The sequence below is a fragment of the Amblyraja radiata genome, chromosome 8 (assembly GCF_010909765.2).
Source record: "Amblyraja radiata isolate CabotCenter1 chromosome 8, sAmbRad1.1.pri, whole genome shotgun sequence".
In the NCBI taxonomy this organism is placed as follows: Eukaryota; Metazoa; Chordata; class Chondrichthyes; order Rajiformes; family Rajidae; genus Amblyraja; species Amblyraja radiata.
Window position 1 is genome coordinate 79,720,813 of NC_045963.1, and position 117,442 is coordinate 79,838,254.

Below are 117,442 nucleotides of genomic sequence, written 5' to 3' on the forward strand. Positions count from 1 at the left end.
ATGAAAATTGCCATAACTGTTTTTAATACTGAAGATATGAAAGTGAATTAGGTGTCAAATTAAACTTCTTATTAAAAACCAAAAATCATTTTTGTCTGCCTTTGATAACGTTTTTGATCACTCAGATTATTGGGAATTATTAGGCGAGATTCAAAATCAGTGAGTATTGAACTTACAACTGGGCTGCTGCTGCTGCTGCTGTTGTTGTTGTTGCTTCTTCTGTTGCCGTGTGCTGTCAGCAACCAACCTAATGCCAAGACCATTGACCGAAGACACACACACAGGGTCAGGCAGCGTGTGTGGAGAGAGGCACTGGCTGATGTTTGGGTTGGTGACGTCACTTCGCTGTGTAGTTGCCACATGTGCGGCATTTTTGGCGGGAGCCCGCGGGGCGGCGGTTGGTCGCGCGCCCGTCACGTGACGCTGGGCGGTTGGCGGCGCGAGGCCACTGGCAGGTGGGGGCGGGGCGGCGCGGTGACGTCGCTCCGTGGGCGGGGCGGGACGGTATCCAGCCGTGACGCAGCGCCGTGGGCTGGGCCGCGCATTGACGAGCTGCGGTGGGCGGGTGGCGCCGTGACGTGAGGCGGTGGCCGGGGCGGGACCCAACTGTGACGCGGCGCACTGGGCGGGGCCGCGCATTGGCGTGCCGCCGTGGGCGGAGGGGCGGTGGCGCTATAACATCTTTGATGTTGACGGGCCGTGGCGTTGCCGTGCCGTGACGTCAGACGTGGGGTGGAAGGTGAGCGCGGCGGGCGGGTGGGCCGGGCCGGGGAAGCTGACGGTCCGTCTCCAACGCGGAAAATGGCAGCTGGGCGGCTGCGATAACGATCCCCAGGTGAGGCCGGGGTGGGCAGTGAGGCGACGGCTGGGAGGGAGGGAGGGAGCGAGTGAGGCCTACCCTACCCTCCCCTGCGGCCCCGACCTCCGGCCCTGACACCGCTGCTGCGGGAGGGCCCAGCTACCGGAGTCCCGGCCCTGACACCTCGCCTACCGGGCCTGGACTCAGCTACTGGAGCCGGCGCGCCGCAGCAGCCGCCCTTCCTGCTTCAGCCCCGAGCCGGTAGTCTGAGCCGGGGGCAGTGGAAGCTGTGGTCGCTGCCCTCACCTTCCCACACCGTTGCCTCGCACCGCACGTCGCCGCTTCTGCTCAGGACACCTGGTTGCAGCCGAGTCTGGTTCATGTAGCATCACCACTCCGTCCGAGGGCTTGTCTATTCGGCTGTACCAAGTTACAGCTGCCGGCCTAAGGTGCCGGTGCCGCCGTCAAACATCAGTGTGAAGAAGGGTCTCGACCCGAAACGTCACCCGTCCCTTCTCTCCGGAGATGCCGCTGAGTTACTCCAGCATTTTTGTGTCTGCCTTTAATATAATCACACGTTCCATTTAACAAGTGGAAAATTACCACCCTATTAAGTTAACAAAGTTCAAGCAACATCATTTCCATAACATTACTCCTGTTTGTAATGAGGGAATAATTTTATGTAATCTTCAAGCTGAGTATTTCAATGTGATGTTGTTTAACGTGGGTTACTTTCAAATCAAATCTGTACTTACAATGACCTACAGGATTTTTGTTCCATCGTTACATCAAAATACATACTTGAGCAGAATATTATACATTTATAAATTGAGCAAAGTTTAATCGAGTGTCTGAGTAGGAAAGGTGTTAACTTCTGCACAATAATGACAGTTCGTTTGGGAACAGTTTCAACTATGATATTAAGGCCACCTTATTTTAAAGATGTGTTTAAAAACTCGGTATGAATCCTTTAATTATTAAAATTTTGAACAAAATTGGTTTACGGCAGGGCAACTAATTGTAAGTTTCTTCTTCAGTTAATTTACTTTGACAACTGACCAGAGAGACAAGGTCAGAAATAAAAGAAGAATGTGGAATAGAAACAATGTTGGCGATCGCTATTGTCTGTGGAAAGAGAAACAGTTTTAAGATGCACAATTGAAGCATTTTATTCTGGAGGTTTCTTTTTCCACAGATGTTGTATTGCTGTCTTTATAGATATAGGATCGGTGGTACTTAATGTCTTTCTAACATAGTTATTTTGTGTAATATCTGACTAATTATGTGATGTGAATGGTATACCTGGTGGGAAAAATCAAGCATTTTTGTTTTTTCGAAGGAAAAGGAAATTTGATATTATTTTACAGATTATTCCAGCCTGCTCCCTACTTATTGTAACTCAAACAATGCAATTTATCACTTAATTATTCCATGCGTTCTTATAATATGCTGTTTTGGTGCAAGCTGTGTAGTCTGAGGGCATCATTTAATACACTGCTTAGGGCTGTGGAGGGCAGTCTTATTTTAGAGAACCCTCAATTTGATTTCAATAAAGGATTTGGTTGTTGTGTAGACCATGGGTGGTTACCACCAGTAAATATTGAAGGTACCTGTGAGTTTAAATGTGTGGGGAGGATACTGTGTAGAAGTGCTGTAGATGGGCTTAATATATATATCCATAACATAAAATGTTTATGAGGAGTCTTGTTGCTGATGCAGAGAAAATTCAATTCACAGATCTTTTACTACTACTGATTTTCTGGTGATGTGTATTAGTCGGACAAATGATTGGAGCAAGTGCTACTTGATGGTAAATTGTGAATTTCCTAGAAACATAGAAAATGGGTGCAGGAGGAGGCCATTTGGCCCTTCGAGCCAGCACCGCCAATCATTGTGATCATGGCTGATCATCTGTAATCAGTAACCCATGCCTGCCTTCTCCCCATGCTCCTTGATTCCGTTGGCCCCAAGAGCTCTATCTAACCCTCTTAAATTCATCCGGTAAATTGGCCTCCACTGCCTTCTGTGGCAGAGAATTCCACAAATTCACAACACTCTGGGTGAAAACGTTTTTTTCTCATCTCAGTTTTAAATGGCCTCCCCTTTATCCTTAGACTGTGGCCCCTGGTTCTGAACTCCCCCAACATTGGGAACATTTTTCCTGCATCTACCTTGTCCAGCCCTTTTATAATTTTATATGTTTCTATAAGATCCCCTCTCATCTTTCTAAATTCCAGTGAATACAAGCCCAGTCTTTCCAATCTTTCCTCATATGACACTCGCGCCATCCTGGCGATTAACTTTGTGAACCTACGCTGCACTGCCTCAATAGCAAGAATGTCCTTCCTCAAATTAGGAGACGAAAACTGCGCACAATACTCCAGATGTGGTCTCACCAGGGCCCTGTACAACTGCAGAAGGACCTCTTTACTGCTATACGCAAATCCTCTTGTTATGAAGGTCTACATACCATTAGGTTTCTTCACTGCCTGCTGTACCTGCATGTTTACTTTCAGTGACTGGTGTACAAGGACACCCAGGTCTCGTTACACTTCCCTTTTCCCTAATCTGCCACCATTCAGATAATAGTCTGCTTCCTTGTTCTTGCTGCCAAAGGGGATAACCTCACATTTATCTGCATTATATTGCATCTGCCATGCATCTGCCCACTCACTCAACCTGTCCAAGTCACCCTGCTACCTCCTTGCATCCTCTTCGCAGTTCACACTGCCACCCATCTTTGTGTCATCTGCAAATCTGTGTTGGGGGAGTCCAGAATCAGGGGCCACAGTTTAAGAAAAAGGGGTAGGCCATTTAGAACGGAGATGCAGAAAAACATTTTCAGCCAGAGAGTTGTGAATCTGTGGAATTCTCTGCCTCAGAAGGCAGTGGAGGCCAATTCTCTGGATGCTTTCAAGAGAGAGTTAGATAGAGCTCACTGAAGATAACGGAGTCAAGGGATATGGGGAGAAGGCAGGAACGGGGTACTGATTGTGGATGATCAGCCATGATCACAGTGAATGGCGGTGGTGGCTCGAAGGGCCGAATAATAATAATAATAATAAATTTTATTTATGGGCGCCTTTCAAGAGTCTCAAGGACACCTTACAAAAATTTAGCAGGTAGAGGAAAAACGTGTAAGGGGAATTAAATAAATAGTAGAGACATGACTAGTACACAAAGTAAAGACAGAATACAATTCAAAACACAATATGAGGCAATTAGTGCACAGATGAAAAGGGAGGGGGACGTGGGGCTAAGGATAGGCAGAGGTGAAGAGATGGGTCTTGAGGCGGGACTGGAAGATGGTGAGGGACACGGAATTGCGGATCAGTTGGGGGAGGGAGTTCCAGAGCCTGGGAGCTGCCCTGGAGAAGGCTCTGTCCCCAAAACTGCGGAGGTTGGGCTTGTGGATGGAGAGGAGACCGGCTGATGTGGATCTGAGGGACCGTGAGGGTTGGTAGGGGGAGAGGAGGTCAGTGAGATATGGGGGGGCCAGATGGTGGAGGGCTTTGTAGGTGAGGACCAGGATTTTGTAGGTGATCCGGTGGGAGATGGGAAGCCAGTGAAGTTGTTTGAGGACTGGAGTGATGTGATGCCAGGGTTTGGTGTGGGTGATGAGTCGGGCGGCTGCATTCTGGACCAGTTGGAGTCGGTTGATGTAGGTGGAGCTGATGCCAAGGAGAAGTGAGTTACAATAGTCCAGTCGGGAGGAGATGAAGGCATGGATGAGTCTTTCAGCAGCGGGAGGTGTGAGAGAGGGTCTGAGTTTGGCGATGTTGCGGAGATGAAAGAAGGAGGTTTTAATGACATGGCGGATGTGAGGCTCAAGGGAGAGGGTGGAATCAAAGATCACGCCAAGGTTGCGGGCCTTGGGAGATGGGGAGAGTGGGGTTATTGATTTTGCTGAGTGTGGCTTTGGAGCCTCTGAGGAGGAATTCTGTCTTATCGCTGTTGAGTTTGAGGAAGTTATGTTGCATCCAGGTTTTTATAGCTGACAAACAGGAGTTGATATGGGAGAGGGGGGGGGGGGGGGTTGTGGGGGGATTTGGTGCCGAGGTAGATCTGGGTGTCATCGGCGTAACAGTGGAAGTCCAGATTGAAGTGGCGGAGTATTTGACCAAGGGGGAGGATGTAGATGATGAAGAGGAGGGGGCCGAGTACGGAGCCTTGGGGAACGCCTTGAGTGACTGTGGCTGTAGCAGAGGTGTGGTTGTGGAGAGAGAAGAAGTGGGATCTGTTGGAAAGGTAGGAACGGAGCCAGCTGAGTGCAGAGCCTTCAATGCCGAGATCTTTGAGTCTGGTGAGCAGGATGTTATGGTTCACTGTATCGAAGGCTGCGCTCAGGTCAAGGAGGATGAGGATGTTGAGGACTTTGAGGTCTGAACCAGTGTCAGCAGAGGTGAGGAGGTCGTTGAGGACTTTGAGGAGAGCAGTTTCTGTGCTATGGAGGGGGCGAAAGCCAGATTGGAGGGGTTCAAGTAGGTTATACGCAAGGAGGTGGGAATGAAGTTGCGACGCAACGATACACTCCAGGGTTTTTGAAAGAAAGGGGAGGTTTGAGATTGGGCGGTAGTTAATGAGAGAGGAGGGATCAAGACCAGGTTTCTTTAAGATTGGTGTGACAGCAGCAGTTTTGAAAGCGGAGGGGACAATTCCTTGGGACAATGAGGAGTTGAAGAGATTAGTGAGGTAGGGGCAGAGAACGGGGAGGCAGGACTTCAGCAGGGTAGTGGGGAGAGGGTCGAGGGAGCAGGTAGTGGGTTTGGAAGAGCTGATGAGTTTGGGGATTTCAATAGGGGTGACCAGGTCAAACTGGGAGAGGAAGCAGTGTGGAGGCGAGGAGTAAGGAGGTCAGTGGAGATGTTGAAAGGAGGGGCCTTGGTAGGTGGTGGAGTAGATGCTGGGGAGTCGGGTACAGGGGATAAAGATTGATAGATGGTGCTGATTTTATCAGCGAAAAATTGGAGGAATGAATTGCAGAGAACCGGAGTAGAGCTAGGAAGAGTGTTTGCTCGAGGCTTGAGGAGGTTGCCCACTGTGGAGAAGAGGGTTCTGTGGTTTAGGCAGGGATCAGTGAATATGGAGGAGAGGTAGGCAGATTTTGCAGCAATGAGGGCATCTTTGTAGTCGGTGAGGTGGAGTTTGTAAACTTCAAGGAGGACTGTGAGAGATGATTTCTTTGTGAGTCGTTCAAGTCGGCGACCAGTCTGTTTCAGTTTACGAAGTGCAGGTGTGTACCAGGGTGAAGATGTGTTGAAAGTTACGGTTCTTGTTTTGAGGGGGGCCATAGTGTTGAGGGAGGTAGACAAGGTGGAGTTGAGATGGTTTGTGAGATCATCAGGTGAGATGGGGGCTGAGTCCAGGGGGAGAGTGGTGGAGAGGAGGTCAGAGAGATGGAGGGGATCAATGGATTTTAGATTACGGAAGGTGATTTCTCGGAGGAAGCGGGGGCGAGGTGTCGGAGAAGGGATGGTGAACCGTATAAGCTTATGATCAGAGAGGGGGAAGAGGCATGGATGGAGGTCGCGTACCGGTTGATTTGTGGAGCAGCCCAGGTCAAGGATGTGACCTTTGTCATGGGTGGGAAAGGTGACGTGCTGAGTGAGAGAGAAGTTGTCAAGTAAAAAGGCGAATTCAGATGCGAGCTTGCAGGTGGGGGAGTCCATGTGAATATTTAAGTCACCAAGTAGCAGCAGACGTGGGGAGAGGGATGAGGCAAGTGTGAGGAGTTCAGTGAAGTCAGATAGCGAATGACCTACTCCTGCACCTATTGTCTATTAAATTTGCTAGTGTTACTTTTAATTCCATCTAAATCAGTAATATATTGTAAATAGTTGCGGTCGCAGTACCGAGCCTTGCGGCACTCCATTCGCCACTACCTGTCATTCTGACAGGGACCCGTTTATTCCAACTCTTTGTTTCCTGTCTGCCAACCAATTCTCTGTCCATGTCAATATCATAGCCCCAATACCACATGCTTAATTTTTCCCACTAATCTCCTCATTTATCATTGGCCACCGTCTTTGATTAATAATTTCTGTTGAAATGAAAATCATGATTTCTGATTGAGGAGTTAATTGGGTTCAAGGCGGTGAAAGGATTCTATTAGAATTGATAGGAGACACAGTTGTTTGCTTGTATTGGAATATTCCAGGTAATAGTTTGAATATATTGAATGTTTCCTTCAATCCTGAAGCAGTGTGAGCACCAGAACTGCACATATTGCAGCTGTGTCTTAGTAAGTTTTACAGAGAGCATTTACAGAAGTTGTGCCCTGCCCTGATATCCCACGTTCAAATCTTGTTCCATCCATCAACCAGGGCAATTACTCTTGAGGCCTATTTGGTTTCGGGCTTCTTTAATTGATATCTTGACATCGGATGGGATGTTATTAAAAGGCCTTTACCAGATTTTCTGGAGCGTTGAATGGAGAAAAGTGGGCAGCATATCCAGGGAAAATATCAAGGGGAATAGCAGGTAGTGGAAGATGTGGAGAAGGAATGACTCAAACAGGAAAATGAGAACAGAAGTTATTACATACCAGATTTCTATGGAAAGTTTTGAGTCCAATTGGGGAACTGAAAATCCCAGTGTTGCCGGATGCTGCAATGCCTCGGGTATTAAAACCTAATTCCAGCAATGTCCAGCCTTCCACTTTAGAGATCTCAGCATCACTGGCAAGGTCAGCCTTTATTACCCATTGCTAGCTCGCCTACTGATGGTGTTGTGATACACTGCAGCCTTTCTGATCTACAGTACAGTGCTTGCTGCTTTTGGGAGAGAGTTCTAATGACAGGAATGGTGCCGAGCGCAGGTTCATGGAGTGCACGAGACCCGTGTTCTGAGAACCCACCGAAACACAGCCTTTTACATCTGATACTGTGTTGAAGAATTAACTGGAATAGTCAGGGAACCCTGGTAAGAGTGATTATAATAAGAGAATGTTATGTAAATACAGAAAGTGACTTAGTTCAGTCGTAAATCTGAATAAAGGAAACAATGATTGGGAAACAATTTAAAAGTTTTGAGAATAATCAAACAATGGATAACCTATAAAGAATTAATTCTGTTTTGAGTAGTATTATGGAGTGGTTACTCAACAGGAGACCCATTGTATCCATGCTGGCTCTCCACCTGAATAACTGGGTAGTTCAATCAACACTGTGTCTCTGCAGCTTACAAATGTTACAAAAAGGTTCACCAGACTGATTCCTGGGATGTCAGGACTTTCATATGAAGAAAGACTGGATAGACTCGGTTTGTACTCGCTAGAATTTAGAAGATTGAGGGGGGATCTTATAGAAACGTACAAAATTCTTAAGGGGTTGGACAGGCTAGATGCAGGAAGATTGTTCCCAATGTTGGGGAAGTCCAGAACAAGGGGGTCACAGTTTAAGGATAAAGGGGAAATCTTTTAGGACCGAGATGAGGAAAACTTTTTTCACACAGAGAGTGGTGAATCTGTGGAATTCTCTCCCGCAGAAGGTAGTTGAGGCCAGTTCATTGGCTATATTTAAGAGGGAGTTAGATGTGGCCCTTGTGGCTAAAGGGATCAGGGGGTATGGAGAGAAGGCAGGTACAGGATACTGAGTTGGATGATCAGCCATGATCATATTGAATGGCGGTGCAGGCTCGAAGGGCACCTATTTTCTATGTTTCTATGTTTCTGCACCATAACTATCCTTTGTGAAGGCCTGAGTGGAACCAGCATCCACCATACTTACTGACGTGCATTCCAGTTTCTTACCGATGATGCATAAAAATATTAATTAGAAACAGGCATTGATCGACCATCGATCACTTGTTTACGCTTGTTCCAGGTTATGCCACTTTCGCATCCACTGTCACACATCAGGGGCAATTTTTCAGAGGCCGACTAACCTACAGACCCACGTGTCTTTTGAATGTGAGGAAACCCGCATGGTCACAGGGAGAATGTGCAAACACCACATAGCCAAATGCAATTTTTATTCTCTTCCTGGTTATTTAATACCAGTGATCCCACCTTGATCTCTCCACCGAAGGGTACAACCTTCCATGATCCCCGTTTTCCAGACTTATCATTTTATACACATTCAAATTCACGCTCATCTTTGAAGTGGATTCTTGTAACTATAGTTCTTCCCAGGAACTATTCTTATCAATCTCTGCTGGGTTGTCTCCATCCTAGCTATAATGTGTCAACCAGACTTGAACGCAACGCTCGCTTTGTGGCCAGGTGTCAGGCAGCATCTGTGGAGAACATGGTTTATAAAGGTTAAGCATAAACTAGCTACTTGCATGCTTTATATTGATAAACAACTGACATTTGTGTGCTTTTTAGCTGCTCTCGTAACCTGCCCTGCCACTTACAATCATATATGCACCTTTGGATTCTCACAGATCTTTGGCTCCTGAACCCCTTTAGAAGAAGAATTTTTATCCTATATTACACCTCATTCTTCCTGACAAATTAATTGCCTTGCATTTCCCTGCATTAAATGTGAGCTGTCATGAAAGGACACAGAATGCTGACTCAGCGGGTCAGGCAGCATCTGTGGAGAACATGGATCGGTGACGTTTCACAAAGTGCTGGAGTAACCCAACGTATCTGAAGATCATGAAGATGGTCAAAGTTCCTGGGATTTCCTCCTGTATTTCCCTCCATTTAAAAAAACATTTGGGCAGGAACATGGATAGGATTAGAGGGATATGGGCCAAACGCGAGCATGTGGGACAAGTGTAAATGGGACGTATTGATTGGTGTGGGTAAGTTGGGCCAAAGGGCCTGTTTCCATACGGTATGCCTCTTCTTCGTCATCTCGTTCTAGTCCCGGTGACTTGTCCGTTTCATGTTCCTTTCATTTTTCTAATAGTTGTGTTCTATTAATTTCTAATCAATGTCTCAACTTTCTCCTTCCACTATTGGGCATATATTCCTGTTTGTGAATCTTAGACCCGAAGAACCCCAACAGATCTCTGTTTATTTTGACATTTAATCTCTTCTTCTGTCTTTTTTTGTCTCTTATTTTAACTTTCACTTTCTGCCTGAATCTGTTGTGATCAGTCAGAAGGGTCACGACCATAAACGTCACCCATTCCTTCTCTCCAGAGATGCTGCCTGTCCCACTGAGTTATTCCAGCTTTTTATGTCTATCTTTGATTTAAACCAGCATCTGTAGTTCCTTCCTGTTGTGATCAGCATGGTTCTTGCTGGTATGTGGGACCTCGCGTGCAGGCAGCCTTTTATGCTTTTTGTTCCTGTGTGCCTTTCATTATCCATAGTGCTTTGGATTTGTTTGATATAAATAAAACTGGAAATTTGTTTTCTGCTGTAAATGTAAATCACGGGCTGTATGTTTAGAAACCTCTACAATGTACACTGACGACACAGACGGATTATGCTGGAATCTGCTGCAATGAACGAGATGCTGGGGGAACTCGGTGGGTCGGGCAGCATGTGGAGGGAAACGGATAGTCAACTCTGTGTTGAGACCCTTCATGTAGACTGAAAGAGTAGATGGGAGATAGCCTTTATACAGGTGTATGGGAAGGGTGTGGCAAGACCTGGTAAGTGATAGGATCCACATGAGGACGGATTGATGGTCCAGTGGAGGTGGGTGGAGAAAAGGGTGGAGATGGCAACAGTGGCTGGGAGATGATGTGGATGCAACAAAGACAGCATCTGTGGAGTGAAATGGGCTGCAGATTATCAAAACATAGGTGCAGGAGGAGGCCCTTTGAGCTAGCACCGCCATTCATTGTGATCATGGCTGATCGTCCCCTATCAATAACCCGTGCCTGCCTTCTCCCCATATCCCTTGACTCCACTAGCCCCAGTGACTTGAATCCATCCAGTGACTTGGCCTCCACTGCCCTCTGGCAGGGAATTCCATAAATTCACAACTCTCTGGGTGAAAACGTTTTTTTCTCACCTCAGTCTTAAATGACCTCCCCTTTATTCTAAGACTGTGGCCCCTGGTTCTGGACTCACCCAACATTGGAAACATTTTTCCTGCATCTAGCTTGTCCAGTCCTTTTATAATTTTATATGTTTCTATAAGATAACCCCCTCTTCCTTCTAAACTCCAGTGAATACAAGCCTAGTCTTTTCAATCTTTCCTCAGTCCCACCATCTCAGGGATCAATCTCGTGAACCTACGCTGCACTGCCTCAATCACAAGGATGTCCTTCTTCTAATTAGGAGACCAAAACTGTACACAAGAAACCTGACAAAAGGTGAAAGGAACCAAACACGTGAGGTAAATGGGCAGATGGGAACAGTGGGGAGGGGGGCGGGGGTGCAGGGGAGAGAGAGTCTCCAGTGGGTGGAGTGTATGGGTGATAGACGGGGAGAAGTTGGGAGAGGAGAAAAAAACTGGGAGATGGGTTGGCTTGGAAAGAAGGGTGTGCGTGAGCGGTCCTGGGTAGATCGGAAGAGGAGAGAAAGGGGGAGCAGATTGCCTAATATTGTCATTCAATGTGTATAGATTGTCAGCATTGGCACAATGGGCTGCATGATCTGGTTCTGTTTACGTTTTACAAAGGAAAATGGGATCACTGGCAAAAGCTTCCCAGTAGGTTTGTGGGATAATCAGGCCTTTCCTTCTAATAGGTGACTTGGAGCCTGGAAGGGGGTTGTATACTTGCATCCTCAACCACATTTAATTGACAAATTGCGAGGAAATGATTCTGTATTTTAAGAAAAGAAATATTAAACTTGTGCTGAGTTTTTTTTATGGAGACATCTAACACCAAAATCAATAATGCACAAGGGAGCCAAAGCAAGACTATGCTGCATGTTACATCAGTAGTTTTTCCATTCCTATTTGCCAGAAACTTGTCGTGGTTTCATTTCTTGACACAGTTGCTCTAATGTCTGAGCTTAGACAATTGTATTGAGTTTGATAACATCCTTGATTTAATTCATCCACTAAGCTTTTTGTGATAATATACATTTCTCAAAGCAGTGTTTTGGTATATGATACAGGTTCTTCATCATAGGTCACAATTCTGTTGAAGTGCTTTTGCAGGGGTCAACAGAACAACTTATTCCAGTATACTATGGTTTAAGAAGGAACTGCAGATGCTGGAAAATCGAAGGTAGACAAAAATGCTGGAGAAACTCAGTGGGTGCAGCAGCATCTATGGAGCGAAGGAAATGGGCAACGTTTCGGGCCCGAAAAGTTGCCTATTTCCTTCGCTCCATAGATGCTGCTGCACCCGCTGTGTTTCTCCAGCATTTTTGTTTACCTTATTCCAATATACATTGAACAATATAAATGCTGCCAGATTGAGTGGTCGAGAGTTTTTAACTGCAACATGCAGTAAAACAAATGTGAAATGAAACTGCAAATGCTTTTGTCCATTGTCTTAGAATCTTAAGCATCGCCATAAAGAAACAATAGTTTAATCTTCTCTCCGTGTTTGTGACTTGGGTTAAGTCAAGGCAAGTGCTTCTCCAGTTACACTTTAAATACGGTGAAAGATTCGACTGCGTCTTTGTGCGCAGCCCATTCCAAAACCCAACTCAATGTCCTAAAATAAATGTAATTCTTTTGTTATCCTACATTTATGTTCCCTATTTATTCTGCCTCGCAAGTATAAATTGGTCCTTGCTGTCTCCCTGTTTTAAGCTTTGTCAAAGTTATATGTTGATTAAATTTGATTACTATTAAAACCTCTTACTTTAGAACTAATGTGCATTGAGCCAGTCTGAGAAGAACGAAGATGCTGCAGAAAGCAAGTACTTAGATACAAAAGATGTTAATTTTTTTTACAATGACGCTTCTTGCATTATGATCCCTTTTTCTGCAGTTTTGTTGTCCCTTCTCTGGTTTCATTGTTCCACCCTTCGTTTGGACTGGTTTCCTCCTGGCTTGGAACACAGTTTCATTTAAGTACTGTATTTCCCGGCAATGAATACGCACGCCACCACCCCCACCGATTGCGCCTGTGCCGAAGGACACCGTGGCTGGCTGGTGGGCGGGCTGGCAGAAGGCGCTAAGGTGGCAGCCGGTTCCGCTGTCTGGTCCCGGCGGCCGCTCGCAGCTACCCGAGCTACTTCCCTCCCTGGACACAATGCAGTGGCTCCGCGCCCGAAGCGCTGCGGCAGCTGTGGTGAGTGAGTGGGTTGCTGGCATGAACCCCGACCCTCTCCTTCTCAACTCTCCTGCCCTCCCCGCGACTTTACCGCTGGCGGCCCAGTCAAGTTTACTACTTTGTGCAGCCTAGGTCGTGCTGACCCGTGCTAGACTTCCCACACGCTGTGGAAAGGAATTCCCCCTCCCCCCCCCAAAGGTATTCCCCCCCCCCCCCCCCCCCCCAGCAGCACTGTCCTTTTGCAGCCACTTCACACAGTTCCAAGGTCGAAGGCGTGGCAGGTTCAGCGTAATCAGCATAACAATTATACAATTTTCGTACAGCTTCAGTTTTAACATTTTATAAACTGATAAATGAATTGGGGGGGGAAAAAGTAAAAAGGAGAGAATGAAGAGAAAGAAGAAAGATACAAAAAAGAGAAGAAAAACCCCGTGAACTGACAAAAAAGTGAGAGAGAAAAATGGAGATATGTCCCACTATCCTTCCCTACCCAAGCATCGGTTTTAAATGTGTGTTCAACCATTCTGTTGAAGAAATTCAATGAAAGGAGACCATATTTTGGAAAATTGGTCTGATTTATTGGACAAAACCAGCCTTATTTTTTCTAAATGTAGTGTCTCGGTCATTTCTGTGATCTACATCTTCACTATGGGGGCTGTTATCTTTTTCCAGAATTTAAGTATGAGTTTTTTTTCGCATTTATTAAACCATAGTCAAGGAAACGTCTTTGGAATGTCATTAACTTGGAGCAGCCCTCTGACATTCCTAATATTAGTTTTGAGTCTGACTCCAATTGAATTTTGAGTGTTTTAGAAATGGTATTGAATATTCCCATCTAGAAATTTTGTGTTTTTATACAGGATACAAAAGAATGGGTTAGGGTAGCTTCTTGGAGGTGACATTTATCACAGAGAGGGGAGACAGTTGGGGAAATCTTATTCAATTTGGTTTTTGAGTAGTATAACCTATGCAATATTTTGAATTGTATCAGGCAATGCCTGACATTTAAAGAACAGTAATGTATGTATAGTAGGCTTTCCTCCCATATATCTTTTGAAATAGGTAAACCCAACTCGTCCTCCCATGCTCACCTATAAATCTCAGAAGGTGGGGTATCAGTATTTAAGAAAGGGTTATAAATGTATGATATCAACTTACTTGTATCGGCATGTCTATTCAAACAATCGTCTAATATATCTGGACCCATAGAAGGACAATCTTGTGTATATGTTTTCACATAATCTTGGATTTGAAGGTATCTAAAATAAATGTTTGCGTTCAAGTGATATTTCTCCTGTAGTTCTTGAAAAGAAAAAAGAGTCTCCTTATAGAGGCCTCTCACAGTATTAATTCCCATTGAACAAACACCATATCTAAAGTAGACGGTTTAAACGAGGGATTGTTTGCAATAGGAAGCAGGAGAGACAAGTTTCTCAATTTAAGGCTGAATTTCAACTGTTTCCAGATACGTATGGTACTATGTATTATCGGATTTTGCTCATACGTTAACATTCAAATGTATTGGAGATAGGAGGATCGAGCCTATATTAAAAGGCAAACAATCTTCCCTCTCCTTTTTTAACCAGTTTACATGTTGACATGTATCGTCCAACCAGAAGATTATATTTTTAATGTTGGTTGCCCAGTAGTAAAAAAGTGTCTTAGGAAGAGGTAATCCTCCATTTTCTTTGGGTTTGCACAAATGTCTTTTGTGTATTCTATGAGTTTTGTAGTCCCAAATAAAATTATTGACAGTAGAATTAATTTTTCTACTGGCAGTATTTTATTACAGTAAAATTGTGTCTTTATTGAACAATAAGATTGTTATCTATCCAAATGGCAAGAAAATATGGAAATATCTTAGAAGTAGTGGATGAGCTTGAGGCTGAGTTGGAGATTGGTAGATATGACATTGTGGCGATTACAGAGACGTGGCTGCAGGAGGATCGGGACTGGGAACTGAATATTCAGGGTTATACATTCCATAGAAAGGACAGGCAGATGGGCAGAGGAGGTGGGGTAGCTCTGTTGGCGAGGGATGAAATTCAGTTCCTTGCGAGGGGTGACATAGGGACTGACGATGCAGCGGGACAGGCAATATCTCTGGAGGGAAGGAATGGGTGACGTTTCGGGGCGAGACCCTTCTTCACACTAAAATTGACGGGAAAGGGAAACGAGAGATATAGACGATGATGTCTGAAGAAGGGTCTCGACCCGAAATGTTACCCATTCCTTTTCTCCAGAGATGCTTCCTCACCCGCTGAGTTACTCCAGCCTTTTGTGTCTACCTTTGATTTAAACCAGCATCTGCAGTTCTTTCTTACATATGATGATGTTGAGAGATGTATAGAACAATGAATGAAAGATATGCAAAAAAGTAATGATAATTGAATTGAATTGAATCCTTTATTTGTCATTCAGACCTTTCGGTCTGAACGAAATGTCATTGCCTGCAGCCATACATTTAATAATAAACAACACACAATAAACACAAATTAACATCCACCACAGTGAGTTCACCAAGCACCTCCTCACTGTGATGGAGGCAAAAGCCTTTGGGCTGCTGTCTCTTCCCTCCTCTTCTCCCTCTGCGCTGAGGCGATACCCCACCGGCCGATGGTGAGTCAGTTCCGCGGTTCAAGCTCCGCGGCCCGGGGGTGGTCGAAGCTGCCGCCCTCCAGTCCAGCGGACGCAGCTGTTGCCACGGGAGCTCCGGAAAACAGGCACCAATCTGTGACTCGCGAGCTCCCGGCGATGTCGTCCACTGGCCCCCGGCCGAGCCCCGGATTCAGGCCGCCGCCAGAACGCTGCCTCAGATACCGGTGCACCGTCTCCGCCCTCACGGGAGCGTCTCAGCCCCGCACCGGGCCGCCCACACGGGAGCGCCTTCCAGCCGGGAGCCGGGCCGTGTCTCAGGAGTGTCTCAGCCCCACGCCGTCCGCCCTCACCGGAGTGCCGAGTCGTGCCGCTGCCCGAACGCCGCCGCAGCTCGAAGTTGGTAAGTCCTCCGGAGCCTCGAGGTCGGTCGTAGGTTGGAGGCCGCCAGCTCCGCCGTTAGGCCTCAGCTCAGACGGGGGAAGAGAAGGGGGATACGACAAGAAAGTCGCATTCCCCCGAAGGGAGAGACAGAAAGCCCTGTTTCAGCCCCCCCCCCCCCACACATAACACAACCTAATAACCAAAAGTTTAACTGAACAAAACAAAAAACCCCAAAAAAAACAACACAAAATAGTAAAAACAAACAGACTGCAGGCGAGCCGCAGCCGTTTCACAGCGCCGCCACTTCCGGAATAAAGGAAATGGGCCATTTTGAGCGGTTTGGCATTGTCAGAGTGAGTCTAAATGTACATTGGAGGAGCAGCACCTTGTATTCCATGTGGGCAGCTTACAGCCCAGTGGTATGAGTATTGAGATATTCATATTGAGTAACTATATACAGTTCAGTCTGAAGAAGGGTCTCGACCCGAAACGTCACCCATTCCTTCTCTCCAGAGATGCTGTCTGTCCCGCTGAGTTACTCCAGCTTTTTGTGTTTATCTTCGGTTTAAACCAGCATCTGCAGTTCCTTCCTACGCATTCTCTTTCTACAGATGTGCCTGAGTGAGCGTTTCCATCATTCTCATTTTATAAAGTAGTGTAGGTGTAATTTAACATGCTCCATGATAAATATTTTTACATCTTGACCAATGTTGTTCTATCTACGATATTTTAATTACTGCTAGTTGAATAGAAAAAAGTGGATTCTTAAGTTTTAATGCACTAAATGCTTAATGTTTCATGAAATTAATTTTGAGGCTTTGCAGTTTTGTTGAACCTTCTCTTCGGTCTTGCTAATGGATATCTTCCTGCAACCAAGGGTCGATATGTTGTTAACCTCTGATTGTATTTCAGAATCATTTGTTAGAATTTTGTTCAAATAATTAAAAACTATAGATGAGCTGATTGTCATAAACACAAGGAACAAAGGATTTCATTGCACCCTGATGAACGTGACAATCAAACAGTTTCTAATCTGTAACGTTTTTATTCTATTAGCGGATAATCTCTGTTGGAAGTGACTGACCTTGCAGAATGGTTCTGGTGAATGCTGCTACCTGTATCTGTTGTAACTCCTTGTGCAGCAAGATGGATCAGTGTTGGGCTTCACCCATAAGATAATGTTTGTTTCAACAAGGTTCTTCATCTAAACATCTTGGTTTGAAACAGCAACTACAAATCAATGAAGCTGCCATTTAGAACGGAGACGAGGAAACGCATGTTCTCACAGAGAGTGGTGAGTCTGTGGAATTCTCTGCCTCAGAGGGCAGTGGAGGCAGGTTCTCTGGATGCTTTCAAGAGAGAACTAGATAGGGCTCTTAAAGATAGCGGAGTCAAGGGATATGGGGAGAAGGCAGGAACGGGGTACTGATTGGGGATGATCAGCCATGATCACATTGAATGGGGGTGCTGGCTCAAAGGGCCGAATGGCCTACTCCTGCACCTATTGTCTATTGAATTAAATCTATGATTTTAATTTGCCTCATTGGTCTAGTGGGCTGAGTCTTCCAGATTTCTACATTTATAAGAAGAATTTGGTCATAATGACTTTCAATTTAATTTGATTAATTTTGCTGTTAACATACTGTGCGTTGTAAAGCGGCCTTTTCACGGGGCGACTTAACGCAAGAGTTAACCAGAGTTTAACATCGTGGGAACCTCGTGCGATAACAGTACGGCATTCGTGGACCACCGTAGCGCTAACGGCAGGTAATCGTGTATCTTGGTCACTCGGGAGAAAATTCAAGAAAGTTTGAATTTCTCCAAGAGTGACTTGGACACTTGTGGTTGAGCATTGCAACATTATATGAACGTAGTGGCCAGTGTGATATCCGTAATAACTCTTGCGGGTACCGTGGGAACTCCTGCGAACGGTGAACCCGGAAGCTGGACAGAGGGGACAGAAGGTGAGTAAAAATTGTCTTCTGTGGGATTGAATTTAAAAAATAAATAAAAATAAAGGTTTGCATCCGCATATGGACATCAACTTATTCATGAGTTATGTTAATGAGATTCAAGAAAATAACTATAATCTTTAAAAGGGACTTTAAAAGGGACTTTACTGAAAGGTTACGCATTTTTATGGTCCGTGAGAAATTTTTCACATGTACTCCTTTGAGAGATACAGCTCGGAGTCCTCGCCGACTAGCGATCGATGCCTTTCCGAAGCAGGGTCCGGAACGCTACCAATCAATGTTCTCCAGAGACCCGTGTAAGGAGTGAACTGCACATGCTGGTTTAAACCGAAGACAGACACAAAACGCTGGAGTAACTCAGCGAGTCAAGCAGCATCTCTGGAGAAAAATAGCTGATGTTTCGGGACGAGACACATCTTCAGACTAAATTCCGATTAGGATGTCTGAAGAAGGGTTCCGATTCGAATCGCCACCTATTCTTTTTCTCCAGAGATATCGAGACCCTTCTGATATGCTGCCTGTGGTCGATAAATGCATAACCTTTCAGTAAAGTCCCTTTTAAAGTCCCTTTTAAAGATTATAGTCGAGGGAGAGGAGGGGGAGACAGATGGGGGTGTCTTCATTTACTGGCGGCGGGTGTCTGTCACTGAAACAGGCAGGTGAGATTTCACATCCACCTTGTGTGTGCCTCTCTCTCTCTCTCTCCCTCCCTCTTACACAGGCTGAGAGACTCTGCCTCTGTGAGTGTACGTCTCTTTCTCCCCCTCTCCCACACGCAGTAAGACCGAGGTACTGTGCTCAGTCCATCTGTGTCTCCCACATACACAGTAAAACATGTCTCCAAATGAGCCAATTCAACCAAGGGAGGATATTTATAGTGTGTGAAAAAAAAAGTTACATCATTTGTGTCACGTGTAGTTCACGATGTTCATTCAAGATTTAACGCGAAAGCTCGGGAGACGGACAAGTCACTCGCACAAATAACAGAAATGCCGAGTACCGTGGGAACTCTTTATCTACCCCCCGTTATATCGTGCGAGACTCGTGCTGGACCACGACCACTTCACTCTGGTGACATCTTGCGTCAACTCGCCCCGTGAAAAAGCTCCATAAGTGTTCAAAATATTACTAGAAATGAACGACTCAAAACGCAGGCCTTGGCCCATGCCTATATCCTTTCACTCCTTGTAACATGTAAGTGTGCTCCTACAGCAACATGGATGGCGCCTCTTCATAAGGATTTTTAAAATTATCAACGACTATAAGGGTTGAAAATAGTCACTTTTATAATGGTTATGGATGTTAAATGCAAGTTGAAAATGACTTAGAAGATAGACACAAAAAGCTGGTGTAACTCAGTGGGTCAGGCAGCATCCCCAGAGAATGTTTCGGGTCGAGACCCCTGAAATGACTTCATTCCTTCTCGCCTAATGAGGGATATTTATTACATGCAATTGAAGTTCTTCATCACAGTGTGCTCACAAAGTTTGTTGTTGATCTGATTAGCAATGATTATTGGCAAATGTTACCAGCAATGTGAATTTCTGAGTTCTGGGGTTGCTGAGTTAATCTGTATTCTTCTCTCTAGGTTTAACAAGCTAGGAGGAAAAGCCATGGAACCGGATGTTATTAGAATGTATTCTTCTTCACCGCCACCATTAGATGATGGGACTGAGTTTGATGAAGATGAGTTTGGTGAATTTGGTGGCTTCTCGGGAGTTGGTACATCCACCCTTGGGTATAATGACTTTGATTTGGAAGACCCACATGAAAACTTCATGTCCCAGAACCATTTTGTGCCTGGCAACGAGTACTCCAGTGATGCACATGTGTTTGCTGACTTTCATTCAGCTGGTGCCTGTGAGGGCAGAGACATTCACTCAGACTTCTCAAAGCCTATGCCAAATGACATGGCTATAATTGCTGATAAAGATGCAACCCAGTCCAAATCAAAGAATGTTTTTGAATGTACAACAACAGAATCCGTAAAACAAACGGCAGTAACTGCGCAGCCTGCCATTTTGGCCAAGAATGTCCCTGCAGTAAGTTTAAAACCAGAAGAGCAGGAAGAGTGTTACAATGGTGGCAAGACCACCCCAGAAGTTCTCACTAATGGGTACTCGACAATGGACTCTGAGCATTCACAGGGAATAGAAAATATGGTTGCCGCAAATGACCAAAAGGCTATAAATGTTAACATATCTGAGCTCTCTTCCGACATGAAACCTGGTCGAGTTGAAGACTTTACTGCATTTTCTAACTTTGAAATGTCTGCTACTTTAACAGAAGAAAAAAACGATAGGTCTTTATCAAGCATAGGAACAGTACCACTGACAGTGGAGCATAGTTCTGGCGATGAGTCAACTTTAGGGAATCTGCCAACAGTTGAGGCCAGTTTGGACCTTGCTGTAAGTCATGATGAACCTAAAGTTGTGGAAGAACAAATTGAAGGTGCATTTGCTCCACCGAAGTGTAAAAATGAGAACGGTGCAAATGAAGGAGATCGCACCCAGTGCCTCCCCTCTGAACATAGTACTACAGACAATATAGACATTTCTAATGGCATTCAGAGCTCCTCGGAGTCAATGGAAGACTTTGAAAGCAGAGATCAAAATACTCGGCAGGCAACTTGTGAATCTTTGGGCACAGGAAAAGAAACCACTACCACGGTGCAATCAGAAGCTTCTCCTGTAGCACAGAAAACACACCAGCCAGATTTGGAAACATGTAACCTTGATGAAGAAACGCTTGAAGTAGTTACACACAGTATTGCATGTAATGAGTTAGTGGTTGGACAAGACAACGTAGTCATTGAAGAGCTTCCGGCAGCTGAAACAGAAAGGACAAAGGAAAATGAGCCTGGTGATTTTAGAATTTCTAGAAGCGGTTCAGTGGATGGTGATGTTTCTGTGTTTAGGTCAGTGAATACTGATGCACAAGCTGGAGACTCTGACAGCAGGAGTGGTTCAAATTCGCCAACTGAAGAATTTGCCACGTTTCAGGAAGATGATTTTGGTGACTTTGGTACCACAAGCAATGACAGCGGGTCAACGTTTGCTAATTTACCACAAGATCCTACAGAAAAGAAAGCGCTGTCTGCAGCTGACGTAGGATTAGATGAACACGGAGCCGCTGCGGCCACATTTACAAATGACGACGGTTTTGGTGAATTTGGGTCCACTCAAGCTGAAAATGTTTCTGAATTTACGGGTTTCCATCACGACGAAGACTTTTCAGGCGGTGGCCAGGCTGAGTGGAATGCCTTTGGGGAGTCAGCGCCTGAAAGTACGTCATGGGCAGCCTTTGGAGAAGAGCAGTCTTCTGAATGTAAAGAGGAAATGAGTGAATGCAGCAGGACTGAACCTGCCCTAAGTAACAACTCGGGCACAGTGGACCCTGCCTCCTTTCAGTCTATTGATGAAATGGCGAGAATGAAGAGTACAACTCCATGTGATGTAACCTTGACACAAGTAAGTGTTGCTCACATTATATATTGTTGCATTAGATGCAAATTAATCTGCCCTCTTGTTTCAAAAGCTACAAGCAATGACCCGTAGAAATATTGGGATACAAGATGCCGCAGAAGCTGGAATCGTGAGCAAAAACACAAGGTGCTGGAGGAACTCAGCGCTCAGGCAGCACCTGGGTAGGCAATGGATGGATGGCGGGTCAGAAGAAGGGTCCCAATCTGAAACGTCATATGTTCGTTCTCTCCACAGATGCTGCTTGGCCTGCTGAGTTCTAGCATAGCTTGGTGTTTGTCTCACCATAACAATATTAACATCTTAATTATTTTTCATCTTCTCTTTTACTATTGAATATGAGTGGGGGTAAGTAAGCAACCTGCCCCAAAGATTCAAAGTTTTGTTTTATAACTGACTTGATGCTTATGTTTGGTGAACAAAAATGCTGGAGAAACTCAGTAGGTGAGGCAGCATCTGTGGAGCGAAGGAAATAGCTCGGTTCGCAATAACCAACCTGATCTCCCGATGGCTCAGCACTTCAACTCCCCCTCCCATTCCGAATCCGACCTTTCTGTCCTGGGCCGCCTCCATGGCCAGAGTGAGGCCCACCGTAAATTGGAGGAGCAGCACCTCGTATTTTGCTTGGGCAGTTTACACCCCAGCGGTATGAACATTGACTTCTCCAATTTCAGGTAGTCCCTGCTTTCTCGTCCTCTTCCCAGCTCTCCCTCAGCCCACTGTCTCCGCCTCTTACTTACTTTCTTCCTTCCCCCCCCCACCACCCTCACATCAGTCTGAAGAAGGATCTCGACCCGAAACGTCGCCTATTTCCTTCGCTCCATAGATGCTGCCTCGCCCGCTGAGTTTCTCCAGCATTTTTCTGTACCTTCGATTTTCCAGCATCTGCAGTTCCTTCTTAAACATGATGCTTGTGTTTGATAATGGATAGTCTTAGCTTGAAATGTGATCTTCCATTCGTTTTGGCTAGAGTCTTATTGGAAAGTGTTAGGCTTCTATTTGATGGTTGTGGTTTAAGCAATCATTATCTGGGAATCGTGAATACAAAGCTGTTTTTGAGTGGAGTCCTGTTGTGGCGCATCAGTATGTTAAAATCTGTAAATTAAATTGTGAAACTTCTGTATTTTAAGCTGCAAACAGCCAATATGATTCCTGTTTTGAACGTTTTCTGTTTTGTTGTGAATAAATTGTCATTTAAGTAAATGGGAATCTCTAGTTTTCCGTCATGGTAATTTGGTAATTTTTGACCTTACCGTGGGATTTTGAACATTACAAATGTCGCAAATAGCCACATAAAGTCGAAACTTGGTTATTGGCCAGGTATATTTTGAAAACATTTCTGTACACTCCTTGAGAATAGAGATTGATTGCCTCGTGAGATTGCTGCCTGACCCACTGATTTTCTCCAGCAACCACCATCTGCCACTGACCCTCAGTCTCGAGTCAGTGAGCCCTTAGACTCGAGTCAGTGAGCATAGGTGACAAATGATCCTCCATAATAGTTCTCCGTGTGTGTGTTTTTGTGTGTGTGTTCAGATGCTTTCTCAGCCCCTTGCTTTGCTCACTATACACTCACAACCGTGTGAGCAAATTCTGCTCCAACTCCACTTCCACGTTTGCAGATGTCACTGGCAACAATAACAAGGCGGAATATGGGAAGGAGATAGGATGCTTAGTAACGTGGGGGTGTGAAAGACATCGACCTCTCCTCCATATCAGCAAGGTTAAGGAGCTGCTCATTGATGTGGAACTTGATGCTCTCCAACATCTCCACTTCAGCACCATTGATGCTGTTTGGGCGAGTTAGCCATCTCCATTCCTAAAGTCCATACAAGAGTGGGGATGTCATGTTACAATGGGACAAAATGTTAGTAAGATAACACTTGGAGAGTTGTGTGCAGTTCTGGTTGACAGGCAATCAGGAAATATGTTGTTAAGCAAGTAAAGATTCATAAGGAGTTTAAGAAGGAACTGCTGGAAAATCGAAGGTAGACAAAAATGCTGGAGAAACTCAGCGGGTGCAGCAGCATCTATGGAGCGAGGGAAATAGGCAACGTTTCGTCCCAAAACGTTGCCTATTTCCCTCGCTCCATAGATGCTGCTGCACCCGCTGAGTTTCTCCAGCATATTTGTCTACCCAAGATTCATAAGGATGTCACTGGAACTGGAGGACTTGAACCTGAGTGAAAAGGAGAAACTATATGCTACGGCTTTTTCCTTAGAGTGTTGGAGACTGAGAGTTGACCTTAAGGGGGTGTGTAAAATCATGAGGGGCGTGGATAAAGTTAATTTACCCAGGGAGGAGGGTGAGAGGCGAATGCTGTAAAGGTGATTGGAGGGATAACTTTGAAACGGGTTTATAGGTATGTGGTGTGGACTACAGAGGAAGCGGTCGACATAGGTACAGTTTGAACATCACAGCACAGAAACAGAGCCCTCGGCCCACCATGTCCATGTGGAATTAAACAAGTCCGTTCTGCCTGCACACATCCCTCCATTCATATGCTTATCTAAAAGCCTCTTATATCACTATTGCATCATCTTCCACCACACTTGGCACCTGCCACTGTGGAATAAAGAAAAAAAAACTTGCCATACACATCTCCTTTAAACTTTGCCCCTCTCACCTTAAAGCTATGCCCTCTCGTATTTTACATTTTCACACGGGGGGGGGGGGGGGGGGGTGGGGGGTGGGAGAGAAGGTTCTGACTGTCTACCCTATCTGTGCTAAATGACAGAGCTCAAAACTTGTGGTTGGATGAAAAATCTCTTTCCAGTTAATTTGCATAGTTTGCTAGTTTAGTATTTTCTCCCTGCTGGTTTGCTTGGGGTAATTAGCTATTTTAAAGGATCCACTGCTTTTTCTGCACCCATGGAGCTATTGTTTTTTTTTAATTTACTCAATTTAATTTACTCAATTCTAGCTTGCGTTAACTGCTTCGGGATTGTTCCTTTAACTTTTCCTTTTAACCCAAGTCTAATGGGAGGCAGTGGTTCAGTTAGATTAGTAATGCTGGCAATTTCTTTAATTGGAAAACTGAATTTCTTTAATTGGAAAATGTGATTGTTGTGTTGAGCTTTGAAATGTCATCTTGCTGATTCCAACTTGCGTTGGGTTGCTAGTGCTCCCTACTTTGTGCTCTTGATGCTGCTGTTAATGCGTAATATTTGTGTAATTATAATGCACAAGCTGTTATTCTGGTAAATATTTCCTCATGCTATTGACTGCATATGCAAGGATACTGAAATCCTAACGATGGCTGAGCAGTCAGGCTCTTGTCTATGTTCATTTGCATATTTTTAGTTGCCAGTCTGACCCAAGTCTGAAGAAGGGTCTCGACCTGCAACGTCATCCTCTCCAGAGATGCTGCCTGTCCCGCTGAGTTACTCCAGCATTTTGTGCCAAGCTTATCGTCTGTATCACCACTCTTTACTACATTGTCTAGTTTAGTTTCCTATCCTGTCAAGCCTCTTTAGTTATGCCCTTGTTATATTCCATGTTTTGCAACCTAGAACAGTGCTGCATAGCAGCAGGCCAATTGGCCCGTGGTGGCTGTGTCCAACATGACTGATGCCTGCACATGATCCATATTCCTCCATTCCCTGGCTATTCATGCACCTGTCTAAAAGCCTCTTGCTCTCCCCCTCCTCCCTTTGCCCCTAACCCCCCCACTTCAACCTCTCATACTCTGTGAACATGACCTTCTTCAACTGCTATTCAAGGCTTGATTTGCTGTTACCCTTGGTATCTTCGACACTGTTCTTCAACTTGCTCATCCCTGCCTCTATATGAGGAGCAACCTTACTGCCCAGCTCTACTTTCATGCTGAACTTTGTACTAGGTGCACGTAATGAATCTAAATGACTGTCATACGAGGAAAGATTGAAAAGACTAGGCTTGTAGGCTTGTGTTCACTGGAGTTTAGAAGGATGAGGGGATATCTTATAGAAACATATAAAATTATAAAAGGACTGGACAAGCTAGATGCAGGAAAAATGTTCCCAATGTTGGGCGAGTCCAGAACCAGGGGCCACAATCTTAGAATAAAGGGGAGGTCATTTAAGACTGAGGTGAGAAAAAACTTTTTCACCCAGAGAGTTGTGAATTTATGGAATTCCCTGCCACAGAGGGCAGTGGAGGCAAAATCACTGGGTGGATTTAAGAGAGAGTTAGATAGAGCTCTAGGGGCTAGTGGAATCAAGGGATATGGGGAGAAGGCAGGCACGAGAATGATCGTCTCCTATTGATAGGGGACGATCAGCCATGATCACAATGAATGGCGGTGCTGATTAATGATCTGGATGAGGGAATTGAAGGCAATATCTCCAAGTTTGCGGATGACACTAAGCTGGGGGGCAGTGTTAGCTGTGAGGAGGATGCTAGGAGACTGCAAGGTGACTTGGATAGGCTGGGTGAGTGGGCAAATGTTTGGCAGATGCAGTATAATGTGGATAAATGTGAGGTTATCCATTTTGGTGGCAAAAACAGGAAAGCAGACTATTATCTAAATGGTGGCCGACTAGGAAAAGGGGAGATGCAGCGAGACCTGGGTGTCATGGTACACCAGTCATTGAAAGTGGGCATGCAGGTGCAGCAGGCAGTGAAGAAAGCGAATGGTATGTTAGCTTTCATAGCAAAAGGATTTGAGTATAGGAGCAGGGAGGTTCTACTGCAGTTGTACAGGGTCTTGGTGAGACCACACCTGGAGTATTGCGCACAGTTTTGGTCTCCAAATCTGAGGATGGACATTATTGCCATAGAGGGAGTGCAGAGAAGGTTCACCAGACTGATTCCTGGGATGTCAGGACTGTCTTATGAAGAAAGACTGGATAGACTTGGTTTATACTCTCTAGAATTTAGGAGATTGAGAGGGGATCTTATAGAAACTTACAAAATTCTTAAGGGGTTGGACAGGCTAGATGCAGGAAGATTGCTCCCGATGTTGGGGAAGTCCAGGACAAGGGGTCACAGCTTAAGGATAAGGGGGAAATCCTTTAAAACCGAGATGAGAAGAACTTTTTTCACACAGAGAGTGGTGAATCTCTGGAACTCCCTGCCACAGAGGGTAGTTGAGGCCAGTTCATTGGCTATATTTAAGAGGGAGTTAGATGTGGCCCTTGTGGCTAAGGGGATCAGAGGGTATGGAGAGAAGGCAGGTACGGGATACTGAGTTGGATGATCAGCCATGATCATATTGAATGGCGGTGCAGGCTCGAAGGGCCGAATGGCCTACTCCTGCACCTAATTTCTATGTTTCTATGTTTCTATGATTCGAAGGGCTGAATGGCCTCCTCCTGCACCTATTTTCTATGTTTCTATTTAAATGTATGCCCCGGAAGCTGTGAATGTGATTTAGCAGAAACTGTGTTGCATTTTGCTGTCCAGTGAAGCACAGCTTGGTACTATTTTGTCTGTTAACACGTGGTGTAATCATTGTCCAGGATGTGGGAGCACCTGCTTTAAATAATAATAATAATAAATAATAAATTTTATTAAAGACATCACCAATACACAAATTAAAGACAGAATTCGATCCAAAGACAAAAAATCAAAAGCACAATGTGAAGAGAAAATAATACGGTGATCTTGTTTGCATTTAAATCGACTGCATTTGAGACTTCATGTCTCAACCAAAACCTGGCTCAGAGTGGCGAGCTTGTTCTGTACACTTTGCCACACTTTGCAGACTGACCTGAAACCCTCGCTTTGGCCTTGCAGCTGGTGAGATTTGTATTTGTTGACCTATTGAATCAGGTCAAACATTTCTTAAATTAACAGATTTAGGTTGTCATTCACGACTGGTTTATAATAAGATTTCTGCGTCTGATTTGGGAAATATTGCAAGTTGATACACATTTGGTTATGCACCATGTGAATTTTCATCTGTTAACCATGACATTTGGACACTCCTGACCTAGGAAGTGTTTGTCCCAGATCATCACGAGATGATCAGATATATTGTTGCTTTCAGTACTGTCCCTTCAATGCCTTGAAAGATCCTGGTCAAATGGATGTCGTTTTTCTGCAATAAAACATGAGGCTGACTATGCATTGACATTCACGTTAATAACCTAATTTATCTGATCTCAAAAGTGAATGGCATTTGAATCATATAGAAACAGACATAGAAAATAGGTGCAGGAGTAGGCCTTTCGGCCCTTCGAGCCTGCACCACCATTCAATATGATCATGGCTGAACATCCAACAGTATCCTGTACCTGCCTTCTCTCCATACCCTTTGATCCCTTTAGCCATAAGGGCCCCATCTAACTCCCTCTTAAATATAGCCAATGAACAGGCCTCAACTACCTTCTGTGGCAGAGAATTCCAGAGATTCACCACTCTCTGTGTGAAAAATGTTTTTCTCATCTCGGTCCTAAAAGATTTCCCCCTTATCCTTAAACTGTGACCCCTTGTTCTGGACTTCCCCAACATCGGGAACAATCTTCCTGCATCTAGCCTGTCCAACCCCTTAAGAATTTTGTAAGTTTCTATAAGATCCCACCTCAATCTTCTAAATTTTAGCGAGTACAAGCTGAGACTATCCAGTCTTACTTCATATGAAAGTCCTGCCATCCCAGGAATCAGTCTGGTGAACCTTCTCTGTACTCCCTCTATGGCAAGAATGTCTTTCCTCAGATTAGGAGACCAAAACTGTACGCAATACTCCAGGTGTGGTCTCACCAAGACCCTGTACAACTGCAGTAGAACCTTCCTGCTCCTATACTCAAATCCTTTTGCTATGAATATGTTGCAGAGCCAGGATTTGTGATCTATGTTGTGTACATTATTGATTGCAACAGCTTGTAGTATTGAAGACGAATATACCTGGACTTGGAAACAACTTGATGCTTTTAGTTACTAGAGCTGCATAGTGTACGTTTGTGTCCTCTTTGTTACATTGACCTTTATTGTTGAACAGCAAGGTTACTTTTCCATTACTGAATTATTAACAGACAGCAAACTCAAAAAACGATTTAAGCATTGCAGAATTTAAACATTTATCTTGGTGTCAAACTTTAATTTAACTTTAACTTGCTCAAGCAAAAGGAGAGTATTCAATCACTGTACTTGCATTTTAGGTAGTTTGTGAACATATATTGGGATGCCAGGAACTAATCTGTTTGCTGCAGGATGCCTTAGGCCTGCTCTTGTACCCACATTATGCATCGTTTGTTTAGTTGAATTTCTGGTCAATGAACACTGCATGATAATGAATTGTACTTCAATGGTTTAAAAAAAAAGACACAAAGTGCTGGAGTAACTCAGCGGGTCAGGCAACATCTCTGGAGGATATGGATAGGTGCCGTTTCAGATTGGGACTGTTCTTCAGACTGAATATGGGTGTAAGAGTCAAGTCAAGTGAGTTTATTGTCATGTGTCCCAGATAGGACAATGAAATTCTTGCTTGTGGCAGCACAACAGAATATTGTAGGCATAAATACAGAACAGATCAGTGTGTCCATATACAGGGCTCGAAATTAGCGGTTGCCCGGGTGCCAATGGCAACCTACAGTCCTGCCGGAAAACCTAAAAGCCATGCCATTTTTGCCCGGCTTGGCAAGCACATGTATCGTTTAATTCTGAGCGGGCCCCCTCTCTACCTCTCTCTCTGTCACTCTCCGTCTCCGCCCGCCATCCGTGTCCGGCTCTCGACTCTTGACTCTCGGCTCTCGGGTCTCCGCTCGGCACGGCAGGCCGCCTTGTACATGCGTGCTGCCACTACCTGCACATCCTCCCCTTGCACATGCGCACAACCACGGCAACTGGTCGGCTTCGGCCACTTTCTCTCTCCCTTTGCATTGTGGGAGATCTGGCCGCCATTGCTGTCCGGTCGCCGCATCATCGTGACCGCTGAAGACCAACGCAGAATCATTCCCAGGAGCTGGAGTAACTCCCTGGAGTAACTTTTGCTTCTTGGTTTCCTGGTCCTCCAAAAATATTCGGAATGGAATTTAAACTGGTGGGCCCACCACCACCAAACTCCAAACTCTGAAAAATAACAGCCGGTTGCATTTTATCTGTTTATTTATTGTGTATATATATGGTCTATGGTATATAGACACACTGAACTTTTATCTCCTGTTCTGTATTATGTTTACATGTTCTGTTGTGCTGCAGAAAGCAAGAATTTCATTGCCCTATCTGGGACACATGACAATAAAACTCTGAAGAAGGGTCTGAAGAAGGGTTTCGACCCGAAACGTTGCCTATTCCCTTCGCTCCATAGATGCTGCTGCACCCGCTGAGTTTCTCCAGCATTTTTGTGTACCTGACAATAAAACTCTCTTGACTCTTGACTTGCTCAAGCAAAAAAGAGTTCTTGGGGGGGGGGGGGGGGAAAGCTACCTGAAATTTAGTTGTTTCTGGTTGGGTACCTATGGTAGGGTGAAGACTATTCCATGCTTTAATTGTGCGGGGGAACTCAATGGAGCAGCCAGCAATTTCCCTCCTGGGATTAATAAAGTTCTATCGTATAGTATCGTGTGTGTAGGAAGGAACTGCAGATGCTGGTTTAAACTGAAGATAGACACAAAAAGCTGGAGTAACTCAACAGATCAGACAGAACCCCTGGACAAAAGGAAAATATCACGTTTTGGGTTGGGTCTGAAAAAGGTTTCTGCACACCTTTGGAATGTGGAAAGAAACAAGAGCACCCTGAGAAAACCCATGCGATCAAAGGGAAAAGGAGCAAACTCCATACAGACAGCACCCATATTCAGGATCAATTCCGGGTCTCTGGCACTTTTAGGCAGCAACTTTATGGCCAATGTACTGCCCCATCGTTTTGAACTGAATTAAAACATACAGTAGCTGTAAAGGGGTACGTAGCGTCACTTAGAAATTTAAGACTGAAAATTGATCGTTTTGTTTTTAGTAACCAAAGTTATCAACATTTAATTTTTTGTGTTGGAAAACAAAATATATTGGCACAGCTGGTAAACTTTTTGCGTCACACGCCAGGGATCTGTGTTCGATCCTGTCCTCGGGCACTGTCTGTGTTGAATTTATACATTCTCCCTGCAATCGTGTGGGTTTCCTCCCACATCCCCAAGACGCATTGGCTTTGTAGGTTAACTTGTCTCTAAAATTGCCCCTAATGTGTAGGGAGTGGGTGAGGAAAGTGGGATAACAGAATTTGTGTGAATGGGTAGACAAAAATGCTGGAGAAACTCAGCGGGTGGGGCAGCATCTATGGAGCAAAGGAAATAGGCAACGTTTCTGGTCGAGACCCTTCTTCAGACTGATGTGAGGGGGGGGCGGAAGAAAGTAAGAGGCGGAGGCAGTAGGATGAGGGAGAGCTGGGAAGGGGACGAGAAAGCAGGGATAACCTGAAATTGAAGTCAATGTTCATACCACTGGGGTGTAAACTGCCCAAGCGAAATATGAGGTGCTGCTCCTTTACGGTGGGCCTCGCTCTGGCCATGGAGGAGGCCCAGGACAGAAAGGTTGGACTCTGAATGGGAGGGGGAGTTGAAGTGCTGAGCCATCGGGAGATCAGGTTGGTTATTGCGAACCGAGCGGAGGTGTTAGGTGAAGCGATCGCCAAGCCTAATCTTGGTCTCATCGATGTAGAACAGCTGACACCTAGAGCAGCGGATGCAATAGATGAGGTTGGAGGAGGTGCAGGTGAACCTCTGCCGCACCTGGAAAGACTGCTTGGGTCCTTGAATGGAGTCAAGGGGGGAGGTAAAGCGACAAGTGTAGCATTTCCTGCGGTTGTAAGGTAAAGTGCCAGAAGAGGGGATGGTTTGGGTGGGAAGGGTGGAATTGACCAGGGAGTTATGGAGGGAGCGGTCTCTGCGGAAAGCCGACAGGGGAGGAGATGGGAAGATGTGGCCATTGGTGGGATCCCGTTGGTAGACAAAGCTGGAGAAAATCAGCGGGTGAGGCAGCATCTATGGAGCGAAGGAATAGGCGACGTTTCGGGTCGAGACCCTTCTTCAGACTGATGTCGGGAGGGGTGGGGAGCGGGAAGAAGAAAGGAAGAGGCAGAGACTAGTCTGTGGGAGAACTGTTGAGTTGAGACTCTATTATAATTTTGCTGCATATCATGTCTTGATTGGTGAATATGTTTAGTTTATGACTTTATTTGAAGCAGAAATAATATGTGCTGCCGAGGTTGCCCGGCTGGCAACAGGGAAAAAAACATTAAGTAAGAGCCCTGCAAAGGTTTTTTTTGGTAGTGCTGGTGGGCGCAAGGTTCTGCAGATGGTTTCAATGCTTGGTTACTTTTTGGGTTCTTGAAAACATCTCATCAGTGGGTGCTCCCTTCCTTGACCACTTGTGTCTGCCATGCGGTATTGGATGCAGTGTTAACCAGAGATGCAGACACATTGTAGTTCAGCCTCTCCACCTGTTGGAATTGTCCTCGCACTCTTGGTAGAGGGGATACTGAGTGGAGGATAGATTTGATTGGAATGGAACAATGTGTGAGCAAACGCCACACATTAAAGCTTTGCTTCTGCAAGTCAACTATGGGACTTGTTTTCATTAACTTCACTCATTTTGTTTCATCATAGTTAGAACTGAAAAAAATGATTAAAACTGTTGTTTGCTGTTGCCTGTTTAATAAAGGTGCATCTGCTAAACCGCCTGGGTCGGATATTCCAAACGTGTTTTGCTTCACTGCCAGTACTAGAGATCAATGAAGAAGTCTCTACTCTGAGACAGGTTCTGCAGACCGGATTGGGGAAGAGCGAGCAGGTCAAGCCAAGCAACGGGTAAGGCTGCATACAGAACACGAGACAGAGAATTACTGATCTCATTGTCATGAAAAGGAAATTGTCATCTTAAGTGTGTATTGAAAGTGATTCATTGTATTGTTGAAACTGAGCTGATTGTTTCAGAATTGCACGTGACATCCCAAAATATTCCTGTAATATAGCCAAAAAAAACACTCTAAATTGGGTAAAATTGTAAATTGTATTTAAGCAAAGCAATAGTTAAAATGCTGAGTGATGTGTTATTGTGAAGAGCGCTCTGCTTGCTTCTGGTTGTCTAGGGAGTTATTGGCCGTGTGGACGGAGCTGCAAGATGTGGAAGATGCTCATGGCCTGAGGTACCAGTGGGGTGGATCCCATAGCAACAAAAAGCTGCTCATCTCCCTGGGAATTGATACCCGAAACATAGTAAGTGCTGATGTGTGTGGGAGGGGGCTGTGTGTCCGTTCACTGTGTTATGCATGGCCTGTGTTATGGATTGCGTGGAACCTATGCTGAAGGTACTGGCTCACTTATCTTCATTGATGACATAACTGCTGATGGTAGTAGCGTAATGAATTCTAAAGTGTATAGACACATCCTATCAGGGTCGCCGAAAGATTTTGAACATGTTGCAACACTTGAGGAAAAAAATGTTGCAACACTTGAGGAAACGCCGTGCGTCAATACATCATGATTTTTTTTGGTGACCTGATACGTCAGTCAATGATGTCGACAGTCGCCGAGTGCGACAGGCCCTTTGGCAGTATGTTTGGGATCATTGTCTTGCTGTAGAATGAACCGCCAGCCAATGAGTTTTGAGGCATTTGTTTGAACTTGAGCAGATAGGTGTCTATACACTTTAGAATTCATTACGCTACTACCATCAGCAGTTGTGTCATCAATGAAGATAAGTGAGCCAGTACCTTCAGCAGCCATACATGCCCAGGCCTTAACATCCCCACCACTGTGTTACACAGATGAGGTGGCATGCTTTGGATCTTGGGCAGTTCCTTCTCTCCTCCATACTTTGCTCTTGCCATCACTCTGATATAAGTTAATCTTTGTCTCATTTGTCCACAAGTCCTTTTTCCAGAACTGCGTTTGCTCTTTTAAGTACTTCTTGGCAAACTGTAACCTGCCCATCCTATTTTTGCAGCTAACCAGTGATTTGCATCTTGCAGTGCAGCCTCTGTATTTCTGTTCAAAAAGACTTCTGCAGACAGTGGTCATTGACAAATCCACACCCGACTCCTGAAGAGGGTTTCTGATCTGTCGGACACGTGTTTGGGGATTTTTCTTTATTATAGAGAGAATTCTTCTGCCATCAGCTGTGGAGGTCTTACTTGGCCTGCCAGTCCCTTTGCGATTAGTAAGCTCACCAGTGGTCGCTTTCTTCCAGACAGTTGATTTTCTGAAGCATAAGGTTAAAATCTGACAATGTGCACTTTAACCACATGTGATTTTTTTCTATTACAAATCTCAAATTGTGGAGTAAAGAGGCAAATAAATTATTGATGGGTCTTTGTCCCAAACATTATGGAGGGCACTGTAGCTTATGTTAAGCAAAGACAAATGAGGTGTGTGTGTGTGGAGCTCCTGCTGTTCAAGCAGTTGCATTTCACCTGATCCTTTGTTCACTTTCTTCATTCACATGAGTCATTCTGCAGCAGCAATGTTCCATTACCAACAACGAGAGAACAATCATCTCGTTCTTTGCGAGTACTCTTATACCTGCCTGAACAAAGACCAGCACAGGGACAGGCTCTCGCCCACAATACCTGTGCCCAGCATGATGCCCAGACCAGCCCTTATCTACCTGCGCATCATCGATATCACTCCATTCCTAGCATACTGATTCCTGGGATGTCAAGGACTTTCACATGAAGAAAGACTGGATAGACTCGGCTTGTACTCGCTTGAATTTAGAAGATTGAGGGGGGATCTTATAGAAACTTACAAAATTCTTAAGGGGTTGGACAGGCTAGATGCAGGAAGATTGTTCCTGATGTTGGGTAAACAAGGGGTCACAGTTTAAGGATAAGGGGGAAGTCTTTTACGACCAAGATGAGAAAATCATTTTTCACACAGAGTGGTGAATCTCTGGAATTTTCTGCCACAGAAGGTAGTTGAGGCCAGTTCATTGGCTATAATTAAGAGGGAGTTAGATGTGGCTAAAGGGATCAGGGGGTATGGAGAGAAGGCAGGTACAGGATACTGAGTTGGATGATCAGCCATGGTCATATTGAATGGCGGTGCAGGCTCGAAGGGCCGAATGGCCTACTCCTGCACTCCTGCACCTATTTTCTATGTTTCTATATCCATGTGCCGATCCAAAAATCTCTTCAATGCCACTATCATAGAAACATAGGTGCAGGAGTAGGCCATTCGGCCCTTCGAGCCAGCACCACCATTCAATGTGATCATGGCTGATCATCTAAAAATCAGTACCCCGTTCCTGCTTTCTTCCCATATCCCTTGATTCCTTTAGTCCTATCGTATCTGCTTCAACGATCACCCTTAGCAATGCATTCTAGACACTCACCACACTGTTTTAACAAAAGAAACTTGTCCTGCAAATCTCCTTTAAACCCACTCACCTTAAAGTGATGCCCTCTCGTATGTGACTTTTCTTTAGTGGGGAAAAGATTCTGACTGTCTACCCTATCTGTGCCTCTCATAATTTTATATACTTCTATTGGGTGTTCCTGCTACCTCCGGCGTTCCAAAAAAAAAACCCCAAGTCTGTCAAAGTCTGAAGAAGGGTCTCGACCCGAAACGTCACCCATTCCTTCTCTCCAGAGATGCTGCCTGTCCTGCTGAGTTACTCCAGCTTTTTGTGTCTATCTTCAATTTAAACCAGCATCTGCAGTTCTTTCCTGTACGAGTGTGTCCAATCTCTCCTTGCAGCTAAAATCCCCTAATCCAGGCAACATTCTAGTAAATCTCTTGTATGCCTTTTCCAAAGCCACCACATACTTCTTGTAATGAGGCGACCAGAACTGCACACAATATTCCAAATATGCCTAACCAAATTACATTAGAACAGTTTTCTACTAATCAACTGAAATGCCCTTGAGGTTTGTAGGTAAGTTGGAAAAGGTTCACACAAGTTTCACCAGAATGTTACCTGGGTTTGTGGGCTAGGGTTACAGGGAGATAGGCTGGAACTTTTTTCTTTAGAGCATTGGAGGCTGAGGGGTGTGACCTTGTTGATGTGTACAAGATCATGAGGGTCATGAATAAAGTGAGCACTCAGTCTTATTCCCAGGGTAGAGGATTCCTAAACTAGAGGGCACAGGCTTGAAGTGAGAACGGAGAGATTTAAGAGGGACCTCGGGTATAACCTTTCCACTCGGAAGGTAGTCAGTACCTGGATCGAACTGCCAGAAGATCCTATAGAACTGGATATAATTACGGCTTTTAAAAGACACTAGACCGAGTGCAGACCCGCTGGGTCTGTTCCCCCAACGCGTGGTGGGGGGGGTGCTGCGGCTTCACATGCACACTAACCACCCCCCACACACACACGGGGGGGGGGGGGGTGAGAGGTGGTTATGGGGAGACGGGGGGGGGGGGGGGGCAAGAGAGTAGAGGGGAGAGAGTAGGTGGGATAGGAAGAGTTTGGAGGGATATGGACCAAACGCAGGCTCATAGCACTAACCCATTATGCCACCTTGTTCAGCATGGACCAGGTGGGCCAAGGAGTGGGTTTCTGTGCTGTATTGTCGATGACTCTCACTTCCATTTTCAGTATGTAGTAGAGGGAAATTACCACCCACCAAGCCCATGTGACAGGACTTTTTATTTAATGCAAATTGGTATTTTATACAACATGGCTTCTATTTCTGAAATACCTAGCTTCTGTGTTTTATAGCACTTGTTTAGAATTAGTAAATGACTTATTCATCGAAATCATCAGATTCATGATAATTAACGTGCTATTTTAGTGCAATTGTAAATTATGCCAATTTCTTTTTTTCTGTTTCAAAAGTTGTTTACTGGGCAGAGGAAGCAGCCAGTTATAGTTCCTGCTTATGCATCTGGTCTGGTAAGTTCAAATTTATAACATCGTTTTACTCGCATTTATTTCGTTTTTAGTTTTCGAGATACAGCGCAGAAACAGGCCCTTCAGCCCACCAAGTCCGTGCCGACCAGTGATCCCCGCAGATTAACACTATCCTACACACACACACACACTAGGGACAATTTACATTTCCACCAAACCAATTAACCTACAAACATGTAGGTCTTTGGAGTGTGGGAGGAAACCGGAGATCTCGGAGAAAACCCACGCAGGTCAAGTCAAGTTTATTCGTCACATACACATACGAGATGTGCAGTGAAATGAAAAGTGAAATGAAAAGGTCACGGGGAGAACGTACAAACTCCGCACAGACAGCACCCGTGGTCAGGATGGAACCCGGGTCTCTGGTGCTGTGAGGCAGCAACTCTACCGCCCGTGGTGTTTTGTAACTGAGTTTAACTTCTTGAACATCAAATACACAACTATAAGGTACACATAAATGCTGGAGAAATACAGCGGGTGCAGCAGCATCTATGGAGAGAGGGAAATAGGTGACGTTTCGGGCCGAAACCCTTGGGTTTCGGCCCGAAACGTTACCTATTTCCTTCGCTCCATAGATGCTGCTGCACCCGCTGAGTTTCTCCAGCATTTTTGTGTACCTTCGATTTTCCAGCATCTGCAGTTCCTTGAACAAATACACAACTATATTTTTTGCAAACATTGATGTGAATCGTATTTTATTGATGCTGGTGGGGCTGTAGGTACTTAGTTCAGTTTATTGTCACATGTACCGAGGTACAGTGAAAAGCTTCTGTTGCGTGCTATCCAGTCCGAGGAGAGACTACTATACATGATTACAATCAAACCGTCCACGGTCTGCAGATTCAGGGTAAAGGTAATAGCTTGAATAATGTTGAATGTAAAGTCCGATTAAAAATATTCCAAAGGTCTCCAATGAGGCAGGTAGTAGCTCCGGACCGTTCCCTAGTTGTAGATAGATGTAGGTACTTATCATTGTTACTAAACCAGCAGCTTCTTCAGATGTGCAAGTGGGCAGTGAAGTATGGAAATCCATATCTCGGTAGCATTGAAACCATGTTCCTGACACCTGTGCAGTTGTGATGGCAGTCTTTGTATATCTGCTTACGTAGCATTCATAACTAGGTATGAAGACTACAATGGCCATATTATTTGCATTGTGTATTTTAATTACACAATGTCCAAAGTCTGAAGCAGGAATTGGAAATCAGAAGTTTTTAAACGTGTTGTAGATTATTGCAGCTAAACAATTTCTGATCTTGAAAAACAAATTTTACAAGTGAAGCTGTCGAGGTTACATTTTCATGATGTGATTTTTCTGGTTGATCCTTGTTTGTGTCCCACCATTTTAATACTTCACAACAGTACAGAGAAGGTTCACCGGACTGATTCCTGGGATGTCAGGACTTTCATATGAAGAATGACTGGATAGACTCGGCTTGTACTCGCTAGAATTTAGAAGATTGAGGGGGGATCTTATAGAAACTTATGATAGAAGTGATGGCGGCACGGTGGCGCAGCAGTAGAGCTACTGTCTTACTGTCTGATCCGGGTTCCATCCTGACTACGTGTGCTGTCTGTACGGAGTTTGTACCTTCTCCCCGTGACCTGCGTGGGTTTTCTCCAAAATCTTCGGTTTCCTCCCACACTCCAAAGTTTTGCAGGTTTGTAGGCTAATTGGCTTGGTGTAAATGTTAATTGTCCCCAGTGTGTGTAGATTAGTGCAAGTGTGCAGGGATCGCTGGTTGATGTGTACTTGGTTGGCCGAAGGGCCCGTTTCTGTGCGGTACCTCTAAAACTAACAAAACTAATGTAGTGAATTTAATTGCTGCAGGCACCAATCTGGAAATATTCAACGTAACACTATTGTATTGTATTGTATTGTATTCAAATTTATTGTCATTGTCTCAATTAGAGACAACGAAATGAATTTCCCTTTACAGTCAGTATCATAAAAATAAATAAATAATAAATAATAAAACATATTAAAAATAAAATAGAATTTAAAAAAAAGCACAAACACAGAAGGTCCACGACACAACATAACACAGTGGCACCAAGGTGAGGAAGGCACCATAGTCCAGCCAGCCTCCCCTCCGATCTTCCCAGATGTTCATCCGTGGTCTGGGCCTTCCGAGCACCCGCAGTCGCCACCCCGGGCGGCCCGATGCTCAGGCCCTCTCGCCGGGCTGATGGAACGCCGACGCCGAACCCCGACGGTGAAAATCCTCCTCAGCGGCCCGGACCTCCCAATCAGCCGCCTCCCACCGGAGTCCACAGCTCCCGAGTCCGCAGGCCGAGCGGGGCAGAGTCGCAGGACCCCACGATGTTTGTCAGCGCCGCCTGCGTTGGGAGCTCCGCGAACCACAGCTCCAGGATGTCGGTGCCGCGGGCTCCAGACGGTGATCCCCGGTAAGGAATCGCCAGCCCTGCGATGTATCAGCACTGTCCCGCCGCTGCTGGAGCTCTGGTCGGTCCAGGCAGGAAAGGCCGCGCCAATCCAGTAGGTAGGCCGCTGGGGGGGGGCGAGGACACGACTCGAATAATAGTCGCGTCCTCTCCAGGAAGTGACTGAAGGACGGTATCCCCCTTACCGTACCCTCTTCCCCCACATTAAAACATTAAAAAAAACATAAAAAACACACTTCAACATAACAAAAAAACCGAAAAAGAAAGATACCGGGCTGAAGGTGGAGGCAGCTGACACCAGCGCCACCGGAAGTACAATACAAATGTACATTTGCTGCAAATTAAGAAAGCCATTTTTAAAAAGTGACAAAACGACAAGATTAATTACTTCATTTTATGTTTGTTGGTTCCAATAATACAGTGCCCTCCATAATGTTTGGGACAAAGACCCCTCATTTATTTATTTGCCTCTGTATCCACAATTTGAGATTTGTAATGGAGAAAATCACAATCAAAATGTATAAAAATGGCTTTTATTAAAATCTGACAATGTGCACTTTAACCACATGTGATTATTTTTCTATTACAAATGTCAAATTGTGGAGTACAGAGGCAAATAAATAAATGACTGGTCTATGTCCCAAACATTATGGAGGGCACTGTATACTTGATTCCAGCAACACATTGTTCTAATTAAAATGAGAATGCATTTGTGTGTCAGGTTAATTGTTTTTGGGGTCACTAATTGGGTGGCACAGGGCGCAGCGGTAGAGTTGCTGCCTTACAGCACTTGCACCGCCAGAGACCAGGGTTCGATACCGACTACGGGTGCTGTCTGTATGGAGTTTGTACTTTCTTCCTTGTGACCGCGTGGGTTTTCTCCGAGATCTCCGGTTTCCTCCTACACTCGAGACCTACAGGATTGTGGGTTAATTGGCTTGTTTTAAGTGTAAATTGTCCCTAGTCTGTGTAGGATAATGTTAGTGTGTGAGGATCGCTGGTCGGTGCGGACTCGAAGGGCCAATTTCCACGCTGTATCTCCTAATTTGAGGAAGGACATTCTTGCTATTGAGCGAGTGCAGAGTAGGTTCATAAGGATGGCGGGACTGTCATATGATGATAATAATAATAATATACTTGGTATGCAGCTTCCATCCGATGTCATAACTTAAACAACTAACAAATTTAGATTTAGATACCCCGAGAAACATGATTTATAAAAAGAACAGTAAAACAGTCAAAACAGATGAAAGAACGGAGCGACTGGGCTTGTATTCACTGGAATTTAGAAGGATGAGAGGGGATCTTGTAGAAACACATCAATTTATTAAGGGATTGGACACGCTAGCTGCAGGAAACATGTTCCCGATGTTGGGGGAGTCCAGAACCAGGGGCCACAGTTTAAGAATAAGGGGTAGCCCATTTAGAACGGAGATGAGGAAAAACATTTTCACCCAGAGAGTTGTGAATCTGTGGAATTCTCTGCCTCAGAAGGCAGTGGAGGCCAATTTTCTGGATGCTTTCAAGAGAGAGTTGGACCGAGCTCTTGGGGCTAGCGCAATCAAGGGGTATGGGGAGAAGGCAGGAACGGGGTACTGATTGTAGATGATCAGCCATGATCACATTGAATGGCGGTGCTTGCTCGAAGGGCTGAATGGCCTACTAATGCAACTATTGTCTATGTATCTATGTAACTAAACTAATTCAGATTGACCTGCTTGGTATTATCAGTTTTTGTGCTTGTGTAAGTTGCATTAGTCACCAATGAATTTTGCTTATTTAATAAACATGTCAAAGGTAAATTCAGTGACTATATTTTGCTGAAATGGGTTCTCATGTGGGGGTTGCACACAATGGAAATAGGTTTGAGTTCATGAGCAACTATATTCGTACTGCTACTGCCTTATCCCACAGGCATATGTTTTATCATATTTATCATATCATATGTGAACTGTTTTCGGCATATGCTTTAAGTCGAATTTATTGCTTATTTCAGGGTATGTTAGAACCCACCAAAGAACCAGTCAAGCCAATATCAGCTGCAGAGAAGATAGCTTCAATAGGTCAGACACCAACTGCAAGTGTTTCAGCGTCTGAGATGAGCACTTCTACATGTGATGAAACCCAGGTAATGAACGACTTCCATTTGCACTCTCAACAAGGGATCTCTCTTTCTCTTCTCCTGCTTGTGTATTGACCAATTGGTTGGGGAAGAGAGGAAAACATCATCATAGAATCATACACGTTTACACTATTGGTTTTGGCCAAAGGGCCAGCTAGCATTGTTCCACTTCCCAGTTGAATTCATTCACTGGGATCAGGGTGACTCTAGCAAGGTAAGCATTTGTCATCCATTCTTAGTCATCTTTGGGGTGGTGATGGTGATCTTCTAGCTTGAACTGCTGCACTGCTTTGGTGAAGGAGGTCCAATAATACTGTTGGATAAGGATTACCGGATTTACACACCTAGCAACAATGAAGGTGTTTCAAGTTAGGATGGTGTGTGACTTGACTGGGAACCTGCAGATAGTGGTGCATAGCTTGTAACTATTCTTTTGCTCAATGACTACCAAGCTTTGCTGTCTTTGTGGGCAAGTCCTTGGTTCATTTTACAGCTTCTTAAAGTAAGGAGGATGGATGCAGAGAAGGTACGTTGTGTGGCATCTGTGAGATGCATCAGTTAAGACTTCCATTTGATGGAAGCTTTTCATGACTCAGCAGTTTGAGATCAGATGGATTAGTGGGGAGTAAGGAGACTGTGATGGGTGTGTGGTTACTTCCAGCAAAGCTTGCTGCCTGATGAGGAACCGGGATCTGGATGTTAGCCCTTAACACGGGTCCTATTCCCCGATGGAAATCGGTTAACTCTCCTTGCATCTGACCTGTATTTGGGCTCATTGATTTATCTGGATTGAGTTGAGTTATCAGTGATCTTTCTTTCACTGCTTTCTTGAGCAGCTTTGGTTGAGTTTAAGGTAAACTTTCAGTCACAAGTAATGGTTTGATTGCTGCCGCGTTAAGAGATGCTCGACACAAGTGCTTTGGGTTGATTTTGCAGCTGAAGAGATTTTTCTCCCGGTATTGGACTCGAGAGTTGCAGTGTAATGTAATGTTTTCCTCTCTCCCTAGGATCACGTCCCGCCTGTCCAGTTTGACTGGAGTAGCAGTGGCCTTACTAATCCTCTTGATGGTACGTCCCTGCGTAGAGCCTCTAGCACCAGAGCTAGAGTTAAGAAAGCTACCACGTTCAGACAGACTTCTTTCTGCTGATTTGTTTTCCTTCTTTCCATATCTTTCACATTGTGGAAACCCAGGCTTTCTTTTAGCCTTGCTGATTAATGCTGGTCTTAATTACATAAGCAATCGACACAAAAGTATATAAGACTAGGTGAGCATTAGAAGGCTGTTGGTGCACTTTTGAGTCTATTGGCTGCTTTTGGCAATATGTTTTACCATTATATTAAAGTTACAAGATGACATGAATGTGCTCAATTGCAATATTTAAAACAGCTGGTTTAACAAATGATTCCATTTATGATTGAGGATTTGCATTTTGATGTAATTCTAGTTAATGTCCACTTGAAAATTTTATGTTTAAGAAGGAACTGCAGATGCTGGAAAATCAAAGGTAGACAAAAGTGCTGGAGAAACTCAGCAGGTGCAGCAGCATCTATGGAGCAAAGGAAATAGGCAACGTTTCGGGCTGAAACCCGGAAGGGTTTCGGCCCGAAACGTTGCCCATTTCCCATTGGGTTTCGGCCCGAAACGTTGCCCATTTCCCATTGGGTTTCAACCGGAAACGTTGCCTATTTCCTTCGCTCCATAGATGCTGCTGCACCCGCTTAGTTTCTCCAGCATTTTTGTCTACCTTTGAAAATTTTATGTGCTTTTTAACCAGTGTCTGCGCACCAAAGTCAGGATAATCTTGAGATGATTCATGTAGAAAAACCCACTGGAGCACGGACAAGTGTAGAAACATTATTATGCTTGTACGCGTTGAAAGTAAAAAGTAGAAAACACAGTATTACCCTCATGAAATTGGCACGTCACGATTTGTGTATCTACCCTATTTTCTGACCTATTTTCACAAAGATTAGTGTCCTGCAAATGATGGAATGAGGTCTCTAACTAGATTGCTGAAATATTGCTGTGTGAATGTCAACTGGTGCTCAACATATTGATACAGTCCTGTATGTAAAACCTCGTGTTTGGCTTGTTTAGATATGAAGTGGATGTGAAATTGGCAGTGCCTCTATCAATAGATCTTTACTCCCTTCAATACGGAGTGTCATGTTGTACGCAGCCAGGTGTGAGAACACACACATTTTCCAAGTCCACGTAAATAAAATCTTAAACGAGTGTATAATTAGCAGGGTTAAAATAGAATGATAATTTCCATCTTACTGAACCCAAGGGTTAACGTGTTCCAGGCCAAAGGCCTACCAGCAGATTCCTTGTCTAAACCTAGAAAGAAAGTCTGGATGCGCCTGCCATTGTGTTAAACCATGAACTACAGTCAAGTCTACCTGCTTATCTTACTATTGGGTCTTTCTGCTTGAAAATTATTCATCAGCCATTTTAAGTGTAAAGCTGAAAATGTTATTCCATACAATGGGATTTATTTTGGTGGTGGGGGTAGCGGTTTCATTGGAGCAATTGGTTCATCTTTATCAACAACATAAAGTCTGCTTTATTAGTCTTGGAGTGTAAGTAATTGTAAAGCAAGTTGCCTTATTAATTAGAAGTTGCTTTATTCATGTTAAAACTGTTGAATGGCTGTAACGGGCCTGTCCCACCAGCATGCAACTCCATGCGGCAAGCGCGACCTAAAGGGCCGGTCCCACCAGCATGCGCCTGCATGCAGCAAGCGCGACCTAACGTGGTCGCTTGAGCCGTACGTCCTCGCGGGGCCGGTCCCACTTCGATCGCCGGAGCCGTATGGAGTTGTGCGGAACTGGTCACGACATCGCGCGGGGCTCCGAAAAACTGACCGTGTTCAAAAATTCCGCGCGGCAACGTGCCTGCCGGCCCGCAGCCGCATTGAGGCCGTACGCCCCGCCTCGACGGACTTCGCTCGAACTTCACGTCACTCACTCAACGGAGTCGAGACGGCTGCGGGCTTTAGGTCGCGCTTGCCGCATGGAGTCGCATGCTCGTGGGACAGGCCCTGTAATAACCTGCATGTTGAAGTTTGTCTTGCCCCTGTTTTGCACATCATCCCCACACTGGCTTGCCCTATCTACATGGGTACCGAATCTCAAGCTAATGGAGGTTCCACTGTCCTGAGCCTTTGATATCTTTGGGCCAGTGGATGGCACGAGCTCTGGCAGTAGTGCAGCAATCCCAGGTCGGCAGAATGCTTTAACTGCAGCCTGCCGTGCTTGTAAGTGTGCCCACATGACTTTCCCCTACCACACAAACCGTATCAGTTGGCACTGAACCACCGCAAGTAATTTATCTCCCAGTTTAAGTGGAGCACCTTAAACTGCTCACTTTTAAATACTTTCCAAGTTTCATGAATCATTTTTTCCCAGAAGCTGCTTCACTCTTGTCTGTGGTTGTGTTTAATATATTCACGAGACAAAGGTCCAATCACTATGAACATTTGTCATGTAGGATCAATGAAATTGGACATGTTCAGCTTTACTCTCTAGTTGGTGGCAAGCAACTGAACCATCCTCTCTCCAACTAGACAGCAGTCCTGACCTCCCATCGACTATCTTTAATCAGACTTAACTGGACTTTTTCAGCAGGTTCTGCCATGACATCGATGTTGGCCAAGTCGGGGGTTATGGGGAGAAGGCAGGAGAATGGGGTTAGGAGAGAGATAGATCAGCCATGATTGAATGGCAGAGTATGGACTTGATCTGAGGAAAGACATTCTTGCCATAGAGAGAGTACAGAGAAGGTTCACCAGAATGATTCCTGGGATGTCAGGACTTTCATATGAAGAAAGACTGGATAGACTCGGATTGTACACGGTAGAATTTAGAAGATTGAGGGGGGATCTTATAGAAACGTACAAAATTCTTAAGGGGTTGGACAGGCTAGATGCCGGAAGATTGTTCCCGATGTTGGGGAAGTCCAGAACAAGGGGTCACAGTTTAAGGATAAGAGGGAAATCTTTTAGGACCGAGATGAGGAAAACCTTTTTCACACAGAGTGGTGAATCTCTGGAATTCTCTGCCGCAGAAGGTAGTTGAGGCCAGTTCATTGGCTATATTTAAGAGGGAGTTAGATGTGGCCCTTGTGGCTAAAGGGATCAGGGAGTATGGAGAGAAGGCAGGTACAGGATACTGAGTTGGATGATCAGCCATGATCATATTGAATGGCGGTGCAGGCTCGAAGGGCCGAATGGCCTACTCCTGCACCTATTTTCTATGTTTCTATGATGGGCTGAATGGCCTAATTCTATTCCTTATGACATCAATTACTCCATTTGAGTTGGGTATGTTGAAGACTTTGAATGCTTTCTCTTTGAAGTGTTACAGTACTTGTGATGCTCTTTAATATTGTAAGGCAGAAAATTCCAGGATATTGGCCAATAGTCTGAAGTACTGAGAAGTGTGTACATCAGGATAGAGTGTGGGTTGGAAATCCTCAGCGACGGTGCCAGTGATGTGCCTGCGTTAGTGTTGGACGTTGCTGAGGGTATGGCTGTTGAGCTAACCTAGAGCCACAGTGTATCCTCCATACAGCACTCTCTAGTTGGTGGCAGGCAACTGAACTGTCCTCTCACCAACTGGAGAGTAGCCCTGACCTCCCATCTACCTCATTGGAGGCACTCGGACTATTTTTACTAGGACTTTATCTTGCACTAAACGTTATTCCTTTTATCCTGTATCTGTACACTGTGGACGGCTCGATTGTAATCGTGTATCGTCGTCTTGCCGACTGGCTAGCATGCAACAAAAAAGCTCTTCACCGCACCTCGGTACGTGTGACAAATAACAAACTAAACTAAACGCTCGGCCCCACAGTGCGCCACTGATGTAAAAGATGAATACCTAGTTCAAGAGAAGGAGTGCGGATCAGTCAAGCCGCTTTGCACTGAATAGTGAAGTTGTTGAGTGTTAACCTTGGAGTTGATAGCTTGTCTGAGTCTCTCAGCAAAGGGATGTCTGTGGACCGTCGGGTCGTTCAAGATTGACTCGCTGTTTCTGTTGTTGTTATGGTGCCGGGCTGATAGACACAAGAGTATAGGGCCTGTCCCACGAGCATGCGGCAAGCGCGACCAAACCGGAAGCGGGGGCCGCGCGGAGGTCGAGTGATCCCGTACGAGTTGACGTGAAGTTCGAGCGAAGTCTGCGGGAAGTTCGCGCGTGACGTACGGAGTCAAGACGCTGCGCACGGCGTTGAGACGCTGCGCACGGCGTTGAGACGCTGCGCACGCCCGTCGAGGTGCTGCGCACGCCCGTCGAGGCGGTGCGTACGGCCTCAAGCGGCTGCGGGCCGGCAGGCCGTTGCCGCGCGGAATTTTTTAACACGGTCAGTTTTTCAAAGCCCCGCGCAATGTCGGGACCAGCTCCGCACAACTCCATACGGCTCCGGCAATCGAAGTGGGACCGGCCCCGCGAGGGTGTACAGCTCAAGCGACCACGTTAGGTCACGCTTGCCGCATGCTCGTAGGACAGGCCCTTAAAGCAGTCATCGATAGCTGTACATGGCATGGGTGATGGGAACATCCCAATGATCTCCTCCTCACCATAAAATACCACGATTGTTTCCAGTGCTGGGTGAAGGCTCTTGCCATGAGGCCTTCCACTTGTCTCTAACACCTGCGTTATGATATGGTGTGGCTACCCAGAGCAAGAGCAACAGAGGTGGGTTCCCTTCAAGTGTCACACACACACACAGACACACACACACACACACACACACACACACACACACACACACACACAGACAGACAGACAGACAGACAGACAGACAGACACACACAGACACACACACAGACACAGACACACACAGACACACACACACACACACACACCTGACTGGAAAATAAAACCAGTCCCTTGTCATTAGGCCTGATTCTTGGGTAGAACTTTGTCCAGAACGATGACTGTAGTTCAGAAGACACCTCGCATCACCATGAGGGCAATTAGGAATGGGTCATCAATGCTGACTATGCCCAGAGTGCCTAGACGCTAGATGAATATCACCGATAATGGACATCCTTCCATCCTGCACCAGCTCTCTACAAGAGTAACCCAGCTCATCCCACTGCCTGCAACTCACTAGCAGGTTCTTTCATTTCATCCTCCATTTCATCCTCTCCTCTGGCTCTAGAATTGAATCTGTCTCCACTGCCCCACGGCTATTGGACGTATGAACTAGTTGTTTTATTCAAATGGAGAATGTTAGCTCATTTGCTTCTTTTAAACGCTGCACTGAAAATTAATCATTATCCACTAAATGTTCACAGTTGATTAATCGATTTTATTACTCTTTGTCTAATGTGGCAAGCTTGCCTCCTCGTTAGTTATGTCATACTTGTGCAGAAAATATTGCACTCTTTCCAGAAAAATATTATTTTTCAGGCATAGGCTGGTTTGTGCCAACCTTCCTACACGATCTCCAATTCAGTATATGTGATCAGGCGGGGGCTTGTTTATCCTGACACATGTATTCAGGTGCATCATCTCTGAATCGACTCCATAAAGTTTTGTGCCGTTTACTGCCGCAAAGATGCCTCCAATTCTACCACTCCCACAATTTTAGTTACTCAAGTTCCTCATGGTCTAGAATTGAGAAGTTAGTTCCTCTCCTGTGAATCCCTGGAATAATTGGATTTAGGTTTATTATTGTAACATGTACCGATGTCCAGTGAACGGCTTTGATCTGCGTGTTATCCAAAGAGATCAGATAATATTACATAGAAATGCAATCAGTTCAAACTCCAGTCCCATAGGTGGAGCAAAGGGGAAGATACAGAGTGCAGAATATAGTTCTCAGCATTGTGGCGCATCAGTTCATAATAATAATAATAATAATAATATATTTTATTGTCATTGCACATAAGTGCAACGAGATTTAGGTATGCAGCTTCCATCCGACATCATAACTACTAAAATTTAGGTTTAGATACCCCGAGAACATGGTTTGTAAAAAGAACATTACAACAGTAAAATAGTCGAAATAGACTAAAGTGCAGATGTGTCTGTGCGACGTGACCATCCGAGGGAGACAGTTCATAGGGGAGGGGGGGGGGGGCACTCAGCAGGGCCGGTTCAGAGCAGCTATAGCTCTGGGAAAGAAGCTGTTCCTGAGTCTGGAGGTGTGGGCTTAGAAGGCCTTGTAACGTCTGCTGGAGGGAAATAATTCGAAGAGTCCATTACAAGGGTGTGAGGAGTCTTTGAATGCTGACGGCCTTCCTGAGGCACCGTGTGCGGTAGATGACCTCCAAGGCTGGTAGCGGTGTCCCAATGATCTTCTGCGCTCTGTGGACGACGCGCTGAAGAGCTCTCCTCTCCGCCTCCGTGCAGCTGAGATACCACACAGAGATGCCATACGTTAGTATGCTCTGTGGTGCAGCGGTAGAAGGTTGTCAGCAGCAGTTGGGGCAGACCAGTCCTTTTCAATGTTCTCAGAAAGGAACATGACGGTAACTAATTCATGACGCCGTGTAAATGAAATGTTTCAGAGCTGGCGGCTCAACCTGGCTCTTGCAGATGTTTTAAATGTCTTGGCTTTGTCGCAGCTCCAGTTGGTGACTAAAACATTCTGTAAACATCTGTATGCGTGTAAATATGGTATTGGTATTGGGCAACTATATCACTGGCATTTAGATGGATGAGAAGGGATCTTATGGAAACATATAACATTCTTAAGGTAGGTACACAAAATTGCTGGGGAAACTCAGCGGGTGCAGCAGCATCTATGGAGCGAAGGAAATAGGCGACGTTTCGGGCCGAAACCCTTCTTGAGTCTGAAGAAGGGTTTCGGCCCGAAACGTCGCCTATTTCCTTCGCTCCATAGCTGCTGCTGCACCCGCTGAGTTTCCCCAGCAATTTTGTGTACCTTCGATATTCCAGCATCTGCAGTTCCCTTTTGGACAACATTCTTAAGGTATTGGACAGGCTAGATGCAGGAAAAATGGTCCCCATGTTGGGGGAGTCCAGAACCAGGGGTCACAGTTTAAGAATAAGCGGTAGGCCATTTAGGACTGAGATGAGGAAAAACGTTTTCACCCAGAGAGTTGTGAATCTGTGGAATTCTCTGCCACAGAAGGCAGTGGAGGCCAATTCACTAAATGTATTCAAAAGAGAGTCAGATTTAACTCTTTGGGCTAAAGGAATCACGTGATATGGGGAGAAGGCAGGAACGGGGTACTGATTGTGGATGATCAGCCATGATCATATTGAATGGTGGTGCTGGCTCGACGGGGCCAAATGGCCTACTCCTGCACCTATTTTCTATGTTTCTATCGGTGTTTGTGCATTTTAAAATCTTTTTTTAAATAAAAACCTTGACAAATAAGCCATCACTGTTTGATAGTTTTGGGGGAAAAGCAGAACCATAATTTGATCACTGGAAAAATAGTTTTTGGGAATATAAAAAGTAAAGTTGAATTTTTCTTTTTTATTTAGCGGTTAGGTTGTAAGACATTGTTTAATTAAAACAGTTTATTTGTATTTGATAACGGTACTGTTGCTGTGCCCACACCATTTGTAAACATAACACTAGAATGTTGTGTGTGTTTGTTCTACTGGCAGCAATCTGGTGGATAGACTTTTCCCCAGCAGGGGAATGTCAAATACAGAAGCGCACAGTTCACAAGTTATAGGAGTAGTATTAGGCCATTCGGCCCATCAAGTCTACTCCGCCATTCAATCATGGCTGATCTCTGCCTCTTTTTATAATCCCATTTTCCTGCCTTCTCCCCATAACCCTTGATACCCATTCTAATCAAGAACTTGTCCATGCCTGCCGTAAAAATATCCACTGACTTGGCCTCCACAGCCCTCTGTGGCAATGAGTTCCACAGATGAACAGCTGTAAGGTGAATGGAGATTTGAGAAGCTTTTTTTTGATTGAGAGGGTGATGGGTGCCTGGGACGCACCCGATGAAGTGATTTAAGCAGATACGGTGGGAATACTGATGCATTTAGATGGGGCCAGGCAGGGATTGGAGGGGGGGTGAACCATGTGCTGGCCAGGTTAGATTGGCACCAGCAAGCTGAAGGGCCTGTTGCTGTGTTGTACCATGCTGTTCTCAGGACAATATTTTTCCCACAATATCCCCTCTGTGGCTAGTTGCCAGCAGCTTACATAGAAAAATAGGTGCAGGAGTAGGCCATTCGGCACTTCGAGCCTGCACCGCCATTCAATATGATCATGGCTGATCATCCAACTCAGTATCCTGTACCTGCCTTCTCTCCATACCCCCTGATCCCTTTAGCCACAAGGGCCACATCTAACTCCCTCTTAAATATAGCCAATGAACTGGCCTCAACTACTTTCTGTGGCAGAGAGTTCCAGAGATTCACCACTCTGTGTGAAAAATGTTTTTCTCATCTCGGTCCTAAAAGATTTCCCCTTATCCTTAAACTGTGACCCCTTGTTCCCAACATTGGGAACATTCTTCCTGCATCTAGCCTGTCCAACCCCTTAAGAATTTTGTAGGTTTCTATAAGATCCCCCCCTCAATCTTCTAAATTCTAGCGAGCACAAGCCGAGTCTATCCAGTCTTTCTTCATATGAAAGTCCTGACATCCCAGGAATCAGTCTGGTGAACCTTCTCTGTACTCCCTCTATGGCAAGAATGTCCTTCCTCAGATTAGGAGACCAAAACTGTACGCAATTAATTGATTTAGCTTAAACCTAAATCAATTAATTCAGTGGTGACCTGTAAGCATTAATGCTTTAAGATGATCTTTGCGGCAGGGAATCTGTTTCATTAGCACTTCCAGCACCATTTTTTTTATTTTTAAAAGCTTAATTGAAAAAGGTGTAACACTTGGAATCCTTAAAGCATATGTGAATCAGAAAGATTTAAACATTTCTAACTCCAAATGGCTTGTTAATTAGAAAGGACACAAAATGCTGGAATATCACTGACGAGGCAGCATCTGTGAAGAACATGGATAGGTGACATTTTGGGTGGGGAGACCATTCTTCAGCCTAATACTAGCTTTTCTTATCTATAGTGCCTCATGAATGATAAGCCTTCTTTGGTGTGGAACTTTTATACTCTGATAAAATAAAATTAGGGTACACAGAAATGCTGGAGAAACTCAGCGGGTGCAGCAGCATCTATGGAGCGAAGGAAATAGGCAACGTTTCGGCCCGAAACGTTGCCTATTTCCTTCGCTCCATAGATGCTGCTGCACCTGCTGAGTTTCTCCAGCATTTTTGTGTACCTTTGATTTTCCAGCATCTGCAGTTCCTTCTTAAACAAATAAAATGAAGGAATGTCCTAATGTTGGTAGCAATAGATTTTCTCCCTGGATTGTCATGGGTGCCTAAAACTAACATTCACACTTCAGTGTGAAGTGCTGCAAGAGGGTTCTTCGATGTTAAAACAGATTCTATTTGTGTTTTCTGTTTAAGATTCCCAACCTACAATGTTCTATCAACCCTCGATGTCTTAAACTTCATTAGCCAAGTCCATTTTGAAGCAGGATCCATGTACTGTTTATACTAGTTGTAAATCCATACCAATTGCAAGTCAGGGTTATTGTTACCCTCATGATGCTAATTCCTACGCTGAAAAACCGCCTTTGGCAACATTCTCGATCTGAATTAGCAATTACACACAAAGAAGCTGCAAGTTGTAACAGAGATTGCTGGAAAAGTCTAGTCAGTTACATCCCGGATGGGAAGAGTCATGAGGATTGCTGCCTGTGATGGTGGATGAAGCCTTGGTGCTTTCTTGAAGGCTTTCTCTGGTCTTTTTCTGGGGAAGAAATCTATTAGCGGTGGTAGAGAATAAAGTGTTGCAAGATTTTTTATTTACAGCATGAATTATTGCGCTCAATTGAAAGCCTGTCTAGGGTGTGTGATAAAGGCCGCTGTTAACTCTGCTTTTAAGGAGTTAGAAAATGTCCTTTGTTTTCAAACAAATGGGAGAATTCAAACTAGCCTCTGCAGAAGGGTCTCGACCCTTCCTGAGATTATTCCCGATGTTGGGGAAGTCCAGAACAAGGGGTCACAGTTTAAGGATAGGGGGAAAGTCTTTTAGGACCGAGATGAGAAAATCATTTTTTACACAGAGAGTGGTGAATCTGTGGAATTCTCTGCCACAGCAGGTAGTTGAGGCCAGTTCATTGGCTATATTTAAGAGGGAGTTAGATGTGGCCCTTGTGGCTAAAGGGATCAGGGGGTATGGAGAGAAGGCAGGTACAGGATACTGAGTTGGATGATCAGCCATGATCATAATGAGTGGCGGTGCAGGCTCGAAGGGCCGAATGGCCTACTCCTGCACCTATTTTCTATGTTTCTAATGACCCCAAACGTCACCTATCCATGTTCCCCACAGATGCTGCCTGACCCGCTGAGTTACTCCAGCACTCTGTGAAACGTCACCTATCCATGTTCTCCACAGATGCTGCCTGACCCGCTGAGTTACTCCAGCACTCTGTGAAACGTCACCTATCCATGTTCTCCACAGATGCTGCCTGACCCGCTGAGTTACTCCAGCACTCTGTGAAACGTCACCTATCCATGTTCTCCACAGATGCTGCCTGACCCGCTGAGTTACTCCAGCACTCTGTGAAACGTCACCTATCCATGTTCTCCACAGATGCTGCCTGACCCGCTGAGTTACTCCAGCGTTTTGTGTGTATCTTGGGTCCCATAATTGGGCGCAGTGTCGGTCACCACGAGTCATTGGTTTTTGTTTATTGTTTGGTTGAATGCTGGAGAGTCTGAACACAATTGTTAGCCACACTCAAGCTAAATTTCACAGCACTAACAACTTTGGGGAGCGTCATTCTTGAGGGAGTGCAGCGTAGGTTCACCAGGTTAATTCCTGGGATAGTGGGACTGACATATGATAAAAGAATGGGTCGACTGGGCTTGTATTCACTGGAATTTAGAAGGCTGAGAGGCGATCTTATAGAAACACACAATTCTAAAGGCATTGGACAGGCTAGATGCAGGAAAAATGTTCCCCATGTTGGGGGAGTCCAGAACCAGGGGTCACAGTTTAAGAATAAGGGGTCGGCCATTTAGGACTGAGATGAGGAAAAACTTTTTCACCCATAGAGTTGTAAATCTGTGGAATTCTCTGCCACAGAAGGCAGTGGAGACCAATTCACTGGATGTTTTCAAGAGAGAATTAGATTTAGCTCTTGGAGCTAACGGAATCAAGGGATATGGGGCGAAAGCAGGAACAGGGTACTGATTATGGATGATCAGCCATGATGATATTGAATGGTGGTGCTGGTTCGAAGGGCTGAATGGCCTCGTCCTGCACCTATTTTCTATGTTTCTAATATCACCATGTCTAATTGGCTTCCCTTTGGGATTTCTATATTTTTTTGCTAACACATCACTGATGATAACCCCCAAACAGGTGTATAAGAAGGAACTGCAGATGCTGGAAAATCGAAGGTAGACAAAAATGCTGGAGAAACTCAGCGGGTGAGGCAGCATCTATGGAGCGAAGGAATAGTCGACGTTTCAGGTCGAGACCCTTACGGGAGAAGGAATAGGCGACGTTTCGGGTCAAGACCCTTACGGGAGAAGGAATAGGCGACGTTTCGGGTCAAGACCCTTACAGGTCTCGACCCGAAACGTCACCTATTCCTCCTCTCCATAGATGCTGCCTCACCTGCTGAGTTTCTCCAGCATTTTTGTCTATCCCCAAAACACGTGGTTTGCCTGCCTTGATGTGAGGTTTGAAACTGCATACACTTGCTCTGAAACGAAATGATAAATTCTGGGCTGCTACCAGTTATTGTCAACTGACATGCGACATGTTTGGTTGTGGGTTGGAGGCGTAGATAGTTTTCCAAGAAAACCTTTTGACTTTTATTAGTAAAACTGGGGACAAAAACGATTCCTTATTTAGCGGCTTAACTGTTTGTTCAGTGTGTAAATATCACTTTAAAAAAAGGATTGTTCAAATACAACGTTGACCGTATCATTGTGAAGGATGGCATAAATAGACATGGTCCTGCATTTTTCATGTAACTCATCCCGTCGCCAGTAATTCCAGTCTGTGGAATTCTCTGCCTCAGAGGGTGGTGGAGGCATGTTCTCTGGATGCTTTCAAGAGAGAGCTAGATAGGGCTCTTAAAACTAGCGGAGTCTGGGGGGAAGGCAGGAACGGGGTACTGATTGGGGATGATCAGCCATGATCACATTGAATGGCGGTGCTGGCTCGAAGGGCCGAATGGCCTACTCCTTCACCTATTGTCTATCGTCGCAAGGTCCTGAGGGATTTCTACTCTTGCCCTCACTTTGGTGAGCCTACTCCATACCAGGGTCAAACCTGGAACCTAATATATACACATGAATAAAACATTAAGCAGTACTTGCATGCACTGAAGAATTGGAGTCTGCTGAGTTTGTGCATTTGTGAAAAAAATTACTTGTTCAAAGCATTCCTAGATTGGCACAAAATGCTGGAGTAACTCAGCGGGACAGGCAGCATCTCTGGAGAGAAGGATCGGGATCTTCGGACTGAGAGTTAGGAGAGAGGGGAACCTGGAGATATGGAAGGGTACAAAGAGAATGCGGGGTGTGAAAAGGACAGATTAAAGCAGATGGTGACCAAGGAAATGTGGAATGGTTCATTGTTGGCTGAGCGGAAGGTGACAACAAGGCACAACCATTCGGAGAACTGGGATGGGGGAGGGATGGAGAGAGAGGGAAAGCAAGGGTTACCTGAAGTTAGAGAAGTCAATGTTCATACCGCTGAGGTGTAAGTTGCCCAAGCAAAATCTGAGGCGCTGTTCCTCCAATTTGCGTTTGCATTGCATTCCTAGATTAGTCTTTTAAATAATGGTGTCTGTTCTCTGATTTCTTTCTGCATTGTGACCCGTTTCGAAAGCATTTCTGTCTTGCGAGTGAAGATGTTAAGATCCTAATTTCCACTTTATTGTCCAATTCACATATTTGTCCAGTCAATCTCATGTTTAGCTACTTGAATCTGGCACCCAAACAGTGTCGATGGTACAAACGCTTTTGTGACCATGATAGCAGGTCTTGGATATTCAAGAAAGTGATCATTTTGCCAAACTGTACTTGCATACATCCAGACAAAAATAATTCTACATTGTTCTGACAGGATTGAAATATCTGGACTCTTCAGCAGTTTTATGGATTTCAATAAATCTGTTTCTTATTTTGATAGGCGCAAAATTCACCCACACACAGTCTCCTTTGACCTAACATTTGTCAGTATCAGATTATTTTTCCATTCACTTATTGAATTCTGGCTTTTCAGCAGTCATCAGTTTGATTTTGGTTTTAGATTTGTATTGTTTCATCTTTTACCAGTTAGGTCGGATAAGATTTGGAGTATTTCATTTTAAAATTAGTGCGGGTGTCAGAAGTTATGGGGGGAGAAGGCAGGAGAATGGGGTTAGGAGGGAGAGATAGATCAGCCATGATTGAATGGAGGAGTAGACTTGATGGGCCGAATGGCCTAATTCTGCTCCTATCAACTTATGTCCTTATAATGTGTGATAATGTCTCTATCACGTTATCTAAATGGTATAATCCTATTTCCCCATCAACATTTTTGTTGGGCAAATGTATTTGTTAACCATTACATTCCTTGTCATTCATTATGTTCAGAGTTCAGCTGAGCCATTTGCTGAAGAGTTCTAACAAAATGTCCAGCTAAAAATGACCAACGTTGTTGCAACAGCGTTGAGGATAATTCATCAAACCGAAATATTCAATACTTGGTGACTTGCTCTTTCTGAATATGTCTGGATGTGGATATAGTAGGATGAAACGCTCTTGGTAGGGCATCACTCAGCACTAAGATGGCGGTGGGCGTGCTAGTCGAGATCCAGATGCCTTTGGAGTGCATCTTTGTATGTGTTAATGTTTTTGAGATCTCTGGTATGTGAAAGCTAAGTGTACCTGTTTCATTAAAATTGGGAGGAAGCAAAAATGCCTTTACCCTTAAGGGTAAATACTTAACCTCAACTTCTAGTTCACTTTATTCTCCCGTGTGCCAAAGTACATTGAAAAGCTTTCATTGCGTGCTGTCTAGCGGAAAGACTGGTTCTAGTCCCAGTGTTGTATGAAATATGTCCCTTTAGTAGAACATCTAATAGTGTACATAGTACAATGTCACTTGACAATGAAGGCTTGGTTGATGGAATCGGAAATGTGCAAATTGAAATTTGCCCTCCATTTTGTGCTTTTGTATAAATCAGATGTTTACAGAAATTAGATGTAGGATGTGGAATGTTGTTTGCAATCATGGGCTAAACAGTGAAACGGTCTGAATGTGGTACTTGTATCTGTCTAGGTGTTGATCCAGAATTGTACGAGTTGACCACATCCAAACTGGAGGGCACTAATACTGTCAACCGAATGACCGATGCATTTGCTCGCCTCATGTCCACCGCAGAGAAAACGAGCACGTCTAGCAGGTAAGAATGGCCCTTGGTCTTGATGAGTGGAAAGGTCTCAACACCGACTCTGTCAAGGACATAAGGGATAGGAGCAGAATTGGACCATTTGGCCCATCAGGTCTACTCCGCCATTCAAACATGGCTGATCTTGGATAGAGTGAAAGTGGACAGGATGTTTCCACTGGTGGGAGAGTCCAGGACCAGAGGTCATCCACAGAATTAAAGGGCGCTCTTTTAGAAAGGAGGTGAGGAGGAACTTCTTTAGTCAGAGGGTAGTTAATCTGTGGAACTCATTGCCACAGAGGGCTGTGGAGGCCAAGTCTGTGGATATTTTAAAGACAATTCTAGACAATATTCTTGATTAGAACGGGTGTCGGACATTATGGGGAGACGATGAGCCACGATTGAATGGCGGAGTAGACTTGATGGGCCGAATGGTCTAATTCTGCTCCTATCACATGACCTTATGAAAATGGTAATAATGATTTTTTTTCTGCTTCACAGGAAACCAAAGAAGGCGGAGGTAGTGAGTGGTGAAGCTGCCCAGGTGATTGCCACCCTCCCAGACCTGTCCTTCATGCATGCCAAGGTGCTGATGTTCCCAGCCACACTCAGGCCCTTGGTAAGCACATGTGACAAGGCAGACTGAGCCGCCCGCGGACACCAGACTTGATGGACATTTTAAAATAAGACATTTTACCTTCCTCAACTTAAACTAATCGGTCAATCGGATGATTTATTGATCAGCAGATCTGGAGGATTCAACACCAATAATACGATAATGTTGTATATTTATTTATATTGAAGTCATTTCCGGATGTTTATATTAGGAAACCTGTAAATACCAGGTGAAGGGTTTGCAGACTATTTTTTCCTTTTGCTCTGCTGGGTTGTACACGTTAGTTTGGTTAGCTAATCTGGCAATGACCTTAATAAAACATTGATCGTTTGGATGTTCAGATTCTGTTTCACACTGACATCCTGGTGAATCTTTCAATGTTATGTTCTGTTTATTACTGATTTGAATCCAACCTCTCGGGCCGTTTCAAAGCCCCTCTGTTGAAACGTTGACCTCTGCTACTGTTTGTGTGTGCCCTGTTTTGACCGAGCCCTCTCTCACTGGCTCAGGCCAAACACAGGACGATATCACTGAAGCCATTTGCAAGATCAGAGTTTCTCAAGTGGGCCGCACCTTTCGAATCAACCGCTGACATTCTCAGCCTGGGCTCATTTGGGGGACCAGGGACCAAGATCTTGCCTTGGCTATTTGTTTTATTTTGCCACTAATACATATTTTATTGAGCATTTGCACAGTGTAAAGATTTGGTGGACATAATCATAGTTTGCAGTGATTCAGGCTGTATGTACATTAATAACTATGGAATGTAAATGGTGAAATTCCTATGGAAACAAATGATTCAGTAAAGAACCTGAATAGGTTGACGTGCATGTCCAGGTTCTTTTATAACTGTAGTATGTATATTTACTTTTAGAATACAGAGAAATAAAAGAGATGATTTCAAACAGTTCTGTTCTCTGCTTTTCATTGCAGCAACGGTCTTACAGTTTTCTGAGCCCCACGCAGAGTAGCAGCTGAGAATCAGATGAGAATTATCCAAGTGCCTTTACAAACACATCTGCCTTTCTAGACGTGGAGGTCTCGGAAATAAAGTATTGATCAGGATTTGCAAATCAATTGTTTAGATGTAAACGCACCAATTTAACTTGGGCCATATCATTTAATATAATTATATAACTGAACTGATCTTTGAGAAAACCAGTGAACAAAACAGATCACGAGGAGAACGTACAAACTCCGTACTGACAGCACCCGTAGACAGGATGGAACCCGGGTCTCTGACGCAGTGAGGCAGCAACTCTACCGCTGCTCCACCGTGCCGTCCCGTGGTGCAGGTAATGATCGTATTCCTGTCACATGAATTGCTCAGATTGATCGGCCTTGCCATTTTGCCTTGGGTGAAGACTGGAACCTGTTTCTATTTCCTCCCTGCTCTCCCACGGCCAACCTGCTGGCTTGCAATCTTCAGTAGGTTTAGCTCATTTACATCTCCTAAAACAGTAACTCAGCGGGTCAGGCAGCATCTGTGGAGAACATGGATAGGTGACGTTTCACAGAGTGCTGGAGTAACTCAGCGGGTCAGGCAGCATCTGTGGAGAACATGGATAGGTGACGTTTCACAGAGTGCTGGAGTAACTCAGCGGGTCAGGCAGCATCTGTGGAGAACATGGATAGGTGACGTTTCACAGAGTGCTGGAGTAACTCAGCGGGTCAGGCAGCATCTGTGGAGAACATGGATAGGTGACGTTTCACACAGTGCTGGAGTAACTCAGCGGGTCAGGCAGCATCTGTGGAGAACATGGATAGGTGACGTTTCACAGAGTGCTGGAGTAACTCAGCGGGTCAGGCAGCATCAATTATCAGTACTCCACATCCAGGCAGTTAAAAGGAAAGCCAACCTCATTACACAGAATCCCACCCACCCCCTGCACAAGTCCTTCCAACTTCTGCCATCAGGCCGCCGATATAAAGTCCCCCTATCCAAGAAAAGCATCCACAAAAACTCATTCATACCCATTGCCATAAACAGTTTAAATAAAAAATGAACAAGGGACAAATTAACCCTGACGCACTGTCATTTTACACGTATCCACAACTTTTATCTTGTCTATATTTACAGTTTTTAATCTTTATACTTGCTTTTAAGATCTATACACACTGTGTGCTCGCAGAAATCTGTGTTGTATGACTGCTTATCAGTACATTGTCCTGGTTGTATGTTGAGCCACGTCAAAGAAGATTTTCTGTTACGACAGACAATAAAGTTTTCTGAATCTGAATGTGGAGAACATGGATAGGTGACGTTTCACAGAGTGCTGGAGTAACTCAGCGGGTCAGGCAGCATCTGTGGAGAACATGGATAGGTGACGTTTCACAGAGTGCTGGAGTAACTCAGCGGGTCAGGCAGCATCTCTGGAGAACATGGATAGGTGACGTTTCACAGAGTGCTGGAGTAACTCAGCGGGTCAGGCAGCATCTGTGGAGAACATGGATAGGTGACGTTTCACAGAGTGCTGGAGTAACTCAGCGGGTCAGGCAGCATCTCTGGAGAACATGGATAGGTGACGTTTCACAGAGTGCTGGAGTAACTCAGCGGGTCAGGCAGCATCTCTGGAGAACATGGATAGGTGACGTTTCAGAGCTGCGCCATCGTGCTCCCAAAGTCTTTCTCAAACACAACGTTTTTTGAAAAGTATTTGTTTTGCTCGATGCCTGTGGTTTAAGAACCTCTCGTGTTGAAACCTCAATGAACACAATATTCATGCATCAAGGAAGATCAGGAATTTCTGCCCATGAAGTGATAGAAACATAGAAAATAGGTGCAGGGGTAGGCCATTCGGCCCTTCGAGCCTGCACCGCCATTCAATATGATCATGGCTGATCATCCAACTCAGTATCCTGTACCTGCCTTCTCTCCATACCCCCTGATCCCTTTAGCCACAAGGGCCACATCTAACCCTCTTAAATATAGCCAATGAACTGGCCTCAACTACCTTCTGTGGCAGAGAATTCCACAGATTCACTCTCTGTGTGAAAAATGATTTTCTCATCTCGGTCCTAAAAGATTTCCCCCTTATCCTTAAACTGTGACCCCCTTGTTCTGGACTTTTGTAAGTTGATCAATATTAAAAATTGTTGGAATTGTCCAAGATGTGCAAAGCCTTGTTGTGCAAGCCCTCTGCAGTTTGTAGCCAGTGTACACACTAGTCTATGACAGAGCCTACCAGTGTTCTCAGTCAGATTTGAACTCTGATCACTTGTCACATAAAACCAGCAACAATGAGATTAACATCTTTAGGGGGTGCCGTCGAGTATGGCTGCCCTGCCAGCAGTTGTTAGTCCTTTCACCCTTTAAAACATGTTTTAGTGAGTTAAAAGTGTTTGTTTTGGAGGTCTAGTCTTTTATGTGGTGGGTGGGGGGAGGGAAAGGGGGAAACTTTATTTCCTAGTCCCTACCTGGTCGGAGAGGCGACTTCCCTCCGAGCTGCTTCTTCGGCCCTTCCTCGCAGCCTACCATCGGACTGGAGCGGCCTTTCCTGTCGGGACCGACCGGGACTACAGCTTCGGCGGCAGCACAGCGCTGGGACACCATCACGGAGCGGGCGATGCCTTACCGGGTCACCGTGCGGTAAGCTCTGGAGTGCTGTGACCGCCGACTCCAACATCGAGGAGCTGTGGCTGCGGGCGGCGCTGGATTTAAAACACCGTGGAGCCTGGGATCCGAGATCGCCAGAGTCGGAGCTCCAACCAGCGCGGCCTGAGGACTTCGGGTGCCGTGGTCTCCGGGGAGGAAGCGGCCGCTCCAGACATTCCAAGCCGCTGAGGAGTGTTCACCCGACACCGGAGTTCCATCTTCCCGGCAAGAGGGCCTGAAAACATCGGACTGCCGTAGCGGCGACTGCGGAGGCCACAATAGGCCCGACTATGGGTGAACAGGGGACGGGACTGGACTTTGCTGCCTTCCCCCACAGTGGGAACCATTGTGGGGGGATGTTTTTATGTTGATTGTTAAAGTCTTTAATGTTGTGTCTTATCTTTATTCGTGTGCTGCATGGCAAGTCAAATTTCACTACACCAGTTGGTGTATGTGATAATAAATGTCTTGTATCCTTTGTTTTAAGAACTGGTTAGTTTTTTGTGAAACACTTAACATTGGGTTTCTTCGATTAGGGATTGAGAACTTCACAGTGCTCGTGTTAGGCTGCTTGGTCCTACAAGCCCGTATCTGTAGTGGTATATCGTGTGGTTTTCCTGATCACATTGATTAACTCGTTAGGCTGTTTGGTCTTACAACCCCAGATCTCATCTGTCGTGGTGCATAGTGTGGGTTGCCCAGATAGCACATTCAAAGTTTTTCATTGTATCTTGGTATATGTGACAATAAAATAATAATGCCATCTCCACAGCCACTCCTCTTGCCACAGATGTCTGCTGTACTTGCCTGCCCCATTATAGTTTTTAATTTGACTACAGGATATAGTTATTGCTCACAAGGCCAGCAGTGTAATCAACCTCTTCAGAAGGGGCATCATTGTGACCTTGTAGCAGCTGAGGTACACATAGTCAAACCCTGACAACCTGGTACCAGCCAGTCACACGTCCTGATAGTTTGGCATCTGGTCTCAAGGAACTGCAGATGCTGCTTTACAAAAATACGCAAAGTGCTGGAGTACCTCTGGGTTAGGCTGCATCTCTGGACAACATGTGTAGGTGGTGTTCTGGTTCGGGACCTGTAGGAGATTGCAACCTTCACGTGGTTCGACGAATGCAATCAACCCGGCGTGCACAATCAAATAGCAAATGGAACAAGTTGTCCTACAACTTTAGGCTGTGCACGCCACATGCAAGAAGAAGAAGAAGAAGGTTCGGGACTAGTTTAGTTTATTGTCACGTGTACAGAGATACAGGGAAATGCTTTGATTGATTGATTGATTGATTATACCTTTAATAATCCTTTACAGGAAATTACAGTGCCACGACAGCTTCAAGACAGACATAACACCACACATTTCCTCAAATGGCTTCCATACTTAACAAGTTAAAATACAAGTTAAAATACAAGTTAAAATACAATTAATTTAAAAAAAAGTGCAGTTATTTATGCGCATTATATAACCTTATAGCAGCTGGTAAACAGGACTTCCTATGTCTCTCAGTTTTGCACATTGGTGCAATCAGCCTCTGACTGAAGATGCTGCTCTTGATCACCTTCAGGGCATGGAGTGGGTGAGTGGGGTTGGTCATTATAGAACATTATAGCTTTGTTCTCCATGCTATCCCATCCCACCGTACATGAGTACAAGAGATGCCCATCTGGAGCAGCATGCAGAGAGCCCCATCTTGCAACTACCAACTCTCTGACAAGTCCCATCTTGGCCCAGGGTCAGATGCAGCATCTGACACCACAAGTCACGTTTCCTGCACTCCACCAATGCCCTGTGGATCCACCAATGCCCTGCTTCTTATTTAAACTGGCTTCTGTACTTTCTGAACTCACCAGGCCCCAACTACCACCTGCCCTTTCAACTAACTCATGGCCACTGGGAAATTTGTTACAATGCCATTTAAAAAAAATTTGTTTTGTAGTAGAAATATCATCCACATGGCCTCAGTCAATTCCTAAGCTGGTGCAGTTTGACCTTTCTGCCTCGGTGCCCAATTCCCCCCCCCCCCCTCTCTCAAAAAGGCTGGCAGTATCATCAAGGACCCACACCATCCTGGCCACACACATCTCCCTGCTACCTTCAGGTAGAAGGTACAGGAGCCTGAAGACTGCAATGACCAGGTTCAGGAATAGCTACTTCCCCACAGCCATCAGGCTATTAAACCTGGCTCGGACAAAACTCTGAACATTAATAGCCCATTATCTGTTATTTGCACTTTATCAGTTTATTTATTCATGTGTATATATATTTATATAATGGTATATGGACACACTGATCTGTTTTGTAGTCAATGCCTACTATGTTCTGTGTGCTGAAGCAAAGCAAGAATTTCAATGTCCTATCAGGGACACATGACAATAAACTCACTTGAACTTGTTCAGGAATGTCAGACTATTAGGAGTCAACCACATTGCCGCCCATCTCAAGTCAGAGTTAGGATTCACTCTCCAAATGGAGGAATGTGGATCAGGTGCAGGCAGAGATTCATTTAGCTTGGTGGCATGTTTAGCATGGACATAATGGGCTGAAGGGCCTGTTCCTAGGTTCTATGTTCTGAAAGATCTGATCTTAGTTAAGGCTACTCTTAAGTGCTGCCAATTTTTCCATTTGTCTGACCCGCTGAGTTACTCCAGTATCTTCTGAGAATCACACGAGCCTGGAAGCCAAGGCCGATCGATGTACATTCCATGCAGCCACGGGTGACTAGTCACATAATATTGTGCCACGCAACCAATCTCGGACATGCATTCAGGGAAGGCTTTGCATCGAACACTGACCTCTGCTGGGCATTCTCTGTCCTACAGTAAGACTGCCTTGGAAACCCTTCAAAACTTCACACACGCACACGCAGATGCTGCAAGCTTGAGGAAAACACAAAGTGCTGGAGGAACTCAACAGGTCAGGCAACGTCTGTGGAGGGAATAGAGAGGCAATGGTTCAGGTCAAGAACCTCCTCCCCCCCCCCCCGTATAGCCTGATGCAACCAGTCAGCGTGCTTAAAGGGCCTGTCCCACGAGCATGCGACTGCATGCGGCAGGTGCGACCGAACCGGAAGCGGGGGCCGCGCGGAGGTCGAGTGATCCTGTACGAGTTGACATGAAGTTCGAGCGAAGTCCACGGGAGTCCACAAAGTCAAGACGCTGTGCACGCCCGTCGAGACGCTGCGTAGGCCTCAATGCGGCTGCGGGCCGGCAGGCCGTTGCGGCGCGGAATTTTTGGACAGTGTAAGGTTTTCGGAGCCCCGCACGATGTCGGGACCAGCTCCGCACAACTCCATACGGCTCCGGCGATCGAAGTGGGACCGGCCCCGCGAGGCCGTACTGCTCAAGCGACCACGTTAGGTCGCGCTTGCTGCATGCAGGCGCATGCTCGTGGGACAGGCCCTTTACTGTACTGGAGTATTGTGTGCAGATTTGGTCTAATTTGAGGAAGGACATTCTTGCTATTGAGGGAGTGCAGCGTAGGTTCACCAGGTTAATTCCCGGGATGGTGGGACTGACATCTGATGATAGAATGGAGCGGCTGGGCTTTAGAAGGATGAGAGGGAATCTTATCGTAGCATAAAATTCTTAAAGGGTTGGACTGGCTAGATGCAGGAAAAATGTTCCCAATGTTGGGGAAGTCCAGAACCAGGGGTCACAGGCTGAGATGAGGAAAAATGTCTTCACCCAGAGAGTTGTGAATCTGTGGAATTCTCTGCCACAGAAGGCAGTGGAGGCCAATTCACTGGATGTTTTCAAGAGAGAGTTAGATTTAGCTCTTAGGGCTAACGGAATCAACGGATATGGGGGGAAAAGTAGGAACGGGGTACTGATTGTGGATGATCAGCCATGATCATATTGAATGGCGGTGCTGGCTCGAAGGGCCGAATGGCCTACTCCTGCATCTATTTACATGTGGAAAAGCCAGCCAAGAGGGCAGCTCGTGACACGTTGCTCAAGAACCCGGTGACATGGAGCTAGTCAAGCATCAGCTCACGGGGAGACAGAGAGACAGGCGGCAGGCAGGTCAGTCTTGCAGTTGCCGAGCAGGTTTCTCGACAGAATCGTGGCCAGAACACCCTCCAATCCACAAGAAGTAGTTGGAAACAAGAATTCCAGTTGTGACATCTAAAAGCAACATTTGCCCCAAGATCATAAGTGATAGTGGCAGAATTAGGCCATTCGGCCCATCAAGTCTACTCTGCCATTCAATAATGGCTGATCTCTGTCTCCCACCGAACCCCCATTCTCCTGCCTTCTCACCGTAATCCCTGGCACCTGTCCTCTGAAAGATGTCCTTTACCGTTAGTAGATGAGGTTTTCCCCACCGCTGTCAGAGGTGGACATCTCACCCACGTCTCCTGTGTGTCCATTAGTTGTACTGTTGCTTCCCCTCCCCCCAAAAGGAACAAGGATAGATTCCCCTGGTCCTCGCCTTTCACCCACCAGCTTCCATATCCCACACATCATCCTCTGACATTCCCATCGCCTCCAACGGGATCCCACCACCAGTCACATTTTCCCATCTCCACCCCTTTCCGCAGAGACAGTTCCCTCCGCAACTCCCTGGTCAACTCGTCCCTTCCTTTCACATGAAGAAAGACTGGATAGACTCGGCTTGTACTCGCTAGAATTTAGAAGATAGAGGGGGGATCTTATAGAAACTTACAAAATTCTTAAGGGGTTGGACAGGCTAGATGAAGGAAGATTGTTCCCGATGTTGGGAAAGTCCAGAACAAGGGGTCACAGTTTAAGGATAAGGGGGAAATCCTTTAGGACCGAGATGAGAAAAACATTTTTCACACAGAGAGTGGTGAATCTGTGGAATTCTCTGCCACAGAAGGTAGTTGAGGCCACAGTTCATTGGCTATATTTAAGAGGGAGTTAGATGTGGCCCTTGTGGCTAAAGGGATCAGGGGGTATGGAGAGAAGGCAGGTACAGGATACTGAGTTGGATGATCAGCCATGATCATATTGAATGGCGGTGCAGGCTCGAAGGGCCGAACTCCTGCACCTATTTTCTATGTTTCTATGTTTCCCACCCGAACCACCCCCCTCCCCGGGTACCTTTCCCAGCAAGGCTTGCAGGAGATGCAACACCTGTCCCTTCACCTCCCCCCTCGACTCCATTCAAGGACCCAAGCAGTCGCTCCAGGTGCGACAAAGGTTCACCTGTATCTCCTCCAACCTCATCTACTGCATCCGCTGCTCTAGATGTCAGCTGATTTACATCGGGGAGACTAAGCGGAGGTTGGGCGATCGTTTCGCCGAACACCTCCGCTCAGTCCGCAATAACCTACCTGAACTCCCGGTGGCTCAGCACTTCAACTCCCCCTCCCATTCCCAATCCGACCTCTCTGTCCTGGGTCTCCTCCATTGCCAGAGTGAGCAACACCGGAAATTGGAGGAACAGCACCTCATATTCCGCCTGGGTTGCTTGCGTCCGGATGGCATGAACGTTGAATTCTCCCAATTTTGCTAGCCCTTGCTGTCTCCTCCCCTTCCTTAACCCTCTAGCTGTCTCCTCCCACCCTCCCATCCGCCCGCCCTCGGGCTCCTCCTCCTCCTCCCCTTTTCCTTCTTTCTCCCGCCCCCCCACCCCCCATCAGTCTGAAGAAGGGTTTCGGCCCGAAACGTCGCCTATTTCCTTCGCTCCATAGATGCTGCTGCACCTGCTGAGTTTCCCCAGCAATTTTGTGTACCCTGGCCATCTTGCCAGGTGAGGCAGAGGTTCACCTGCACTTCCTCCAACCTCACCTGCACTTCCTAACGTGGCCTCCTGTACATCAGCGAGACCAAACGTAGACTCAGTGACCCGTTGCGTTGGTTCACTAATACCTGCTGGATTTCCCAATGGTTTAACCATTTTAACGCCTATTCCCACTCGATTGTGTTCCTGGGCCTCCTCCATTGTTAAAGGCCACACACAGACTGGATGAGCAGCGCCCCATATTCCGCTTCGGCAGCTTACAACCCAAGCGGTATGAACATTCCATTCTCCAATTTTATCTTTTTAAATTATTTTTTTATTTTATTTTTTTAATTTATTTTTATTAGAAGCAATTGTACAAAGAGAAAGTAATCGACATAACAGTTATACAATTTTCGTACAGCTTCAGTTTTAACATTTTATAAAGTAATAACTAAATCGGAAAAAAAGAAAAAGGAAAAAAGGGAAAGAAAGAAGAAAAGAAAAAGAAAGGAAAGAATTTCGAGAAAGAAAACCCCCTGAACTAACGAAGAAGTGAATGAAGCGGAGATATAGCCCACTGCCCTTCCCTACGCCCGCTCACCCGACCCTAGCGTCGGTTTTGAGTTTGTCTTCAACCATTATGTTGTTGAAGAAATTCAATAAAAGGTGACCATATTTTGGAAAATTGATCTGATTTGTCTGTCAAGACAAGCCTTATATTTTCTAGATGTAGTGTCTCGGTCATTTCTGTGATCCACACTCCAATTTTAGATGAACTAATGAACTCCGTTTGCTTCCCCCTCTCCCCTGTGCTTCCCCCCCCCCCCCCCCTCACCTGTATCCACCTATCACTCCCCAGGCATTGTCCTGTCCCTCCTCTCTTCCAGTTTTTTCCCCCCCCCCCCCCCCCCCCCCCAACAATCAGTCAGAAGTAGGGTCCTGACCAGAAACATCACTTCCTCACGTTCTCCAGAGATGCTGCCTGACCCGCTGAGTTATGGTGCAGCAGCATCTGTGGAGCTAAGGAAATAGGCAACGTTTCGGGCCGAAACCCTTCTGGAAATATGCAATGTTTCCTATTTCCTTAGCTCCATAGTTGCCTATTTCCTTAGCTCCATAGATGCTGCTGCACCCGCTGAGTTACTCCAGCACTCTGTGAAAAGTCACCTATCCATGTTCTCCACAGATGCTGCCTGACCCGCTGAGTTACTCCAGCACTCTGTGCCTTTTTTAACAAATATCTGCAGTCTCTTGTTCTAATTTCTATTTGCTGAGTTGATATTGTAGTAAGGAGCAATGATCATGCCACATTCGACTGAACCAGATAAAGCAAATATTGCCAGAGTGAGCAACACCGGAAATTGGAGGAACAGCACCTCATATTCCGCCTGGGTTGCTTGCATCCGGATGGCATGAACGTTGAATTCTCCCAGTTTTGCTAGCCCTTGCTGTCTCCTGCCCTTCCTTAACCCTCGAGCTGTCTCCTCCCATCCCCCCGCCCTCGAGCTCCTCCTCATCCCTTTTTCCTTCCTTCTCCCCCCCACCCCCCATCAGTCTGAAGAAGGGTTTCGGCCCGAAACGTTGCCTATTTTCTTCGCTCCATAGATGCTGCTGCACCCGCTGAGTTTCTCCAGCATTTTTGTGTACCTTAAAGCAAATATTAGGCTGTTTAAAAAACATTTTGTATGGAGCATTAGAGGAGGGAAGAGAGGGCAAGGGAAAGACATTCAAAGCAGAATGGGATGATGCATCCATGACAGGTTGACTGAGCTGAGGAGTGTGGAGAGAGAGAGAGGGAGGGAGGGAAGAGGCCAAGGAAGGCTTTGAACGTGATGCTGTACTGAGGAAATCTTGTTTAGTTCAGAGATACAGCGTGGAAACAGGCCATTTGGCCCACCGATTCCATGCTGTCCAATCCCATACACTACCTACATTAGGGACAAAAAAAAATGTCCCCAATGTTGGGTGAGTCCAGAACCAGGGGCCACACAGTCTCAGAATAAAGGGGAGGTCATTTAAGACTGAGGTGAGAAAAAACATTTTCACCCAGAGAATTGTGAATTTGTGGAATTCCCTGCCACAGAGGGCAGTGGAGGCCAAGTCACTGGATGGATTTAAGAGAGAGTTAGATAGAGCTCTAGGGGCTAGTGGAGTCAAGGGATATGGGGAGAAGGCAGGCACGGGTTATTGATAGGGGACGATCAGCCATGATCACAATGAATGGCGGTGCTGGCTCGAAGGGCCGAATGGCCTCCTCCTGCACCTATTTTCCATGTTTCTAATTTGCAATCTTACAGAAGCCAATTAACCTACAAACCTGTACGTCTTTGGAGTGTGGGAGGAAGCCGGAGCACCTGGAGAAAACCCACGTAGGTCACGGGGAGAACGTACAAACTCCGTACAGACAGCACCCGTAGTCACGATGGAATCCCGGTCTCTGGCGCTGTGAAGCAGCAACTCTACCGCTGCGCCACCGTGACGCCAGTAGTTGAATTAAATATATAGGAAGGAACTGCAGATTCTGGTTTAAACCGAAGATAGACACAAAATGCTGGAGTAACTCAGCGGGTCAGGCAGCATAGCTGGGGAGAAGGAATGGGTGACTTTTTGGGTTGAGACCCTCTCGTCTGAAGAAGGGTCTCCACCCGAAATGTCACCCATTCCTTCTCTCCAGAGATGCTGCCTGTCCCGCTGAGTTACCCCAGCTTTTTATGTCTACCTTCTATCCGGTGGTTGGATTAAGACAGACTACCTTTGATTTAAACCAGCATCTGCAGTTCTTTCCTACAGCATTTTGAGTCTACCCTAAATAACCTAATTGTGGTTGCAACCTGACTTGCAGTACTGCTGCAGGCCACGGGATGGAGCTCCAGCTCGTCAGGAGCCAGGCATAACTTGCCCATAGATGTGATCTGTGTGGTTTAGTGCTCTCATGTACAGCCAGATGCACCCAACCCACTGCCCTGTGAATGCACAACCACGCCTACATGTGTCCAATGTCCTGGCTGTATAACATCATATAACATGGTGGATGCTTAGAGCAGCTTGTATTGGAGCCTACCAGGGAGAAGGCAATTCTGGATTTTGTGTTGTGCTATGAACCGGATTTGATAAGGAAACTCGAGGTAATGGAGCCATTAGGAGGCAGTGACCATAATATGATGTTTTAATCTATAATTTGAGAGGGAGAAGGGAAAATATGAAGTGTCAGTATTACAGTTGAATAAAGGGGACTTTGGGGCCATGAGGGAGGAGCTGGCCAAAGTTGACTGGAAAGATACCCTAGCAGGGATGACAGTGGACAACAATGGCAGTTGTTTCTAGGAATAATACAGAAGGTGCAGGATCAGTTCATTCCTAGGAGGAAGAAAGATTCCAAAGGGAGTAAGGGGCGACCATGGTTGACAAGGGGCGACTGTGGCTGACAAGGGACGTCAGGGACAGGATAAAAATAAAAGCAAAGAAGTACAACGTAGCAAAGATGAGCGTGAAGCAAGAGGATTGGGTAATGTTTAAAGAGTAACAGAAGATAACTAAAAAGGCAATACGGGGAGAAAAGATGAGGTACGAAGGTAAGCCAGCCAAGAATATAAAGGAGGATAGTAAAAGCTTCTTTAGGTATGTGAAGAGGAAAAAATTAGTTAAGACCAAAGTTGGACCCTTGAAAACCGAAAAAGGTGAATTTATTATGGTGAACAAGGAAATGGCAGATGAGTTGAACAGGTACTTTGGATCTGTCTTCACTAAGGAGGACACAAACAATCTTCCAGATATAGTAGTGACCAGAGGATCTGGGGTGACGTTGGAACTGAAGGAAATGCACATTAGGCAGGAAATGGTGTTGGGTCGACTGATGGGACTGAAGGCTGATAAATCCCCAGGGCCTGATGGTCTGCATCCCAGGGTACTTAAGGAAGTGGCTCTAGAAATCGTGGATGCATTGGTGATCATTTTCCAATGTTCTATAGACTCAGGATCAGTTCCTGTGGATTGGAGGGTAGCTAATGTTATCCCAGTTTTTAAGAAAGGCGGGAGAGAGAAAACAGGGAATTATAGACCAGTTAGCCTGACATCGGTGGTGGGGAAGATGCTGGAGTCAATTATAAAAGATGAAATAGCCGCACATTTGGATAGCAGTAACAGGATCGGTCCGAGTCAGCATGGATTTACGAAGGGGAAATCATGCTTGACTAATATTCTGGAATTCTTTGCGGATGTAACTAGGAAAATGGACAAAGGAGAGTCAGTGGATGTAGTGTTTCTGGACTTTCAGAAAACATTTGATAAGGTCCCACAAAGGAGATTAGTGGGCAAAATTAGAGCACATGGTATTGGGGGTAGGGCGCTGACATGGATAGAAAATTAGACAGACAGGAAACAAAGAGTAGGGATTAACAGGTCCCTTTCAGAATAGCAGGCAGTGACTAGTGTGGTACCGCAAGTCTTGGTGCTGGGACAGCAGTTATTTACAATATACATCAATGATTTAGATGAAGGGATTCAAAGTAACATTAGCAAATTTGCAGATGATATAAAGCTGGGAGGCAGTGTGAACTGTGAGGAGGATGCTATGAGAATGCAGGGTGACTTGGACAGGTTGGGTTAGTGGGCAGATGCATGGCAGATGCAGTTTAATGTGGATAAATGTGAGGTTATCCACTTTGGTGGCAAAAACAGGAAGGTAGATTATTCTCTAAATGGTGTCAAGTTGGGAAAAGGGGAAGTACAACGGGATCTGGGGATCCTTGTATATCAGTCTATGAAAGTTAGCATGCAGGTACAGCAGGCAGTGAAGAAAGCGAATGGCATGTTGGCCTTTATAACAAGAGAAGTTGAGTATAGGAGCAAAGAGGTCCTTCTGCAGTTTTACAGGGCCCTAGTGAGACCACACCTGGAGTATTGTGTGCAGTTTTGGTCCCCTAATTTGAGGAAGGACATTCTTGCTATTGAGGGAGTACAGCGTAGGTTTACAAGGTTAATTCCCGGGATAACGGGATTATCATATGCTGAGAGAATAGAGCGGCTGGGCTTGTACACTCTGGAGTTTAGAAGGATGAGAGGGAATCTTATTGAGACATATAAGATTATTAAAGGTTTGGACACACTAGAGCAAAGGGGCCATAGCAAATTTCAGGGGGGCCACAGAACAAATTGGGGATTTAGGGGGCCACAGGTTCAATGAAGGGGGCTACTTTTTTCCGCTAATAATGTCAGGAGGGGGGGGGGCACAGAAAAATTCCAAGGGGGTCATGGGGGCCATGAACTAAAAAAGGTTGGGAACCACTGCGCTAGAGGCAGGAAACATGTTCCCGATGTTGGGGGAGTCCAGAACCAGGGGCCACAGTTTAAGAATAAGGGGTAAGACATTTAGAACGGAGACGAAGAAACACTTTTTCTCACAGAGAGTTGTGAGCCTGTGGAATTCTCTGCCTCAGAGGGCGGTGGAGGCAGGTTCTCTGGATGCTTTCAAGAGAGAGCTAGATAGGGCTCTTAAAGATAGCGGAGTCAGGGGATATAGGGAGAAGGCAGGAACGGGGTACTGATTGGGGATGATCAGCCATGATCACATTGAATGGCGGTGCTGGATCGAAGGGCGAATGGCCTACTCCTGCACCTATTGTCTATTGTCTGTTGTATATGAAGTCAGTGGACTGCTCCTGTGCATTATGATCCTAACCAAGGATTGTTCTTGTGTAATCTTACTGATCTGTATGCAAAGAAAATCTCACAATACCTGTAGAAACATAGAAAATAGGTGCAGGAGTAGGCCATTCGGCCCTTCGAGCCAGCACCGCCATTCATTGCGATCATGGCTGATCGTCCCGTATCAATAACCCGTGCCTGCCTTCTCCCCATATTCCTTGACTCCACTAGCCCCTAGAGCTCTATCTAACTCTCTCTTAAATCCATCCAGTGATTTTGCCTCCACTGCCCTCTGTGGCAGGGAATTCCATAAATTCACAACTCTCTGGGTGGAAAAGTTTTTTCTCACCTCAGTCTTAAACGACCTCCCCTTTATTGTACACACGATAATAAAGAGGTTGGCACGGTGGTGCAGCGGTCGAGTTGCTGCCTCACAGCGCCAGAGACCCGGGTTCCATCCTGACTACGGGTGCTGTCTGTACGGAGTTTGTACGTTCTCCCCGTGACCTGCGTGGGTTTTCTCCATGATCTTCCGTTTCTCCCACACTCCAAAGACGTGCAGGTTTGTAGGTTAATTGGCTTGGTGTAAATGTAATTTGTCCCCAGTGTGTGTAGGATAGTATTAGTGTGCGGGGATCGCTGGTCGGCACGGACTCGGTGGGCCGAAGGACCTGTTTCTGCGCTGTATCTCTAAACTAAAACCATTGAAATTAGATCCCTTTAATAATGACATTAAAGGGATGGTGTAAATGTGTGGTTGATGGCGGCTACAGGCTGGATCCCATTCCTTTCCCATCCCATCGGCACGGACTAGAAGGGCCGAGATGGCCTGTTTCCGTGCTGTAATTATTATATGGTTATATGGATGGGCTGAAGGGCCTGTTCCTCCATGACTCTGTTACCAGCACAGATAGACTTGATTTACATTCTGCTGCACAAACGTGGGGCTGTAACTGTGTGGACTTCAAATCAATCAGAGCTTTTAAAAGGAAAGCGAATAAATAACTGGGGTGGAAGATTGCAACCTTCACGTGGGTCCGCCCTGTTTCGACGAATGCTATCAACTGGACGTGCACAAACGGAAGATCAAATAGAACAAGTTGTCCAACAACTTTAGGCTGTTCACGCCACACGAAAGAAGAAGAGAATAAATAACTGAGAGAAGCAGCATGTGAGCGTTTGCTTGTGTGCAGCAGGGCTAACTGGACAGGCAGCATTGGCAAGTGTTGTCCTGTGTGGAATGGCTGCCCAGCCTGCAGCTGTTCGTTTTTCACTCTTTTTAAAACATTTTAGTGAGTTTTAGTGTTTTGTTTTTGGAGCTCGTCTTTTTTATGTGGGGGGGGGGGAAGGGGGAAACTACTTTCAGGGCCCCTACCTGGTCGGAGAGGCAGCTTTTCCCCGGGCTGCACCGTCGACCCGTCCTCGCGGCCTACCAACGGGCCTGGAGCGGCGTGTCCTGCGGGGACCGCCCAGAACCTCGGCTTCGGCAGCGGCACTGCGCTATCGCGGGCGATGCTTTGCCCGGGTCTCCGCGCTGGAGCTCCAGAATGCTGAGACCGCTGGGAACAACATCGCGGAGCTGCGGGTCTGAGGAGCGGCCAGCTGCGGGCGGCGGCGCTGAACTTTACACCGGGAGTCTGGGATCTCTCGACGAGATCGCCAGTTGTGGAGCTCCATCCTGCGCGGCCTTGTTGGCTTCGGAAGCCGCGGCCTCCAGTACGGAAGCGGCCGTTCCAGGGTTCCCATGCCGCTGTGAGGATTCTCCCGACGCCGGAGCACCACCACCCGGCGAGAATGGCCTGGAACATCGGGCCTCCGTGGAGGCAACTGTGGAGGCCTCAATAGGCCCGACTATGGGTGAACTGGGGTTGGGGACTGGACTTTGTGCCTTCCCTCATAATGGGAATCATTGTGGGGGGATGTTTTTATGTTTAAATGTCTTTATTACTGTTATGTCTGTATTCTTTCTTTATGTGCTGCACTGGCAAGAAGCATTTCACTACACCTAGGTGTATGTGACCAATAAAAATAACCTTTGAACCTGTACTGATAACGACTTTGCCACCGGCCCCGAGACACACGCGCTCACACTAAATGAGAGACCACAGAAAGCAAAGCTTGATATTTAACAGTTTATTGTTGAATATAAAACTACAAAAGACTGCTCGATTCCACTGACGTTTGTCCACTTGCATTTAATTCATCGCGACAATGCAAATACAGTAACTTTGAGCTCTGATGTGTTCAAAATATTGCATAGAGAAAGGCACAGCTCCTGAGTGGGCAGACGCAGAGATGGGGCCGTGAGTTGAAGTAAGACAAGCTCTGCTCATTCCCAGCAGATGTGGCCACTGTAAAATAGTGAGGGGCTCTCTGCTCATTCCCAGCAGAGACTATGTGGCCTCTGTGGAAGTGAGAATCACTCTGCTCATTCCCGGCAGAGTCGCAGCAGAGGCCGTGACATGGCCCCCGGAGAAGGGACAGGCGCTCTGCTCATTCCCAGCAGAGACTATGTGGCCCCTGTGGAAGGGAGAATCACTCTGCTCATTCCCAGCAGAGTCCCAGCAGAGGCCGTGACATGGCCTCTGTAGAAGGGAGAATCACTCTGCTCATTCCCGGCAGAGACTATGTGGCCCCTGTGGAAGTGAGAATCACTCTGCTCATTCCCAGCAGAGTCCCAGCAGAGGCCGCTCCACCTTTGGATAAAGGTTCTACACGTCTGCACCCAGGTTACATTTGCAAAGATTAATACATTGCTACTTATACATTCTGTACACATTATAATCTGCTCCACACACTCTGGTAGCTACTCATTAAAATAAATATATTTACACGAAGAATAAATAATAAGTTTTGGGAAGCTATCGCAGCTCGGCTAAAAGTTTCTCTGCTCCCGATGGCCTTGCACCTCCTGATTAGATCTGTATCGCAGGTCCTTCTCGTTTAGACTGTGTCCGCCAGTTCTCTCCATACACTGTACAATTTACACAAAATATTTTATATATACACGTATAATTTCTAAGTGGCCACCTTTGAGGCATTGAAAATATCCCCAATAAAGTGAAGATTCCCACTGTAAACACAGACAACGGTACAAACTGCATAGTGAAGCCCTGTCCCACGGTACGAGTTCATTCCAAGAGCTCTCCCGAGTTTAGAAAAAATCAAACTCGTGGTAGGCACGGAGACTGAATGTAGCGGGTACGTCGGAGCTCGGGGACGTCTCTTAGCGGCTCGTAACGCTAACGGCAGGTACTCGGGAAGACTCGCTAACGACAGGTAAGCACGGGAAGACTCGTGAAGATTTTTCAACATGTTGAAAAATGTCCACGAGAGCCCCGAGTACTTACGAGCGGCCATTACCGTAAATCTCCGAGTTCGAATCGGGGCAAACTCGGGGAGAGCTCTTGGAATGAACTCGTACCGTGGGACAGGGGTTTAAATTTATCAGGAGTTATTGTTGCTGTTTTACTGGATATCAAACAGGGCTGAAAAGGCGGTAACTTTATAATAACAGTAAGAATTTCATTGTTTCTAGCTGGGACATTTGGCCATAAAACACTCTCGATAAGGTTTTTGAAAAGTGGCCATTTCTGGTTTGGAGGGGAAATACCGTGTGTAAACATAAAAGGTAGACAAAAAATGCTGGAGAAACTCAGCGGGTGAGGCAGCGTCTATGGAGAGGAGGAATAGGTGACGTCTCGGGTCGTGTCTTAGAAGGCAGGAACGGGGTACTGATTGGGGATGATCAGCCATGATCACATTGAATGGCGGTGCTGGCTCGAAGGGCCGAATGGCCTACTCCTGCACCTATTGTCTATTAAGGGGTTGGACAGACTAGATGCAGGAAGATTATTCCCGATGTTGGGGAAGTCCAGAGCAAGGGGTCACAGTTTAAGGATAAGGGGGAAGACTTTTAGGACCGAGATGAGAGAAAAAAATTTACACAGAGAGTGGCGAATCTGTGGAATTCTCTGCCACAGAAGGTAGTTGAGGCCACAGTTCATTGGCTATATTTAAGAGGGAGTTAGATGTGGCCCTTGTGGCTAAAGGGATCAGGGGGTATGGAGAGAAGGCAGGTACAGGATACTGAGTTGGATGATCAGCCATGATCATATTGAATGGCGGTGCAGGCTCGAAGGGCTGAATGGCCTACTCCTGCACCTATTTTCTATGTTTCTATGCGACCCTTAAAAATGCTGGAGAAACTCAGCTGGTGGGGCAGCATCTATGGAGAGAAGGAATAGGTGACGTTTCGGGTCGAGACCAGTAAGGGTCTCGACCCGAAACGTCGCCTATTCCTTCGCTCCATAGATGCTGCCTCACCCGCTGAGTTTCTCCAGCATTTTTGTCTACCTTGTTTTTCCAGCATCTGCAGTTCCTTCTTACACATCTGTAAACATAAAGACTCTTTTTTACTTCCACACAGCGGGGGAATGTGCCGGATATCACATCACTGGCTGCTCCTTCATCTTTGCCCGTGTGAGGTTTTTAAACTCACAGCCAGGTCCAGTGACTGCCGGTTGCTGCCGGTGATCCGATCCCCACCGCGAGAACGAGATCAGAGTTTTAACCGGGAAGAACGTGGCAGAACAGAAAACATAACTTAAAATTCTGAAATAAATTAATTTACTCCTACATTAGGCGTACGCAATACAAGCTGTAATCCGCGCACAACTGCGATTATGTCAATGGAAATAAAACCAAACTAACAGCTTCATATTGTTGGAGACAGGGCAGGGGGGGGAATCGTTTCAAAGCCATTTACAAGACAATTATTAAATAGGCTTGTCTGTGCATAATCATCATAAGATTTAAAAAGCGTCATGACACTCAGTGTAAACGTCATGCAGAGATCTGATTCTGTCTGAAGTTGATGGTTATTTATGAAAAGCAAGGGAGGCGAGACAGTGGGGAGGGGGGAGGGACAGCAAGGGGGGAGAGGGGTGTCTGTGCACGTGTGTGTGTGTGTGTCTGTGCGTATGTGCATGTGCGGCGTGTGTGCATGCGTGTCCATGCATGCGCGTGTGTATGCGTGTGCATGTGTGTCCGTGTGTGTGTACATGTGCAGCGCGTGTGCCTGTGTCCGTGTGTGTGCGTCCGTGCGTGTGCATGTGTGTCCGTGCGTGTGCATGTGTGTCCGTGCGTGTGCATGTGGTCTGCGTGCGTATGTGTCCGTGCGTGTGCATGTGTGTGCGTGCGTGTGCATCCGCGCGTGTGCGTGCGTATGTGCGTGTGCATGTGTGCGTTCGTGTGCATGTGTGTCCGTGCGTGTGCGTGCATGTGTGTCCGTGCGTGTGCGTGCGTGTGCATGTATGTGCGTGCATGTGTGCCCGTGCGTATGTGTGCGTGCGTGTGCCTGTGTGTTCGTGCGTGTGCGTGTCATTACCTGTGACTGTCCTCCCTGTGTCAAGGATGATGGGAGTTGTGTATGTAGCACCGTGTGCGTGTGTGTAGCCGGGGTCTTGCTTAGACGCTCGTGTCCTGACCATGGCTGAGATGTAGCAGTCGTGAGGAGTGAGGGGGGGTGAAAGGTGAGAGATGAGGGGTGAGAGGTGAGGGGTGAGGTGAAAGGTGAGAGATGAGGGGTGAGAGGTGAGGGGTGAGGTGAAAGGTGAGAGATGAGGGGTGAGAGGTGAGGGGTGAGAGATGAGGGGTGAGGGATGAGGGATGAGGTGAAAGGTGAGAGATGAGGGGTGAGAGGTGAGGGGTGAGAGGGGTGGATTGGGGGGTGAGTGGATCAGGGGGCGGTGGGAGGGGGAGGGGTAAACAGGCGCGTGTAGAGGCCAGGTGTAGGGGCGGTGTACACGTGTGTCCGTGTTAGAGTGGGTGTGTGTGCGTGTGGAGGAGAGATCGCTACACAAGATGCTCCGACATTAGTCCTTCAACACCTGGGCTTAGAGACACAGCGCAGAAACAGGCCCTTTGGCCCATCGGGTCCGCGCCGACCAGCGATCCCCGCACAATAACACTGTCTTACACACACACTAGGGACAATTTTTTTTACATTTAACAAGCCAATTAGCCTATAAACTTGTACGTCTTTAGAGTGTGGGAGGAAACTGAAGATCTCGGAGCAAACCCACGCAGGTTACGGGGAGAGCGAACAAACTCAGTACAGACAGCGCCCGTAGTCGGGATGGAACCCGGGTCTCTGGCGCTGTGAGGCAGCAACTCTACCGCTGTGCCACCGTGCTGCCTAAATCCCTTTGGCCAAATCCAGGAATCCCTTCTTTGTTTATCTTTGAATAAATTGGAATGAGTGGGTTAACCTATGATGAGCGTTTGTCGGCACTGGGCCTGTACTTGCTGGAGTTTAGAAGAATGAGGGGGGGACCTGATTGAAACGTACAGAATAGCGAAAGGCCTGGATAGAGTGGATGTGCAGAGGATGTTTCCACTAGTGGGAGAGTCTAGGACCAGAGGTCACAGCCTCAGAATTAAAGGATGTTCCTTTAGGAAGGAGATGAGGAGGAATTTCTTTAGTCAGAGGGTGGTGAATCTGTGGGATTCATTGCCACAGACGGCTGTGGAGGCCAAGTCAGTGGATATTTTAAGGCAGAGATAGATTCTTGATTAGTGCGGGTGTCAGGGGTTATGGGGAGAAGGCAGGAGAATGGGGTTAGGAGGGAGAGATAGATCAGCCATGATTGAATGGCGAAGTAGACTTGATGGGCCGAATGGCCTAATTCTACTCCTATCACTTATCATCTTATGACTTTGAATAAAGTGACCATGCTCCAGAGCCCTTCTCTCCAGAGATGCTGCCTGTCCCGCTGAGTTTCTCCAGCATTTTGTGTCTGTCTTCAGTTTAAACCAGCATCTGCATGGTGGCCGGCACAGATGTTGCGGGCCGAAGGGCCTGTTGCCCTGTTGTCCTACGATCCCCATTTCCCAATCCCTCGGGCAGTGGTGGAGGGGATTGTTGGTGCCACCATTGAGCGGGCTCCAGCTGATGCCCCCTCACATCAACCCACACGACTAACAGTACACAGTGCTGGCTGCCTGACCCACCCCACACACTGTGAGGAGCTCCAGGTGTGTGGGAAGGAACTGCAGATGTTGGGTTACAACACAAAGTGCTGGAGTAACTCAGCGGGACAGGCAGCATCTGTGGAGAGAAGGAACGGGTGACGTATCGGGTCGAGACCCTTCTTCATGAAAGACTGGATAGACTCAGCTTGTACTCGCTAGAATTTAGAAGATTGAGGGGGGATCCTATAGAAACGTACAAAATTCTTAAGGGGTTGGACAGGCTAGATGCAGGAAGATTGTTCCCGATGTTGGGGAAGTCCAGAACAAGGGGTCACAGTTTAAGGATAAGGGGGAAATCTTTTAGGACCGAGATCAGAAAAACATTTTTCACACAGAGAGTGGTGAATCTGTGGAATTCTCTGCCACAGAAGGTAGTTGAGGCCACAGTTCATTGGCTATATTTAGGAGGGAGTTAGACGTGGCCCTTGTGGCTAAAGGGATCAGGGGGTATGGAGAGAAGGCAGGTACAGGATACTGAGTTGGATGATCAGCCATGATCATATTGAATGGCGGTGCAGGCTCGAAGGGCCGAATGGCCTACTCCTGCACCTATTGTCTATGTTTCTATGTCTACGTTTCAGACTGACAGTCAGGGGGAGAGGGAGACACAGAGATATGGAAGGGCAAGGAGTGAAAACGAGAGATCAAAGGGGGCGATGTTGAAGGAAAATGTGGAATGGATCCCAGTTAGTTGGTGGGAAGATGCCAACGAGATACAATCGGTAATATTTGATCATGAGGGCAGCCGGAGTGGTGGGGGAACCAGGATAGGGGAGGGAGGGATGGAGAGAGGGAGAGGGAGGGGGTTCTGTCCCTGTATAGTCGATGCTGTCAATGACAAACTTTGGTTTTGATCTAAATGCTCAGCCCCAAGTGGGTGAATTAAAGACTGTAATTAATGGGTTAAAAGATGTACGGGTCCAGTCCTCAGTGTGGGGCTAAAGGCCGGCCCGTCTGCCCAAACCCCCCCTGCCTCCAGCAGTGAACCACGCTACTCACACTTACACACTCTCACACCCAACACGCCGACCCTCACTCATCGCTTTGTATAAAAGTACAAGTATTCTTGTTCACGATCGCCAGAGCACGTCCTATCAAAATAGCTATCCGGTGTATAAAAAACCCAGCGTTGTATAAAACAATGCGATCCACTGCCGAACCTGTACAAAAATATAAAACACAGCTAGACCACAGGTTTAGAAGAGTTAACCGTCTCCTGGTGCCCGGTGGCTGAACTAAAACAGCCGCGTGTGGAGCCTGCCTGCCTGCCTGCACCTTAACATAACGCATGCACGGGACAACCCTGGCTGCAGCGTGCCTGCCGGTGTGTGAGGACAACCTTGCTCCGCGGCAAGAGTCCGTCCGTCCGCTCACTCGGAGACGAGACATGATGGACAGAGCACGTGCATGCTCCCGCTTGTGGGCACGGTCCTGGTGGAACTGCAAACCATACTCGGCAACAATCCATGTACCGTTGTAAAGTCCCAACAATGCACGCACCATCACAAAGTTGTGACGATGCATGCATCGTCGCAAAGTTGCAACCATGCATGCACCACCGGAAAGCTGCGAACATGCATGCACCACTGTAAAGCTGCAACCATGCATGCACCATCGCAGCGTTGCGATGATGCATGCACAATGGCAAAGTTGCAACAATGCACGCACCGTTGTAACGCCGCAACACTGCATGCACCATTGCAAGGTTGCGACCATGCATGCACCATTGTAGAGTTGCAACAATGCATGCACTATTGTAAAGTTGCAGTGACTCCATGGATTTGCAAACTATAAAGGCTGAAGGGAATCTGTAAATAAGCGGTGGGTATTCAGAGCGAGTGTCGTGTGTCACATCAGGAGCCCACAAGAACCTCCATGATGTGGTCAAGTTCGGCCAGGTCCATTTTGAAGGGTTGGCTTGGAGCCACGGACTGGCCGCTGTAGGGCGAGAGTGTCTTCAGGATCTCGTCGGTGGTGACGGCGGTCACCCTGGCGCTGGGCGCAGTGGCCGCGGTGCAGGGGTCAAAGTCATACATGGACGTGTCAATGTCCGCAAACAGGATGTCGTCCAGAGTCAGGTCCGTGAGGAAGCCCGTGTTGGGGATCTCCAAGCTGCCGGGTGCTGGTTCTGCGGGCTTGGCTTCCGATGGCTTGTTCTCCTGTATCTCCGCATCCCTCTGGCCGCTCAGCTCGCCCGGCTCAGCGGGGCGCTGGTAGCCCCTCACGTTGCCGGCAACGGGCGCTGGACACAACTCCTCAATCTCCGCCAAGGCGGAAGAAAAACTGTCCTTGGGCGTGGGGGCGGGGGCCTTGCCCGTGGCTGGTGGGGTGAGGGGGGCAGGGAAGGGGTCCGCTTCCAGCAGGGAGGCAGGGGTGAGGCAGGAGCTGGCTGGAGGGGTGGAGGAGGAGGAGGAGGAGGGGGCCAGGGGGAGGGGGGGAAGCTGCACCTCACGGTAGTTATCGTTCAGTGTGTCCGTGGACTGAGAGGGGGTGATGAAGACAGGTCGCAGAGTCCCCTCTTGTTTCAGCTCCTCCTGTATACTACGCAGCATGTTGTTGATCAGGACTGTCTTCTGTAGACTGGGCTCCGTCAGCGGCTGCTGGTTGTACAACTTCATCAGCGAGATGTTGAAGATGGCTTGTCTCTGCAGTGTGTACGACACACGGGATGGGCCCGGCCCACAACACCCTTTGCCTTCCAGCCCAGCGTCATTCTCACGAAACTTGCGTTTAGCTCCTCTCCCCAACATCAATCTGGAAGACAGCAAACACTCAACGTTAAACCCAGATCCACCTGTCCGTCACACATGGACATTTACACAATTACATCAACACTGAATCAGATCCAAGCCTTGGTAGTCATACATGTGAGCAATAACAATACTTCATGTCATAGTGACTGGGACACAAGCAACACCTTCACACACACACACACACACACACACACACACACACACACACACACACACACACTCTCACACACACACACTCTCACGCACACACACACACACACACACTCTCGCACACACACACACAGACACTCCCACACACACACACTCTCACGCACACACACACACACACTCTCACGCACACACACACTCTCACACACACTCTCACGCACACACACTCACACGCACTCACACTCACACACACACACTCTCACGCACACACACTCACTCTCACGCACACACACACACTCACACACACACACTCTCACGCACACACACACACACACTCTCACACACACACACACACACACACACACACGCACACTCTCACGCACACACACGCACACACTCTCACGCACACACGCACGCACACACACGCACGCACACGCACACCCACTCACACACACACACACACTCTCACGCTCACACACACACACACGCACGCACACACACCCACGCACACACACACACACTCACACACACACACTCTCACACTCACGCACACACTCACGCACACACACACACTCTCACACTCACGCACACACTCACGCACACACTCTCACACTAACACACACATACACTCTCACGCACACACTCACCCACACACACTCACGCACACACACACACACTCACACACACACACACACACACACACACTCAGTCACGCACACACTCTCACCCACACACACTCACGCACACACTCACGTACACTCTCACAATCATGCACTCTCACACACACACATATTCTCATGCACACACACACTCACGCACACACACGTGTGTTTTTTAATTGTAGATATTGATATTATCCCAGCATTGAGCAGGGAGGATTCATGGGCTGAACATGCCAACTTCCCTACACTGATACAGAACAGCAGATAGATAGCGGGGCGTAAAGTGATATCTGTGTAGTATGATGCACCAGACAGGATAACACGTTGCAAATCTGAATCTTAGGGGCAATCCTAAACATGGCATTAGAATATCACACCATTGCCACCATGATAGCACGAGGAAACTCACGGATGGTTTGGAATTCTGGTGTTTATTCAGTTTGGTTTATTGTCACGTGTACTGAGGTACAGTGAAACACATCCATGTTCTCCACAGATGCTGCCTGACCCGCTGAGTTATGGTGCAGCAGCATCTGTGGAGCTAAGGAAATAGGCAACGTTTCGGGCCGAAACCCTTCTGGAAATAGACAAAGTTTCGGGCCGAAACCCTTCCGGGTTTCGGCCCGAAACGTTGCCTATTTCCTTAGCTCCATAGATGCTGCTGCACCCGCTGAGTTACTCCAGCACTCTGTGAAACGTCACCTATCCATGTTCTCCACAGATGCTGCCTGACCCGCTGAGTTACTCCAGCACTCTGTGAAACGTCACCTATCCATGTTCTCCACAGATGCTGCCTGACCCGCTGAGTTACTCCAGCACTCTGTGAAACGTCACCTATCCATGTTCTCCACAGATGCTGCCTGACCCGCTGAGTTACTAACACTGGGCCAGTAGTATATCCAGAGGGAACCTGGAGAGCAATATAGAGCTGGCAGAAGAATAAATAACTAAACACAGCTACTCCAGAACTAAAACATTCACTGTACAATTGTGAATGCATTCTCGGTGTAAGTTGGTGAATCAATCCAAAAGAGGAATTCTATCCTCAAACACAGCACGGAAACAGGCCCTTCAGCCAAACTTGCCCACGCCGACCAACATGTCCCAGCTACACTAGTCCCACCTGCCTGCGTTTGGTCCATATCCCTCTATACCTGTCCTATATAATATAAGATTGTTAAGGGTTTGGACACACTTGAGGCAGGAAACATGTTCCCGATGTTGGGGGAGTCCAGAACCAGGGGCCACACAGTTTAAGAATAAGGAGTAAGCCATTTAGAACGGAGACGAGGAAACACTTTTTCTCACAGAGAGTGGTGAGTCTGTGGAATTCTCTGCCAGGGGGCGATGGAGGCAGGTTCTCTGGACGCTTTCAAGAGAGAGTTAGATAGGGCTCTTAAAGATAGCGGAGTCAGGGGATATGGGGAGAAGGCAGGAACAGGGTACTGATTGGGGATGATCAGCCATGATCACATTGAATGGCGGTGCTGGCTCGAAGGGCCGAATGGCCTACTGCTGCACCTATTGTCTATTATCTATTGTCTATCTATGTACCTGTCCAAATGTTTTTATAGTAGATGTCTCAACAACCTCTGGCAGCTCGTTCAATATACCTACCACCCTTTGTGGGGAAAAGTTGCCCTCAGGTTCCTATAAGAGCTTTAGGTTCCTATAAGAGCTTTCCCCTGACATCTTAAACCAGCAATATTATTGCAAACATTGTTTAAACTTCATTGCTTCATCTATAAACTTTGTCAGTTGCCAAAAGGTAAAAGAAGACACGTTTCAGAAAGTCCGAGCGATTGTATAAGTGATGTCCTTCAGACATGATCATTCTCTTGTCATTTACTGTTATTCTCTCTCCAGACTAACAAGTCAGTCTTTACCGCAGAACAGATACCAAACATAATGTGTAGGAAATTGAAACTTAGTGAAGCCAGAACCAACATCATGAACTGACAAGAGGAAGGAATGTGGCCGGCGGTTTCCTCAACATTGTCAGCTGCTGTGTGGCATTTTACCCTCAGCTTAGATTTCCTGCCCCCTCACCAACACCTCATCAGATGCGACACAAGCCCAACGTGACCATAGGGCCCAAACTCTCACACACCCACTCACTGTGTGTGTCTGTGTGTCTCTTGTGTGTGTGTGTTGTGTGTGTGTGTTGTGTGTGTTGTGTGTGTAGTGTGTGTGTGTTGTGTGTGTGTGTCTTGTGTGTGTGTGTGTGTGTGTGTCTTGTGTGTGTGTGTGTGTGTGTGTTGTGTGTGTGTGTGTGTGTGTGTGTGTGTGTGTGTGTGTGTCTGTGTGTGGGTGTGCGTGTGTGTGTGTGCGCGTGTGTGTGTGTGTCTGTGTGTGTGTCTGTGTGTGCGTGTGTGCGGGCGTGTGTATCTGTGTGTGCGCGCATGTGTGTGTGTGCGCGCGCATGTGCGTGTGTGTGCGCATGTGTGTGTGCGCGCGTGTGTGCGTGTGTGTGTGCGCGTGTGTGTGTGTGTGTGTGCGTGTGCGCATGTGTGCGTGTGTGTGTGTGTGTGTGCGCGTGTGTGTGTGTGTGTGTGCGTGTGCGTGTGTGTGTGCGTGTGTGTGTGTGTGTGTGTTCCCAGATGTTGCACAGACTGTACAGGGTGTATACAGGTTGTATACTGGGTAACCTCACCCCCACACTTCCAACTTTACCCTGTAAAACACTCCGTTCATAAACAGCAGGATCACAATGAGGCCACAGCCTCACAGCGTCAGAGACCCGGGTTCCATCCCGACTACGGGCGCTGTCTGTACGGAGTTTGCACGTTCTCCCCGTGACCTGCGTGGGTTTTCACCGAGATCTTCAGTTTCCTCCCACACTCCAAAGACGTACAGGTTTGTAGGTTAATTGGCTTGGTGTAAATGTAACTTGTCCCGAAGATAGACACAAAATGCTGGAGTAACTCAGCGGGACAGGCAGCATCTCGGGAGAGAAGGAATGGGTGATGTTTCGGGCCGAGACCCTTCTTCAGACCGAGAGTCAGGGAGTCAGAATGGGGCTAGGAGGGAGAGATAGATCAACCATGAGTGAGTTGCGGAGAAGACTTGATGGGCTGAATGGCCTAATTCTGCTCCTTTCATTTATGAACTCTGTCCCAGACGGCTCCTGTTGTCATGGCAGCTCCCAGACGCCCGGCTCAATGTGAGAGAGACATGACCACTGTCTGTCCAACGGGACGCCAGTCTGGCCTGCGTCTGCCCAGCAACATAACAAGAGGAGTTGAGTTCAGGAGCAAGGAGGTCCTTCTGCAGTTGTACAGGGCCCTAGTGACACCACACCTGGAGTATTGCGTGCAAGTTTGGTCCCCTAATTTGAGGAAGGACATTCTTGCTATTGAGGGAGTGCAGCGTAGGTTTACAAGGTTAATTCCCGGGATGGCGGGACTGTCATATGCTGAGAGAATGGAGCAGCTGTGCTTGTATTCACTGGAATTTAGAAGGATGAGAGGATATCTTATAGAAACATATAAAATTATTAAGGGTTTGAACAGGCTAGATGCAGGAAAAATGTTTCCAATGTTGGGGTGGAGTCCAGAACCAGGGTCACACAGTTTAAGAATAAGGGGTCGGCCATTTAGGACTGAGTTGAGGAAAAGCTTTTTCACCCAGAGAGTTGTGAATCTGTGGAATTCTCTGCCACAGAAGGCAGTGGAGGCCGATTCACTGGATGTTTTCAAGAGAGAGTTAGATTGAGCTCTTAGGGCTAATGGAGTCAAGGGATATGAGGAAAAAGCAGGAACGGGGTACTGATTGTGGATGATCAGCCATGATCACATTGAATGGCGGTGCTGGCTCGAAGGGCCGAATGGCCTACTCCTGCACCTAGAAACTGCCATTACACCTATTTTCTATGTTTCCCACATTTGAGCCATGTCTGCAACAATTCAATAAGTCAAAGCCATCTCCACTCCAGGAGATGTTCCATGAAATTCAACTCAGTGGAATTCAACTTTTAGTAGGATAGTGCCAGGATTCATAAGTGATAGGAGCAGAATTAGGCCATTCGGCCCATCAAGTCTACTCTGCCATTCATTCATGGCTGATCTATCTCTCCCTCCTAACCCCATTCTCCTGCCTTCTCCCCATAACCCCTGACACCCGCACTAATCAAGAATCTATCTCTGCCTTAAAAATATCCACTGACTTGGTCTCCACAGCATTATGTGAAGTCAGGGGCCTGAGCTACAGGGGGAGTTTGGGGCAGGCTGGGTCTCTATTCCTTGGAGCGCAGGAGGATGAGGGGTGATCGTATAGAGGTGTATAAAATCATAGGAGGAATAGATCAGGTAGACGCACAGAGTCTCTTGCCCAGAGTAGGGGAATCAAGGACCAGAGGACATTGGTTCAAGGTGAAGGGGGAAAGATTTAATAGGAACATGGGTAACTTATCCATGCAGAAGGTGGTGGGTTTCTGGAACGAGCTGCCAGAGGAGGTAGTTGAGGCTGGGACTGTCGCAATGTTTACGGAGCATTTGGACAGGTACATGGATAGGACATGGATAGCAGGAAAAATATTCCCTACGTTGGGCGAGTCCAGAACCAGGGTCACAGACTTAGAATAAAGGGGAGGTCATTTAAGACTGAGGTGAGAAAAAACTTTTTCACCCACAGAGTTGTGAATTAATGGAATTCCCTGCCACAGAGGGCAGTGGAGGCCAAGTCACTGGATGGATTTAAGAGAGAGTTAGATAGAGCTCTGAGGGCTAGTGGAGTCAAGGGATATGGGGAGAAGGCAGGCACGGGTTATTGATTGGGGACGATCAGCCATGATCACAATGAATGGCGGTGCTGGCTCGAAGGGCCGAATGGCCTCCTCCTGCGCCTATTTTCTATGTTTCTATGACAGGTTAGGCAGGATATGGACCAAACACAGGCAGGTGGGACTAGTGTAGATGGGACATGTTGGTTAGTATGGGTGTCGGAGATTATGGGGAGAATGCAGGAGAATGGGATTGAGGGGGAAAGATAGATCAGCCATGATTGACTAGCAGAGTAGACTTGATGGGCCGAATGGCCTAATTCCACTCCTATCACTTACGGATGGCGATGTTGGTGTGGGCAAGTTGGGCCGAAGGGTCTGTTTCCATGCTGGCACCTATCCATGTTCTCCAGAGATGCTGCCTGACCCGCTGAGTTACTCCAGCACTCTGTGAAACGTCACCTATCCATGTTCTCCACAGATGCTGCCTGACCCGCTGAGTTACTCCAGCACTCTGTGAAACGTCACCTATCCATGTTCTCCACAGATGCTGCCTGACCCGCTGAGTTACTCCAGCACTCTGTCTGTGTCTATATTTAGAATCTTCCACTTGTCTTATTGTGGATGCAATGATTTCCAGGAACTTGGTGTCGCGGGTGTGGCAGACTGATTGCCATCTGGCAGCAGCCCGTGCTTTGCCTGGCCATGTACCTATAGTTCATTTGTCTATTATGGCCATGTGTAGCCAGTTACAGTGAACGGCCCTGTGGGGACACACACACACACACACACACACACACACACACACACAGAGACTGTTTAAAAAGGAACTGCAGATGCTGGAAAATCGAAGGTACACAAAAAAGCTGGCGAAACTCAGCGGGTGCAGCAGCATCTATGGAGCGAAGGAAATAGGCAACGTTTCGGGCCGAAACGAAACTTATTTATTCATTCATTCATAGCAGAGATGAGGAAGGGGCTAGGATGGCGACAGGGGAAGGGGAAACGTCACCTATCCATGTTCTCCACAGATGCTGCCTGACCCGCTGAGTTATGGTGCAGCAGCATCTGTGGAGCTAAGGAAATAGGCAACGTTTCGGGTCGAAACCCTTCTGGAAATAGGCAACGTTTCGGGCCGAAACCCTTCTGGGTTTCGGCCCGAAACGTTGCCTATTTCCTTCGCTCCATAGATGCTGCTGCACCCGCTGAGTTACTCCAGCTTTTTTGTGTACACACAGAGACTGTGTTGGCAGGCCCAATGTCCCAGCTGTGACGAATACTCTGCTGTCACTATTCCAGGAAGCAGTGAGTTGACACTTTGGGGAACTTTCTGCAAAGGGCAAGTTTAGCTTTCCGGTGCAGGCCTGATGTAATCCTCTGAAACAGGCCTGTTTCTTCAGTTCCCAGAGACAGCCTGACGTTGCTCTGGTAAACACGTCTCTCTGCTCACTTCACCGTTGCGGCAGTTCCTGCCGCTCCTCCCTACCAGCCCGACCTACCCTGCACAACATCACACACAGTGGAGCTGTGGGGAGAGAGGGAGGGAGAGAGACAGAGAGGGAGAGGGAGAGGGAGGGAGAGAGAGAGAGGGGGAGAGACGGACGGTGTGAGAGAGAGAGGGAGGGAGGGGGAGAGAGAGTGAGGGTTGTGAGTCCGTGGTATTCTCTGCCTCAGAGGGCGGTGGAGGCCGGTTCTCTGGATGCTTTCAACAGAGAGCTAGATAGGGCTCTTAAAGATAGCGGAGTCATAGAAACATAGAAACATAGAAATTAGGTGCAGGAGTAGGCCATTCGGCCCTTCGAGCCTGCACCGCCATTCAATATGATCATGGCTGATCATCCAACTCAGTATCCTGTACCTGCCTTCTCTCCATACCCTCTGATCCCCTTAGCCACAAGGGCCACATCTAACTCCCTCTTAAATATAGCCAATGAACTGGCCTCGACTACCCTCTGTGGCAGAGAGTTCCACAGATTCACCACTCTCTGTGTGAAAAAAAGTTCTTCTCATCTCGGTTTTAAAGGATTTCCCCCTTATCCTTAAGCTGTGACCCCTTGTCCTGGACTTCCCCAACATCGGGAGCAATCTTCCTGCATCTAGCCTGTCCAACCCCTTAAGAATTTTGTAAGTTTAGGGGATATGGGGAGAAGGGGATATGGGGAGTCAGGGGATATGGAGAGAAGGCAGGAACGGGGTACTGATTGGGGATGATCAGCCATGATCACATTGAATGGCGGTGCTGGCTCAAAGAGCCGAATGGCCTACTCTTGCACCTATTGTCTATTGTCTAATTAGGCCACTCGGCCCATCGAGTCTACTCCGCCATTCAACCATGGCTGATCTCTGCTTCCTAACCCCATTCTCCTGCCTTCTCCCCATAACCTCTGAATCAAGAATCTGTCTATCTCTGCTTTAAAAATACCCACTGACTTGTGGCATCCACAGCCCTCTGTGGCAATGAATTCCACAGATTCACCACCCTCTGACTAAAGAGGTTCCTCCTCACATCTTCTGTAAAAGAGCGCCCTTTAATTCTGAGGCTGTGACCTCTGGTCCTAGACTCTCCCACTAGTGGAAACATCCTCTCCGCATCCACTCTACCGAGGTCTTTCACAATTCTAGTGTGACTGGTGCCGGGACAAGCTTGTTTACCAGCTTGGATGAAGATGCTGTTTCGACAGCTCCTTAGCAGTTGCATGAGCTCACTCGGCTTGCTGCAGCTTTGTGACTTGCACCTGCTCCCCCTCTGAACAACAAACAGCCTCTCGATGTGGTTGGGACGGGCAGGTTAAAGGCAGCTCCCGATCCGACAGACAGGCCAGCACCCGCGGGCGACTTCAACACAACATGACGCTTCGAACGCAACCTGCACACGGTCAACTACTGGTGGACACTCATCCACATCTTCACCATTCATCTTCTCCACTGCCGTCACCTGGCACAAGAGGTGTCAATCCTTTTATCCCCATCGCACAAACCAACCTCCCTTCCCTCCACTCCATCTACACCTCACGCTGCCTCAGCAAGGCCAGCAGCATCATCAAGGACCAGTCGCACCCCGGCCACTCCCTCTTCTCCCCTCTCCCATCGGGCAAGAGGTACAGAAGTGTGAAAACGCACACCTCCAGATTCAGGGACAGTTTCTTCCCAGCTGTTATAGACAATAGACAATAGGTGCAGGAGTAGGCCATTCGGCCCTTCGAGCCAGCACCGCCATTCAATGTGATCATGGCTGATCATCCCCAATCAGTACCCCGTTCCTGCCTTCTCCCCATATCCCCTGACTCCGCTATCTTTAAGAGCCCTATCTAGCTCTCTCTTGAAAGCATCCACAGAACCGGCCTCTACCGCCCTCTGAGGCAGAGAATTCCACAGACTCACAACTCTCTGTGAGGAAAAGTGTTTCCTTGTCTCCGTTCTAAATGGCTTACTCCTTATTCTTAAACTGTGGCCCCTGGTTCTGGATTCCCCCAACACCTGGAACATGTTTCCTGCCTCTAGCGTGTCCAAACCCTTAACAATCTTATATGTTTCAATGAGATCCCTCTCATCCTTCTAAACTCCAGAGTGTACAAGCCCAGCCGCTCCATTCTCTCAGCATATTACAGTCCCGCCATCCCGGGAATTAACCTTGTAAACCTTATCAGGCAACTGAATGATCCTCTCACCAACTGGAGAGCGATCCTGACCTCCCATCCACCTCATTGGTGACCCTCGGACTATCTTTAATCGGGCTTTATCTTGCACAAAGCATTATTCCCTTTATCCTGTATCTGTACACTGTGGACGGCTCGATTGTAATCATGTATTGTCTTTCCGCTGACTGGTTAGCGCGCAACAAAAGCCTTTCACTGTACCTCGATACACGTGACAATAAACTGAGCTGAAGAACTGATCGCCCACATGGAAACAGACCCTTCGGCCCATCTTGCCGATGTCAACCAACATGCCCCATCTACACTAGTAACAGAGTGATACAGCGTGGAAACAGGCCCTTCGGCCCAACTTGCCCACACCGACCAACATGTCCCAGCTACACTAGTCCCACCTGCCTGCGTTTGGTCCATATCCCTCCAAACCTGCCCTATCCATGTACCTGTCCAACTGTCTGTTGCCATGATGTTGAGAGTCAGAGTGTGGTGGGATCACCCCTCAAACAGGGGGGGGGGGGGGGGGGCACATGAGTGGCAGTGGTGTTTCCTGTGTTGATCTGTAGTTAATCCGTGGGGGCCAAGTCAGTGGATATTTTTAAATTAGAGATGGACAAATTCTTGATTAGAGCGGGTGTCAAGGGTTATGGGGGGAAGGCAGGAAAATGGGATTAGAAGGCTGAGATCAGCCATGATTAAATGGCGGAGTGGACTCGATGGGCCGAATGGCGTAATCCTTGTGAACATGTATATATATAGATACGAACACTAATGAGTCTGACATTATTGAATGTGTGGACAAGAAGATTTGTTATTTTGTGTTGAAGATAGACACAGAGTGCTGGAGTAACTCAGCGGGTCAGGCAGCATCTGTGGAGAACATGGATAGGTGGCGTTTCACAGAGTGCTGGAGTAACTCAGCGGGTCGGGCAGCATCTGTGGAGAACATGGATAGGTGACGTTTCACAGAGTGCTGGAGTAACTCAGCGGGTCAGGCAGCATCTGTGGGGAACATGGATAGGTGACAACAGACAATAGGTGCAGGAGCAAGCCATTCGGCCCTTCGAGCCATTCAATGTGATCATGTGATGTTTCGGGTCGTGACCCTTCTTCAGACTGATGTCAGGGGAGGGGGCGGGACAACGATGGAATGTGGTCGGAGTCGATGAGACTGGTGGGAGAACTAGGAAGGGGATGGAGAGAGAGAGGGAAAGCAAGGGGTATCTGAAGTTAGAGAAGTCAATGTTCATACCGCTGTGGTGTAAGCTGCCCAAGCGTGTATATTTGTGTATATTTTTTATTCTGATTAAAGTTTATTTTTGTTTTTTTACCACTTCTGAAGCAAATGCTGTATGGACAATGTCCGTGTGGGCAGGATACATTTATGCCCCTGTCCCACTTAGGAAACCTGAACGGAAACCTCTGGAGACTTTGCGCCCCGCCCAAGGTTTCCGTGCGGTTCCCGGAGGTTGCAGGTGGTTGCCGGAGGTTGCAGGTAGTGGAAGCAGGTAGGGAGACTGACAAAAACCTCCGGGAACCTGCAAGAACGGTGTCTCTAACGATCTGCCGCTGTTGCAGCTGTACATGATCACTGACGCAGCCAACGTTTCTCCAAAGATGTATCCAGTTATAGAGCCAAGGTAGACAAAAATGCTGGAGAAACTCAGCGGGTGAGGCAGCATCTATGGAGCGAAGGAATAGGTGACGTTTCGGGTCGAGACCCTTAAAAATGCTGGAGAAACTCAGCGGGTGAGGCAGCATCTATGGAGCGAAGGAATAGGCGACGTTTCTGGTCGAGTCCCTTAAAAATGCTGGAGAAACTCAGCGGGTGAGGCAGCATTTATGGAGCGAAGGAATAGGTGACGTTTCGGGTCGAGACCCTTACGGGGTTTCGACCGGAAACGTCGCCTATTCCTTCTCCCGAAACGTCACCTATTCCTTCACTCCATAAATGCTGCCTCACCCGCTGAGTTTCTCCAGCATTTTTGCCGACCTACGATTGTTCCAGAATCTTGAGTTCCTTCTTAAACATAAGTTATAGAGCCAAACCTCTTCTCCACTACTCTGGGCAAGGGACTCTGTGCGTCTACCCGATCTATTCCCCTCGTGATCTTGTACACCTCTATAAGATCTCCCCCTCATCCTCCTGCGTTCCAAGGAATAGAGTCCCATATAACCATATAACAATTACAGCACGCAAACAGGCCATCTCGGCCCTTCTAGTCCGTGCCGAACACTTACTCTCACCTAGTCCCATCCACCTGCACTTAGACCATAACCCTCCATTCCTTTCCCGTCCATATACCTATCCAATTTATTTTTAAATGATAAAAACGAACCTGCCTCCACCACTTCCACTGGAAGTTCAGCCTGCCCAAACCTCTCCCTGTAGCTCGGGACCCTCGAGTCCTGGCAACATACTGGTAAATCTGCTACTCACCCTTTCCAGTTTAACGGCATTCTTCCGACAGCAGAGTGACCAAAGAGAAACATAGAAACATAGAAAATAGGTGCAGGAGTAGGCCATTCGGCCCTTCGAGCCTGCACCGCCATTCAATATGATCATGGCTGATCATCCAACTCAGTATCCTGTACCTGCCTTCTCTCCATACCCCCTGATCCCTTTAGCCACAAGGGCCACATCTAACTCCCTCTTAAATATAGCCAATGAACTGGCCTCAACTACCTTCTGTGGCAGAGAATTCCACAGATTCACCACTCTCTGTGTGAAAAATGTTTTTCTCATCTCGGTCCTAAAATATTTCCCCCTTATCCTTAAACTGTGACCCCTTGTTTTGGACTTCCCCAACATCGGGAACAATCTTCCTGCATCTAGCCTGTCCAACCCCTTAAGAATTTTGTAAGTTTCTATAAGATCCCCCCTCAATCTTCTAAATTCTAGCGAGTACAAGCCGAGTCCATCCAGTCTTTCTTCATATGAAAGTCCTGACATCCCAGGAATCAGTCTGGTGAACCTTCTCTGTACTCCCTCGCAACTTTTCGCAGACCAAAGTTGAAAGTTCAGACTTCTTCAAAGTATTGAACGCACTTTATTTGTCCAAGGCAGAGTCAAGGTACAAACAATGGAGGAAGGGATTCTGCATTTATTGTGGACTTCTGCCTGACTGTTAAGAATGAACCAATAGCAGTTTGTTACGTTGCAGTTAACAAGGAAGAGATAAGGTGCAGATTATTTCAATATCTAACTGAGGCATGTCCTATATTGTCCAAGTCACGCACACTGCCAGCAGTTATATTACAGCTTTAACAAAGCACAGGGTGATTCACACCACTCTTGACTCTGAGCCAAAAAGAGATATACAATAGACAATAGGTGCAAGAGTAGGCCATTCGGCCCCTCGAGCCAGCACCGCCATTCAATGTGATCATGGCTGATCATCCCCAATCAGTACCCCGTTCCTGCCTTCTCCCCATATCCCCTGACTCCACTATCTTTAAGAGCCCTATCTAGCTCTCTCTTGAAAGCATCCAGAGAACCGGCCTCCACCGCCCTCTGAGGCGGAGAATTCCACAGACTCACAACTCTCTGTGTGAAAAAGTTTTTCCTCATCTCCATTCTAAATGGCTTACACCTTATTCTTAAAGTGTGGCCCCTGGTTCTGGACTACCCCAATATCGGAAACATGTTTCCTGCGTGTCCAAACCCTTAATAATCTTATATGTTTCAATAAAATACCCTCTCAAACTCCAGAGTATACAAGCCCAGCTGCTCCATTCTCTCAGCATATGACAGTCCCGCCATCCCGGGAATCAACCTGGTGAACCTACGCTGCACTCCTTCAATAACAAGAATGACTTTCCTCAAATTAGGGGACCAAAACTGCACACAATACTCCAGGTGTGGTCTCATTAGGGCCTGTACAACTGCAGAAGGACCTCTTTGCTCCTATGCTCAACTCCTCTAGTTATGAAGGCCAACATGCCATTCGCTTTCTTCACTGCCTGCTGTACCTGCATGGTTACTTTCATAGACTGATGAACAAGGACCCCCAGATCTGGTTGTACTTCCCCTTTTCCCAACTTGATCTTGGAGGAAGAGAGTTCAATGCTTGAAAAGCATCTCAACGGAGAGAGCGTGGTGATGAAACGTGAAGACGTCACCAGATTTGGAAACAAGTAGTTTGGCTGCACGAGCGGCAAACGTTGATGTAAATGTGATTTACCCCAGAGCTTGTGGTGTGGATAGTGATCAGTAGACCCGTTGAGAGATCGGCAGGTCAGATATAGGCCAAAACACCAATTACCCTCACCATACCCAAACAAACTCTTTTTCCTCATCTCAAATGTTTAAAAAAATCGTTTGGAAGTCTGACTATGACTTGATTCGGCGGCAATGGGAGCCTCAGCAATGGGAGCCTCGCCGACAACAGGAGCCTCGGCAGCAATGGGAGCCTCGCCGACAACAGGAGCCTCGGCAGCAATGGGAGCCTCAGCAACGTGGGCCGGGCAATGGGAGCCCACTGGCGGGTGGCAGCTTCGGCAGCTTCGACCGCCCCGGGCCGCGAAGTTTGAACCGTCCTGTCCGCGGAGCTCGGATTCAGCCGCGGGACTTACTTACCATCACCCGGTGGGGCCACAACAATGGAGGCCTGGATCGCCTCTACACAGAGGGAGAACACAAGGAGGCAAGAGACAAGAACTTTAAGACTTTTGCCTTCCACCACAGTGAGGAGGTGCCTGGTGAACTCACTGTGGTGGATGTTAAATTTGTGTTTATTGTGTGTTTTGTTATTTTATTCTATGTTATGACTGCAAGGCACGAAATTTCGCTCAGACTGAAAAGTCTGAATACTTGATACTTGACTTGACTTGAGCCTCGGCAGCAATGGGAGCATCGGCAATGGGAGCCTCGCGGTCGATGGGTGTGAGGGGGAAGGGGAAGACAATGGTGACCGCCATGAGGGATGGTGGGAGAACAAAGGGGAACACAGTGTCGGGGGAGGGGGGGCACTTTAGTTTAGAATCATCTGCCCAGGGCGGGGATAAGTCTGTGTTTGTTTGTTCGTTCGTTCGTACTTGCTCCAAGAAGGAACGTTATTGCCCTTGAAATGAGTTCAGAATCAAGGCTACAAATAACCATATAACAATTACAGCACGGAAACAGGCCATCTCGGCCCTTCTAGTCCGTGCCGAACACGTATGCCCCTGTCCCACTTAGGAAACCTGAACTGAAACCTCTGGAGACTTTGCGCCCCACCCAAGGTTTCCGTGCGGTTCCCAGAGGTTGCAGGTGGTTGCCGGAGGTTGCAGGTAGTGGAAGCAGGTAGGGAGACTGACAAAAACCTCCGGGAACCGCACGGAAACCTTGGGTGGGGCGCAAAGTCTCCAGAGGTTTCCGTTCAGGTTTCCTAAGTGGGACAGGGGCATTACTCTCAACTAGACCCATCTACCTGCACTCAGACCATAACCCTCCATTCCTTTCCCGCCCATATAACTATCCAATTTATTTTTAAATGATAAAATCAAACCTGCCTCCACTACTTCCACTGGAAGCTCATTCCACACAGCTACCACTCTCTGAGTAAAGAAGTTCCCCCTCATCTTGCCCCTAAACATTTGTCCCTTAATTCTCAAATGTGTTATAACATTTTAAACTGCCTTCTATCTCATAAGCCAAACTTGTCTCCTCAAGTAAACATTTGGCCCTATTTCTATCATCAGCTTGTAAAGATGAATGATCACTTGATGTGTCACCTCTATTTAATGCCACGGCACATTTTTACCACAAACTAAAATGGTGATCACATTATTAAAGATACATTCCCTTTTTTTCCCTAACACCATTTTGTCTCCATTTCACCTCCAGCCTTTGTCACTGACTCCACCCATCTGCCAACCCCCCCCCCCCCCCCACTCACCTGTATCCACCTATCACTCTCCAGGTTTGTCCTGCCCCCACCTCTCCTTTCCAGCTTTCTCACCCCACCACCCCCCCCACTCCAACAATCTGAAGAATGGTCTCGACTCCCGACTCAAAACGTTGTCTGTTCATTCCCTCCACAGATGCTGCCTGACCTGCTGAGTTAATTCCAGCAGTTGTGTGCAGTTCAAGAGGCCGGCATTTGCAGTTGCTGGTGTGTCTCCAGCTGTGCTCATTAAATCCTTCAAAGCATTACACGCACGTTCAGTACAAGAGGAGAGGATGAAAAACACGTCAAACAAGTGCTGGAGTAACTCAGCGGGTCAGGCAGCATCTGAGGAGAACATGGATAGGTGACGTTTCCAGGCTACATCTGAAGAATGGCTTTGACCCGAAACGTCACCTATCCATGTTCTCCACAGATGCTGCCTGACCCGCTGAGTTACTCCAGCACTCTGTGAAACGTCACCTATCCATGTTCTCCACAGATGCTGCCTGACCCGCTGAGTTACTCCAGCACTCTGTGAAACGTCACCTATCCATGCATCTGTGGAAGGGCCTGCTTCCACGCTGTATCTCTAAACTAAACTAGTGTGCGGGGATCGCAGGTCGGCGCGGAATCGGTGAGGAAAGGCCGACCATGCTGTATCAGTAAACTAATGCTTCATAGTTTGAGTTTCACAATGGGGTTGTATTTAATTTTAGGGAAAGGTTACAAAAGCAAACATTAATGACACCAACACTCGCTCTATTTACACGGCAATTATAACTTCACTGACGTTAGTGCTCACTAAAAGGGCAAAATAACACTGCGTCAAGTTTGCAGACGACACAACGGTGATCGGGCTGATCACCAACGGTGATGAAACAAACTACAGAGCGGAGGTGCAGAACCTGGCGGACTGGTGCGCATGTAACAACTTGTCTCTAAACACCTCCAAGACCAAGGACTGATTATCGACTTCAGGAGGTCCCATAATGGAGAATACGCCCCAATCTCTATCAACGGGGACAATATCAACTGAGTAAAGAAGTTCCCCCTCATGTTACCCCTAAACTTCTGTCCCTTAATTCTCAAGTCATGTCCTCTTGTTTGAATCTTCCCTACTCTCAATGGAAAAAGCTAATCCACGTCAACTCTGTCTATCCCTCTCATAATTTTAAAGACCTCTATCAAGTCCCCCCTTAACCTTCAGCGTTCCAAAGAATAAAGACCTAGATATTCAAATATTCATTGTCTTTAGGCCTCCACAGCCATCTGTGGCAAAGAATTCCATAGATTCACCACCGATCAACCGACTGGCCCTCCACTCAGTTACACCCCCATTTCTTTGCCAATCTTCGAGAGGGAGTTGCAAACATCTACAGTCTCTCTTGGAGATTCCCTCCTCTCTAGCATTCTGGAAACAGCTTGTGAGGAGATCATTGTGAGGAGCTCTGAAGATACGACACAAAATGCTGCAGTAACTCAGCGGGACAGGCAGCATCTCTGGGTTGAAGGGATGGGTGATATTTTTCAGACTGAAGAAGGGTCTTGAGCCAAAACGTCACCCATTCCCTCTCTCCAGATGCTGCCTGACCCGCTGAGTTACTCCAGCACTCTGTGAAACGTCACCTATCCATGTTCTCCACAGATGCTGCCTGACCCGCTGAGTTACTCCAGCACTCTACCGAGAGCATATTATTTGAATGACTGGCCTTATCGCAACATAATGAGGAGACTCCACGGCTTGTCTGAGATGGATCCACACGTATGTGAGGATGCTCTTCATTGACTATAGCTCTGCATTCAATACGGTCATCCCCACCAAGCTCACCACCAAACTCCACCAGCTAGGCCTCAGCTCACCGATATGCGCTTGGATCCTGAATTTTCTCACGGAGCGACCGCAGGCAGTGAGACTGGGCCCGCACCTGTCCTCCACCATCACCCTGAGCACCGGCACACCACAGGGTTGTGTACTAAGCCCCATGCTCTACTCCCTCTTCACTCATGACTGTGTCCCTGCATTCGACACCAACACCATCGTGAAGTTTCCAGACGACACAACAGTGATTGGGCTGATCACCAACGGTGATGAAACAAACTACAGAGCGGAGGTGCAGAACCTGGCGGACTGGTGCGCCAATAACAACTTGGCACTAAACACCTCCAAGACCAAGGAGCTGATTATTGACTTCAGGAGGTCCCATTCTGGAGAATACGCCCCAATCTCCATTTATGGGGAAAGTGTGGAGAGAGTGTCCAGCTTTAAGTTTTCTGGGCACTCACATTTCAGAAGACCTCACATGGTCCACAAACACCGCCGCGCTGGTCAAGAAGGCACAGCAGCGACTGTTCTTCCTGAGGACATTAAAAAGACTGGTCTGCCCCAACAGCTGCTGACAACGTTCTACCGCTGCACCACAGAGAGCATACTAACGTATGGCATCTCTGTGTGGTATCTCAGCTGCACGGAGGCGGAGAGGAGAGCTCTTCAGCGCGTCGTCAACAGAGCGCAGCGGATCATCGGGACAGAGCTACCAGCCTTGGAGGGCATCTACCACACGCGGTGCCTCAGGAAGGCCCTCAGCATCCATAAGGACTCATCACACCCCTGCCACGGTCTGTTTCAACTACTTCCCTCCGGCAGACGTTACAAGGCCTTCTACGCCCGAACCTCCAGACTCAGGAACAGTTTTATCCCAAGAGCTATAGCGGCTCTGAACCGGCCCTAATGAGTGCCCCCCCCCCCCACCCACCCCCTTTGGACAGTCTCCCTCAGATGGTCACGTCAATCAATTCAGCTTGTTTATTTATGTATTGTATTTATTTACCTTTCTTGTACATCAGTGGAGCTGCACACTAAATCTCGTTGCACTGACGTACAATGACAATAAAAGATATATTATTATATTATTATTATTATTATTATTATTATTAGGCGTTGGTAAATCTATAGACCAGTACAAGGTGCACATACGATTCTGGTTGGCCCTGTTCAGGACTTGGTTTACATTATTATGTCAGTTTGCAACTCGCATTTTTATTTTCATTGGCTTTGAATATTTATCAAAAGGGGAAGCTGTGACCAAAAGGGGAGGCAGGGGACCAGATCTCATTCAGGAGTGTCAGCGTTTTCAGAGACTGTAAGTTTCTGGGTGCCTCGGTGTGCGAGTTATTTCCTGTTGTTGACTAGAATATTTATTTAAAACCACCTCACACGGAGCCTGAGGCTTTCAATTCTGTTTTGGAATCTTCTACCCTGCCATTTTATTCCTGCCTTTCTCTTCTCTCTCCCCCCCCCAAAAAACCCCCCTCTGCGATCAGTTTGAGAGCCCCCCCCCCCCCGCCCAACATCAATCTGTCACCACCCTCCACCCCCCCACCATTCACGGAACGCCACCATCTTTCACAGTAACGCTGAGATCGGCAATATGTAGGAAAGAACTGCAGATGCTGGTTTAAACCGAAGATAGACTCAAAATGCTGAAGTAACTCAGTGGGTCAGGCAGCATCTGTGGAGAGAAGGAATGGTTGACGTTTCGAGTCGAGTCCTTTCTTCAGAGTACAATACAATTTATTTGTTGTCATTTGAACCCAGAGGTTCAAACGAAATTTGGTTTCTGCAGTCATACAAACAAGAAGAACCAAGACACAACACAATTTACACAAACATCCATCACAGTGAATCTCCTCCTCACTGTGATGGAAGGCAAAGTCTTATCTCTCCCCTGCACTCCTCGTTCTCCTCCCGATGTCAAAGTCAAAGCCCCCGGCGGGCGATGGTAAATAAGTGCCGTGGCAATTATAAAGCCGCGCCGGGTGATGCAAGGCCGCGCTCCGGGTCTTGGTGTTGGAGCCCCCGCGGGCACTAACAAGTCCAGCGGCCATTTAAACCGCGCCGGGCGATGTAAGGCCCCGCTCCAGGTCATCCTCAACCCCACAACTCGGGCGGGAGAAGTCACCGTTGCGGAAGCCCCGAAAAGCGGTCTCCCAGCAGGGACCCGCGGGCTCCCGGTGTCACCGTCCACCAGACCTGCGGTTGGAGCCTCCGAATCTCCTGGGTCGGGTCGCAGCAGCGCGCCACCACAGCTCCTCCCGCTCCGAACTCGGCCAGCTCCACGATGGTTGGTAGGTCCGCAGGCTCCGTGACTGGAGCCCCAGGTCGTTCCGGTTGGAGGCCGCTCCACGGTGCTCGGCCCCAACGACAACGGAGACCCGACAGAGAAAAGGTTGGGTTCTCAGTGCAGGGGAAAGATATAAAAAGTTTCCCCGCCCCCCACCCCCCACACACATACCCAGTTTAAAAAAAAATAAAAACTACATACAAACGAGACAAAAAATACAAAAACGACAGACGGTCTGCAGAGGCCGCTGCGATACGAGTCGCGCCTCCCACCCGTAGATTAGTAGATTACACACTAAAGTGAGTCACACTATCACAAACTGGAGGAAGCGGCCGATCCGTTCCGACGCCGGAGTTCTGATCATCCCGGCGAGAGGGCCTGTACATCGGGGGGGTTCAAGGCCCCGACCACGGGTGAACAAAGAGGAAGATGCCTGAACTTTATTGCCTTCCCTCACAGTGGGAAACGTTGATTCCGCTGTGTGGGGGATGTTCATGTTAAACTCTATCGTGTGTTGTGTTCGGTTTATTCGTATGGCTGTATGGGAACTCAAATCTCACTGTACCAATTGGTGCATGTGACAATATATGTGGTGTGGTGGCGCCTAACGGCAGCGACTCGACTGCAGTCCGTCTGTCTTTTATTTGTCTCGTTAAATGTATGTTTTGATTCTAGTTTTTATTATTTTTTAGCTGTGTATGTGTGGGGGATGTGGAGGGGGGGGGGGGGGGGTCGTTAATCTCTTCCCTGTACAGGGCACCCGACTTTTTCCCTGTCGGGTCTCCGATGTCATTGGGCCTAACATCGTGGAGCCGGAGGTGGCTTCCGGCTGGGACCAACCCGAGGGCTCCAGTCGCGGAACCTGCGGACTCACCATCGTGGAGCTGGCCGACTTCGGAGCGGGAAGAGCTGTGGTGGCGCGCTGCTGCGACCCGACTTCGGAGCTTCGGAGGCTCCGGCCGCAGGCCCGGTGGACAGGAACATCGGGAGCTCGCAGGTCCCTGGTGGGAGACCGCTTTTCGGAGCTCCCGCAACGGCAACTTCTCTCTCTGGAATCGCGGGGTTTAAAGGACATGGAGCCGGGGCCTAACATCGCCCGGCGAGGCTTGGGTTTTGGCTCGAAACGTTGCCTATTTCCTTCGCTCCATAGATGCTGCTGCACCCGCTGAGTTTCTCCAACATTTTTGTCTACCTTACATTTTATCTCTGTTTGCTTTGTTTTTACCTTCTCCCAACTAACAATGATCTATTCTATATTTTCCTTGATCTCCATCCCCTTTGATGTCTCTGCCTTATAGCACTGGCAGCGCCGGAGACCCGGGTTCCATCCCGACTACGGGTGCTGTCTGTATGGAGTTTGTTCGTTCTCCCCGTGACCTGAGTGGGTTTTCTCCGGGTGCTCTGGTTTCCTCCCACACTCCAAAGATGTACAGGTTTGTAGGTTAATTGGCTTGGTGTAAATGTAAATTGTCCCTAGTGTGTGTAGGATAGTGTTAGGGTGCGGGGATCGCTGGTCGGCACAGACTCGGTGGGCCTGTTTCCACGCTGTATCTCTAAATTAAATTAAACAACCACTACAACGACACAAGCGGAGACTCCCCGGTTCCCATCCCACAGGGAACAAAGTCGACAGACAGCAGCTGAAGATCTCACAACTTTGTAGAATTTAATTCCCGGTAATAATATAAACTGTGCAGAATATTCACACATGTCCAATGCAGCTTTAGCTCCAGTGACTGCTCCTTGACATCTGATTTCTCCCCTCTTCAACCTGCCGTGTTTATAATTTTCCTATTGTCCTTCCATTAGTTAGTTCATTGAAACCTAACGAATAGTGAGGCGCTTGGATAGAGTGGGTGGAGACTCTAGTGGGAGAGTCTAGGACTAGAGGGCACGGCCTCAGAATTAAAGGCCGTTCCTTTAGGAAGGAGATGAGGACAATAGACAATAGATGCAGCAGTAGGCCATTTGGCCCTTCGAGCCAGCACCGCCATTCAATGTGATCATGGCTGATCATCCCCAATCAGTACCCCGTTCCTGCCTTCTCCCCATATCCCCTGACTCCGCTATCTTTAAGACCCCTATCTAGCTCTCTCTTGAAAGCATCCAGAGAACCTGCCTCCACCGCCCTCTGAGGCAGAGAATTCCACACTCACAACTCTCTGTGAGAAAAAGTGTTTCCTCGTCTCCGTTCTAAATGGCTTACTCCTTATTCTTAAACTGTGTGGCCCCTGGTTCTGGACTCCCCCAACAATGGGAACATGTTTCCTGCCTCTAACGTGTCCAAACCCTTAACAATCTTATATGTTTTATATATAGAGATGGAATTGCTTTAGTCAGAGGGTGGTGAATCGGTGGGATTCATTGCCACAGACGGCTGTGGAGGCCACAAGTCAGTGGATATTTTTAAGGCAGAGATAGATTCTTGATTAGAGCGGGGGTCAGGGGTTATGGGGAGAAGGCAGGAGAATGGGTTTAGGAGGGAGAGATAGATCAGCCGTGATTGAACGGTGGAGTAGACTTGATGGGCCAATTGGCCGAATTCTGCTCCTATCATTTATGACCTGATGATAAGCCAGGGTACTGTCCGATTCACCTCTACCCCATTGCGGACATTGGACTTTGTCTGTGGAACTGATGCGCTACAATGCTGAGAATAAGCATAAACATAATCAACCTCACCTATTACCCCCCAACATAAGCGGGTGAAGCTTGTTCGACGCTGAAGCACTGGCTCGGGTTACACCCAGCCTCAGCTGGCTCCCGCTGCTAATGAGCAATTAGCAGCTTACATCATCTTATTAGCAGCACAATGAATACGAGCAGAGCTCTCCTTTCACTCCACTCCGTGCAGGTGCTAACATGAAGCTCCCACTAACAACTACATTTGTACACGCATCAACACACGATGAGCGTCCCACGGCACGCAGCCTGTACTGGCTGCAGTTTCAAAGTGATAGGAGCAGAATTAGGCCATTCGGCCCATCGAGTCTACTCCGCCATTCAATCATGGCCGATCTATCTCTCCCTCCTAACCCCACTCTCCTGCCTTCTCCCCATAACCCCTGATACCCCTGTCCCACGGTACGAGTTCATTCCAAGAGCTCTCCCGAGTTTGCCCTGATTCGAACTTGGAGATTTACGGTAATGGTCACTCGTCGGTACTCGGGGCTCTCGAGGACATTTTTCATCACGTTGAAAAATCTTCACGAGTCTTCCCGTGCTTACCTGCCGTTAGCGAGTCTTCCCGAGTACCTGCCGTTAACGCTAAGAGACGTCCCCGAGCTCCGACGTACCCGCTATGTTCATTCTCCGTGCTTACCACGAGTTTGATTTTTTTTTTAAACTCGGGAGAGCTCTTGGAATGAACTTGTACCGTGGGACAGGGCTATGACACCCGTACTAATCAGGAAGAGGAGGGCACCTCAGTGAAACTTATAGAATAGTGAAAGGTCTGGATAGAGTGGATGTGGATAGGATGTTTCCACTAGTGGGAGAGTCTAGGACTAGAGGTCACGGCCTCGGAATTAAAGGATGTTCCTTTAGGAAAGAGATGGGGAGGAATTTATTTAGTCAGAGGGTGGTGAATCTTTGGAATTCATTGCCACAGACGGCTGTGGAGGCCAAGTCAGTGGATATTTTTAAGGCAGAGATAGATAGAAACTCGGGTTCCATCCTGGCTACGGGTGCTGTCTGTAGGGAGTTTGCACGTTCTCCCCGTGGATTTTCTCCGTGATCTTCGGTTTCCTCCCACACTCCAAAGACTCCAGGTTTGTAGGCTAATTGCCTTCAGTAAAAATTAAAAATTGTCCCTAGTGTGTGTAGGATAGAGCTAGTGTAAGGGGTGATCGCTGGTTGGGGGTGGACTCGGTGGGCTGAAGGGGCTGTATCTCTAAAGTAAACTAAGTGTAGCCCCCCCCCCCCCCCCCCCCGCTCACACGAGGGGCGCTGGGTCACGGGGAAACAACACGCTCTGCCACACCTCACTGTAGATGCTTGCATTCAGAGCGCGATTATTGCCACAACATGGACTGTACAAAGACCAGTTCAATCCTGCAAGCTGGAGTAACTCAGCGGGTCAGGCAGCATCTGTGGAGAACATGGATAGATGATGTTTCACAGAGTGCTGGAGTAACTCAGCGGGTGCAGCAGCATCTATGGAGCTAAGGAAATAGGCAACGTTTTGGGCCGAAACCCTTCCGGGTTTCGGCCCGAAACGTTGCCTATTTCCAGAAGGGTTTCGGCCCGAAACGTTGCCTATTTGCTTAGCTCCATAGATGCTGCTGCACCATAACTCAGTGGGTCAGGCAGCATCTGTGGAGAACATGGATAGGTGACGTTTCACAGAGTGCTGGAGTAACTCAGTGGGTCAGGCAGCATCTGTGGAGAACATGGATAGGTGACGTTTCACAGAGTGCTGGAGTAACTCAGCAGGTCAGGCAGCATCTGTGGAGAACATGGATAGGTGACATTTCACAGAGTGCTGGAGTAACTCAGCGGGTCAGGCAGCATCTGTGGAGAACATGGATAGGTGACGTTCGTAGGTGGGCTTCCCCATGTAACTGTGTGTGGAATGGACACGGAGGCTGTAGCTGGCACCCCGTTATAAGTTCAAAAGGTGATAGGAGCAGAATTAGGCCATTCGGCCCATCAAGTCTACTCCGCCATTTATCATGGCTGATCTATCTCCTAACCCCATTCTCCTGCCTTCTCCCCATAACCCCTGACACCCGTACTGATCAACAATCTATCTATCTCTGCCTTAAAAATACCCACTGACAATGAATCCCACAGATTCACCACCCTCTGACTAAAGAGATTTCTCCTCGTCTCCTTCCTAAAAGAACGTCCTTTAATTCTGAGGCTGTGACCTCTAGTCCTCGACTCTCCCACTAGTGGAAACATCATGGGCACAAGTGCACCAGGAACAAGTGCCGCTGCCCACGGCCGTGAGTTCTTGCAGCTGCCGCCACTTGACTCAGCGACTTGCATCTCTAGCTCAATGGTGAGATTAGTTTAGTTTGGAGTAACAGCGCGGAAACAGGCCCTTCGGCCCACCGAGCCCGCGCCGACCAGCGCATTAACACTATCCCACACACTGGGTACAATTTACATTTACACCAAGCCAATTAATGTACAAACCCGCACGTCTTTGGTGTGTGGGAGGAGACCGGAGCACCCGGAGAAAACCCACGCAGGTCACGGGGAGAACGTGCAAACTCCGTACAGACAGATTCAAATCCGGGTCTCTGGCGCTGTGAGGCAGCATCTCTACCGCTGTTTGTTACTGTACATGTACAGGGAAATCCCACTGCTACAGTAAATGTGACTACACATCGGCACAATCAGATTCATGTACAAGAACACAGGACATTTAAGATTCCTAACCTACACTAGCAGTTGTATTGGGCTTTATAACCATATATAATTACAGCACGGAAACAGGCCATCTCGGCCCTTCTAGTCCGTGCCGAACACTTACTCTCACCTAGTCCCATCTACCTGCAATACCTTCTGCAGTTGTATAGAGCTTTCTTCTGCAGTAGTATCTGGGGAGACCACATCTGGAGTATTGTGTACAGTTTTGGTCTCCTAATTTGAGGAAGGACATCCTTGTGTTTTAGGCAGTGCAGCGTAGGTTCACGAGATTGATCCCTGGGATGGCGGGGCTGTCAAATGAGGAAAGATTGAAAAGACTAGGCTTGGATTTACTGGAGTTTAGAAGGATGAGGGGGAATCTTATAGAAACATACAAAATTATAAAAGGACTGGGCAAGCTAGATGCAGGAAAAATGTTCCCAATGTTGGGCGAGTCCAGAACCAGGGGCCACAGTCTTAGAATAAAGACCATTTAAGACTGAGGTGAGAAAAAACTTTTTCACCCAGAGAGTTGTGAATTTGTGAAATTCCCTGCCACAGAGGGCAGTGGAGGCTAAATCACTGGATGGATTTAAGAGTGAGTTAGATAGAGCTCTAGGGGCTAGTGGAGTCAAGGGATATGGGGAGAAGGCAGGCACGGGTTATTGATAGGGGACGATCAGCCGTGATCACAATGAATGGCGGTGCAGGCTCGAAGGGCCGAATGGCCTCCTCCTGCACCTATTTTCTATGTTTCTAAACCTACACGTCTTTGGGATGTGGAAAGAAACCAGAGCACCCGAGGAAAACCCACGCAGGTCACGGGAAGAACGTGCAAACTCCAGACAGACAGCGCCCGTAGTCAGGATGGAACCCGGGTCTCTGGCGCCGTGAGGCAGCAGCTCTACCTGCTGCACCACCATGCTGGCCCAGGAGTTGTCTTTGAGATTGGTGTAGTTGAGAGATCACAGGCTGAACTAGGTTTGAGTGCAGGAAGAGTTCCAACGGAAGCAGAATTCGTTAGATCACCCTGTTCTTTGAGTAAACACAAGAGTCTATTTTCAGACCAGTGTGGTTAAATTCTCACTGCAGACAAACTAGACCAGCTTGTGCCCAATCAACGTGCAAATGGCTGTAAAAGCTGCTTTGTTTGTTAGTATTTTTAATATGCTGCCCACTATTCTCAGCAAGATTCACACCCCATTCAGATGAGAATCTGTGGAATTCTCTGCCACAGAAGGCAGTGGAGGCCGATTCACTGGATGTTTTCAAGAGAGAGTGAGATTTAGCTCTTAGAGATAGCGGAATCAAGAGATATGGGAAGAAAACAGGAACGAGGTACTGATTGTGAATGATCAGCCATGATCACAGTGAATGGCGGTGCTGGCTCGAAGGGCCGAATGGCCTACTCCTGCACCGATGTTGAACCCATCACCTCGTGGGGTGGGTCACCTTGACCCAGCTGCCATCATCCAGCCACACGTACCCACACAATGCTGTCCCCAATGTGCAGAATGATCGGAACACTCGACACAGGGCCACACGGTGGCGCATCGGTAGAGATGCTGCCTTACAGCGCCAGAGACCTGGTTCAATCCCAACCACGGGTGCTGTCTGTACGGAGTTTGCACGTTCTCCCCGTGTCCTGCCTGGGATATCTCCAAAATCTTTGGTTTCCTCCCACACTCCAACGACGTACAGGTTTGTAGATTAAGTGGCGCGGTGTAAGTGTGTGTTTTGGATAGTGTTAGTGTGTGGGGTTCGCTGGACGGCGCGGATTTGGTGGGCCGAAGGGTCTGATTCCGCGCTGTATCTCTCTAAACTAAACTAAAATACTTTAAAATACATTTGGACCGGTCAGTGGATATTTTGACATTGGAGTTTGATAGATTCTTGTTTAGTCTGGGTGTCAGGGAGCAGGCAGGAGAATGGGGCTAGGAGGCAGAGATCAGCCATGTTTGAATGGTGTAGACTTGATGGGCTGAATGGCCTTATCTGCTCCTATCACTTATGAACATAAAATAGAACAAAATCTAATACCAAGACTGTACAGTGGCACAGCAGGTAGCACTGATGCCTAACTAATGGCAGCACATGTGGTTAAGGTGAGCTTTGACAGAAGTCTGAAGAAGGGTTTCGGCCCGAAATGTTGCCTTTTTCCTTCGCTCCATAGATGCTGCTGCACCCGCTGAGTTTCTCCAGCACTTTTGTCTACCTTTGACAGAAGCTCAGTCTGAAGAAGGGTTTCGACCTGAAACACCACCCATTCCTTCCCCCCAGAGATGCTGCCTGTCCCGCTGAGTTACTCCAGCATTTGGTGTCTATCTTTGGTTTAAACCAGCATCTGCAGTTCCTTCTTACACACTTTGACAGAACTGTTCATGGAGAGAAAAGGGAGAAATTGTTCCTAATTCAGGGAGGATCCATATCAACTGCAAGATATTTATCAAAGATGGACACAAAAAGCTGGAGTAACTCAGCGGGACAGGCAGCATCTGTGGAGAGAAGGAATGGGTGACGTTTCCAGTCGAGACCCTTCTTCAGTCATGGCTGATCTCTGCCTCCTAACCCCATGCTGAGTTACTCCAGCATTTTGTGTCTATCTTTGGTTTAAACCAGCATCTGCAGTTCCTTCCTACGCAGATCATTGTGTCTCTCAGGTACATTATAAACACTGGTGGGTTCCACAAAGATTTCTAATCAGGCCCCGACAATCACGGATTTATAATCAACATACATCATCTCTAGTGTAGGAAGGAACTGCAGGTGCTGGTTTAAACCGAAGACAAACACAAAATGCTGGAGTAACTCCGTGGGACAGGCAGCATCTCTGGAGAAAAGGAATGGGTGACGTTTCAGGTCGAGACCCTTCTTCAGACTGATGTCAAGGGAGTGGGATCATCCACTGATTTGTCCACTGTAGATTATATTTTTATAAAACAGCACGAAGACAAATGATTTAAAAAACATTGGAAGGACACAGAGGTTTACGGTATTAAACTCATGCAGAGTGTTTTTGTGAACTACTGTCTACAGGGGCAATGGAAGCTAATTCCGTTTAAAGGAGGTTTATTTAAGGGGGGGGAGAGCATTCTCTGAGGTGCGGGGTGGGAACAGGGTGGGGGGGGGGGTGCACAGTAACGCACTAATGTTTTAGTCACCTATTGTCTATTGATTTCAGTAAGAGAAATAATATAAGAGGTTGTCACGGTGGTGCAGCGGTAGAGTTGCTGCCTCACAGCGCCAGAGACCCGGGTTCAATCCTGACTACAGGTGCTGCCTGTACAGAGTTTGCACGTTCTCCCTGTGACCTGCGTGGGTTTTCTCCGGGTGCTCCGGTTTCCTCCCACACTCCAAAGACGTGCGGGTTTGTAGGTTAATTGGCTTGGTGTAAATGTAAATTGTCCCTAGTGTGTGTGTAGGACAGTGTTGGTGTGCGGGGATCGCTGGTTGGCGCGGACTTGGTGGGCCGAAGGGCCTGTTTCTGCGCTGTATCTCTAAACTAAACCTTGAACAGATAATAGGCAGGGAAATAGGAAAAGGTTCCTTGGCAATGAAATCTATTAGCCAGAGATGAATAATTTCCACAGTTGTAGCTGTGAGCTGGGGACCCATGGAAACACTATCTGACCCCATTCCCCCGACCAGACGTGGAAACAAGGAACCAAAGATGCTGCTTTATACCAAAGATAGACACAGAGTGCTGGAGTAACTCAGCGGGTCAGGCAGCATCTGTGGAGAACATGGATAGGTGACGTTTCACAGAGATGCTGGAGTAACTCAGCGGGTCAGGCAGCATCTGTGGAGAACATGCATCGGTGACGTTTCGGGTTGAGACCCTTCTTCAGACCTGCTGCCTGACCAGCTGAGTTACTCCAGCCTTTTATGTCTGTGCTGTTCTACGTTCTGTGTTCGGCATAGACACTGTGGGCCGAAGGGCCTGTTCCTGTGCTGTACTGTTCTATGTTCTACGGATAGTTCAGTCATTAACATTGCAATTGTATGATCTGGAATCAAAATTTCCAAAGACTGTCTCCCCAGAACGATGACATTAGCTGGAACTAAAGTGGAGCAGGTTCTCTGTTTTTTAGTAAAGAGGGCACAGAGTTCGAACACACCCTGCCTGACTTGCAGCGAGACTAGGAGAGGCTGTGTGTTTAAAAGAAAAATCAGTCTGCTCAGCACATTCTCCACAGCCCTCTCAACAAAAAGTCCCAAGTCCTGACTTCCCATAATCTCCTCTTCCTGCTGGTCTGGCAGCAGGCCAGACTCCAGTCACCGAAAAAGGCAGCAGTGTATGATCTGAACACCGTCTAATACCAAGTCATATCACCTTCCCCCCCCCTTCTCCCACCTCATTACTCCCTCCATCTCACAGTCCATCCAGTCACCCTCATCCTCCCCCCCCTCCAGAAACTCAGCTCCCATTCCAGAGTCCCTCTTCCATTTACCCCCCCCCTCTTTCCCCTCCCCCCTTTCTCCTCCCCCCTTCTTTCCCCTCTCCCCTCTTTCCCCAATGAGGTAGATAGTAGTTCAGCGCTGCTCTCTGGTTGTGGTAGGATGGTTCAGTTGCCTGACAACAGCTGGGAAGAAACTGTCCCTGAATCTGGAGGTGTGCGTTTTCACACTTCTGTACCTTTTGCCCGATGGGAGAGGGGAGAAGAGGGAGTGGCCGGGGTGCGACTGGTCCTTGATGATGCTGCTGGCCTTGCGTGAGGTGTAGATGGAGTGGATGGAAGGGAGGTTGGTTTGTGTGTGACGGTCTGGGCTGCGTCCACAATTTGCTGCAATTTCTTGTGGTCCTGGATGGATGGAGCTGTTCCCAAACCAAACTGTGATGCATCCGGATAAAATACTTTCTACGGCGCATCTGTAGAAGTTGGGGAGAGTTGTAGGGGACATGCCAAACTTCCTAAGCCTTGTAAGGAAGTAGATTGTGTCTCCATTTGTGCCCCAGCTCCAGAGTTACTGCAGCCCCTGACTCTCAGCACACAACGGGCTGGCTCGAAGGGCCGAATGGCCTCCTCCTGCACCTATTTTCTATGGAACACAGCATGCTGTTAGCGAGGGGAAATACTGCAGCTCCATACAAAAAAGTTAAGACTAAAATATTTTTACACGTTATTTTTTCTAATACTTTCGACATCAATGTTTCCACCAGATAAAAGCTGTCCAGGGTCTGAGCTCCCCAGAGGAGCGTGGATGGGTGAAGCTCAACAGACTTGGTATTGGAGTTGGGCGTTTCAACGCCAGCGTGTGGAGATGGGGACTCCCTCCGCCAGAGCCCAGCCTGTGTATGTGGAGCAGAACAACAGGCAGCCAACCATGTCATCTCTGGGTGCCCGCTCTACCACCCACCACATGGAGCTGTGTCAGGGCCTGGCAGACATTGACGCCAACACAGACAACAAGCTGGCTGCTCAACACCCACCCGGCTTGTGATCTAACTATTCCTTTGGTTTATTTATGTTTCATTCGCAAGAAGAAGAAGAAGACGTCAACGTCCAGGAAGACTTTTCACGCAAGGTGCTGTCTGTGTGGAGTTTGCACGCTCTCCCAGTGACCGCCTGGGATTCCTCCGGGTGCTCCGGTTTCCTCCCACATCCCAAAGACACGCTGGTTTGTAGGCTAATTGGCCCTCTGTAAATTGTCCCTAGTGTGTAAGGAGTGGATGGGAAAGTGGGATAGCATAGAGCTAGTGTGAAGGGGTGATCACCTGGTGGGCCGAAGGGCCTGTTTCCATGCTGCATCTGCAAACTACTTTCTTTGTCACTTTACCTTTTTGAAACATAAGGTCATAAGTGATAGGAGTAGAATTAGGCCATTCGGCCCATCAAGTCTACTCCGCCATTCAATCACGGCTGATCTATCTCTCTCCCTCCTAACCCCATTCTCCTGCCTTCAATTCGATGTAGAGTCAGTGACAGTGTCTTGTTTCTTTTCCTTTAGGAAGGAGATGAGGAGGAATTTCTTTAGCCAGAGAGTTGTGAGTCTGTGGAATTCCCTGCCTCAGAGGGCGGTGGAGGCCGGTTCTCTGGATGCTTTCAACAGAGAGCTAGATAGGGCTCTTAAAGATAACGGAGTCGGGGGATATGGGGAGAAGGCAGGAACGGGGTACTGATTGGGGATGATCAGCCATGATCACATTGAATGGCGGTGCAGGCTCGAAGGGCCGAATGGCCTCCTCCTGCACCTATTGTCTATTGTCATAACCTCTGACACCCGCACTAATCAAGAATCTATCTATCTCCGCCTTAACAATATCCACTGACTTGGCCTCCACAGCCGTCTGTGGCAAAGAATCCCACAGATTCACCACCCTCTGACTAAAGACATTTCTCCTCATCGCCTTCCTAAAGGAAAAGAAACAACTCTGTCACTGTCTCTACATCAAATTGACTTTGTAACCATGGATAAAACTTACTGAAACTTGTCAGTTCCACCACTGAATGAATGAATGAATAATTATCTCAGTTTTCAGGTTTAACACGTTAAACCATCATCACATTTTCACTGAAGCACTAGCACAACCGTTTACAACACCAGTAAAAATATAATATTACTTTTAAATATCTGTGCACTCTGCACACATCAAGGCTGAATATTTAAGAGAGAACTGCAGATGCTGGAAAAATCGAAGGTAGACAAAAATGCTGGAGAAACTCTGCAGGTGAGGCAGCATCTATGGAGAGAAGGAATAGGTGACGGTTCGGGTCGAGACCCGTAAGGGTCTCGACCCGAAACGTCGCCTATTCCTTCTCTCCATAGATGCTGCCTCACCCACTGAGTTACTCCAGCACTCTGTGAAACGTCACCTATCCATGTTCTCCACAGATGCTGCCTGACCCGCTGAGTTACTCCAGCACTCTGTGAAACGTCACCTATCCATGTTCTCCACAGATGCTGCCTGACCCGCTGAGTTACTCCAGCACTCTGTGAAACGTCACCTATCCATGTTCTCCACAGATGCTGCCTGACCCGCTGAGTTACTCCAGCACTCTTTGTTTATGTCCCATCTACCTCATTGCAGCTGCTGGGACTTTCCCTTGCACTAAACGTTATTCCCCCTCATCGTATAACTGTACACTGTGGACGGCTCGATTGTAGTCATGTGCAGTTTTTAGGCAGACTGGACAGCGGGTAACACGAACGCTTTTCACTGTAACTCGGTCGGTACATGTGACAATATATTAAACGTGCCGATGTCCAACACAGGAAGGTGAGTGGGGCGCAAATCCAGCCCAGACTCACGACTAACGCGGTACTTACTCTGGCAGAGGTGGGCAATCCAGAGCACCCACCCTGACCCCACTCTGACCTCACATTGACCCCCCTGACCCCGCACTGACCTCACCCTGACCCCGCACTGACCCCACCCTAACCCCACCCTGACCTCACATTGTCCCACACTGACCTCGCACTGACCCCACCCCCTGATCTCGCACTGACCCCCCTGATCCCATACTGACCTCACATTGACCCCCCCCTGACCCATCCTGCCAGAGCTGTTACAAGGATGTACAGTGCCCTCCATAATGTTTGGGACAAAGACCCACCATTTATTTTTTTGCCGCTGTACTCCACATATGTGGTTAAAGTGCACATTGTCAGATTTTATTAAAGGCCATTTTTATACATTTTGACAATAGGCAATAGACAATAGGTGCAGCAGTAGGCCATTCGGCCCTTCGAGCCAGCACCACCATTCAATGTGATCATGGCTGATCATCCCCAATCAGTACCCCGTTCCTGCCTTCTCCCCATATCCCCTGACTCCGCTATCTTTAAGAGCCCTATCTCGCTCTCTCTTGAAAGTATCCAGAGAACCTGCCTCCACCGCCCTCTGAGGCAGAGAATTCCACTCACCACTCTCTGTGAGAAAAAGTGTTTCCTCGTCTCCGTTCTAAATGGCTTACCCCTTATTCTTAAACTGTGGCCCCTGGTTCTGGACTCCCCCAACGTCGGGAACATGTTTCCTGCCTCTAGCGTGTCCAAACCCTTAACAATCTTGTAAACCTACGTTGCACACCCTCAATAGCACCGTTTTGGTTTCACCATGTAGAAGTTACAGCTGTGTTTATACATAGTCCCCCCATTTCAGGGCACCATAATGTTTGGGACACATGGCTTCACAGGCGTTTGTAATTGCTCAGGTGTGTTTAAATGCCTCCTTAATGCAGGTATAAGAGAGCTCTCAGCACCTAGTCTTTCCTCCAGTCTTTCCATCGCCTTTGGAAACAGTCATTGCACGCAAAGGATATGCAACAAAATACTAAATATGACTACTTTCATTTACATGACATTGCTGTGTCCCAAACATTATGGTGCCCTGAAATGGGGGGGGCTATGTATAAACACTGCTGTCATTTCTACATGGTGAAACCAAAATGTATAAAAATGGCCTTTATTAAAATCTGACAATGTGCACTTTAACCACATGTGATATTCTCTATTACAAAACTCAAATTGTGGAGTACAGAGGCAAATAAATAAATGATGGGTCTTTGTCCCAAACATTATGGAGGGCACTGTGCATACACACTGAAGCACTTGGCATGAGAGGAGCGCTGGAACCGCCTTAATGCAGAGTGCGAGCCAACACCGAACACACAGGTCTCACACAGGAATAATACAAATACATTGTTTAGTTTCCAGGCAAAGGCTAAGGACACACACACACACACACACACACACACACACACACACACACACACACACACACACACACACACAGAGACACACACACACACACACACACACACACACACACACACACAGACAGACAGACGCACACACACACACACACACACACACACAGAGACACACACACAGAGACACACACACACAGACAGACACACACACAGACAGACACACAGACAGACACACACAGACAGAGAGACACACACAAAGATACACACACACAGACAGACACACACAAAGACACACACACACAGACAGAGACACAGACAGAGACACAGGCACACAGAGCCACACACAGACAGAGAGACACACATAGAGGCTGACACAGACAGACACAGAGACACACAGAAAGTGTGTGTGTCTGCATCTGTCCAGAGGTGGGATGGGGATAGAGAGACAGAGAGGCTGGGGATGAGGAGTGGGGTGGGAACAGGGAGATGGGGGGGTGGGGGGGTGGACCAGGAGGTTATGCATCTCCTTATCAACATTGAATTAGATTATTCTTACATAGCTAAAGATTAGAATATATCAATCAAAATCCAATCCCCAAACTGTGTACAAAGCACATAGACACCAGCTCACACTTCCACTTGTGTAAGCCGGGTGTGTAAAGTAGTGACATTGTGCCAAGTGATAGTGAAAAAGCTGCCACAGCCAGACATAAAAACAGGTTTTTCCACGAGTAGTAGCTCTACTCTATAACCAAAAATCTGTAGCCTTCATTTGCTCTGGTATTTTATTTAATTCACATGTTTAATCGATAATGTTTTATTATTAATGTTTAATGTTTTATGTGTCATTTCTAACTGTCACTGTATGTCGTGTTGAAGGATGAGGGGGAATCTTATAGAAACATATAACATTATAAAAGGACTGGACAAGCTAGATGCAGGAAAAATGTTCCCAATGTTGGGCGAGTCCAGAACCAGGGGCCAGAGTCTTAGAATAAAGGGGAGGTCATTTAAGACTGAGGTGAGGAAAAACTTTTTCACCCAGAGAGTTGTGAATTTATGGAATTCCCTGCCTCAGAGGGCAGTGGAGGCCAAGTCACTGGATGGATTTAAGAGAGAGTTAGATAGAGCTCTAGGGGCTAGTGCAGTCAAGAGATATGGGGAGAAGGCAGGCACGGGTTATTGATTGGGGACGATCAGCCATGATCACAATGAATGGCAGTGCTGGCTCGAAAGGCAGAATGGCCTCCTCCTGCACCTATTTTCTATGTTTCTATGTTGTCACTTGCGGGCGGAGCACCAAGGCAAATTCCTTGTATGTGAATACTTGGCCAATAAACTTAAACTTATTATTATTCAAATGTCATTTCAACCATCAGGCTGCTGAACACTGGGCAACACTAACCTCAGCAAGTGTGAACTTCCATGGACTGTGTCTTCAGTTGCACACTCAGACTCTGGCTCTTGCACTATTGTGGTGATTAAGTTATGATACTTTGATTATTCTATATTTGTGTTGCATTAGTGTGATTACAGGCCTGTGAAGCTGCAACAAGCAACAAAGGCAGCCTTCACATGACAATTAAGACTCGAGTTTCTAGCAAAATGGTTCATTTATAGAACACCCTTATGACTCACCCAATCTTTAACTTTCTTGGAATATTAACAGGCTCCTCGTAGCCAGAACTCTATGATATTGCACATTACACACCTGGAGTATTGTGTGCAATTTTGGTCCCCTAATTTGAGGAAGGACATTCTTGCTATTGAGGGAGTGCAGCGCAGGTTTACAAGGTTAATTCCCGGGATGGCAGGACTGTCATATGCTGAGAGAATGGAGCGGCTGGGCTTGTACACTCTGGAGTTTAGAAGTAGGAGAGGTGATCTTATTGAAACATATAAGATTATTAAGGGTTTGGACACGCTAGAGGCAGGAAACATGTTCCCGATGTTGGGGGAGTCCAGCGGAAAGACAATACATGATTACAATCGAGCCGTACACAGTGTACAGATACAGGATAAAGGGAAATACGTTTAGTGCAAGAAGAGTTTAAGAAGAGCATAATTCTGTATGAGTAGGGGATTTAAATGTGTGGAGCGATTGTAATATGCAGATCCGGTTTGAACCAAGATCATAAACTAAAATAGAAAGAAATTTGAGCAACAAAGGACAAATATCCCTGGAGAGGAGGAATGGGTCGAGACCCTTCTTCAGTCTGAAGAAACGTCACCCATTCCTTCTCTCCAGAGATGCTGCCTGTCCCACTGGGTTACTCCAGCTTTTTGTGTCTATCTTTGGTTTAAACCAGCACCAGCAGTTCCTTCTTACACAATAAATATCCCTGCAGCCCAAGGGATAGTTTGTTGTTTCTCTTTCATCTACAATGAGTCTGTTACAGTGCAGAGTCCAGCGCACGACTCCAGACCAGTTGAGTTCCATTCCTAAGGAGGGCAAGGGGTCATACAGACACCGCGACCCTCACAGGCTCGCACACACAAAATAACCCTCAGAGAGGAATCAGCGGGCTGCTTCCATGCAGACAGATGCCTAATATATAAAACGTGAAATACAAAGCTGCTGTAGACAGGATTCAACTCCAGCGACAACTGTTACTGAAGCTCAAATGTCAGCGCAACTACTGAATGGTCCGAAACTTATTCACAGAACTTTCAGAAGCACAGTTTACCCAGAAACAGAAACATGGCAGAGTTTCAATCCCAGCCTGTGATCAGCCTGGAGGCTGCCTGCCTGCCTGCAGGGGTCCGTGCTGAGGGGCGCACTGAAGCTCGGTGCAGCCAACGCCAAGGCTCTGTGGGGGAGGATCACAGTCTAGGCTCCTTCTGCTGCTGGACATTGAGAGGCAGAGTCCGT

General features: G+C 47.1%; 2 protein-coding genes across 3 annotated transcripts; one reads left to right on the plus strand and one right to left on the minus strand.

Annotated features, from left to right (window-relative positions):
* The first annotated feature begins 618 nt into the window (after positions 1–618).
* On the plus strand, positions 619–57,568 carry aftph (aftiphilin). Of its 2 annotated transcripts, XM_033026326.1 has the most exons (9): positions 619–835; positions 19,424–21,305; positions 31,897–32,042; positions 32,324–32,450; positions 36,016–36,072; positions 40,493–40,624; positions 41,626–41,686; positions 55,937–56,060; positions 56,547–57,568. In XM_033026326.1, the coding sequence occupies exons 2-9, from the start codon at positions 19,449–19,451 to the stop codon at positions 56,689–56,691; spliced, it is 2,649 nt and encodes an 882-aa protein (XP_032882217.1). In that variant the 5' UTR covers positions 619–835; positions 19,424–19,448; the 3' UTR covers positions 56,692–57,568. The 2 variants fall into 2 exon arrangements, 1 of the variants encoding a protein (XP_032882217.1); XR_004412954.1 differs by lacking the exons at positions 619–835; positions 41,626–41,686 and adding an exon at positions 7,562–7,720 and having other exon boundaries at positions 56,547–56,682.
* A 21,650-nt stretch (positions 57,569–79,218) lies between these two features.
* sertad2 (SERTA domain containing 2) lies at positions 79,219–81,451 on the minus strand. The gene has a single exon (XM_033026327.1). It carries the CDS (start codon positions 81,386–81,388, stop codon positions 80,492–80,494), a length of 897 nt encoding a protein of 298 aa, XP_032882218.1. The 5' UTR covers positions 81,389–81,451; the 3' UTR covers positions 79,219–80,491.
* Between the last annotated feature and the right edge of the window lie 35,991 nt (positions 81,452–117,442).

Excerpts from the sequence above, each read along its gene's own strand:
- aftph (XM_033026326.1), top strand. The coding sequence starts at position 19,449 with ATGGAACCGGATGTTATTAGAATGTATTCTTCTTCACCGCCACCATTA. Across the intron at positions 32,451-36,015 it reads GAATTGATACCCGAAACATA|TTGTTTACTGGGCAGAGGAA; the intron begins GTAAGTGCTGAT and ends CTGTTTCAAAAG. Across the intron at positions 40,625-41,625 it reads CTACATGTGATGAAACCCAG|GATCACGTCCCGCCTGTCCA; the intron begins GTAATGAACGAC and ends CTCTCTCCCTAG.
- sertad2 (XM_033026327.1), bottom strand. The coding sequence starts at position 81,388 with ATGTTGGGGAGAGGAGCTAAACGCAAGTTTCGTGAGAATGACGCTGGG.